Source organism: Odocoileus virginianus, chromosome 14 (assembly GCF_023699985.2).
Source record: "Odocoileus virginianus isolate 20LAN1187 ecotype Illinois chromosome 14, Ovbor_1.2, whole genome shotgun sequence".
In the NCBI taxonomy this organism is placed as follows: domain Eukaryota; kingdom Metazoa; phylum Chordata; class Mammalia; order Artiodactyla; family Cervidae; genus Odocoileus; species Odocoileus virginianus.
Window position 1 is genome coordinate 28,483,551 of NC_069687.1, and position 144,179 is coordinate 28,627,729.

At 42.6% G+C, this 144,179-nt stretch overlaps 2 protein-coding genes, 1 non-coding gene and 2 pseudogenes across 11 annotated transcripts; 2 read left to right on the plus strand and 3 right to left on the minus strand.

Moving 5' to 3' along the window:
- The first annotated feature begins 9,156 nt into the window (after positions 1-9,156).
- Positions 9,157-97,050, plus strand: SUB1 (SUB1 regulator of transcription). Of its 9 annotated transcripts, XM_070476553.1 has the most exons (7): positions 9,157-9,369; positions 44,785-44,886; positions 46,901-47,006; positions 84,682-84,754; positions 87,435-87,557; positions 95,040-95,148; positions 96,799-97,050. In XM_070476553.1, the coding sequence occupies exons 4-7, from the start codon at positions 84,683-84,685 to the stop codon at positions 96,876-96,878; spliced, it is 384 nt and encodes a 127-aa protein (XP_070332654.1). In that variant the 5' UTR covers positions 9,157-9,369; positions 44,785-44,886; positions 46,901-47,006; position 84,682; the 3' UTR covers positions 96,879-97,050. The 9 variants fall into 9 exon arrangements, with proteins under 9 accessions (XP_070332654.1, XP_070332653.1, XP_070332655.1 ...); XM_070476552.1 differs by lacking the exon at positions 46,901-47,006 and having other exon boundaries at positions 9,158-9,369; XM_070476554.1 differs by lacking the exons at positions 44,785-44,886; positions 46,901-47,006 and having other exon boundaries at positions 9,351-9,369.
- Positions 9,997-10,069, minus strand: TRNAG-CCC (transfer RNA glycine (anticodon CCC)). The gene has a single exon. It is a non-coding gene; the product is annotated as a tRNA-Gly (tRNA).
- Positions 17,220-18,123, plus strand: LOC139038178 (small ribosomal subunit protein eS6-like; annotated as a pseudogene).
- Positions 97,051-113,613: 16,563 nt separating the features above from the next.
- Positions 113,614-114,795, minus strand: LOC110147742 (stathmin-like). The gene is made up of 2 exons (XM_070476409.1): positions 114,693-114,795; positions 113,614-114,639 (listed from the first exon to the last, which is right to left on the minus strand). The coding sequence occupies exons 1-2, from the start codon at positions 114,793-114,795 to the stop codon at positions 114,080-114,082; spliced, it is 663 nt and encodes a 220-aa protein (XP_070332510.1). The 3' UTR covers positions 113,614-114,079.
- Positions 114,796-133,573: 18,778 nt separating this feature from the next.
- On the minus strand, positions 133,574-135,350 carry LOC139038240 (carboxypeptidase E pseudogene; annotated as a pseudogene).
- Between the last annotated feature and the right edge of the window lie 8,829 nt (positions 135,351-144,179).

Consider the following 144,179-nt stretch of genomic DNA (forward strand, 5'->3'; position numbering starts at 1 on the left):
TTCAATTTGCCTTGATTCATGGACCTAACATTCCAGGTTCCTATGCAATATTGCTCTTTACAGCATTGGACCTTGCTCCTATCACCAATCATACCCACAACTGGGTGTTGCTTTTGCTTTGGCTTCATCTCTTCATTCTTTCTGGAGTTATTTCTCCACTGATCTCCAGTAGCATATTGGGCACTACCGACCTGGGGAGTTCATCTTTCCGTGTCCTATCTTTTTGCCTTTTCTAGACCTTTCCTTGGTCTAGACAAGGAGTGGGAAATGGAGGCAGAATCCAGAGGCTTGGAGGGTGGGGCCTCCCTGTGGGCCGTGGGCTTGAGAAGCAGAGCAGATATAGGCCTGTGGCAGCCATGGGGGGATTCCACATCCCTTCTCTTGTGGCTCAGGTTTTATCACTGCATCTCCTTTCTTGATCAGGACCAGCTCAGTTTGCTGGGAAACCCTCCTAGGCCACAGCGGAGCACAAACAGGCATGGGCTGATGCATATCTTCTCCCAGTAAACCAGCTTAACTAGCAGGCACAAAGGCTGAGGAGCCAGCTTAGAGGTTTAGCAGTATGGAAATCCAGTGTTCCTGGGGGAATTCTCAGGAAAAGAGTGCAGTACACAGCTCTGAAGTCCAGAGGCTGAAATTTGGCACCACTGGTGACCTCGATAGGGGATAGAGCAATGGAAACAGAGACCTTGTGTTTTATGTTTTAATGAAAAACAACTGTTTAGCACAGGGAACTCTACTCAATACTCTGTAATGACATCTATGGGGCTAGAATCTTAAAAAAGAGATTGTATGTATATGTATAACTGACTCACATTGCTATACGGCAGAGACTAACACAGCATTGTAAATCAACTATACTCCAATAAAAATTAATTAAAAAAACCCCAACTATGACTATTGTGTCAGAACTGCTCTAAGCACTTTACATGTGCAATCTTATTCAATCCTCAATTGCTATCATTCATTTTACAGATAAGAAACCAGGCCCAGAAAGTTTAAGGCCCTTGCCCCAGGTCACCCAGCTATTTAAAGAGGCAGATTTGGGTTTTAAATGTTGCCAATATGGCTCCAGTCAGTCCTGAAGAAAATCAATCCTAAATATTCATTGGAAGGACTGATGCTGAAGCTGAAGTTCCAGTACTTTGGCTACCTGATGCGAAGAGCCGACTCATTGGAAAAGACCCTGATGCTGGGAAAGATTGAGAGCAGAAGAGGGCAGCAGAAGATGAGATGATTGGATGCCATCACCAACTCAATGGATGTGAATTTGAGCAAATTCTGGGAGGCAGTGAAGAACAGCCACGGGGTCACAAAGAATTGGACACAGAAATACATTCTACACCTCATATTGCCTCTTACATAAGCCAGGCAGTTAAATATAGACCTGAAGCCAACTCTTTGAGCAAGGGCAGTAATGAAAATGCATTAGTAGTCAAGGAGACATGCACACAGGTTCATTTCAAGGAGGAGAACCAGAGAGCCAAATGGGATGGTGAGCAGGAGAGTGTGAGAAAGTCAGGGTGTGACTGTGTCGAGGTAAACGTTGTACACTCTGCACCTCTCTTTTGGAGGGCTCCCCAGTTCGGTTTTCAAAGGTACTGTAACAGGAGGGAAAGGGGCAGGTCACAACTTTTGAAAGAATGATTTAGCCCAAGGACACAACATGAAATGATTGAAATCAAATGGGACCAAGAGAGCAGACAAGACTAGACCTTGATCCTCAATCAGCAAGTGAAATGACACACCCAGAGGTACCATGAAGATTCCCAGGCCTGTTAAAAGACCAAGGAGTGGGCGGTGGCCGAACACTGGAAATCCCTGCCCCTTCCCCAAAAGAGTTGGAATCATCCTCCCACTCATTAGCATATGACATTACTCAGCCTATAAAAACCAACCACAAATTTCACTGCTTATTCGCCGTCTGCAATGGCCCACACTCTATCTGTGCTGTGTGCTTCTCTCTGTGTGCAAATAAATGCACTTCTTACTTCTCACTTTGTCTCTCACTGAATTCTTTCTGTGATGAAACATCAAGAACCTGACCTTCATTAGGTCCTGAAACCAGGTACTGTCGGTTTTGGCTGTGTTTGAGTCCCAGCCACGTGGGTTCAAGTCCCAAGCAGGGTTTTGACTGGGTTTGAGTCCCAGCACATGGGTTTGAGTCTCAATCTGAGGTAAACAGTTTCGGCACCCTGTTTTGACAACAGGTTGATAAAGAGAATCTTGAGTTCCTTCAGAATTCCACAATGGATGTTGTCCAGCAACTCCTGCTTCTTTCAGCTGTTTTTCGTACACATCAAATTTCTTCAACACTTGCCTCTTATCTTGGACTATGGTTCTTGCTTGCTTGTAGGACTGTGTACATATTCCTTACCCTGGCCTCCAAAACCTCACGTAACTCAACAACCCCGAGTCTCAGCTGCAGTCTGTCCCATCTCCCCACCAAGACCCATTTAACAGATACATATTCTCGATGTTTCCACTTTGTTATCCTTTCCCCTTGTCTTTAACCATTTAAATGTCAGCAATCCTTCAAGGCCTAGCTCACATTCTATCACCTCCACTTAGTCTTCTGTATTAGGGCTCCAGAGAGCCAGAACCAGAATATAAAAACAGAATATGTGTATGTAATATGTGAGTCACTCAGTCATGTCTGTCTCTTTGTGACCCCATGGACTGTAGCCTGCCAGGCTTCTCTGTCCATGGAATTCTCCATGGCTGAACACTGGGGTGGGTAGCCATTTCATCCTCCAGGGGATCTTCCCTTCTCCAGCGGATCTTCCCAACCCAGAGATTGAACACAGGTCTCCTGCGTTGCAGGCAGATTCTTCATCATCTGAGCTACAAGGGAAGCCCAAGAATACTGGAGTTGGTAGTCTATCCCTTCTCCAGCAGATCTTCCTGACCCAGGAATCGAACCAGGGTCTCCTTCATTGCAGGCGGATTCTTTACCAGCTGAGCTACCAGGGAAGCCCATATAATAGATATACATTATATATTAATATACTATATATTATATATGTATGAGGAATTGACTTATGCAGTTGGGAAGGTAAGAAGCCCCAAGACCTGTAGTCAAGCTAGGGGCCCAGAGCTGACATGTAGCTCCTGGCCAGGTCCAAAGGCTTGGGAACCATGAAAGCTGATGGTGTAAATTCTAGTCCAACAGTTGGCAAGTTTAGGACCCAGGAGGGGCCAGTGTTTCATTCTGGGTACAAAGGTTGGAAAGACTAATGACCCAGCAAGCCATCAGGCAAGAGGAGTACCCTTTCACTCCAGAGTGGGCCAATCTTTTTGTTCTTTTCAAGACTGATAGGATGAGCCCCACTCACATTATGGAAGGCAATCTACTTTACTCAGTCCATAGATTGAATTGTTAATCTCATCCAAAAACATCATTGCAGACAGACCCAGAACAATTTTTTAAAATATTGATTTTTATTTTTAAAAATTTATTTGGCTGCTCTGGGTTTTAGTTGCAGTACTCAGGATCTTCCTTCTTTATTGCGGCATGTGAAATTTTTAGTTGTGGCACATGAACTCCTAGTTGTGGCAAGTGGGCTCTAGTTCCCTGACCAGGAATGGAATCTAGGCCCCTTGCATTGAGATTGTGGAGTCTTGGCTATTGGACCACCAGGGAAGTCCACAGAAAAAGTTTTGACCAAATATCTGGGTACCCAATGGCCCAGTCAAGTTGACCCATACATTAACCAACACATTTAAAATTTTTTCTTTATTTAAAAATTTGAACTATGTCCTTCAAGCCCCAAATTGTTACCTGGGATTACTCTTGAGGGATGGGAAGGGAGAACTTCCATTTTTACTCGTTACTATTGAAAAAGAAGTTTAGGGCAGTAGTTAAGACTCTGCCTTCCAATGTAGAGGGTATGAGTTCAATCCCTGGTTGAGGAACTAAGACCCCACACACTGAGGGGTGTGGCTAAAAAAAAAAAAAGAGGTTTAAAAGTGGTAAACTTTGAGTAAATTGTATTTTCTTTTTGGTTCTTTTCTATTATTACCTTCTGTTTGTGTACAGCCAGCCCTCTGTAGCTGCAAGTTGCAAGTCCACAGATTTGATTAACTATGGATAGAAGATATTCAGATAGTTCCATATCAGAAAACAATCTGATCAAAAACTGATCAACAGAACCATTTTATTAAACATTTGATCTAATATGAGAAGAAAGATTCCCAAAGCAAAACTTCAATTTGCTGCACATAGGCAGCTATTTACATAGCATTTACATTGTATTCATCATTATAAGTTAATTGGTATTATAAGTAATCTAGAGATGACTTAAAATTTAAAGGGATCAATCCCTGGGTCAGGAAGATCTCCTGGAGGAGGGCATGGCAACCCACTACAGTATTTTTGCCTAGAGAATCAAGTGGACAGAGGAGCCCAGTGGGATACAGTCCAAAGGATCACAAAGAGTTGGACACGACTGAAGCAATTTAGCATGCACTAACATGCATAGGTTATATGCAAGTACTACACCATTTTGTATAAGAGACCTGAGCACTGGAGGATTTTGGTAACTTCAGGGGTCCTAGAACTGGGTCCCTGACAGATACTGAGGGATGCCTGTATTAAAAAGAATCTAATTCCAACTACCAGTTATAGAGACTACAGAGGACAGAGGAAGATATTTATAACCATATGATGCGAAATCTATGACTATTGGAAACTATTCAGGATAAACAACCTTGTTACTTCAACAGATAAATAGCAAGTGTAATAAAAAGAAGTGGAGGGAAAACCTATGATTAAAAGAGATTTTAAAAAAGCAACAATTTGCAATGTGTGGGTATTATTTAGATTCCACTAAAAAAGAAAAACTCCATAAAATGAAAAAAGAAAAATTCATAGCATTTAGGAGACAAGTGAAAATTTAAACACTGACAGGATATTTGACACTATAAAAGATTTTTTTTTCAAATGTGATAATTGTATTGCGGTTATGTTTTAAAAAATATGTCTTTTGGGAAGTCCTCAGTGGTCCAGTAGTTAGCACCTGGTGCTTTCACTGTTAGGGCCAGGGTTCAATCCCTGATTGGGGAACTAAGATTCTGCAAGCCGCACGGCTCCGCCACACACAAAAAATAGCCATCTTTTAAAGAAATGTACTCAAACGTTTATGAATAAAATAATATCAAGCCTGAGATTTGCTTCAAGATAATTTACGGGGAGAGGAAGTATACCAAAGTGTGGATGGGGCAGGATTGATGGATTTCAGATAGGTGATAAGCACATTGAAGGCTTGCTATATACTATTTGGTCTACTTTTGTGTAAGTTAGAAATTCTCCGTAAATAAAAAGATTTTTTAAATTATGATGTGACCAGCACAATTTAATTATAGTGATTATTTCTACCCCAGCAACTGTGAAAGATTTATTTTAAGAACTTAGAGGTTCACTCAAAAGATAGTTGAAAATTTTAAATGCTAAGAAATTTTCATCACCATTTTCCTCCTCCCACACAACATAATTGACATCCTGGCCACAGAACTTTTGCAAACCCACACACAATTCAAAGTAAATTGTCAGTTCACTCCTGGTTTCTGGCTGTAACTCAAGCCTGATTTGGCCTTATTCCTTCAGGTTCAGAGTTGAAGCCTCAACTGAGACTCACTCCTATTTAGGGGCCAGACATCAAGCTTAAGCAAAATATGGAAGTGGGTATGCTATTTTACCCACCCAGCAAGCAGCATGCCAAGCTTCTCTGTCCCTCTTCCCTGTCCATGAACTCCCAGAGTTTACTCAAACTCATGCGCATTGAGCCAGGGATGTGATCCAACCATCTCATCCTCTGTTATCCCCTTCTGCTCCTGCCTTCAATCTTTCCCAGCATCAGGGTCTCTTCCAATGAGTCAGTTCTTCACATTAGGTGGCCAAAGTATTGCAGTTTCAGCTTCAGCATCAGTCCTTCCAATGAATATTCAGGGCTGATTTCCCTTAGGATTGACTGATTTGATTTTCTTCCTGTCCAAGGGATTCTCAAGAGTCTTCTCCAACCACAATTCAAAATCAATTCTTCAGTGCTTAACTTTCTTTATAGTCCAACCATTTTTCAAAGGTAAGTGAAAATGTTAGTCATTCAGTTGTGTTCGACTCTTTGAGACCCCATAGATTGTAGCCCACCAGGCTCCTCAGTTCATGGAATGCTCCAAGCCAGAATATCAGAGTAGGTAGTCATTCCCTTCTCCAATATTCCTCAAGGTATCTTCCAAATTGTGGATTCCAGACATATTGGACTCCATCCTCAGATCCTTTCTCTCACTATACTTTCTTGAAGTTATACTTGATAACTTCAAGCTCATCCAATTCATACCTGCAGCTCTGGCCTTTCTCCTGACTTGTACAGCCAACGTTCAGGACATTCTCATATAAATGATGGGGGATAGGGTGAATCTTGAATTACCACATATAAAATAGACCTCAGGATGCTTCCTCAAGACTTAAACCCACTTCACTCTGCCCAGCTCAGGAGGTTGTCCTTGAGTTTTCTTTCTTCCATCTCCTCATTCAAATGCTTACTGAGTCCTGTTGACTATTTGTTGATGTTTAGTTGCTAAGTCATGTCTGACTCTTTGCAATCTCATGGACTATAGCTTGCCAGGCTCCTCTGTCCATGGGATTTGACAGGCAAGACTACTGTCTTGGAGTGGATTGCCATTTCCTTCTCCAGGGGATCTTTGAGATCCAGGGATTGAACTCATGTCTCCTACATTGGCAGGTGGAATCGTTAACACTGAGTCACCAGGGAAGCCCCTTGTTGAATCTACCTTCAAACTATTCCATAAATATGATTATTTCTTACCATCACTACCACTACCACTCAATCCAAACCATTCTCTCTCCTTGAGCTACTACAGTAACCTTCTACCTGGTCTTGCTGCCCCCTACCTTGTCTTTTGTACCAGGAAGAATTAAGTTTTAAAGTTATCAATCCATTCCCAAGTCAGTCCCCTGCTCAACTCTCTCTAGGGGCATCCTTTTCCACTTATGTAAAATTCAAATTCCTCAAATGGATGACAGGCCACTCTCAAGACCTGGCCCTGCCCACCCCCAGTTTCCCACCCTTCTTGACTCATTGTCGTCTAGCCATCGGCCTTCAGGATAGCCTTTGAATGTTTGCTCCAGTCTCAGGATCTTTATATTTGTTCTTCCTACTCTAGATTGTCTTTCCTTAAAACGTCTAAGGGCTTTTTTCCTCCCTTGATGTAGGTATCTACTTAAATTTTAGGTTCTCAGAGATGCCTTCTCTCTGCCTTGTGTAAAGAGCCCTATGTCCTCTCACCATTTACCCTGCTTTTTAGCACTTCTCATAGCATTATCACTACTTACAATTATATACTTATGTGTTTTTATTTTCTGTTTCCTTCCTCTCCTCCTCTTAGGAATGTATAAGCTTCATGAGGACGAGCATTTTGTCTCTTTCACCTTCATGTCACTAGTGCTTAGCACTGTAGTATTTGCTAAATGAATGAATCTTCCAATCTGATACATGCCTATCTTCTCTAGAGAGTATGAAAGTGAAAATACTGTTTACCAATCCACTTGTCATACTGAGCATCCCAGAGCACAGGCGTGAGCTCTGGAGCTCACGTGAATTTCCATGTGGGCCCCCATGGATTCCTTTCTCTCAGGAACCTGGTGCCTGGTGCCCTGGGTCTGACAGCTGGCCTCTAGGATTACAACCCACACTTAGTTAGAGAGTGCTGACTTTACCTTGGGCTTTCCTGGTGGCACTAATGGTAAAGAACCTACCTGCCAATACAGGAGATGTGGTTTCGATCCCTGAGTTGGGAAGATCTGGAGGAGGGTATGGCAACCCACTCCAGTATTCTTGCCTGGAGAATCTAATGGACAGAGGAGCCTGGTGGGCTACAGTCCGTGGGATCACAGAGTCGGACACAACTGACGCGACTTAGCATGATTTTATCTTAGAACTTGCTTGCTGGTATTCTAAAAGGAAAGCAGCTCACCCACCAAGAGCCAGTGCATCTCTGAGGGGAGTCTCAAAGGAAAGGATCTTTAGAGAATTCCCTGATGGTCCAGTGGTTAAGAGTCTGTGCTTTCATTGCTGTGGGCCTGGGTCAGGGAACTGAGATTCCCACGTGCTGTACGCAGCCAAAAAAACCCAAAACGTGTTTTTCAAATGATCTTTAGGCCCAGCTGTCTTGTGTCTGTCTCCTGGGGAGAGGAGGCTTGTACTAAAAGGAAAAATTAGTCAAGCTTAAGAGCTGTAGGTAACAGCACAGGGTGGTTCTGCTTTGCGGTCTCAGAGTTTTACCCAGGTGGGAAGAAAGTGTTTCATGTCATCAGCAACTGGTAGGAGCTATACCTTGCCTCCCCAGAGGTGTGGGAGCTCCTATAGGGGATGGTGGGGGCCCCTGGCACGTGGGGAGAGTAGAGACCTGGGCACAAGAATCACAGCGCCTGTCTGGTGAGGAGTGACTGTTGGAATGACAGGGTAGGTGCATGGCCAACACTGAGGCTGGGGTCGGTGCCAGTGAAGGAGCTGGATTAGTTGGGTTTCACTGCAATGATTCTGTGTAAACAGAGAAACGAACCTGGGTTTTAGTGGCTTACCGCGATATCAGCGCCATGCTCACATTTCTCACTCTAGGGTCTTCATTTCAGCTGGGGTGGTGCTGCTTCAGACTGGCTTCGTGACTCTCCTGTCGGTAACACAGGTTCAAGAGGTCAAACCGTAAGTCAAATCATTATACCGTACACCTGAAACATACACAGGGCTGTATATTAATTACATATCAGTGAAACTGGAAGAGAAAAAAAACAAAGAAGAAGAACCCAAACCATGCAAGCGCAGTTATAACCTCTGCTTAGGTGATATTCATTAATATTCCCTTGACAAATCACATAGTTGAGGCCCAGATCCATGGGGCCTGAAAATGTACTGCAATACTAGGAAGTCACGAGGCAAAGGCTGTGAATGTTTCATTCTACTGTGGGGAGGGAGTGGAGGAGCAGGAGCCCAGTCTCCCACAAGGCCCATCCAGGCTGTTTGGAGGAACAAGTGAGTTACCATGGAGACACCTTGAGGGAGCAGAGTGATATCTCAGTGGTAAGGGCACACAGCGGAAGACTGCTTCTTTGTTACTGTTCCTTTGATTCATATTCCTTGATTTTTACCCCTGGGCTAAATATGAGACTGCGGAAGCTCAAATTACGGGACCGTGAACTTCTATCTCTTGCGGGAAGCAACAGGGCTGAGGAACACGCAGAGCGGGCAACTTGTGAGATAAAGGGCTATACACCTCTGCAGTCCAGTTTGGGAACCAAGCCTGGTGTGGGAAAAGAAGCACTTGGGCCTTCTTCAGGTTTGCTTAAAATTACAGGTGAGACCTTCCTTGTTCTGCATTTGTGAGCTTGGTTCTGCAGTGTCTCCTTGTTCTAAGAGTTACAGTAACACCCAGTGTAGCTGACATTGCCTGGGGATCAAGGTCCTGCATAACTGATGTTTCCACAGGATGGAAACTTGCCCTTTCAAGTGCCAAAACAGTGTTTATTTATTTATTTTTTTTTACTACTTTAAAGAATAGAAATTGTTCTAAAACATATAGTTTGCTACCTGTCTTAAAAAAATCAAAGGGTCTGAACTTAGTTTGATCCTTCCTTAAAGATTTGGAGTATTTATCTTTATTATTGTGCAACACAGCACAGTTTCTCCTTCTCTGCTTATCTACATTCTTCTTTGTATTTAGCTCTCACTTCCTTTTGGATCATTTGATTCATTTGAGTCCTCAATTTATTTCCTTGCTTAAATCTATGGTAGACAAGAAACCCAGTTATCCAGCTCTATTAGAAACATATGTTAAGACTCATGCATGCAAGGAAAAACAGTATTTGAAAAAAGATAGCATTTTAAAAAATTTATTTATTTGGCTGCTCCAGGTCTTATTTGCAGCATGTGGTATCTTTAGTTGTGGCATGCAAACCCTTAGTTGTGGGCATGTGGGATTTAGTTCCCTGACCAGGGATTGAACCCAGGGCCCCTGCATTGGGAGCACAGAGTCTTAGCCACTGGACCATCAGGGAAGTCCTAAGATGGCATTTTAAATCCAAAGGTAATAAATGGAAAGTTAGCCATGCATTTGGGAAAAAAAATAAAATGACCTCCCTAACTCTGTGAACAGAAAAAGAACAAAAGAATTTCACTCATCCAACAGTCATATAATGGTTAAGTTGTCACCCACTTTAGCAGTGCTCTGGCAGTACATCCTGAAAGGTATTCAGGGTGAAAAAATAGGATGAGGCAATCTGTGCTTTAGATAAATGGGCCCCTATACTGACAGACACATACCTCAGGAAGAATTTCAGTGACCCCAGACTCTTGACTCTTCCCATACATCGGAAAGCACTAAAATAATTAACTTGAAATATCTCTTCTTTGAATTAGAGTTAGACAAGACTGTGGTCCATGTGATCACTGGTTAGTTTTCGGTGATTATGGTTTTCAGTCTGTTTGCCCTCTGATGGAGAAGGATATGAGGCTTATGGAAGCTTCTTGATGGGAGAGACTGACTGAGAGGGAGATTGGGTCTTGTTCTGATGGGCGTGGCCATGCTCAGTAAATCTTAAATCCACTTTTCTGTTGATGGGCAGGGCTGTGTTCCCTCCTTGTTATTTGACATGAGGCCAAACTATGGTGAAGGCATGAAGATAATGGTGACCTCCTTCAAAAGGTCCCATTCATGTCCTGCTACCCTCAGTGCCCCCAACCCTGCAGCAGACCACTGCTGACCCACGCCTCTGCTGGAGACTCCAGGACACTCATGGGCAAGTCTGAGTTAGTCTCTTATGGGGTCACTGCTCCTTTCCCCTGGGTCCTGGTGCACACAAGGTTCTGTTTGTGCCCTCCAAGACTCTTTCCCCAGTCCTGTGCAAGTTCTGGCAGCTCTATGGTGGGGTCAATGGCTTATGCCTTACCCAGATCTACTGCACCCAGGACCCCCGCCCCTGCAGCAGTCCACTACTACCCATGCCTCCTCAGGAGACACTCAGACACAGTTCTGTCTCAGTCTGCGTGGGGTCTCTGGGTCCTGGTGTGCACAAGGTATGTGTGAGCCCTCTGAGCGTCTCTGGCAGGTGTGGGGTTTGATTCTGAACACAATTTTGCCCCTCCTACCATTTTGCTGGGTTGCCCTTGGATATAGGGTATGTCCTCACATTCGCTCCAGCACCATGATAGTCAACAAGAGTATGAAGTGCAATACTTGGATGCAGTCTCAGAAACAACAGAATGATCTCTGTTCATTTCCAAGGCAAACAATTCAATAACACAGTAATCCAAGTTTATGCCCAGACCAGTAATGTTGAAGAAGCTGAAGCTGAATGGTTCTATGAAGACCTACAAGACCTTCCAGAACTAACACTCAAAAAAGATGTCCTTTTCATTATAGGGGACTGAAAGGCAAAAGTAGGAAGTCAAGAAATATCTGGAGTAACAGGCAGATTTGGCCTAGGAGTACAGAATGAATCAGGGCAAAGGCTAACAGAGTTTTGTCAAGAGAACACACTGGTCATAGCAAACACCCTCTTCCAATAACACAAGAGAAGACTCTACACATGGACATCACTAGATGATCAATATAGAAATCAGACTGACTGTATTCTTTGTAGCCAAAGATGGAGAAGCTCTATACAGTCAGCAAAAACAAGAGCAGGAGCTAACTGTGGCTCAGATCACAAACTCCTTATTGCCAAATTCAGACTTAAATTGAAGGAAGTAGGGAAAACCACTAGACCATTCAGGTATGACCTAAATCAAATCCCTTATGATTATACAGGGGAAGTGACAAATAGATTCAAGGGATTAGATCTGATAGACACAGTGCCTGAAGAACTATGGATGGAAGTTCATGACACTGTACAAGAGGCAGTGATCAAGACCATCCCCAAGAAAAAGAAATGCAAAAAAACAAAATGGTTGTCTGAGGAGGCCTTACAAATAGCTGTGAAAAGAAGAGAAGCAAAAGGCAAAGGAGAAAAGGAAAGATATACCCATCTGAACGCAGAGTTCCAAAGAATAGCAAGGAGAGATAAGTAAGGCCTCCTCAGGGATCAGTGCAAAGAAATATAGGAAAAAATAGAAAATGGAATGGGAAAGACTAGAGATCTCTTCAAGAAAATTAGAGATACCAAGGCAACATTTCAGGCAATGATGGGGTCAATAAAGGACAGAAATGGTATAGACATAACAGAAGCAGAAGATATTAAGAAGAGGTGGCAAGAATACACAGAAGAATTGTACAAAAAAAAAAACTTCATGACCCAGATAACCATGATGGCATGATTGCTCACCTAGAGCCAGACATCCTGGAGTGCAAAGTCAAGTTGGTCTTAGGAAGCATCATTATGAACAAAGCTAGTGGAGGTGATGGAATTCCAGTTGAGCTATTTCAAATCCTAAAAGATGATGTTGTGAAAGTGCTGCACTCAATATGTCAGCAAATTTGAAAAACTCAGCAGTGGCCACAGGACTGGAAAAGGTCAGTTTTCATTCCAATCCCCAAAAAAGGCAATCCCAAAGAATGCTCAAACTACCGCACAATTGCACTCATCTCACATGCTAGAAAGGTAATGCTCAAAATTCTCCAAGCCAGGCTTCAACAGTACGTGAACCATGAACTTCCAGATGTTCAAGCTGGATTTAGAAAAGGCAGAGGAACCAGAGATCAAATTTCCAACATCCACCGGATCATCGAAAAAGCAAGAGAGTTCCAGAAAAACATCTATTTCTGCTTTACTGACTACACTAAAGCCGTTGACTGTGTGGATCACAATAAACTGTGGAAAATTCTTCAAGAGATGGGAATACCAGACCACTTGACCTGCCTCCTGAGAAATCTGTATGCAGGTCAAGAAACAGTTAGAACTGAACATGGAACAACAGACTGGTTCCAAATCGGGAGAGGAGTACATCAAGGCTGTTTATTGTCACCCTGCTTATTTAACCTATATGCAGAGTACATGCAAAACGCCAGGCTGGCTGAAGCACAAGCTGGGATCAAGACTGCCAGGAGAAATATCAATAACCTCAGATATGCAGATGACACCACCCTTATGGCAGAAAACAAAGAAGAACTAAAGAGCCTCTTGATGAAAGTGAAAGAGGAGGGTGAAAAAGTTGGCTTAAAGTTCAACATTCAGAAAACTAAGATCATGGTGTCTGGTCCCATCACTTCATGGTAAATAGATGAACAAACTATGGAAACAGTGACAGACTTTTATTTTTTGGGGCTCCAAAATCACTGCAGATGGTGACTGCAGCCATGAAATTAAAAGATGCTTGCCCCTTGGAAGAACAGTTATGATCAACCTAGACAGTGTATTAAAAAGTAGAGACAATATTTTGCCAACAAAGGTCCGTCAAGTCACGGCTATGGTTTTTCCAGTAGTCATGTATGGACGTGAGAGTTGGATTATAAAGAAATCTGAGCACTGAAGATTTGATGCTTTTGAACTGTGGTGTTGGAGAAGACTCTTGAGAATCCCTTGGATGGGTAGGAGATCCAACCAGTCCATCCTAAAGGAAATCAGATCTGAATATTCATTGGAAGGACTGGTGCTGAAGCTGAAGCTTGTATACTTTGGCCACCTGATGTGTAGAACTGACTCCTTGGAAAAGACCCTGATGCTGGGAAAGATTGAAGGCAGGAGGAGAAGGGGATGACAGAGGATGAGATAGTTGGATGGCATCACTGACTCAATGGACATGAGTTTGAGTAAACTCCAGGAGCTGGTGATGATGGACAGGGAGGCCTGGTGTGCTGCAGTCCATGGGGTCGCAAAGAGCTGGACACGACTGAGCGACTGAACTGAACTGATCTTTTCTTTGGGGCTCCCCAGGTGACTCAGTGGGCTTCCCTGGTGGCTCAGATGGTAAAGAATCCGCCTGTAATATGGGAAACCTGGATTTGATCCCTGTGTTTGGAAGATTTCCTGGAGAAGGAAATGGTAACCCACTCCAGTATTTTTGCCTGGAGAATCCAATGGACAGAGGAACCTGGCGGGCTACAGTCCAAAGAGTTGCAAGGAGTAGGATACAACTGAACGACTGAGCACCCATGCATCTCTTCTTTGTGATTAGCAGTGATCTTTTACCAAGTTACATGTTTGAATGCGTGTATTTTTCAGCCAAAAAATTCCAGTACATACTGGCTCCTCCCCAGCCTCTTCGGAGCAGTTCCTCAACTGCCTGCCAGCCTGTAGTCCTCAGTAAGGTCTTGAATAAACTGAAGCTGAGAGCGCTCATGTTGTGCCTTTTTCTCTAAGTAGACAACTCTACGTATGTTCTAGATGGATTTTTAAATTTATTTCAAAACCAGAACAACAAAAGTATTTGAATAAACAGTGGCAGAATAAAATATGGGAGGTCTTGAAATAGTGAATACTTTATCAACCAAGATATAAAATGCAGAAGCAAAGAAATTTTTTCTAAAAGTACATTTCGACAGGCTTCCCAGGTAGCATTAGTGGTAAAGAACGTGTCTGCCAGTGCAGGAGACATAAAAGATGCAGATTTGATACCTGGGTCATGAGGATCCCCTGGAGGAGGAAATGGCAACCACTCCAGTATTCTTGCCTGGAGAATCCCATGGAACGAGGAGCCTGGTGGGCTACAGTCCATGGGGTTGCAAAGAGTCAGACATTACTGAAGTGACTGAGCATGCATAAAAAGAAATTTTTCTGTACTACCATAGATACACACTCAACTTAAAAGGCAATCAAAAGGTTGGAAAGAATAATTGCCACAAATAAAAGGCAAAATAATAGCATCCAAAATATATAAAGAATGCCTACCAATTAATGAAAAGATAACCTAATAGAAATTTGGTTACAAGAAATGAACAGGAAACTCTGTAAAGAGAATATAAAAATTGCTGGCAAATGTATAAAGAGATGTTCATTCTATCCAATGATAGAATCATATGTAGCAAAACAACAGAGATATCATTTTCACCTGTCATATTGGCAAAAATCTGAAAGATTGAATGTAACCAATATTGATGAAGATGTGGAAACACAGGTATTTGCCCACATTCCAGCTGAAGTGCAAATCATGTACAGCCCTTTTGGAAATCAAACTGTCCGTATTTATTACAATTTTAAATGTTTACACAGTCCACCTAGATATTCACTTCCAGGTAGCTAGCCTAAAGGAAAACTTGCAAATATGTACCATGAAATATACAGGAGGTCTTCCCTGAGGTTGTTCGTTGTGGAGACATTAGAAACAACCTAAATATCCATCAACAGGGGACTCATTAAACTCTGGTAAACCTGTACTATGTGTTGGGAAAACCTCCATTTTTTTTTTCTAGTTTTATATTTCTAGTGGAAGAGTATTGAATTCAAGGAAGACCCCTGTCCTGTTCCTCATGCCTTTCTATGCGAAATGGGGATATCTAGGATTGATGAATTTGGGATAAAGAACTGGGCTAAGTCCTTTCTTCTTTATTTATTTATTTATTTTTTGGATAACTTTCAGGGGCACTGCATTTTGACCTGTTATCCATGGTGTGACAGGTTCTAGTCCTCTAGGACTAGTTGTGACTGAATGAGGGGGCATATCTAATTTGACCCTATCTAATTTTAGGATGAAATGCTTTTAGCCAAAGATTCAATCCATATTCAGTCTGATAAAAAAATGTAAATGCGTTAGTCACTCATCGTGTCTGACCCTTTGTGACCCCATGAACTGTAGCCTGCCAGGCTCCTCTGTCCATGGAATTCTCCAGAGTGGGTAGCCATTCCCTTCTCCAGGGGATCTTCTCCAACCCAGGAAATGAACCCAGGTCTCCTGCATTGCAGGAAGATTGTTTACTGTCTGCGCCACCCATCCAGTCTGATGCTTATCAGTAAAAAGCATACACTGTGGTCTGCTGCCTATTGTTTAGTTGGTCCTGTTTTAGGGGTGGGAATAAAGAAAAATAAAATGACCTCCTTAACCCTGAACAACAACAACAAAAAGGAACAAAAGAGTGTCACTCACCCATCAGTTATATAGTGGTTAAATTGTAACCCACTTTGGTGGTCCTCTGGCAGTACATCCTGAGGGGTATTCAGTCTGAATAAACAGGATGAGGCAATCTGTGCTTTAGATATAAAACTGGATGTTTGTACCTCTTAATTCCCCTTTCCCTGTTAAGATGGTATTTAATCCTGAATTTTAAAGCCAGCTTGGAGAGTTACTCATTTTCCTCTGATTAGCTCCCATATATGGGGCTTCCCAGGAGGTGCTAGTGGTAAAGAATCTGCCCGTCAATGCAGGAGATGTGAGAGAGGTGGGTTTGATCCCTGGGTCATGAAGATCCATGGGAGTTGCTGAGTCAGACACGACTGAAGCAATTTAGCAGCAGCAACATTTTGGCCATTATGTATTATGCTGCTGTGAACTTGAGTGTACAGATTACATGTTTGAGTTCCTGTTTTCCTTTCTTTAGGGTATTGAGTCCCTTCCTGTTTTCCTTTCTTTAGGGTATTGAGTCCCTGTTTTTCTTTCTTTTGGGTATATACTCAGAAGTGAAATTGCTGGAACACATGGTAACTCTTGGGCTTCACTAGTGGGAAGTAAACAATCTGCCTGCAATGCAGGAAACTCGGGTTCAGTCGCTGGTTCGGGAAGATTCCCTGGAGAAGGAAATGGCAACCCACTCCAGTATTCTTGTCTGGAGAATCCCATGGACATAGGAGCCTGGTGGGCTACAATCCATGGGGTCACAAAAAGTCAGACATGACCGAGTGACTAACACATTTACATGGTAACTCTATTTTTAATTTTTTGAGCAAACCCATGCTATTTTCTGTAGCAGGTATACCATTTTATATATTCAACAGCAATGCTAAGAGTTCCAATTTTTCCATATCTTCACCAACATTTATTTTGTTTTTTTTTTTTGTTTGTTTTAGTTTCTTAGTAACAATCATTCTAATGAGTGTGAGGTGATAATTCTGTAGTTTTGATTTGTATTTCCCTAATGATTTGTAATGTTGAGCATCTTTTCATGTGCTTATTGATCTTCTATGTATCTTCTTTGTAGAAATGTCTATTCAAGTCTGTTAGAGTTCTCTAAAGAAATAATCAATAGGATATGAGAGATAGATAGGTGTAAGAGGAGACTTCTTATTAGAATTGGCTCATGCTCTTTTTCATGGTGCCTTGGAGCCTGTTGGCCGCTTCAGAATGAAGCTGAACATCTCTTTCCCGGCCTCTGGCTGCCAGAAGCAATTGAAGTGGATGATGAACGAAAACTTCGTACCTTCTACAAGAAGCATATGGCCACAGAAGTTGCTGCTGACGCTCTGGGTGAGGAATGGAAGAGTTATGTGGTCTGAATCAGTGGCAGGAATGATAATCAGGGTTTCCCCATGAAGCAGGGTGTCTTGACTCATGGCCGAGTTCGCCTGCTACTGAGTAAGGGGCAATCCTGTTACAGACAAAGGAGAACTGGAGAGAGAAAGCGCAAATCTGTACGGGGTTGCATTGAGGATGCCAATCTGAGTGTTCTCAATTTGGTCATTGTGAAAAAACGGGAGAAGGATATTCTTGGACTCACTGATACTACAGTGCCTAGGGCCTGGGTCCCAAAAGAGCTAGCAGAATCCGCAAACTTTTCGATCTCTCTAAAGAAGATGATGTCCGCCAGTATGTTGTGCGAAAGCCCCTGAACAAAGAAGGTAAGAAACCTAGGACTAAAGCACCCAAGATTCAGCGTCTCGTGACTCCACGAGTTCTGTAACACAAACGCCATGTCTCGTGACTCCACGAGTTGTGCAACACAAACGCCGGTGTATTGCTCTGAAGAAGCAGCATACTAAGAAAAATAAAGAAGAGGCTGCAGAATATGCTAAACTTTTGGCCAAGAGAATGAAGAAGGCCAAAGAAAAACGGCAGGAACAGATTGCCAAGAGACGGAGGCTGTCCTCTCTGAGAGCTTCTACTTCTAAGTCTGAGTCCAGTCAAAAATGAGACGTTCTAAGAGTAACAAATAAATAAGATCAGACATCAAAAACAAACAAAAAAAAGAATTGGTTCATGCTCTATGGAGGCCAAGAAGTCCCATGAACTGCTGTATTCAAGCTGGAGAACCAGGAAATCCAATTCAGTCTGGGTCTCAGGACCTAAGAACTAGAAGCTCTCATATCCAATTACAAAGGAAGGTAAGCCTCCCAGAGGATTGGATGATGCCAGCCTATATTGGTAAGAGCTCATCTTCTTCACTCAGTCTACTGATTGGGATGCTAATCTCTTCTGAAGAAATCCTCAAAGACATACCCTGAAATACTGTTTACCAGCTATCTGGGTACCCCTTAACGCAGTCAAGACGACACACAACTTCAACCATCACAAAATCCTTTGACAAATTTTTAAAAAATAATAATGCAAAAATACATTATTATTATTTATTTTGATGCTTTGCTCATTTTTAATTGGGTTGTTTGTTTTGTTGTTGAGTTGCAGGGGCTCTTTGTACATTCTTTTTTTTTTTTCTCTTTGTACATTCTGAATATGAATCTCTTGTCAGATATATGATTTGAAATTCCATAGGTTGCCTTTTCACTTTGTTAATAGTATCCTTTGATACACAAACAGTTTTAATTCTGATGAAGTCTAAATTTGCCTATTTTTATTTTTGCTGTTGCCTGTGTTTTTGGTGTCATATCGAAGATATTATTGCCAAATCCAACATTATAAATCTTTTCCTTATGTTTTTTACTAGGAGTGTTACAGTTTAGCTTTTACACATGTGCCTTTACTCCATTTTCTGTTATTTTTGTATATGGTATCAGGTAAGGGTGCAATTTTACTCCTTTGCATGTGGGTATCCAGTTTTTTTTTTTTTTTTCCAGAACTGTTAAAAAAATGTTATTTTCCCATTTAATGGTCTTGGTATCCTTGTTGAAAATCACCTGATTTGTGGGCTCTCTATTCTAGTCCATTGATCTATATGGCTGTCTTTATACCAGTGCCACACTGCTTTTGATTATGTAGCTTTGTAGTAAGTTTTTTTTTTTAATTTCAGTTTTATTGAGCTATAACTCACACACAAAATTGTAAGGTATTTAAAGTGTACATTGTGGTGATTTGATGTACATATGCATTGTGAAAGGATTCTCTCCTAGTTAATTAACACATCCATAACCTCACATGTTCATCTTTTTCTTTTCTTGGTGAGAGCATTTATGTTCTACTCTCTTGGCAAATTTCAATTACATAATACTATATACCAATTATGTTACTATACCAGTTATATAATTATATATACCAATTATATATGTCAGCTATATAATAATATATGTCAGCACACACCAGTTATGTGCTGTGCTCAGGCACTCAGTTGTGCCTGACTCTTTGCGACCCCATGGACTGTAACCCTCCAGGCTCCTCTGTCCCTGGGATTTTCCAGGCAAGAGTACTGGAGTTGGTTGCCATTTCCTACTCTAGGGGATCTTCCTGACTCAGGGATTGAAGCCTTGTCTCCTGTGTCTCCTGCATTAACAGGTAGCTTCTTTACCACTGTGCCACCTGGGAAGTCTGTATAGCAACTACAGACACCTATTTTACATTAGGTCCTCAGACTTTATTCATCTGATTGCTGAAAGTTTCTACCCTTTTACCAACCTCTCTCTATTAGGGCAACCATGTTTCTGCCCTCTGTTTCTATGAATTTGACTCCCCAGCCAGTATATGGAAACAACTGAAGTATCTATCCATCAATAGATGAATGGAGATATATATTTATATGAATAGATGTGTATATAGACACACACATACTGGAATACTACTCAGTCATGAGATAGAAGGAAATCCTGCCATTTGTGACAATATAGATGGGACTTGAGGGTATTATGCTAGGTAAAATAAGCCAGAGAAAGACAAGTGCTGCATGATATCACTTATATGTGTTTTCTTTAAAAAAAAAAAAAAAAAAGACTTTCCTGGTGACTCAGCTGGTAAAGAATCTGCCTGCAATGTGGGAGACCTGGGTTCTGTCCCTGGGTTGGGAAGATCCCCTGAAGGAGAACATCCCCTGGAGGAGGCAACCCACTCTGGTATTCTTGCCTGGATAATCCCCATGGACAGAAGAACCTGGTGGGCTACAGTCCATGGGGTCGCAAAGAGTTGGACAGGACTGAGTGACACCATTTATCGAAGAGGCCATCCTTTCCTCACTGCATATTCTTGGCTCCTTTATTGTAAATTACTTGACCATATATATGTGGGTTTATTTCTGGGGTCTCCAGTATGTTCCATTAACCCATGTGTCTGTTTTTATGCTGATGCCACACTATTTTGATTACTATAGCTTTATAATATAGTTTGAAATCAGAGAGCATTATAAAGCTATAGATCTTAGAGAAAAGCTTTCAGTCTTTCATTGTTCAGCATGATGTTAGCTCTGGGTTTTAATATATGGCCTTTAATATGTTAGATATTGCATTTTTGAAAGGAGTATCTTTTAGCTGTATAATCTTTGATGGGTTTCATTGGACAATGTGACTGGTATGGAACAGAATGTGGAGCACATTTTTGTTTAGACAACATCAAGGTCTAGGAGTCAATAACAAATGGACTGTCATTTGTTATGTCAGAGCTTTCTGAGGCCAAACTATAAACTGCAAACAAGAGAGGGAGGACAGGAGTGTAATCTAGATGCTAGCTTGAGACCAGGGAAATGGAGAGTCCCCTGAACATTTTCTAACTTTTCTGTATTTGAACCCTTCTGGTCTGAAATTTATAGGAGCATGACTGACTCCCCTTCAATGAGAGCTTTCTGAGGTCAAGCTATAAACTGTAAACAAGACAGATCTACAAAAGAGCAGTGCTTGGTATTGAGAGAATGTGTTCATGAAGGTAGAAACCAGGAATGTTCAGATAATTGCTTCATCTCTTCTCCGGGGGTTGAAGGGAGGTCAGTGATGCTCTTATGAATTTCAGAGCACAAGGGTTCAAGAACAAAAAGTTAGAAGATGTTCAGGGGACTCTCCATTTCTCTGGTCTTAGGGTCTAGATTACACTCCTGTCCTCCCTCCCACCCCTCGTTCACTCATTTATCCCTATGAGAAAAGGGCTGGTTTGCACAGTTAATGAGCTAGGGAGAAGGGACTGGGCACCTCCGTTCAGGCTTTTCACTGACACCTTCTAGGGTGCTTACCCTGAGGCCATGCTGACCTGTGCTCTGCCAGGTAGCAAGCTCTGACACCCTCAATGTGTCCTCCGTTACCTGTGACCCAGCAAGTCAGCCTATATTCATTCACGGGTGAAATATTAGTAAGTTGTTCTAGATATGCCCTTAAGCCATATTTTCCAATCAGCTTGCTAATAACAAGAACAGTTTGATTTTTGTCAGTTTTTAAAATTTTATATCTGCTGCCTCCATTGCCTTCTTTCTCCATTGAGCCCAGACTTAGGACAAAAAGAAAGGATTATTATTTTGGCTCTCTGAACTCCCAATACTATAGAATAGTAGCTTCTTGTTCTTGTTTAGTCTCTCAGTCGTGTCCGACTCTTTTGCAACCTCATGGACTCTGGCCCTCCAGGCTCCTCTGTCCATGGGATTTCCCAGGCAAGAATACTGGAGTGGGTTGCCATTTCCTTCTCCAGGGGAATCTTCCCGACCCAGGGACTGAGTTTGTGTTTCCTGCATTGCAGGCTGAATCTTTACCACCGAGTCACAGGGGAAGCCCTGGGGGAGCCTCTGTATAGAATAGTATACAGAGTTAAAAAGAACTAAATGGCTCCATATAGAAAGATATGATTGAAGAAATCCTATTATTAATTTAAAAAATCATGCTGTGAAAGAATTCAGGTACAATGTGATCCTGTTTTTTAGGAAAAGCTCCATAAGGTTATAATTCTCTATATTTGTCCATGTACAGTTATATATGTAAGTACATTGTAGAAAGTTCTGGAAGGACATGCTCCAAATTAACAACAGTGACTTTTGTATGTTGGAGTTTTTAAAAAAATAGAATAAATCTATATACTTTATAGTTAAAAATGAGTCTTGCATGCGTGTCAAGTGTCTGGCTGAAAGTCCAAAGCCCTTTTTGAAGGTCGAGAGGCCTATTTCTATTACTTCCTGGTTAGGAGTTGTCAAGTGAAGTGAAGTGGCTCAGTCGTGCCCGACTCTGAGGCCCCATGGACTGTAGCCTACCATGCTCCTCCGTCAATGTGATTTTCCAGGCAAGAGTACTGGAATGGGTTGCCATTTCCTTCTCCAGAGGATCTTCCCGACCCAGGGATCGAACCCGGGTCTCCCGAATTGTAGGCAGACGCTTTACCATCTGAGCCACCAGGTTTTCCCTAATTACAGTGGTGGGGATGCAGTGGACGTCAACCAGGTGGAGCCTAGGGATCACAAAATGAATGTGAGCTCTGTCCCTGGGAGCAGATTCTGGGGTTTATAATGAGGGGTGAATGGTTAGAAAAACAGACATTGAAAAGGAGGGGAGAACCTGGGCAGACAGGCCTGGAATTGAAGAGTGGGTGCTGGTGGAGCCAGAGAGCCCACACCAAACTTGAGGCTTGATTTTATTTATTTATTCATTTGGCAGGCAGGAACTTAGTTCCGAGTCCAGGGATTGAACCTGGACCCTCTGCAGGGAAAGTGTAGATCTTAACCCCTGGACTGCCAGGGAAGTCGGTGGACTTGATTTTTATGGAGTGCTTTCTGTGACAGGCACTGGTGGCTTGTCCTGGTTCCGTGTACAGCGCTGGGCCAGGCAAGAACTGTGCTTTTAAGGGGTTGTGGCACGTCTGCATTTGTGACGTACCCACATTGAGGTGTGTAGAATTAAGTGTGAGGATGCCACCAGAGCTGTGACAGCCTCTGATGCACCTGCAGACCTGTCCCTGAAAAAACTCTGTGCGGGTGTGGAGTGGGGGAAATGCAAGGATATTCAAACTCCTGATTCTCTCCTTCCTTTTGAAGTATGTTGTAGTTTACCTTCAAACCACCAGGGGGCACACGCATTTAGGGCAGAGATCCGGCTTGGGTCTGGGCGGGAGCTGGGGTGGTATTGGGGGATGGGGAGGACTAATTACTTCCAAGTGCGGGAGACTCAGCGGCCTCTTCCCCGAGGCCAAAGAAATTAACTCTTCAATTGACCAATTGGGTTGTCTTTCTGAAAATTGGTTTCTGCCCTGTGGCTACTGGCTCTAAAACAGGTTTCTAAAAACAGTATATTAACAAATGTTATTTAACTTTTTTTCCCCCATTTGACTCCTGATATTCCCAACTTTCATCTGAGAGCTCATGGAGCTGATTGCTTCTTTCTCACGTGTTAAATTTTAAGTCCTCTGCAAATACGGCAAAAAATGAGTGAGGGAGGAGACCACCATTTGTCCTCTTTGTCGTCAAAAATTAAATTACACACAAAAAGACGTATCCTCTTGTAAACGGAAAGAAAAAAAAAAATGGCACAGAAATTCCTGGAAGCAACACTCCATCTTTTGTTTGTTTCGTTCGTTTTGTTTTAAGGTTGTGAGCAGATGGCCTGGCTCCATCAAATAGACACAAACTCGGAGCTGAGCAGAAAAGAGTTCACCGGGAATTCAGGAGAGCGGGCGGTGCGCATAGCTCACCCCATCTCCCTGGGGCTCTATTTCACGGAGTGTAGTCAGCTTACCGCGTTCATCTGAACCACATGGGGGGAAGGAGTCCTGTGAAAATGTGGCTTTCTGGACTGCATCCCAACCTATTGAATCAGAAGCTAAGTCGCTGAATCTATGTTTTTAAACAAGTTGCCTAGTTGATTTCTTATGAATGTACATTACTTTTGAGATGAGAGGTAGGCCTCCTGGGATGATATAAGAGGGGTACATGTGACACCTAGGGATATTTGTGTATTGGGTTTCAGGGACCTTACCCTTGGGTAAAGGCCACCTATCTCAGGAAGTTGCTCCCTGTGGAAAACAAAGTGGCTGGCAGCTTGACCTAAGGATGCCAGGAGAGGCTGTGAGCCTGTTAGGTCTGGCTGCGGCTGGTCATTGGGAAGCATTTGGAAGGAGAAATGGGGATTATTGGACAGTACCAGAAGTTTCTCTGAAGCATCCCTGGGGAATTTCTGTTCTCCAATACTCAGAAGCACCCAGAAATTCCAGGAAATAAAATCCAACAATATTGGTACCTTCTGCAGAGCACCTGTGAAAAAGTCCTCTTGTTCCCAAATGTCTCCCTTACTACGGGAAATCTCACTTAATCATGCTTCCTGGAATTTCACCAAGCATAGCTTCATTTGTGTGGGATTTTTGTTTTGTTTTTAAATCTCCTTTTCAAATGCAAATCCCCCTGGGAAAATGAAACTTCTATTCACACATTGGAGGGAATTTGCTTATTACCTCTTACTGCATAATTGTGATCTCTCACACTAAGAAGAAAAGGAAACATTTTTATTGAATTGAGAAGAAGAGGACTTTTAGAGCCAGGAAAGCTTAATGAGGGTAGAAAAGTGGGAATAGGACATTGATTCCAGGGACATTCTTAGCAGGGAAAACGCCAAGAGCTGCTTCAAGCCCTGGAATAATCCTGGCCAGAAGAAATGAGAAATAGTGAGTACTGAGAGTGCGCTCTTGTCCAACACTCCGGAAATGAATTGTCCAAGGAGACAAACATGCTGAAAAAGCCAGAGACTTTATCAGGGGAAGGGGCACACATGGGGAGCAGTAAAGTGAGGGAGCCCAGGAGAACTGCCCTGCCAGGTGGCTTGCAGTCTCAGCTTTTATGGCGGTAGGATTAGTTTCCAGGTTGTCTTTGGCTGATCATTATGACTCAGGGTCCTTCCTGGTGGTGCCCGCATTGCTCAGCCAGGATGGATGCCAGTAAGGAGGATTCTGGGAGGTGGAAGGACACATGATATCTCCTTTTGTCCTTTCCCGAATTCTTTTGGTTGGTAGTGGCTTGTTAGTTCCTTATTCCTTACCAGGCCCTCCTGTCGTAAAATAACTCATGCTAATGGTTACTATGGTGCCTGGCCAGGATGGGCAGTTTCAATGAGTGTGCTTTACCTACCAAATCTAAATCACCCTAACTTCTATTTTGCCTCCTTGGTCTATAGAGTAGATTGTGCTGTGACCACAAACAGTCCCCACGTCTCCGTGGCTTAGCAGAATGGAGGTTTTTTCTTGCTTATGCTCCCAGTCCACTGCGGGTTGGCAGAGGGACTCGACTTGCTATTGTCACTTAAGGATCCAGGCGGGAGACCTCATCTCTACATGTGCTTCCAAGGTTAATGTGGCAGAGAAAAAAAGAAAATGTGACAAATTGCACATAGGCTTTGCATTGTTCAGGGTTCTCTAGGGAAACAAAACCAATAGAATGCATGTGTGTGTGTGTGTGTGTGTGTATACAGAGAGAGAGGAGACAGAGAGAAAATTTACCTTAGGGAATTGCCTCACACACTTGCAGGGGCTAGAAAACCTGGACTCTTCAGGGCAGGTTGGAGACCTTGGGAAAAGTTAATACTATAATTCTGGAGGCAGGTGGGCTTCCCAGTTGGCGCTAGTGGTATAGAACCCACCTGCCAATGCAGGATACATATGAGACGTGGTTTTGACCCCTGGGTCGGGAAGATCCCCTGGAGGAGGGCATGGCAACCCACTCCAGTATTCTTGCCTGGAGAATCCCATGGACAGAGGAGGCTGGGGGGCTACGGTCTGTGGGGTCACAAAGGTTCAGACAGGACTGAAGTAACTTAACATACAACAAACTGGAGGCAGAATTCCTTTTTCCTTAGGGGACCTTAGTCTTTTGCTCTTAGAGCCTTCAGCTAATTGGATGAGGCCCACCCACATTATGAAGGATTATCTGTTGTACTCAAAGTCTACTTATTTAAACGTTACTCACATCTAAAAGATACTCTTATAGCAACATCTAGACTTGTGTTTGAGCAAAAATTGAGGTCCATGGCTCAGCCAAAGTTGGCACATAAAATTAACCATCATGGACTCACTCTTCAGTCTAGACAGGATACATCTCACTTGTGCTCAAATATCATTGGGCAAAGTATATCACATGACTACAGCTAACTTCAAAGGGGCAGGGAAATGCAAATCCTACCATCTACTCCAGAGGAGGAGAACCAGAATATCAGCAAATAGCCCTAGTGGCTACCATAATCCTCATTTCATTAAGGGGGTAGAAACATGATCTACTTTTCTTGAAAGAAAAGTAGTGAAAGTGTCAGTCACTCAGTTGTGTCCGACTCTTGGTGACCTTATGGACTGTAGCCTGCCAGACTCCTCGGTCCATGCGATTCTCCAGGCAAGAATACTGGAGTGGGTAGCCATTCCCTTCTCCAGGGGATCTTCCTGACCCAGGAATCGAACCTGGGTCTCCTGCATTACAGGCAAATTCTTTACCATCTGAGCCACAAAAAAAAAACAAACCAAAACAAAACTAATGAGTTTCCTGTGTCTTCTTGGCTCTCATCTATGGGTTGGTAGAAGGGCTTGCATATGCCATTGTATGGTCGGATCGTTCAAGATGGCTGTTCTCTTGCGCTGTGTACATCCCCTCCTCAACAAGTGCATGCTTTGCCTGTGTCCTACTCATATGATTGGCCTTTCTACAACTTGTCCCAGGCCCCAAGAGAATGATCGTTCTAGCTTTAGATCAGAACCTTTTAGTATACTCATCAAAGGGGCAGTAAGGGGTTGCCCCCTCACCTGGTTTCCCTAGTAACTGATGAGCTAACCTGACATAATTCCCCCAACCTCTCCTGCCTCCAGAAGTGAAGTCTGCTGCCTCATCTGGCCTGCCCATGTGCTGCACATAGTGGGGTGTCGCTCCAGAACCTTGCTTCAGATATGTAAGCTCCCCCTGCATTAAACCATTGATATCTCTATCGATGACTCCAGGTTCTTTCTTCAGTCTTGCAGCTGTGCAGAAACAGTTCTTGCAGGCCTCTATGATGCCAGCCAACAGCCGTGATAGGGGAGGGCGTCTGGACCTCAGTCATTATCTGCTCAAATTGGTATCTCCTCAGACACCCATCTGGTCTGTAGTTGTCTGTCTACTTCATTCATTCTTGCAGGGCTCCCTTAGAAGGCAGTGACTTTTTGGCCATATCTGTGCCTCTCTAGGGGACGTCCCTGGTGGCTCAGTGAGTAAAGAATCTGCTGTCAGTGAATTAGATTCAGGAGATATGAATTTGATCCCTGGGTCAGGAAGATCCCTTGGAGGAGGGCATGGCAACCCACCCCAGTATTCTTGCCTGGAGAATCCCATGGATGGAGAAGCCTGATGGGCTATAGTTTATAGGGTTGCAAAGAATTGGATATGACTGAAGCGACTTAGCATGCACACACGTGCCTCTCTGGGGCAAATGAGAAGTATTCTGCATTTACTGGGCTAAACTAGGGCCCTAGAAACTCTTTGGGCCTGGGGTGGTAGGGAATGTTAGCTGCCCCTCACTGTCTGTTCTTCTCTTCTATACAAATAGAATGCCTAATTTTAAACTGGGCACATGTTATCCAGAGTAATGACTATATTTCCCAGACTTCTGTGCATCTTGGTAGAGTCATTAGACTAGATTCTTGCCACTGGGATACAAGCAGAAGAGAATATGTACAACATCTGCTAAGGAGACTCAAACGGAGAGGGCATGCTTTTCTTCATTATTTTCTCCTCCCTGCTATCTGGGACATAAGTGAGATGGCTGGACTGTAAGCAGCCATTTTGGAGAATCAGGTGACTTTAGGGATGGAGGTCATGCAAAGTGAAGCAAAATTTATGAGTTTCATTCCAGCCCTCATCATCTCCCATCAATCTGCTATGCAAAAGACAAATTAACTTCCTTTTTGTTTAAACTACATTCCTAGGTTTTCTGTCTGACCTGGCAGGTTCCCAACTCTAAAGCCACTCTTCAGAGATGAATTCGGGAGCCATCCACTCACCTAATTGAATCCGTACCTCATATGCATCCTTACTTGCTGGCTCAGAGGCAAGCTGAAGAGAAAGCAGTCCCTGAACTGTGTATAAGTTGTCATTCACGTCACTCTTTGAACCTGTTTTGGATTTTGACTAAATGACTTGATGTCTTTAGGTCCTCCCAGAGGTATCCCGGGGCTTCCCTGGTGGTTCAGATGGTATAGAATTCGCCCTGTAATGCGGGAGACCCGAGTTCAATCCCTGCGTGGGAAAGAGCCTCTGGAGAAGGAAATGGCAGCCCACTCCAGTATTCTTTCCTTGGAAATCCCTTGGAAAGGGAAGCCATGGGGTCTCAAGAATCAGACATGGCTTAGTGACTAAACCACCACCAGAGGTATCCTAAAATGAGGACTTGGATGCATGTAGTTTATTCAGGAGGTAATCCCGGGAAACTCCAGTGGGGGAAGGGAGAAGTGAGATGGGGAGAGGATGGGAGCAATAAAGTGCACATCAGCAAGCCAACCTTCTTTGTGGGCAACTGGAGCCGACACCCTGAGAGGGCACTGGGAGTGGCAGAACAGGCCTCAGAGTGAGCCCAAATATCACTCTTCTTGAGGAGTGAGGAAGATGAGTTCCATGTCCACTAACCCTCTGTTCCCCAGCACTCAAAGGGGAGCCCAAACAGCCTCATATGGCTAGAGGACTCCTGAGGCAGGTGTTGGCAGTAAGCAGCCCCCAGAACACTATGGGAAGTGCCCAGCGGCCGTGGGCAGGCACTCATGCCCACTCTCACTCTCCTCCAGGGCCTTCCCTACTGTGAAGTCAGAGCATCTCAGAAGCAGAAAAGGGAATCACTCCTTTAAGAAAAGGATTTACGTAAATTACTGTCAAATGTTCTACCCCTGGGCTGTATACCCTCTGTTTCAATTGAAACCACTTTTTTTTTCAGTGAAATAACCACTGAGAGCGGTCAGTTTTTCATGCCCCACACAGTCAGTTGCCCTGGCCAGGATGAGCTGCATAATATGCAGGATCTGGTGCACAATAGAAATGCAGAGCCTTTGTTTAAAAATGATTAAGAATTTCAAGGTGGTGACAGCAGATCATTAGCAAAGCTTGGGACCTTTCTATGCGTGGGGTTCCCCTGCAACAATGAAGTCTCTGAAGTTTCACAGTGCTTTGTAAGTTGTAGGTTCCTTGAAAGGTCTATGAGTTCAAACTCAGAGTTTCCCACTCAGATTTTATTTTTGTCCCCCTGTTTTTATCGGGAGGAAGGGATTGTTCTCCCTCTGACTCCTGACACTGAAGGTCCAAGAAAATTAGAGCTCTTTCTCTCAGAAGTGGCTGAGAGCCTTTCTGTTTTTATATTTATCTCAAACTCCTAATTTATCCCTCATTCCCCACTGCCCCTTTGGTAGCCGTAAGTTTGTTTTCTAGGTTGGTGAGCCTATTTCTGTTTTGTAAATAAGTTCATGTGTGTCATTGTTTTAGATTCCACATAAAAATGATGTCATGGTGATATTTGTCTTTCTCTGACTTTCTTCACTAGGTATGATAATCTCTAGGTTCATCCATGAACCTAGATAGTGCTGCAAATGGCATTGTTTCATTCTTTATTATGTCAGTAATAGTTCCTTTATATGCACACACACACACACACACACACACACACACATATCTCACATCTTCTTTACCATTTATCTATCAATGGACATTTAGTTTGCCTCCATGTCTTGGCTATTGTAAATAGTGCTGCAGTGAACACCGGGGTGCGTGTATTCTTTAGAATTACAGTTCTATCCAGATATATGCCCAGGAAGCGGACTGCAGAATCAGATGGTGACTCTATTTTTAGCTTTTTAAGGACCCTGCATACTGCTCTTCATAGTGGCCACACCAATTTACATTTCCACCTCTGCTACTCAGAGGCAGCTATTTGGTTTCTGTTTTTAGTAATTACCTCTGTTTGTCTAAATACTATGCTTACATTGCTATTTCTTGGTTTACCAACTTTAGACATTATCTCTTGACTTCCTGCTGTGAATGATAAGGATTTAGCCCACTGACACTCCTCTCTCAGTGGAGGTATCTTGTTATTCTTAGTTCCTCTAGTGGCCACTGTTGTAACATGAAGTAATAGACTTACATCTCTCTAGTTCCAGTGATTTTAAGCAACACCTTCTTGATGCCTCCCTTTATCAAAATCCTCAAACGCTTGTCTTTTCCTTAAAATCTTCTCTCCATGCTCTACTTCCCAATTTCTGACATTGTAATTTTACTTTCCCATTGTCAAGGCTGGTAAGGTTTACATTCATATATGTAACCACAGTTTGTTCCTCCATACTTCATCTACCTTGAATCTCGAAGGTGAAAATCTCCAGGGGAGGAGAGGAGAGAGGAGGGAGGTTTGGGAGCTAACCCTGACCTGAAGGGAACACAGAAATAAGAGCTCTTCATTAAAGGAAGAAGTGGGAGCTGAGTCATCACCTGGGGGGCAGAACCTGCACAGGAAGCTCTGTTTGGAGAACATCTCTTCCACAGTAGTCAGCATCTCTCCAAGTGTCACTGCAACCTGATGACTCTGGTCCATCCCTAATAGCTCAGCCCCCATTTGACTTCTGTATGGCTTATCCTCATTTCATTACATCCTGAGATACCAGTAAACTCCCCATAGGAGCTTTAAAACTCATCAGGCAAAATCCCTTGCATTGGCCCTGGAATTTGAGGGGGTGCCAGGGTACCAGCCTCACACTCTCCACTGCCTACTTGGTTAGCTAGCCCCTCCTCTCCTGGCCTGCAGCTGATTCCTTTTCCTCCTCACCTCTTCATCTGCCTCTGTCATTCCTACAAGATGTGGGGAGGCCATTCTCCACGGCATTTTTACACATCTTATAACCAGTTTTGTCCAGACAACTTTTTCAAGATTGTTTGCACAGCACATATTCTTGGAAGCTAGAGATGATGTCTCTAGGTTGGAGGACAGTTTTGTTTCAGATACTGTCCCTAGGGGCAGAGGTAGGGCAAGGCCTGTTCACTAGTGGTTTCATCATAGGATTGAGAGTTTCCTCAGCTGTGACGTGGACCTCTATGTGGGCAGTATATTCCCTGGCTGGCTCTACATCGCCCCATGAGGCTTGGGGGACAGGCGGACCTGATGCAAACACGGCTGCCACTGCACTATGAGTAATAAACTGTCTATAGCTGTTTGAGCTGGTTGTTTCCTTGCTGTCTATGACACGTGGCAAGGCTGTAAACCTAGCTAGTATTTGGTCATTGCTGCTTAGGCTTGTCCACCTGGATATAGACCGTGTTCTGAGCTGCGAGTTTCCTCCTGGGAGTCAGAGCCTCTACGTTTATTCAGGTGCAGCCCCTGACCCCCCACCTTCTTACACCTCAGAAAGCTCTTCACTGTGGATGTCTCTCTTGCTCTTCTTACTGTCATTCAGATGTCACATTTCAGGGGAGGTGGTAGATTATTCATGTGTGTACTCAGGTTACCTAATTGGAATAGAAGCTCTATTTGCATTTCTATATAGACAGAAGAAAGAATACAGAGAAAGCTTTTTGAGTTGTCAGTAGCTTTGCAAATATCGCACAACATTCAGCTAGTAAATTGCAAAGCATAATACACCATAAAAAGGGATGTGTTTGCTGATTCCAAATCTCTCCCTCCTGCTTGGTTTCTCAGATTTTCACCATAGGGATCAGCAGAACCTTTTAAGGATCAGCAGAACCTTTTAAAGATTAGAGGATGAATGGTCTCTTTCTCAGCAGCAGCAAAGATGGGAAAGCTGAGAGCGATATACTTCACATGAACCTCAGAAGTGGCCTGGGGGATTGGTCCACAGAATAGCCTTCCACACGTTCCTGGGCACAGGGGTGGGAGAAGCCTTCACTTACTGGACTCCTGTGCAGGTAGGTATCCTCAGACATCTCACCTGGGTGAAAGGGAAAGATATACCCACCTGAATGCAGAGTTCCAGAGAATAGCAAGGAGAGATAAGAAGGCCTTCTTATATGAACAATGCAAAGAAATAGAGGAAAACAAAAGAATGGGAAAGACTAGAGATCTTTTCAAGAAAATTGGAGATAACAAAGAAACATTTCATGCAAAGATGGGCACAATAGAGGACAGAAATGGTATGGACCTAACAGAAGCGGAAGATATTAAGAAGAAGTGGCAAGAATACACAGAAGAACAATACAAAAAAGGTCTTAATGACCTGGATAACCACAATGGTGTGATCACTCACCTAGAGCCAGACATCCTGGAGTGTGAAGTCAAGTGGGCCTTAGGAAGCATTACTACGAACAAAGCTAGTGAAGGTGATGGAATTCCAGTTGAGCTATTTCAAATCCTAAAAGATGATGCTGTTAAAGTGCTGTACTCAATATGTCAGCAAATTTGAAAAACTCAGCAGTGGTCACAGGGCTGGAAAATGTCAGTTTTCATTTCAATCCCCAAAAAGGGCAATGCCAAACTGTAAAACTGTGCTCATTCCACATGCTAATAAGGTTGTACTCAAAATCCATCAAGCCAGGCTTCAGCAGTACATGAACTGAGAACTTCCAGATATACAAGTTGGATTTAGAAAAGGCAGAGGAACCAGAGATCAAACTGCCACCATTTGCTGGATCATAGAGAAAGCAATGGAGAAGGAAATGGCAACCCACTCCAGTGTTCTTGCCTGGAGAATCCCAGGGACTGCGGAGCCTGGTGGGCTGCCATCTATGGGGTCGCACAGAGTCGGACACGACTGACGCGACTCAGCAGCAGCAGCAGCAGCAGAGAAAGCAAGGGAAATTCCAGAAAAACATCTGCTTCATTGACTACACTAAAGTCTTTAACTGTGTGGATCACAACAAACTATGGAAAATTCTTAAAGAGATGGGAATACCAGATCACCTGACCTGCCTTCTGAGAAATCTGTGTGCAGGTCAAAAAGCAACAGTTAGAACGGGACATGGAAAAATGGACTGGTTCCAAACTGGGAAAGAGTATGTCAAGGCTGTATATCGTCATGCTGCTTATTTAACTTATATGCAGAGTACATCATGTGAAGTGCTGGGCTGGATGAAGCACAAGCTGGAATCAAGATTGTCAGGAGAAATATCAGTAACCTCAGATACACAGATGATACCACTCTGATGGTAGAAAGTGAAGAGGAACTAAACAGCTTCTTGATGAGGGTGAAAGAGGAGAGTGAAGAAGCTGGCTTGATACTCAACATTGAAAAAACTAAGATCATGGCATCTGGTCCTGTCACTTCATGACAAATAGATGGGGAAAAAGTGGAAGCAGTGACAGATTTTCTTTTCTTGGGCTCCAAAATCACTATGAATGGTGACTGCAGTTATAAAATTAAAAGATGCTTCCTCCTTGGAAGGAAAGCTATGACAAACCTAGAGAGTGTATTAAAGAGCAGAGACATCACTTTGCCAAAAGGGTCCATATAGTCAAAGCTATGATTTTTCCAGTAGTCATGTATGGATGTGAAAGTTGGACTATAAAGAAGGCAGAGTGCCAAAGAATTGATGCTTTCGAATTGTGATGTTGAACAAGACTCTTGAGAGTCCCTTGGACTGCAAGGAGATCAAACCAGTCAATGCTAAAGGAAATCAGTCCTAAATATTCATTGGAAGGACTGATGCTGAAGCGGAAGCTCTAATACTTTGGCCACCTGATGCAAAGAACTGACTCATTGGAAAAGACCCTGATGCTAGGAAAGATTGAAGGCAGAAGGAGAAGGGGGCAGTAGAGGGCGAGATGGTTAGGTAACATCACCAACTCAATGGCCATGAATCTGAGCAAACTCTGGAAGATAGTGAAGGACAGGGGGGTCTGGCATGCTGCAGTCCATGGGGTTGCGAAGAGTTGGACACCACTTAGTGAGTAAGCAACAACAATTCAGAAAAAGATACATGCTGCTGCTAAAGCACTTGAATTCCAAAAACTTGTCATTAATATACTGAAAAAATTGTAACTATGTATAGTGATGGATGTTAGCTAGTTTTATTGTGATGATCATTTGGCTGTACATACTAGCATCGATCATTATGTTATACACCTGGAACTATCATAATATTAATATGTCAATTATACCTCAATAAAAATGATTTAAAATTGTTATTAGTATATTAATATATTAGAGTCAGACACCTGCTGATTTTACCATCTGCTGAAAATTGTAGAAAGCAAATCTAAGATGTCTATAATGTGAGTAGCAAGCCCTGGAATTACAAAGAGAACCCTGGCTAGAGATGTTTAGTGGCCTGTGGTGGCAATAGTGAGGTTATTTGCAGGGATGGTTTCCTCCCTAGAGTGGGTTCATAAAGCTACCTAATATCCTTTAATAAATCTCTTTCTGCATAAACTAGCTAGAGAGGGTTCTTGTCGGCCAGGAATGCTGATCAAGTTGTACACAGAAGACAGAGAAGGTAGCAGCAGTCAGGAAGGAAGGGAGAAAATCAAAGGAGACTTTGAGGTCTCTAGGGAGAAAAAAAAGGTCTCCTAGGAAGAAAACCAAAAATAGAGAAGTCAGTTTCCACTAAGCTGCAAGGAAGACAATAAATTCCTTGGAAAGAATTCATAGTATACAACATGTAGGGGAGGGTTGTAGGTTCGATACAAGAGAAGAAGTGTATTTACTTGAGAAATGAATTCACTAGAGATGTAAAAATCAGTAAAATATTCCTTCTTTGGATGCATCATATTTTACAATGTACTAGTTGAATGCTTTGGACATGAATAAACATGTGAACATATTGGTTTACCCGTGTTGGAAAGGAAGTAGCTGTCTGACTCACGCTACACATGGATCTGTGCTGATGAAACACAGATGTGGAGTGTGGAAGAATGTCCATTAGAGGCCCCCCCGGGAGGTGGGCTGGAGATTTGGGGGTGGCTTTTCTGCTCTGTTTTACCAGCTTCTCTGCTGGTTTTCCTCCCTGTAGTGAAAAACCTCCGTTTAGAACCGTTTGAGCCAGATTGCTTCATCTTTCTTTGCTGGCCACCCTCTAAGTCATCTTATTAGTTCTCACACTTCTAGCCAAGTTAGGTGGTGGGGGGTGGGGTGGGGAGTGGCTAAGTCGTTGATTTTGTCATTGATTTAAAGACTCTATCTCACAGATGGCTGCAACTTTCCTACTTGCAGATGGAAAAATTCAGGTCCCCCGGAAGATGGTAAAGAACTCTTTGCCTTGGCTTTCTCCCCTCCTTGGATTTCTCATCTCCTCTACCTTGGCACCATGGCGCTTCCTTCCCAGCCCATCCCTCGTCCTCTCCCTCAGTTTGAATTCAGTCCCTCAACTTCCTTTGGTTCTTCCCTGGATGGATCCGGGGCTTGGTGCCAGGAAACTGCTGGAGGAAGGAATGGAGAGTCCTCTAAAATGTCCTGTCCTTGGGACAGGAGAGAGGATCCCAACCACAACACTTCCCTGCTTAAGGGGTAGAGATCTTCAGTGAAACGAAGTGAAAGTTGCTTAGTCGTGTCCAACTCTTTGTGATCTCATGGAGTATATATAGCCTGCCAGGCTCCTCTGTCTATGGAACTCTCCAGGTGAGAATACTTGAGTGGGTAGCCATTCCCCTCTCTGGGGGAATCTTCCTCACTCCAGGGATTGAACCCGGGTCTCCCACATTGCAGGCAGATTCTTTACCATCTGAGCCACTAAGAAAGCCCAAGGGATCTTTAGGTTACTGCATAAAGAATCATGTCTGCCTTATTTTGTTATTCTGATCTATTTTATATTCAACTCCAGGAGGAAGAAGGGTAAAGGAGAGAAAAAAATCTTTCCTGCCACATATAAAATATCGCAGATGTTAAGTGATGATTACAAAAGACAGCAAAGCAGGCCAAGAAACTTGCGAGGAGGGGTGGGGTGCAGGCTGAGCGAATGTTCAGGGCAGGTGCTCAGGAGATTAAATTACAGAGAGGGAGGTGGTTGGTGCCATCCTCCCAGCCCTGCTCAGTAGGGCTGTGAGCTATTTCAAGCCAGTGGGAAAGAGAAAGAGTCTGCGCCATTTGTCTTTAGGAGGCACTGTATTTTCTTCCTTGCTTTGGAAAAACAACACCCAGCTCTGCATGTCTGCGGGTGCCTTTTGCATGGAAGGGTGACTGGCAGACTCAATGTTAGGAAGAGTGGCAGATGGGGCAGGTGTGGATTTTGTCTCCTCTGTAGTCATTCCCCCTCCTGTGCTAACAGTCCTGTGATTTTGCATGGGAACATAGAACTGTGGCACTGGAGAAGACTTGAGAGTCCATTGGGCTGCAAGTAGATCAAACCAGTCAATCCTAAAGGAAACAAACCTTGAATATTCATTGGAAGGACTGATGCTGAAGCTGTAGCTCCAATACTTTGGCCATGAGATGCAAAGAGTCAATTCATTTGGAAAAGACCTTGATGCTGGGAAAGAGTGAAGGGGACAACAGAGGATGAGATGGTAGGATGGCATCACTGACTCAATGAACATGAGTTTGAGCAAACTCTGGGAAAGAGTGAAGGACAGGGAAGCCTTGCATGTTGCAGCCCATGGGGTCTCAAAGAGTCAAACATAACTGAACGACTGAACAACAACATCTTTCCTCATTCCCAGGCCATGTGGTCGGTGAAACCGACCCTCACTCGACCCAGAGCCCCTGCTCTAAGCAAGCAGTCACCGTGGTTGCAATGTCCATGTGACTTGTTAGGATGATGGGAGTCAACCCCAGGACTTTTCCTGTCACTTTTGTAAAAGAGGGCCTTGCTCTCTGCTGCAGGTGTTCAACGGCTGGGGCATAAGTCTTAAACGGCTCCTGGCTTGTTTGGTGAAAGCTGTCCTGAGAAAGAGACCAAGTAGAAGCCATCCAGCTGTGTGATGAAGAGAGAAGCCTCTGAGGATGCTCTCTGAGCATCTGCATCCAGCTTGAAATGAATGCTAACCCAAGACTTTGTAGTCATGAGCCTGTAGTCTTCCTTCCACCCCTCTATTTTCACCATTTTGCATTTGGGTTTCTGTCACTTGCAACTCAAAGGGTCCTACCTAATACAAGTGGCTTCAGAAAGCTCAGGAAAGTGGCTGGTCGAGGTTATTGTGGGGCAGAACAAAACGAGCGTAATTGCTATGTCACTGCCTCTTGCTATGCAGCTCTTGCAGAGGATGAGGCTCGCAGGCTTATTTCCAGGTCATATTTGACTCGGAGGACACAGCTGCCTCCAAGAAAGACTGCCAGCCAGGAGTCGGCAGCCAGAACTCAGCTAACAATTGATGTGTTCAGTTCCGTGTTATTGTAGAGCAGTGTTCTCCAAGGACGCCCCTGAAAAGAAATGAATGTCGTAAAAGCCCAAGATGTGCGTTGGGAAAGCCAGATTGTCTGCTTGCACTCATGTGCAAAAGAATAACTGTTCTCAGATCCTTGGGAAGAGCCTGCTCTTGGCTCACTGACATGAGCTGATGTGAAAATGAATGTTCCTTGAGTGCAAAGCAGCAGAAGCATCTGTGAAGGGGATGGGCAATTAGAAAGGAGAGACCTCTTTAATATTTCTTTGTTTGCCCAGCAAGCTTTACTCAAGTGCCTTCTATTGTGCTGGGATAGAAACATGATTAAAAGACAAAGCTCATACTATTAAGAAGCTTACAGGTAGGTTAGGGAGCCGGGCAAAAAATATCGATGGATAAATAATGTAATCCATGATACTTTAAATGGAAATAATAGAAGGGTGATGCCTACCCAACAGCATCCTTCTCTTCTTTCTTAGTTCATAGCATCCATCCTGATTTTGTTCTAGGAGGCAAGAGGCTCAGGTAGGTGAACCCTTCCCTGGGATCAGGGTGAACCATGTTAGATCCAAACCAGTGATTCTCAAATTTTGGTGTGCATCAGAATCACATCGAGGACATTCAAAACTCAGAATCCTGGACCTCATCCCCCAAATTTCTGGTTCAGTAGTAAGTCTAGAAGGCCTCAGGTTTGTATTTCTAACGAGTTCCCAGGTGATGCTGCTCCTGTTGGCCTGAGGACCACTAATCTAAATTGAGCATGGTTACTTGGTTCATCTCTTCCAGTTTATGGTTGGGCACACCACTAAGTTCTGGCCAATGAAGTCCAAGAGGAAGCCTATGGAGAACTTTCTGGAAGAATTTTTGCTTCCTTGGAAAAAGTGCAATGGCAGGAGCTCAGTCCTTTTATCCCACTTTGAGTCGAGTCACATGAGGAGATGCTGTGTGGAGCTGCTATTATATCGTCACTGTATGGACATGGCAGAGAGACTTACAAAAATCCTGACCCAGAGCCTTGACGTTGTTGAAGAGCTAAGGAAACTCTGAAACCACCCACCTTTAGATCTTTGTTGTGCAAAGTGATTAAATGTTGTTATTCCTAATTCACTTAGAGCTGGAACAGATTCAGAGGGCCATCAGGCTGAACCTGAGTGGGATGGAGTATCAGGAAAGACTTCTAAGAGGAGGTGACTCACTCTCGCTCACCAGCTCTTCAGGGAGAATGGTGCCCACATATACTTTGGCGAAACGACAAATGATGACACTTTATGGACTCACTTTTTAGAGTCACTTCTGAACTGACTAAACTAGGAATGTTAAATTTATGAATGTCAAGCATTTATTTCATGTATAAAGAACTGCGTGGGAAAAGAGAATGAGGAAACCATTAAATCTACCTGGGCGAATGAAGTCAAGGAAAAATTTGTGTAGGAGGTGACGTTTGGACCAAGCCACTTGGAGTTGACACTGGGTGGGCAGAAAGTGTAGGGCTAGAGCCTGGTGTGAAGTATGTACCCACATGTTTGTGGGGCTTAACTGATCTTAGGAACACATCATTCAGAGGAAATGGCACAGACAATAGTTCAGAAATGTGATAGAAATTCGTGCCTCTAGGTAAGAGTACAAACTTTGACATGAAGACCTAGAGACAGTATGGGTTATGCTATGCCATGATATAAAAAAAGTTAAATTAGAAAAAAATCAAGGAGATTAATTAGATCAACCAAAAAAAGGGAGAGGGTGGGTAATATCTCAACCCTCAAAGCCTTCTGAAACCCAACACTTTTTAAAAATTTATTTTATTTCATTGAGCTTTTTATTTTATATTGTAGTATAGCAGATTAACAACATTGTGATAGTTTCAGGTGGACTATAACAATTTTGTGATAGTTTTAGCAAAGGGACTCAGCCATATACAAACATGTATCCTTTCTCCCCCAAACTCCCCTCTCATCAAGGCTGCCCCCAAACATTGAGCAGATTTCCCTGTGCTATACAGTAGGACCTTGTTGGAGAAACCCAACACTTTGAACCTTCTCCACCTCAAGAAGGGGCACTTCCTTTGTCTTAAGGAGGCGGTTCCTCTTTTGGAATCGAAATTGTTTCATGCCCTACTTCTCGCTTTACTATGCCAGTAACTACAATCTAAATACAGCATGGCCTGGAGTGGAGCAGGGTGGGGCAGAGAAGATGTGAAATGAGTCAGGAAATGGTAATAGGGAATGATGAAATTTAAACAGATGAGGTTGCTCAGAGTTGGAGGTTGATGAGTCCACTCATTCAGCCCCTACCCGAGCTGGGAACAGTAGCTCTACATGTTGGGTAACCCATTGCTTATTTACATTTTAAAAAGTCCCAGTGATGCTTCTGAGAATGGATTGGAGGGTGATTAAACAAAGATGATGGAATATAGTGTTAGTTTGGGCAGATATGAAGCTATGAAGAAAAAGATTTGATGCAAGTGGGAGAAAAATGGTTTAAAAAAGACAAGATTTAGCAGCAGTTAGACATGGGAAGTAACAAAGGAGGAAAAGCCAAAGACAACTAGTTTTCTAGTTCAGGGGACTAGGTAGGTGATTGTCCTAGTAACTTCAGGAAGGACCACAGCATTTCCTTCTTTTTCCTTTCTTGGCTTCAAGGTGTGGCTTGCAGGATCTCAGTTCCCTAACCAGGGAATGAACCCGAGTCATGGCGATGAAAGCTCAGAATCCTAACCATTAGGCTACTAGGGCGCTTCCTAATGGTTTCGTTTCTTTTCTTCTTTTTTTAATGAATGTTTTTGCTTTCTTTCTTTCTTTTTTAATGTATTCATTTATTATTATTTATTTGGCTGCACCAGGTCTTAGTTGTGGCCTGTGGGATCTAGTTCTCTGATCAGGGATCGAACCCGGGTCGCCTGCATTGGGAGCTCAGAGTCTTAGCCACTGGACCACCTGGGAAATCCCCCTAAGAGTTTTGTTTCTAATGAGCTAAGTTTTGGGTGCATGTGTCATGGAAAGGTCAGAGACCAAGAGACAGTGGAAAAACAGTCTGGATATCTGGTGGCAATTCAGATGGTATAGATTTGGAGTTTTCAGGATATGGATAGCAGAAAGAAAGAACAGAGGGCCTGACGTGGAAGCAACATTTAATGGTTAGTGGTAGGTCACAAAGAAACTATAAAAGAACAGGTAAATCTAAAGGAAAAAGAACATGGTAACCACACAGTTAGTATAAGGAGATGAGTGAGGATGTCTGAGCCACACAATCACTCCTTTCAATAGTGAAAACAAATTAAATATTGGTAATGGCTGGCCTAATAGGAATAACATGCTACTCTTCATAACATATTAGCTAAGACTCTTGACCCAGTGATAAGGAGCGTCATGGAGCAAAATGATGAATTTGCAGCATTTCACCTACTTATTTGCCTGACAATTCCTTGAAATCAGTGACTTCAACTTGCAAGATAATTGGATAGGTTGGGTTTGGGACCAACATCCAGAATGAAGTCACATGTTAATTTCTGGATCCTTCTCCCTAGCTTCAGTTGCAGGAACCTTCCCCTTCTTTGCCTAAATGTCACAAAATCCATCTTCCCCAAGTGTGTGCTTGTGTGCTAAATTGCTTCAGTTGTGTCTGACTCTTTGCAGCCCATAGGCTGCCAGACTCCTCTCTCCAGGTGATTCTCCAGGCAAGAATACTGGAGTGGGTTGCCATGGCTGCCTCCAGTGGATCTTCCTGACCCAGGGATTGAACCCTAGTCACTTAGGTATCCTGCATTGGCAGGCGGGTTCTTTACCACTAGTGCCACCTGGGAAGCCACTTGCCCTGAGTATCACAGGACAATTTGCAACCAGGCTCTTTTTAAAAAATATTTGTTTATTTTTGGTGGCGCTGTGCTCTGGCTTTTCTAGTTGTGGCAAGTGGGAGCTACTCTCTAGTTGTTGACCATGGGCTTAGTTGCCCAATGGCATGTGGGATCTTCCTGGACCAGGGATTGAACCCTTGTCTCCTGCATTGGCAGGCAAATTCTTAACTACTGAGCTATGAGAGAAGTCCTACAACCAGGTCTTAAGTTGTATCTATGTTAAAAGAAGACATGTCATATCCTCCCTGTTGTTTTCTTCTTCCAAACCCACAGCCTCAGTCTAATCCTGAGAAGACATCAGACAAATGCAAACTGAGAAGCATTCTATCAAATACCTGGTACTCTTGAACACTGTTGAAGTCAAGAGAAACAAAAAGAGAAAGAAACAAGCAAAAAAGATTGAGGAATTGTTACAGGCTGGAGGAGACTAAGGGGACATGACAAATGATGCAAAATGGGATCCTGAAATGGCTCCTGGAACAGAAGGAATGATTTTGTGGGAAACTGAAACATCCAGCAAATGGTCGCTTAGTTAATAATACTGTTCAGTTCAGTCTCTCAGTCATGTCCGACTCTTTGTGTCCCCATGGACCGCAGCACACCAGGCCTCCCTGTCTGTCACCAACTCCTGGAGCTTGCTCAAACTCGTGATCCAACCATCTCATCCTCTGTAGCCCCCTACTCCTCCTGCCTTCAATCTTTCCCAGCATGAGGGCCTTTTCCAATGAGTCAGCTCCTCGCATCAGGTGGCTAAATTATTGGAGCTTCAGCTTCAGCATCAGTCCTTCCAATGAATATTTAGGACTGATTTCCTTTGGAATTGACTGGTTTGATCTTGCAGTCCAAGGGACTCTCAAGAGTCATCTCCAACACCACAGGTCAAAAGCATCAGTTCTTCAGCACTCAGTTTTCTTTATGCTCCTACTCTCACATCCATACATGACTACTGGAAAAACCTTAGCTTTGACTAGATGCATCTTTGTTGGCAAAGTAATGTCTCTGTTTTTTAATAGGCTGTCTAGGTTTATCATAGCTTTTCTTCCAAGGAGCAAGCGTCTTTTAATTTCATGGCTGAATAATATTTTACCAATTTTTTTTAAAAAATAATTATTCTTTTTAAAATATTTATGTATCTCTTTATTTGGCTGTGTCAGATCTTAGTTGCATCCTATGGGATTTTTCACTGAGGCACATGGACTCTCGAGCTGTGTTGCTCAGGCTCAGTAGTTGTGGCCCATAGGCTCAATTGCTCTGCCACATGTGGGTTTTTAGTTCCCTGACCAGGGACCAAATCCATATCCCCTACATTGTAAGGTGGATTCTTAACCACTGGGTCACCAGGGAAGTCCCTACTGTACCAATGCTAATTTAATAAGAAATTTAATAAGAAATTGAGAACTGTACCATTTCCAGTAGTCATGTATGGATGTGAGCACTGGCTATAAAGAAGGCTGAGTGCTGAAGAATTGATGCTTTCGAACTGTGGTGCTGGAGAAGACTCTTGAGAGTCCCTTGGACAGCAAGGAGATCCAGCCAGTCAATCCTAAGGGTAATCAACTCTGAATATTCGTTGGAAGGACTGATGCTGAAGCTGAAGCTCCAATACTTTGGCCACCTGATTCGAAAAGCCAACTCATTGGAAAAGGCCCTGATACTGGGAAAGATTGAGGACAGGTGGAGAAGGGGACTATAGAGGATGAGATGGTTGGATGGCATTACTGACTCCATGGACATGAGTTTGAGCAAGCTCTGGGAGATGGTGAAGGACAGGGAAAACTGGTGTGCCGAGTCCAAGGGGTCGCAAAGTGTTGGACATGACTTAGCAACTGAATACCAACAACAATCATGGTATGTAAGATGTTAACACTGAGAAAGCTAAAAGAACGCCCGGCATTTGATGTAATAAAATAAGTAAGATGCAAGGGTCGCCTAGCTTCTGGCTGGTAAACACTTCCTACCTTAGTTCTTAGTAAATGACAGATCCTGACTTTAGATCCTAAGTTCCACACTACTTCTTTGATCTTATCTTGGGCCATCTTTCCTTGGACCAACTCTTCTCCAGCCACCATGGCCTTCTTCTAGTTCTTGGGACATGTTGAACCTGGTCCCACAGCAGGGTCCTTGTGCTTGCCATTTCCTTTGTCTTGGAACTCTTTTCCTCCCCTTCTTTGCAGGGCTGGCTCTTCTCCTTCAAGTCCCAGCTAATGTCTCCTTCAGCTTAATGTCCTTCAAGGAAGGAGGGGTCTCTCTTGACTGCCCCTCCCATTAATCTCTGTCATAGCTTCTTCTGTATTTTATTCATGCCCTAATCACAGTCTATAAGGGATGGGTTTGTTACTGATTTTCTCTCTTCCAGAATGTTGCCTTCATGAGGACAGAGACCTTGTCTATCTTGTTCTCTATTACATGCCTTGCCCCCTTGCATGGTGCCTTGCCTATAATAATTGTTCAGCAAATACTTGTTTAACGAATGCTGAAGGATAGTTTTTCCAAGAGTTAAAAGCATGACTGTCATCAAACATAGAGTGAACATGTGTGATATATATTTAACTCATTCAGTGAAGGAAACAGCAAAATAGTAAAGCTAGTCCAAGGAAAACTCTAATAACAGAGGCTTATAGAGATCAGGAGCTATGATGAGATAGCTTTTGTGTGTGCTAAGTCACTTCAGTCGCGTCCAAAGATTTGTGACTGTATGAACTGTAGTCTTCCAGGTTCCTCTGTCCATGGGATTCTCCAGGCAAAAGTACTGGAGTGGGTTGCCATACCCTCCTCCAGGGGATCTTCCCAACCCAGGGTCTCCGCCATTGTAGGCAGATTATTTGCCATCTGAATGGGTGGGTAGCCTATCCCTTCTCCAGGGGATCTTCTCGACCCAGGAATTGAACTGGGATCTCCTGCATTGCAGGTGGATTCTTTACCATCTGAGTTACCAGGGAAGCCGGTTTAATGTTAGGACACCCTCTTCCCATTGTGACCCTTGCTTCCCAGCTTATATTTTTGTTTTGTGGATGTACATGAGACATTCTCTGGGGATTCCCAGAAATAACTGAAGCGGGGTAGGGAAGAGACTTTGAAGGTGAGAGCCTGTCCCTGCAAACAACAAATGAGGGCCGGGCAGAGGTCGGGGCAATGTAAGCAGAAACAAAGATGTTTGTATCCCACCAGGGAAACCAGATGCACACTGGTTAAACAGTATTAGAACTGCTTCCTCTCAGCTCTCTTGGTCCCATGAGATGCTACTCTGTGAAATGAGTTCAGAGGTTAGCCTCACATGTGTATGTTTCTCTAGTATTATGGTTATAAGTTTTTCTTTTTTCGGCCACACTGTTTGACATGCGGACCTTAGTTTCCTGACGAGGGATTGAACCCATGCCCCTTGCAGTGGAAGCAAGGAGTCTTAACCATTGGATAGCCAGGGAAGTCCCCTTTCTCTAGTTTTAAAATTGACTTTACTTGGTGACGGGAGGGGGGGGTGGTCTAACAGTTCTAGGGACCAAAGTCCTGAGCATTGAACCAGGGACTATCCTGAGAAGAAATAAGTTCCAAGGTAAATAATAATTCAAACCTAAGCTGAAAACAGACCCCTTAGTACCTCAGAAGGGACCTTTTGGCAAGTGGCATCTTGCCAGGGAATTGACTCAAAACAAACCTCTAGCAGCCCAGAGGTGCTGGAGAAGAGTTTCAGAAACAGTCAGCAGAGAGAGGGCTGTGCAACAGCTTACTGGAATTGCCTCACTCACGCTTTGATGCTCATCCCCTGCAGAGCTCTGCTCGTCTCTGCAGCTTCGAAACCACATGCAGGAAGCAGAGCTGCTGACGTCAGGAGACCTCGGAGACCCGCTATCGCATCTGTTTCATTGTACAGGTAAGGAAGCTAAGTTACAGATTAAAGGATTTGCCCAGAGCTACAGGGCAGAGGACTGTGAGCAGAAACCAGATCTCTTGTGTCCTAGTTCAAATATCTCCAATCCATGTATCTTATATATTATTTAGGTAGCAAGGTGTGGCAACCACACGGATTTGCTTTCTTGCTCATATATATCTCTATTCTTGGTGCAAAGCTCAAGCATCAAGCAGCGATGGGAAGAGACAGATGTGGCCCCCATCTATGGGAACAGCATGTGACAGTGTCAGCACAGACATGATTTAAAGCAGTGCCATGGCAACCAGCATTCACTCTGGCCCCAGACAGCTCTGCGAGCTATGGAATGTAACTGAAAATGGCTTCTCGCTTGCTGAGCCCTGAGCGCGAGCTTCTGCTTCTCCGGCCGTGAGTGACTCTAAAATAGAACAAACTCTGAGTGCAGAAGCAGGGTTCGTCCAGCTCCTTTATCAAAGTTTGGGGGTTACTCACAGGAGAAATAAACTCAGCAGCCTTGGGAATCCCCAAGAATCACTGTGTCTGTACTATGGTTTTGCTTCCTTTTAGAGCAAATGCATCATTTCAAAGTGGGTTCTTAGAACACCAATGTTCCAAAGAGATGCCCTAGATGATGGGGGAAAGGTAAAGGGGAGGGGCACCACTGCTGGTATCTTTGTTACACGCTGAAAGTTCTGCTGTTACCAAAAAAAAAAAAAAAATCATAAATCAGGGCAGCAGACCAGGAGAGGTCTGGACTGCATTTAACTCTTGATTTTAACTTGAATGTGCCTGTAATCTGTCCACAGAACTCCTGAAACAGACCATTTGGCATCCCATGATATGTGATCTCTTTTCTTGTTCTGAGTTTCTAACTGGGCACCTTGGAATTAAGATGTCCAGCTTCCCCGATACGTGGTAGGCATAGCCCTGTGACCAGTTTTGACTATTACTGTGTGAATGGAAGTTCGACTTTCCAGATGGTGCCCTGATCTTGGGACCTGTCCCTCTTCTCTTTGGCTGGGTTCTTATTTACTCATATTTTGGCAGTGCTGGGTCTTCGTTGCTGTGTGCTGGCTTCTCCTTGAGGTGGCTTCTCTTGTTGTGGAGGGTGGGCTCTAGGGCACGTGGGCTTCAGTAGTTTTGTCTCATGGGCTTAGTTGCTCTGTGACATATGGGATCTTCCTGCACCAGGGAGCAAACTTGTGTCCTCTGTGTTAGCAGGTGGTTTCTTAACCACTGAACCACCAGGGGAGTCCCCACTTTGGCTGATGTTCCACTGCAGTGATGAGAAGTCATGTGGGCCATGAGGATGAGCGCAACACCACAAAAATGGCAGAGCAATAAGACATGCTTGAATGATAATTAAAAAGCATTACTGCTTATTTGATCACCACTACAAGTAAACTAAGTGGGAGGTACTCAGTGTGCTAGATACGTGAAGGTGAGTTCTGGGCAAAGCTCTTGAACATGAACTGCCCTACCAGCTCCCTCTCTGTATATGTATTTAAATTCTATGTTACAGTGGAACCAATATCCTATAATACCCCTACCCAAACTGCCACTGCTAATGCTACAAATATTATTTCAGATGCTTTGGGCTATAAGCAACAACCAGCCTTGATGAAAAATAGCTTAAAAACATAAGAATTTAGAAAATGAGGTCATTTCACAAGAAATCCAGAGGTAGGGAGTTCCCAGGGTGGGTTCAGTGTTAGGTTGTTGCTGGCAAATTACTGCTATGACAAATTGTCACAAACCTGATGGCTTAAAACAACCAAATTTATCCTCTTACAGTTCTGGAGACCAGAAGTCTGGAATCACTTTTACGGAATTAAGGGTCAATTGGAATGGCTGGATTTTTTTTCTGAAGGTTTTAGGGCAGAAGTTGTTCCCTTGCTTTCTTTAGCTTCTGGAGGCCTGCTGCTTTCCTTGGCTCATGGTCCCTTCCTTAAATCACTCCAGAACCTCTTGCTTTCTATTTCTGTACTCAAATCACCCTCTGTCTCCCTCTTTTAAGGACCTTCATGACTGCCTTTAGGCCCTGCCCAGATAATTCAGGATAATCTCTTCATCTAAAAACCTGTAACTTAATCACATCTGCAAAGTTCTTCTCCTTACCTAAGGTAAGATTTGACTTCCCAGATGTCTCAGTGGTAAAGAATCTGCCTGCTAATGCAGGAAATGCAGGACTCATGGGTTCTATCCCTGGGTCAGGAAGATCCTTTGGGAAAGGAAATGGCCACCCACTCCAGTATACTTGCCTGGAGAATCCCATGGACAGAGATGCCTGGTGGGGTGCAGTCCCTGGGGTGACAAAGAATCAGACACAACTGAATAACTGAGCATTCATGGATGCACAAGGTAAGATTTTCAAGTCCTAGGGATTAGATCATGGATATCTTAAGGTCATTACTCAGTCTATGACAGATTGTTAAGCAGTCAGGCTCTTTTATTTTCTTGCTCTGCAATTCTCAGGATTTTGGTGATATTTGCCTTCATGGTTTTAAAATCACTTTGGAAAAAAAAAATAAAATAAAGTCACTTTGGGCTCCAAGCATCATATCCTTACTAGTCCATGTCTCCAGCAGCAAGGCAGGGGGCGTCCCATCCTACGTCTTCCGTTATTAAGAATGACCTGCTTTCTCAGAGCACCTCAGCAGAAGCCACAGCAGGTCCCAGGAGCCAAGACTGGGTCACCTGCCTGTGATCTTGCTGCAATCAATCCTGAAAATTTGCTGGTCTGGCATTTTTAACATCTACTGCAGGACACAGATGCTGCTGCCAAGAGGGAGAATGCCAGCTAGGGAGGCAACGACTCACTCTTGAAGGACCTGTGTGAGATTCCACCAAAGCTTGAGCACCAACATAGAGTCCTTGTCTCTATTTTTCAAGTTAAGTAATTAAATTAAAAAAATTGGACGATTAGATCTTATTTCCCGACCAGGGATCGAACATATATCCCCTGCATTGGAAGGCAGAGTTTTAACCACTGAGCCACAGGGAAGTCCCATGAGCCCTTGTTTCTAGGCGGCCATAAAAAAAAAAAAACACCTGTGCTGAGAAGATAGCTATGTTTACTGCACTTATAAAAGAGTTTTCTATTTAACTCTCAACTGTGAATGGAAGAAGAGATGTTTAATATTTGCACATGCGTGCAAAGCACAAACATAATATCTAACAATTTTGGTCATGAAACACAAGGATAATGTGGGACAATTGAGTTGTCCTTTTATTTATTCAGTTGACATGTATTTGAATCACCTCTGTCCCAGACTTCTTCGTCCATGGCTGAAGTTACAAATATGAATATAAAAAGATCCCTGGTGTCAAGGAGATGCTGGATTCTTGTGAGAGAGACAGATACTTTCAGTGAAGGAGTTGTCTAGCTCTGATGGAGACAGAAGATGCTGGGATGATGCACTATGATACTTTATGGAACCCAAGGGCTGTCAGACTTCAGGAAGTGTGGAAGCAGGACATGAAGTATCCAGGGCCAGGACTGGGTGATCATCTCTCATTTTCCCATTTCACAGTGTCTTCCTTCTGTGCCTTATTTCCTTTTCTCTTTCTCCATCCAGCCACCTTACAACTAATGGGCCCCCTACAGTGGGCTGTCCCACTATAGTGTGTGAGGTCATACTATAATAGAGATGTTGCAGCCAAAACAGGAGGCTTGAAAGGCACCCACAGATACCTCTGAGAGATGATGAAAGGGAAGAGCAACTGGGGGGCAGGCAGAGGACAGTGGTTGTAATCTGGGTCACTTAAGTTAGCTGTCTGTACGCAGTTTCAGAGAGCTCGCTCCGCTTCTTTGAGCCTGGGAAAGAGGGAAAGACCTTTCCGGGTTTGGAGGCAGGAGGAGCCACCCACTGCTTTCTCCGGGGGACACTGGTGCAGGGGCGTCCCAGGTGGCGCAGTTAGTAAAGAATCCGCCTGCCAATGCAGGAGACACAAGAGACACGTATTGGATCCCTGGGTTAGGAAGATCCCTGGGTTAGGAAATGGCAACTCACTCCAGCATTCCTGCCTGGAAAATTCCATAGACAGAGGAACCTAGAGGGCTACAGTCCATGGGGTTGCAACAAGTCAGACACGACTGAGCGCGTGCACACACACACACACACACACACACACACACACACACACACACTGGTGTACGCTGCCCAGGAGAGGCTCAGGGCAAGTGTGGAGATGGGGGGCTGGCATAAAGCCAGAGCCTGTTGTTTTTTTAGGACTGAGTAAGAAAAGTTCCTGCCCAGAAACCATAGAGACTGGAGAATGTGGAGGGGGGGATTTTCTCTTACCTTCAGCATGTCTCTATCTTCATCCTGGCCTCGCTCAGGAAGGAGGAGGTTGGGGCGGTGTTGCCACTTGCAGTCACTGTTATTCCTGGAACTGGTGCACAAGTTTCACTTCCAGGACCAATTACAGGGCAAATGCTTTCAGTGGGCACTAGTCTTTTGGGGTGGGAGGGGAGATATTTCAGGTCACAAAGGCCCCGAATCTTTAGGAAAGCTGACCTTTGTCATTGGAGAAGGTGAGAGGGGTAGAAATGGGGACACACCATCTTAGCTGTGATTAGCTGGCATTTTTCCCAAAAGATAACATGGGTTTCACCTTGACTTCATTAAAAACAACCTTGGTAAGAATACTTGGGAAGTAGATGGGAAAGCTCAGTGTATTTTTTCTAAACTGGAGGATAACTGCTTTCCAATGTCGTGTTAGTTTCTGCTGTTCAGCAGAGTGAATCAGCTCTAAGTATACATACGTCTGCTCCCTCTTGAACCTCCCCCGCACCTCCTCCATCGCACCCCTGTAGGTCATCACAGAGCACTGAACTGAGTTCCCTGTGCTACACAGCAGATTCCCACTGACGATCAGTTTGTTTTAATGAGGAAGCATTGCCTCCTTTCTCTGCAGGGCCAGGAGCATCTCAGGTTCGCTTTACCAGGGAAGCTATTCACTCAGACTCTTCTCCTCTCCAGGGAGGGAAGGTGAAGCTGTGTGTTTTGAGAAACTGGCTTCTTCCTTCCCTGGAAGGAAGTGGGTCAAGGGAGAAGTGCTGTTTCTTTCCTGTTGTTTATGATCTTTATTCGGAAGGGTTATGGGTTGAGGGTTAAGGGTTATGGAGGTTGTTCCTACTGAGCCATTAAAGGCAAGTTTGAGGAAACTAAAAGAAAGAAAGAGAGAGGGAGGGAGAAAGAAGGGAAGGAAGGAAAAAAGAAAAAGAAAGAGAGACTTTCCTGGTGGCCCAGTGGTTGAGACTCTGCTTTCCCTGCAGAGGGCAAGGGTTCGATCCCTGGTCAGGGAACTAAGATCCCGTGCATTACTCAGAATGACTAAAAGCATTGGGAAAAAAAGAAAGAAAATAAGATATTTTGGGAGCAAACTGGGTATTCTGAAGTGAAAATTTGGAGGCAGTGGGAAGAGGGGTAGCTGCCTCAGAGGTGTGAGGGACCCTGGGAAAGGGTCATTTGGAGGCTGTTGTTGAGCTAAAATCCTGCCAGCCTTCCATGTGGCTTGCGCAGTGTTTGGTGGACACTCTGGCTTCCTTTATTTTCTGTAACAACTTGATTCTAAATGCCTAATCCTCTGAGGCTTCACCCTCCACACTCTGTCCCTTCTACTGGCATCTGTAGGACTTGTGAGCCCCAAGGCGTGGTGGTGGTGGCAGTGAAGGCCCGGGTGATTCTCCAGGCCTGGGTCTGGTAGGTGTCCACTCAAACTGTGCCTCCTACACACCGGTTCAGGCAGCTGCCCCGGGATACCCCTCGCTCCTGTCCGCTGGGTTCCTTCACGTCCCGGGGCCCGAGACTGGTGCTTCCTCTCTGCAGCGGTCAGGGCTCACAGCCTCAGCCTCTGGGCCTCAAGGACCTCTATCCAGTGGCATCTAACCGTCCCTCCTTTCCCCAGGCATGAAGCAATGTTCTTCTGGTGTGGAGCGGTCTCCTTCTCCCCCAAACCCACTTCTAAGCATTCAGTGCCACCCTGGGCTTTAGGCTTTCAGAAGCCGCTGTCTGGAGTCTGTCTGTCTCATTTTCTTTTTCTTTTTTTTTTTCACTTTATACTCACGGATCAGCTTTATTGTCAATACAGAGTAAGGCCCAGCAACACACTTGGAGGCTCAGCTGGTAAAGAATCCATTTGCGATGTGGGAGACCTGGGTTCGATCCTTGGGTTGGGAAGATCCCCTGGAGGATGATGTGGCTACCCCACTTCAGTATTCTTGCCTGGAGAATCACCATGGACAGAGAAGCCTGGCGGACTGCAGTCCATAGGATCACAAAGAGTCAGACACGACTCGGGCTTTCCTGGTGGTCCAGTAGTTAGGAATCCTGCCTTGCAATGCAGGGGACACAGGTTCAATCCCTGGTCCAGGAGGATCCCACATGCGGCGGGCAGCTAAGCTGCAAGTAGTGAGCCCACACTCCCTAGAGCCTGTGCTCTCAACAAGAGAAGCCACTGCAATAAGAAGCCGAGCACTACAACTAGAGAGGAGCTCCCGCTCTCCACAACTAGAGAAAAGCCTGCGCAGCAGCAAAGAACCAGCACAGCCGAAAATAAAAATAATAAATAAATAAAATTATTAAAAAAAAAAAAGAGTCAGACACGACTGAGCGACTAAACACGCAGCACACAGCAACAGATGAAGAACACAGGATGATAGAAGTCCAGGGTCTTAGGAACCGACTCCTGACTCTTCCACTGCTGTGTTGCCCTCTGCTCTTAGCGCTACCGGCACGTGTATGAAATACTTCAGTAACAAGAAGCCCCTAAGACTGCTCCTGATCACACACGTACTTTCTAACCATGATGTTTGTGGTTGTTTAGTCGCTAAGTCATGTCAGACTTGCTGAATTGTGTCTAACTCTTATGAACCGATGGACTGTAGCCCACCAAGCTCCTCTGTGTATGGGATTTTCACACTGGAGTGGGATGCCATTTCCTTCTTTTCCAGGGTGTCTCTCTCATTTTCTATAGCTGTCCGTTACCTCTCCTATCCCTGCCAAATGGCTACAGGCACAAAATTTATTACTTGCTGGAAATGGGGAATGGGCAAAGAGAAAAATATGAGGGAAAATCAGTTAAGGCTTCAAAATGTTAGTCTGTGCACATGTAGTGGGGAACCTCATGTCAATTGCCCAAGACTAAACCAGTTGAACATTTGGAAGCAGCATCATCTACTCCTGAGTTGTGCTTATTCTCAAACTGGTTCTGAGTACCATTTAATGTGTGTTCAAATCACACAGGCATCTTGTTCAGTCGGGTGGTGGGACTTGAGATTCTGCATTTTTCATGAGATCTGCTGGTGGTTGGAGGACCCCACTTTGAGTGGCAAAGGTCTTCTGCAGACCTGTGAGGCCACCCTGAGACTGTTCCAGCTTCTCGTGAATGTGGTTTGCTGGCGCTGGAATTGGACATTGCTGTACCCTCGTAGGGGCTTCCCAGGCAGTGCTAGTGGTAAAGAACCTGCCTGCCAGTGCAGGAGACATAAGAGATGGTGATTCAACCCCTGGGTCGGGAAGATCCCCTGGAGAAGGAGATGGCGACCCACTCTAGTATTCTTGCCTGGGAGATGCCATGGACAGAGGAGCCTGGCGGGCTATGGGTCATGGATCACAAAGAGTCAGACATTACTGAAGCGACTTAGCACACACATATGCACACTGTTACGGACACTATGCTTTCTGATGTAGTGGTCATCTAAACCCACGCTGCGCCCCTGTTCCCCGCTCTTCATCCCTCCCCAGCCCCGTACTCCCACCCTCACTGCTGCCTCTTCTCTGCCTTATGGGACAATTCCACTGCCGTGCCCCGGTCCTCCTCACCTGTGGGGCTTCTCTGACAGTAGATAAATAACTGGCCAGCTCTAGAGAATCTTTAAATGTGCAAATACGAAAAAGTCCTTCTTCCTTCCTGAGAGAAAACAGGAAGTGAAACCTGAGCAAGCTAGTAAAGGTGAGTCAGGAGTTCTTTTTTCTCTCTGGGTTACCTTGCAAGTGGAAAAAAACATTTCAAGTTTCTATACTAGCCTTGACTTTGAAAGCAGAACTGAGCCTGTGGGAACTCCTGCCCCTTTCTGATAGGTGGAGGGAGGAGGGGAACTGACCCCATACTTGCTTGCGTGGCCAGTGTTTGTCCCTCAAGTTGTTGGGAAGTGGCGAGCCGAGAGTTACAGAGTAGGAGAAGCGGTGAGTTTCTTTTCTGCAGCCCTGGGAAGCTTCTGATGTTCAGACTAGCCTGGCTTTAATCACTGTTACTTAGTAATAAGAAAGCAGGCCTAAAGTAGAGGAATATGATAAGACTGACTTGAGGGTTCTATAGTCAGAATCATCAGTCACATTGCAAGCTCCAAGGGCTCAAGTGAAACCAGCAGTGGCCAGTGGACTGTAATGCCAGAGGATCCAGAAGGAGACCCCTGACCACGTGGTTGCTGACCCGTGACTCTGGACCACAGTGAGAACCCCTAAGGTCTGAGGGGCAGGGAACCATGAGTCACCAGCCCTGTGGCCAAAGATACCATCTCTCACAGCAATGGCACCCAGACTAGCGTCGTCTTTTTTTCCCCTTTCCTAAGTTTACCTTTGCTGTTGGCTTTCTATGTTCCTGGTTTATGCAGTGAATTTTTTTGGCCTTGTGGCATGTGCGATGATAGTTCCCCAAACAGAGGTCGAACCTGCGCTCCTTGCACTGAAAACACGGAGTCTTAACTACTGGACTGCCAGGGAAGTCCCCCAGACTAGGGTCTTCAGAAAGCTCCGTCACCACCATCTGGGGAGATTTGCTAATAGTGACCTCAATGTCTATCCTAGAGAGGCTGATTCAGCAGGCCCCAGTGAAGTGTATTTTAAAAAATACTGTTGGGCAATTTTTGACTTACAATCAGTCGGTGCCTTAGCACACGATTTGCCAAATTTTTAGCAGAAAAATTCATTTAGTAGATAAATACTATTGAACAACTACTGTAAGTCACATATTGTTCTGAGTCCCGGGCAAGCTGTGAATAAGACAGATTACTAGAGCTTCACAATATGAAACAGATAAAAATGAGGAGTGGATTTTTCAGGAATTGTTTGGCAGAAAATGTCTTTTTTTTCCTTTTTTGCCAAGCCTCTGAAGCACCATCAGATTCTGTGGCATGGTTCTGAGAACTACTGACATGGAGTCCTGAGAAGCAGGTTGCAGCAGTAAGACTAGCCCAGGCTTCAGTTTCCAGGCGATTAGGTGGGGACACCTTATGGTCTTTGTGCACATAAGGCATAGGGTACAGTACACAGCCTCCAGAGGGCCCTCATGGTGTTTATGTTCTCTTTCCCTTCTCCTTGCTTTGGGGCAGGTTACCTGATCTAGAGGGAAAACAGGAGGGGGAAACAAGAGCATAGAACCTGGAGGTGTGTTGCAAGAGGGATCTGCACATCAGGTGGGGTGATGAGGAGCACAGATGCAGAGGCCAAGAAAGGGCCCAAGAGCTGCCATAGCAAGGAGCATCCACAGTGCCGAACGGTGTAGCTGCGGTGGGAAACAGGGAGCTCCTCGGAAACGTGAAACACAGGGTCACCATATGACATATCAAATCCAGTCCTAGTCACAGACTCAAGAGAAAGGAGGGCACATGTCCACCAGAAAACCCAGCAGTATTCATCGTAGCCCCGAAGTAGAAACAAACTAAATGTCCATCAAGTGATGAATAGATGATAAATATGACACTTCATATAGTGCAATAGTATTGAGCCATAGAAAGAACGAAGCACTCCTTTGTGCAACAGCATGAATGAACCTTGAAAACGTTACAGAAACTGAAAGAAGCCAGTCACTAAAGACTAGATGTTGTATGATTCATTTTTATGAAATGTTCAGAATAAGAAAATGGAAGGAAACAGAAAATGGATGCGTGGTGGTCAGGGGCTGGGGAAGCAAGGGAGAGGGAATGACTACTACTGGTCATAGCATTTCTTTTTCTTTCTTTCCTTGGCTGCCCTGGGACTTAGCTGTGGCATGAAGGATCTTCAGTTGTGGCTCTTGGGCTCTTTAATTGTGGCACGTGGCGATCAGGGATTGAACCTGGGCCTCGTGCATTGGGAGCATGGAATCTTAGCCACTGGGTCATTAGGGAAGTCCCTGGGCATGGGGTTTTTTCGGGGTTGACAAAAACATTCTGAAATTAGTAGTGGTGATGGCTGCACAGTTTTGTGTATATACTCAATGCCCCTGAATTGTATACTTTAAAAGGCTGAGTTTTATGGTATATCAATTATATCTCAATTAAAAAGAAGTAAAGAGCAACTACAGAGAATAAAGTCAACCCACATTCTATGGCTAAGAACTAAAAATTTGGGCAGAACCTTTTGTACTGCTTCGAGAATCCATGAGAGACTGCAGAAAGGGACCCAGGGTTCAGATGACAAAACTGGTTGGACCAAAATTGCCTTTCTTTGCTGGGACTTGAAGAATTTATCCACGTCTCAGAAAAGAGGGATCAGCGATGAACAAAACTATGCCTGTTATAATACTGGGTTGACTGAAAAGTTCTTAAGATCTTATGGGAGAACCCAAACGAACTTTAAAAAAGAAAATGATTTATGTTTGGTTGCACTGGGTTTTCATTGCTGCCAGTGGGCTTTCTCTAGTTGTGACGTGTGGGGCCTACTCTGTTGTGGTGCCCAGGCTTCTCCTTGCGGTGACTTTTCTCGTTGGGGAGCACAGTCTCTGGAGTGGGAAGGCTTCAGCAGTTGTGGCGCACAGGCTGAGTTGCTCCGTGGCATGTGAAATCTTCCCAGACCAGGGATTGAACCTGTGTTCCCTGTGTTGACCAAAAAATTCCTATCCACTGTGCCACCAAGGAAATCCCCAAATGAATTTTTTGGCCAACCCAATAATTATCTGGAGGAGGTGCAGACTCTGTTGATTGTTTTGGGCTTCCCTTGGCTCAGTGGTAAAAAAAAAAAAAAAATCTGCTTGCAATGCAGATGACATAAGAGATTTGGGTTCGATCCCTGGGTCAGGATGATCCCTTGGAGGAGGAAATGGCAACCTACTCCAGTATTCTTGCCTGGAGAATTCCATGGACAGAGGAGCCTGGAGGGTTACAGTCCATGGAGTCGCAAAGAGTCAGAGGAGCTGAAGCTGAATCTCCAATACTTTGGCCACCTGATGTGAAGAGCCAACTCATTGGAAAAGACCCTGATGCTGGGAAAGATTGAAGGCAGGAGGAGAAGTGGGCAGCAGAGGATGAGATGGTTGGATGGCATCATTGACTCAATGGACATGAGTCTAAGTAAACTCTGGGTGAGACTGAAGGATAGGGAAGCCTGGCTTGCTGCAGTCCATGGGGTTGCAAAGAGTCAGACATGACTTAGTGACTGAACAATAGCAACAACAACTTAATTTTTCAAAGACCTAGTTCTAGAAGCTCATTCAGATTGTTAGAGAAATTTAACACCAGGTCTGGTGTAGTGCAGGGTGGTAGTCTTGGGGACTAGACAGAAACTATCTTTTTTTTTTTTTGGCTGCATCAGGTGTTAGTTTCGGCATGAGGTTCTTTAGCTGGGGTGTGAAAACTCTTAGTTGCGGCATGTGGGATCTAATTCCCTGACCAGGGATCAAACCCAGGCCCCCTGCATTCAGAACGTGGAGTCTTAGCCACTGGATCACCAGGGAAGTCCCTAGACATAATCTTTTATGCTAGCCCATCAGATGACAGCACACAGAGCTGCTTGAAGGAGTCTCATGGGCTCCTCCTGAGAGTATTATTATTTTCAGGAGAATCAACTTGAGATTTACATGCCGTATGAAAATGCATTAGGGGGACAGACGGTATTTCAGGCATGAAGCATTTGGATCATGGATGGGAATACAGGCCTGCTCGTGAATGGTAATCCCGCTCTCTGGCTCCTGATTGCCTTTGGGTTCTTCCCCGTGAATGGTTCTGACAATCCATTTCACTGGATGTGCCACTGTCACTTCCGAGCTGCTGCCATATGCTCTGCTGCACATCTGGGATGACTGTGTCAGGCTTGCAAACTGATTAAACAAAGAAATCTTCTCAAGTTTGCCTTTAGTGTTTTGCAAGGAGCGTGCTCACCATCTGTTTGTTTATATGCTCTCGTGATTGTTTTGCACATTATCAATGAGTAGCATGCAATTACATCATCATAATGGCAAGTAGTAAACTGAATCCCCAGCGAAGCATTTCTAGGGGAAGAGACGTACAGTCCTAGTGCCCTGAGGAGAGTCCTCAGTTAGACAAGCCAGTGGCTCCAGGGAGATGAGGGCCCTGTGGTCAATCACTGAAGCCTGGGGTGTTCTGGCAACCCCCTTCAGGTCATTAGGCAGCAAATCTCAAAGGCTGATGGGACTGCCAGACTGAGGATTGCCAAGAGGACCTGTCTGAACCGCTCTGCATTTCTGATCCAAATTATTCAAGATAAACTTCTCTTCTGGAATTGACACTGAAATAAAATGATCCCAATGATCCAGATATAATTAGAATCTCATTTGTTCATCTTTAAAAAACAGCTCTATTGAAATATAATTCACATACCAAAAATATTCCCTTCTAAAGAGTATACTTCAGTAGCTTTTAGTAGTTGTAGTTTTCAGTTTTAGCAGTTTTCTGAACCCCTGGAAACCACAAATCTACTTTCTGACTCTATGGATTTACCTCTTCTGGACATTTTAGATAAACAGAATCATACAATATGCAGGTTTTTTGTTATTGGATTCTTTCAGTTGGTCTAATGTTTGCAAGGTTCATTCATACTGCAGCATGAATTAAAAATTTTATTCATTAAAAAATTCATTCATTAAAATTTTTTTAAAGTTACAGTAGAATACATTTAACATAAAATGTACCATTGTAACCATTTTTGTGTGTGGTTAAGAACTGTTAAGTGCATTCACATTGTTGTACAATCAATCTCCAGAAGGCTTTTCACTTTGCAAAGCTGAAAATCAATACCCATTAAAAAACTCTCCATTCTTCCCTCCTCCCAGCTCCTGGCAACCACCAGGAAAAACCAACTTACTAGAAACCATTCTGCTGTTTCCATGAAAATGATTATTCTAGGTACTAGCTTCTTTCACATAGCATAGTATCCTCCAGGTTCATACATGTTGTAGCATGTGTCAGAATTTCATTCCTTTTTAAGGGCTGAATAATATTCCAGTGTATGCACGTACCACATTTTGTTTATACATTCATCCATATGGATGGACCTTTGAGTTTCTTCCATCTTTTGGCTATTATGAATAATGTTGCTATGAGTATGGGTGTACAAATATCTGTTGGAGTCCCTGCTTTCAATTATTTTGAGTATATACTTAAAATGTTTTTGAGTTCTGAAATGGAATTGCTGAATCAGACTGTAATCTATGTTTAATTTTTTGAGGAACCAGTGTACTGTTTTCTACAGTGGCCATACCATTTTACTTTCCTGCCAATAGTGCACAAGGGTTTCAATTTCTGTATGTCTCTAGCTTATTGTTATTATTTTTTTGATAGTAGCCATCTTAGTGGGTATTAGGGAGCATTCATTCACTCTTAATGGCCATCTGACATGTCATCCTAGATGAGTTGGGGGGCGGCTATCAGAAAAGAAAACATGTAAGCAAGATAGTAAACATAGTCTTTGCTTCAGTCTTTTATTTTTTAAAATATTTTTTTAATTTAATTATTTGGTTTAGCTGGGTCTTGGTTGTGGCACAAGGGATCTTTGATTTTCTTTGAGGCATGTGGGATCTTTGGTTAAGGCATGTATCTTTAGTTAGTTGCCACGTGTGGGATCTAGTTCCCTGACCAGGGATGGAATCCAGGCCCCCTGCACAGAGCACAGAGTCATAGCCACTGGGCTACCATGGAAGTCCTGAATCTTGCTTCAATCTTAGAATCCATATAGGGCAGTAAGATAATAATTTTAACTTCAAGATTTTAAATTAATTACTATGTCCCAAACACTGTGCTCAGTTCTTAATGTGTTTTCTCTCGTTTAGTCCTTCCAACAATCCTGTGAGGTCGATATGATTGCTGCCACCTGAGAGGGCAGGAAACAGACATGCCAGTGATTTACCAAATATGTCCAGGCCAGAGTTCAGAGCCTAGGTGAGCTACCTTTCATTCTGAAGCCTCTTTATTAATCAGAGGATGAAGTTAACCTGATCGTGCAGGGCTGGAGGGACAGGCTCCAGCTTCAGAGGTAAAGGACAGACAATGCCAGGGCCCACATCTGACACATTAGTTATCTGCTGTAATACACTTTTACTCTGCTATCTAGAACTGGAGCAGGAGTTGTAAGGAGGAAGGGACACAGAATTCACCTAGATGCCTTCCATCCTTTCCATTGCTAATTTCACAGAAGAGGGAAAAAGGAACCCAGACCTCTAGCTTGTGTCTTAACCAGCACTGTACAAGGAGATAAGAAGAGGTGGGGGCCAGGATCTGAATGCTGGCCTATTGACAAGGCTGATTCTTGCTTAATCTAGGATTGTTTTGCTGAGTCATGCTTCTTAGGCACTGGACCACCACCTGACTTTCCTTCCTTTTTTGGTCAGCTATCACAGAGGTAACCAGAGATGAACTATGACAGGACCCATCTCCCTTCTTCAGGATGAGGCTAGGGTTGGGCACATGACCCAATTCCTGCTAAGAAGATATAGGGGAAGTCTTTGATGGGCACCTGGAAAATTTTTTTTTTTCCTTTAAGAAAAAAATTGGAGCCTATCTTGCAAAACTCTATTTTCCTTATGCCTTCTACTTCCCTTCTCAGTGTACTAGCGTGAAGATATAGAGCTTGGAGTTGTAACAGCCACTACGTGACTGTGAAGTGACAAACTTATGGATAAGAAGCCAAAAGGATGTTAGAGGCTGTGTCCTTGATGGGAGCGGATATCTCTGAGACCCAGAATGTGCTGCAGGACTATGAACCTCCAAACTTCTTGAGGTTGCAGATAAACAAAGATCTAGAGGCCTTAAGCCATCATTGATCAGGAATTCTGTTTGCAGTCAAATACATCCTAACTGATTCATTACCCAGCCAGGTTTTAAATTTCCTGAAGTCAGGATACTGTATTTAATATCTTTGTGTCTGTCATAATACCATGGAAGGTTCTCGTCCATAGAGTAGGCACAAGCTTATTGAACTAATACATGAATAGGTAGAAGAATAAACAATAGCTATCCACAATGCTCCCTCTTAAAATATGGGTCAGGTTGGCCATGGATTAGGTGGAGCGTCCTGCAACCACAGACCACATACCAGTAGGCTCATGAAATCAGAATCTTAGAGCTGGAAGAGACCATTCCTAGATTACTGGGTGGGCTTCCCTGGTGGTTCAGACAGTAAAGAAGCTGCCTGCAATGCAGGAGACCCAGGTTCTATCCCTGGGTTGGGAAAATCCCCTGGAGAAAGGAATGGCAGCTTTGAACAAGATGGCAGTGGAGAAGGCATGAGGCTTCTCGCATTGGCACTGCAGTGATTTTTGGACTAGACCCAGCTTGAAGGCTGGAGCTGACCCTCCTGACTTTGAATGAGTGATAAAGACCGGCAAGCAGTCAAGAGCAGCCTTGAACAAGATGGCAGTGGAGAAGGCACGTGGAAGGCAGAACCTCTCATTCATCTACATGTTCCCCAAATCCAGACCATTACAGAGAGACTCCCTAGAAACAGTTGCCTGTACTTCAGCTCTGATTCAAGTCACATTGAATATAGTCCTATTCCAGTAGGTAGGAATTTAGGAGTGCCCTGAGATTCAGTCTTATGTGTCAACCTAAATAGGTCATGTCTAGATGAAACACCAGTTTAGATGTTGTAAAGGCATTTTTAAAGATGTGATTAACATTTAAATTGGTTGACTTTGAGAGCAGCAGATTACCCTCCATAATGTGGGTGGGCCTCATCCAATCAGTTGAAGGCCTTAAGGGCAAAGACAGAAATTCCCCAAGGAAGAGGGGATTCTGCCTGCAGTCTGCCTTTGTACTCAAGACTGAAGCATCAGCTCTTCCCTGGGTCTCTAGCTTGCTTTGCAGATTTCAGACTTGCCAGCTCTCACAATGGCATATGCCAATTCCTTAAAATAAATCAATCTCCTTCTCTTTCTCTCACAACACCCTCTCTCTCCCCCCTCCCGCATTCTCTCTCTACACACACACACACACACACACATACACACACACACACACACACTATTGATTCTGTTTCCTTTGGAGAACCCTAACACAACTACCCTCAAGTCCAAATAGACATGGCCTTTCTATAATTTGGTGTTAGCGAGGGTATTTATAGCTGGTGGGGGTGGCTTTGCTCTCAGGCCTGATCTCACTGAGGATAAGCCTGCAGGAAAAACCAACAGGAGGCATGGGAGGAAATACAGTGCGCACTGAGAGCCCAGTTTAAACAGTACCATGAACCTTTGTAGCAGCCTGCTTTGAAAGAACCTTTTTAAAAAAACTGTGTTCTTTCTCCCATTATAGCTTTCTGTCTATTCATCCTTCTGACGCTGTTTGTTTCTCCCACTCTTGTGGGGAATCTGCCATATAGCAGCCCCCCTCCCAGACTTATTCATGGGGTAGATAGTCAAGGCAACAACAGCACATGTCTGTTCTATACCAGAGCTCATCACCAGGCCAACTGCATGGGAGGCAGCAGGCGAAGTGCTATACGGATGCTCAGAGGCTGGCTTAATGCAATTGAAATTGATGTTCCTGAGAGGAGAGAGCCGCAGAGCTGGAGCTGCAAATAGAATCAGTAGGGGATGGGACTGGGCTAGAACAGGGACAGAGGGAGAAGGTGGGCCTGGTGGCCAGGGCCTCCTTTTGAGCAATGCGCTTACCTTGAAAGCAATGAGACAGGACGTAAGGGCTGCAGAGAGGGACAGGCTGACAGGCAGTTTCTCCCCCTGCACATCCTCTCTGATCACAGACAGTTAAGGGACCATTATCCCTGTACCATCATGGATGCCAGATGCACAAGACATGATACTAATCACTCTCCTGCATCCAGTGAAATGACTGTGGGGAAGCACTTGAAGCTATATCAACACCATCCATTTTACTATTATCTTTGGTACCCAAAGAAAACTAACTCCTATAGGTGGGTTGCCATAGCAACATACAAGCAATAGCATGCTTAGTTGCTCAGTCTTGTCTTATTCTTTGTGACCCCAAGGATGGTAGCTTGTTAGGCTCCTCTGTTCATGGGATTCTACAGGCAAGAATACTGGAGTGGGTAGCCATTCCCTTCTCCATGAGATCTTCCTGACCCAGGGATTGAACCAGGTCTCCTGCATTGCAGCCAGATTCTTTACCATCTGAGCCACCAGGGAAGCCCAATACTATATATATATATATATATATATATATATATATATATCTTCTTTGCCAAACTATCTATCTGTCTATCTATCTATCTATCTGTCTATCTATCTATCTATCTGTTTTTTTTTTTGCTTAACTTCTTTGCTGAACTGCATATATATAGTTTAGCACGTCAAAAAATTACTATCTATCTGATGATTTTCACTGAAATTCCCTGAATTATAAATTTTAAAAGATAATTAGTTGTAGCTCTTGACATCACTTTTCAGACAACAAGGATAGGATGAGGGGATGTTTATGGGTGAGTTTTTGTGGACAGAGAGTTATGTGGTGTTTGGAAGTCTTTGTTAAGGGTACAGCAGGGCCTTTCCATCCTTCTTTCTTACTAAGTCAGAGATATCATATAATATATAAAAATAAACAGTTGCAATATTTTTTCAGATATCATTTTAGGATGACTAGAATGAGTTACTATGCTGTGATATGTCATCGAAAGAATGCTATCTCCTTTCTTCTCATTCAGAATTCACAGGAATGTCCTATAATGGGAAAGTTACTTTGCTTAAGTCAACAAAAGTCTTGACAACCCCCCCAAAGTGGAATTCTTAAGCAGAGACTATCTTACCACCCCTCACCGCAGGGGGATGTTTGGCAATGTTTGGGGACATGTTTTGGTTTTTGTGACTCTGTATGTGTGTGTATACTCAGTCCTGTCTGACTTTTTGTGACCCCATGAACTGTAGCTTGACAGATTCCTCTGTCCATGGGATTCTTCAGGCAAGAATACTGGAATGGGTTGCCAATTCCTTCTCCAGAGGATCTTCCCCACCCAGGAATCGAACCCTCGTCTCCTATGTCTCCTGCATTGGCAGGCGGATTCTTCACCCGCTGAGCCACCTGGGGATGCACCACTCACGACTGGGGGAGGGATGCCACAGTGAGTAGAGACCAGGGCTGCTGCTAAACACTTCAGTGCACAGCCCCCACAGCAAAGAATTATCTGGCCCCAAATCAACACTGTCAGGGTTGAGAAAACATTCCCAAGAACAAATTCTTCAGAGGGGCCCCTCTTCCCAGCCCTTGTGGGAAACATGAACTTAAGGTGTAATTACAAACATCCCTGGCTTCTCTCTTTCTCCTGCATTCTTGGCCCCTCTTCTCCTTTCTCCGGGACGGCCTCCTCAGGAGAAATAGCACGTTTTTAAAACGAATAAAAACAATACTCCTGTTTAGACTTTGATAACTTTAACCCTTGTCTTTTTCAGCTTGCTTTGTTTTGCCCCTGAATCAAACAATAAGCCATGCACAGGCAGTCCAAGGGGTCAAGGTCACACGGGTGTGTGAATGGCCAGGCTTCCTATATGCCTCCTTTGGTCCTCAAACGGTTGTGTGCAACGGTTGTGCAGGCCCCAGTGCAGGGAAGACTCCATCAGCCTGGGGCTTCCTTTTACCTTTTTTTTTCAAAGGCACTTGAAATTTGAGGAATGTGAACTTAAAGCAAACGGCAGGAAACATCCAGCTTTTGTTTGAGGGCTCTCCTGGGTGAGGGGATACCTTACCTCATCAAAACTGTCATTCTTGTTGTTCAGTTGCTCAGTCGTGTCCCACTCTTTGCGACGCCATGGACTGCAGCACACCACCCTTCCCTGCCTATCACTGACTCCTGGAGCCTGCTCAAACTCATGTCCATCGAGTCGGTAATGCCATCCAACCATCTCATCCTTTGTTGTCCCCTTCTTCTCCTGCCTTCGATCCTTCCCAGTATCAGGGACTTTTCTAATGAGTCAGCCCTTCACATCATGTGGCCCAAGTATCAGCTTCAACATCAGTCTTTCCAATGAATATTCAGGGTTGATTTCCTTTAGGATTGATTGGTTGGATCTCCTTGTAGTCTAAGGGACTCTCAGGAGTCTTCTTCAATACCACAGTTCAAAAGCATCAATTCTTCAGTGTTCAGCCTTCTTAATGGTCCAGCACTTCACATTCATACATGACTACTGGAAAAACCATGTCTTTAACTATACAGATCTTTGTTAACAAAGTAATGTCTCTGCTTTTTAATAGGCTGTCTAAGTTTGTCATAGCTTTTCTTCCAAGGAGCAAGCCATCTTTTAATTTCATAGCTGCAGTCACCATCTGCAGTGATTTTGGGGCCCAAGAAAATGAAGTCTCTCACTGTTTCCTTTGTTTCCCCATCTATTTGCCATGAAGTGATGGGACCGAATGGCATGATCTTCGTTTTTTGAAAGTTGAGTATTAAGCCAGCTTTTTCACTTTCCTCTCTCACTTCCATTAAAATTGTCTAGACTCAGAAATAAAGGTGTCTGTCAGGAATCAAGATGAGGAAGTTTGATAAAATACACTGCTTACAATATCTTTTTGATGTGGCTCAGGCCTTGCTGTACTTCTCAGAGCCTAAGTAAGCTTTGCTTATCTAGAAGCTTCCAGGGCTGAGACTAAAGTAAGAGAAAGTGGTTTGCTCAGGGCGCAGAATTCATGGAGACACTCACTCTCATGGTCCTGAAAGCTCAGCTTCAGGGCAGCAGCAGCCTGAGAGTGCCCCAGGCACCTCTCGTTTCATTCTAATCCTGACCCTGAGGTTGCCCAACCCTCACAAGGGCCGGAACTGCCTTATGCCATTGGCAGGACATGGGAGGATATGAAACATGAAATTCCCCAGGACTGTGAGTGATTGCAAACCTCCTTTTGTCCAGCTTTGGAAATAAACCCTAACAAGGTCTCTTAGCCTCACATTCTTCCTCCCAGCTCTCACCCAGCCTATTCTTAGTCCAGGATTATTTTTACTTGGTTCTCTAAGTTGTCTGTACTATTTTTCCATTTCCAAATAATTTATATACTCTTCTTCTTTTTTTTTTAAAAAAAATATACTCTTCTTTCTGACTATCCAAGCAGTATCTTTCTTTTTGACCTTCTGAATCCCTATAGTTCCTAGTTTGTTCCTTACTTAAGGTACTTGTCAACATTGTTATCCTCTTTTTCTTGGCACATTATTAATTTCTAACTTACTGTTTGTGGTAGGTTAAATAATGGCCCTTGGATTGCAGGAGATCAAACTAGTCAATCCTAAAGGAAATCAACCCTGAATATTCATTGAAAGGACTGATGATGAAGCTGAAGCTCCAATACTTTGGCCAACTCATTGGAAAAGACCCTGATGCTTGGAAAGATTGAGGGCAGGAGTAGAAGGGGGCAACAGAGAATAAGATGGTTGGTTAGCACCACCAACTCAATGGACATGAATTTGAGCAAACTCTGGGAGAGGGTGAAGGACAGAACAGCCTGGTGTACTGCAGTCCATGGGGTCATAAAGCTACAGAAATGACTTAGCAACTGAACAAGAACAACAAAATAATGGTCATGTCCTAATCCCTGGAACCTGTGCCTTTTACCTTATGTGGTAAAAGAAGGGACTTGCAGATGTGATTAAAGGTCTTGAGATGGGAGTTTATCCTGGATTATCCAGATGTCCTTATAGAAGGGAGGCAGAGGGAATTTGACTACAGAAGCAGGAGATGCGATGATGGAAGCCAGGGGTTGGAGTGATTTGAGCAGGAGTTATGAGCAAAGGAATGTGGGCAGCCTCCAGAAGCTAGAAGTGAGGAAAACAAGGAAACAGATTCTCCTCTCGGAGACTGCAGAAGGGAGCTGCCCCGTCAATACTTTGACTTTAGCTCAATGCGACTGGTTTCAGATTTCTGGACTCCAAAGCTACAAGAGAAGACATCTGTGATTTTGTTTTTAAATTTTTATTTATTTTTAGCTGCACTGGGTCTTCGTTGCTGTATGCGGGTTTTCTCTAGTTGCGGTGAGCGGGGGCTACTCTCTAGTTGCAGCTCTCATTGCGGTGGCTTTTCTTATTGCAGAGCGCAGGTTCAGTAGTCGGTCTAGTTGCCCCATGGCCTGTGGAATCTTCTTGGACCAGGGATCAAACCTGTGTCCTCTGCACTGACAGGTGGATTCTTCACCACTGACCACCAGGGAAGTCCCAATCTGTGTTGTTTTAAACCACTAAGTTTATGCCTATTTTTTATAGCAGCACCAGGGAACCAATACACTATCCTTGTAGTTTAGTAAATAGCACACATGGTTTTCTAGACCACGTACACTGTGAATCAGCATAGCCCAGGGTTATAGTACTGGTTTAGAAGCAATCAAACCTGGGTTCAAATTCTGACTGACCCATGTAATAGGCTTTTGCAAAGAACTTGTCTACTGGGCTTTTGAACTTTCCTCCTTTATAAGGCAGACAGTGTTAGGTGTGCATTTTCCACATTCCATTACAAACAGAGCTCTGATTTTGTATACAGTGGTAAAAGTGACTATCCTAAAAATAAGCACACTGCATGGTCTCTCTCAAGGCTACAAGCAGCCATGGATACTACTTGACCAGTGGTCATTTCTGGGAGGGACTTCAGAGAAAGCTCTTTTGAAGAGGAGTTGAGGTTGATTTATCTGGCATGCTCCTTTGTCCTTGGACTTATCTTCTCAGAATGCCACATGCTAAGAATGGTGGAGGGGAAAGGTAGACTTACCTTGGGCCCCTAATGGAATCATACAGAGAATGTTCTAGCCCTGATCTGCTTACCTCTAGGCTTCTTGCTTTGTGAGAAGAATAAGCCCCTTCTTTGGTTAAGCCCCTGTTTTTTGTGCTCTGTGTTTTGTTAATCCTATGATTCATTGTTCCACTCTTGTGGGGCTTATTCTGTCTTTGATTTTAGTATTCTAGTATGTGCATGGATCTCCCATTGAGTCCTAAACAACTTGGAGGAGGTATATTACCAGCAAGTAAGAGCACGGGCTCTGGGGTCCAGTAGACCTGCTGTGTTGGTCAGGATGAGTGGTGCTAGGTACCCCAGCAGATGGAACTCAAAGTCTCTGTGGCCTCACACAACAGAAGCATGCTGTTGTTTAGGGAACTAGGTTGTTAGCATCTTGTAGCTCTTTACAAATGCCTAATCTCATTAGCCCTGGAGGAGTGCATGGCAATCCACTCCAGTACTCTTGTCTGGAGAATCCCATGGACAGAGGAGCCTAGTGGGTTACAGTCCATGGGGTTGCAAAGAGTCAGACACGACTGAAGTGCCTTAGCAGTCTCATTAGAGTGGTTTTCTGGTGTATGTAATTATGAACTTGGACAGACAGAGGTACTTATTAGATTCAGCTATAAGAAACTGACATTTGAACAGAAAAGTAGTGTACAAAATAGCAGTTTCATTTGATTCTACCTAATTTTGATTTTAAGCAAAAGACTCTCTACATCCATTTCTTTAGCTATAAAATGGGATACTAATACTCCTTCCTTCTAGGGAGCTTATGAAGATTCAATAAAAGGACTTTGCACAGTATCCAACACATAGTAGGAGGCTCGAAAAGTTAAATATTTTTTACTCAGTTCCTAGCACAGTGTCTCTGGCACATACTAGCCACTCTTTAATTATCTTAAAAAAAATTGAGATCCATATAATTCACATTCCATAAAATTCACCCTTTTAAAGCATACAGCTCAGTGGTTTTTACCGTATTCATAAAGTTGTACAGAAATCACCACTAACTCCAGGGCATTTTCATCACCCCACAGAGAAGCCATATACCCAATTAGCAGTCACTTTAATTATCTTTTGGATGAATAACCTTTATCTCAGAATGGCTGAGAATATCTGGCTCACAGGACCCACTCAGTATTTATTGATTTTATGGGACCTTACTATAGAAAAACAGTCCTTGTTTATTCAACAATTCCATAACCTAATTTAGTATGAGGGTGTGTGCATGATCACTGGCGTCCCACATTTAAGCTCAGGATATCAGCTTCCCCCACCTGAGAGTAATAAAAAGACAAAATAATAACAAGCACCATAATGACGTTGGTAGTAATCCTGGCTGTGTATTGAAGACGACACGAGGGAGCTGTTGTGGAGTGGTGAGGCTGTGGGGCTCTTCTCCACAGCCAGGAGAGGATTCCCCGGGGAGTTTGGGAGGCCGAGCTCCAATTTCCACATCCCTCTCACCTGCACTGACCTCTTTCTTGTTCTGCTGACAGTCGCTGCAGCTCTCACGGCTGCAAGAGAAGAAACGGAACCAGTGTTCAGGAGGGTGCCTCGAAAGCTCCTCACCTGTATTAATCGTCTACTTCAGAACATTTTACAAATAGCTCTATTTTGGGCACTCACAAAGAAGGGCAAGTCAAAGTGAAAACAGCCTACTTCTTCTTAGCTAAGAATGCCTGCTTTCCACACCTGTCCAACCAGATAGGATGTGTCATAGAGGGAGTTGGTCTGATTCTGTTCAGATTGACAGCTGCCGAAGCAGATACATTTTTGCCTACTTTACATTCTTAAAGAAAGGTCATCCTGGAAGACAGCCCAATTTAGAATTTGTGTTACTCTGCTTGGTTCATTGTTTCAAAAGGTTGATCACCGTACTATACTTAATCTGGAGATGGTTCATTGCTCTTACTCTGAAACAGTCCAGTTCTCTCCTGCACCTGCTGTGGCTGCAAGGGCATCCTTCCGGTTTGGGTCCTTCCTTAAGAGTGTGAACTGCTGTCAACTTAGAAGGAACAAGAAATAGTGTACACTGCATCAAAACCGAAAGATAGGCCAACCTCAAGAGATATTTCACGTTCAGTTCCAGACCACTGCAATAAATTGCATATCACAATGAAGCAAGTCATGTGAATATTTTGGTTTCCCAGCGCATATAAAAGTTATGTTCACACTAAGTGAAAGTTGCTCAGTCGTGTCCGACTCTTTGTGACCCCATGGACTATACAGTCCATGGAATTCTCTAGACCAGAATACTAGAGTGGGTAGCCTTTTCCTTCTCCAGGGGATCTTCCCAACCTAGGGGTCGAACCCAGGCCTCCAGCATTGCAGGCAGAGTCTTTACCAGCTGGGCCACCAGGGAAGCCCAAGAATACTGGAGTGGGTAGCCTCTCCCTTCTCCACTGGATCTTCCTGACCCAGGAATCGAACTGGGGTCTCCTGCATTGCATGTTCACATTATACATAGTCTATTAAGTGTGCAATAGCATTATATCTAAAAAAGTACATACCTTTATTGCTAGGAAAAAATGCTAACCATCTGAACCTTCAATAAGTAGTAATGTTTTTGCTGGTGGAGGGTTTGAAATATTGTGAGAATTACCAAAACATGGCACAGAGACATAAAGTGAGCAAATGTTACTGGAAAATGGCATCGATAGACTTGCTCAATGCAGGGTTCCCACACTTCAGTTGTAAGAAATGCAATATCTGCAAAGTACAATGAAGTGAAATGCAACAAAACAGGTTATGTCTGTAGTTCCATTATTTTAACACCTGATGCCTGAAAATGAACAGATACAGAAAAGAAATGTTTAATTGTGGATGTAAGAAACTCAATGGCAAAACGTTAAAAAAAAGAGGAACAATCAAAATAAAATTTGCTGGCAGAATAAAGAAATAAAAATGAAAATAAAAACAGCCCATTGGTTACAGTTGGTTACACAGTTGTCTTGAATCACATGGAATATTTAGTCTGACCTTTGACAGAACAGGAAAGTGAGGGTCAAAGAAGTGAAATGAGTTGCCCCAGCCCTTTTCCAGTCAATACCACTTTTGGCCTCTGGACTCTGCTCTTCAGCATTTTTCTGTCACTCTATATAGTCCCCCACATATCAATTCTGAGTGACAATAACAGAGTTGGGCACTTCTAATTCTTTCTCTTCACATATAAGTGATATCTTATGGTATTTGTCTTTCTCTTTCTGATTGACTTAGTTTGATAATCTCTTGGTCCATCCACATTGCTGCACATTGCATTATTTCTAAAGTAGCCTTTTAAACAGGGTGAGAAAAAGTATTCATTCATGTTTTTCATCAAAAATAAAAAAGCAGAGATGATGGTGTTGATTTCTTCACTTTGCTATGTCCCTTTGTGTGCAGGTCATGTTTTCCTCATTGGTTTTCTACCCTAGTTGGACTTATATATACTCACACATAACTTTCCACGTTCAGCATTACTGGGGATATAAAACTACCTATAGCCTAGGCCCTACTGTGGAAGAGCAAAACTATTTAATTCTTGCAGTCTAGGCCTGATAATCTCGCAGAAGTCACTGGGGGATAAGCATGTCCCGTATACAGTGTTATTAAAAAGTAGGCCTTTTAAAAAACAGAGATACCAAAAGCTATACATGTGTCTTACTGGGTTAATCATAGTTGAATTTTTGAAACTGAAAGTAATGAACTGATTTTTTTTGAACAACATGTTTACTAAAGAGACTGTACTATGAAAAGACCACGGTTCTGAGTGAGGTAAAGTGGCATTGTCATCTTGACCCTGAGCTGTTGGTTTCTGTGATGGTCCAGAGTCAGACATCCTGAACTCCCGTATTCTAAAGTGTTGCCTGATTGTTCTTATTTATTTATTTATTTATTTTAGTTTTCTCAACACAGGCATCATTTAGGTCTTGGGTTAAGTGTCTTTACAGGACTATTGGTGGGTTGAGTTCTTGTTTCAGCAAAGACCTTGACAGATTGGATTGTCCTTCTAATCACTATGACTAACGTACTGGTTCCTATATTCAATGGTTCACGTGGTGCTTCTGAACAGTCTCCCTATGGATGTGATGGTTACCCAGCCAGGTAAACTCTTGCATCAGACCCCAGCTAAAGAGGAGAATGCTTGGATTAGATTTTCATATTGGTTTCATATGCCACAGGTGTAGCAACATAGGATACATGTTAAGTTATGAGTACTCCAAAAAATTTACCCAAGCAAGATGATACCTACATGTACTGTCTGCCATAGTAGTCTCCTTGGGAGGTTATGCACTTGTTCAAACAGTAATAACATATTTACACGCACCTCTTTTTTTGAATTGTCACCAAGGCAAATTAGTGATCCATATAAAGATTTCATTTTATAAATGTCTTAATTACTCATCCATCATGAATCTGAGAAATTTTTTTGGTTTTCACAAATAGAAATTGACTTCACTTGGACTTCCTTGGTGGACCAGTGGTTAAGACTCTGCACTTCCAATGCAGGGTTTGGGAGTTTGATCCCTGGTCAGGAAACTAAGATCACACATGCCCCGTGGCATGGTCAAAAAAAAAAAAAAAAGAGAGATCATACTGACTGGTTTTTGTTCTTCTTCCTTCTTTATCTTGGAGTTTGTTGATACATTCTTTGTTCTGTCCACTCTATTCAGATCAAGGCTGGTGAGATTTCTTTGTCAGGATCTTCTGGCTGTTGGTGCCACATCTTTGCTAGTCTTGGCGAGTGAGGAGGATACTCTGCTGAATCCTATAGCACCCTGAGTGGTTCCAGGATTCAGCGAGGCTGCCTTAGGCCTGCTATCCTTGACGTGTCGCACAGACATTTCCACGCGCACCCTGGGGGTTCAGAGGACCTCCCAGAGGGTGCCCATCTGGAAATCTAGGCAATGGTTCACTTTGCTCCCAATCCCCAAACTCTCTGGGGATCTTCCCCCAGGGCTGGCCTGGGAACAGAGAGCAACTGCTTCTCAAAGGCACTAAAGACATTCCATTTCTCTTCTCTTGCAGACTAGGGAAAATCTCCTAGTGGGAGATTTCCCTAGTGGGAAAAATCTCTGGTGGGAGTAGGGGCAGACAGATTAGAATGTGACTAATTAGATATTATTTTAAATCTATAATCTATGCCTGGAATCCTAAGATTTTGAAACCCGAAAGCCAAGAATTCGACCCCCTTGTTCTGCTCTGACATTCTTCTCTTGTGGAATGATGGGAGTGAGAAAGTGGGGGTGGGGGAGAGGGAGGGTCAGGAGGGGGGAAGTGCTGGGAACTGGAGCCACACTGGGTCATGTTTCAGAATAATATCCGGCTGCTTGTTTAAACCTTTTCCTGAAGTTTGGGGAGGAATGAGTAATGGAAGGTATTAACAGTGCAATGAAGTGTGAGGAACCATTTGAGTTTCGCCAAACTCTCTAGCAGGTCTCTAGGAGTTTCTCCATAGCCGTCTCTTCCTCAAGTTCTCGTCTTTCATGGTTACTGAGCAGCTTCCTTAGCTCTTTTTCTTCTCCTCTCAGCTCCCCAAACCGCCTCTCTTTCTGGTCTACCCACGGATACTCCAATTTCAATTCATTTACTTAGCCCTCTTCTCTTTCCTTCTGGCACCACCAGGCGTGTGGGATCTTAGTTCTCTGACAAGGGCTCGAACCCAATCCCCCTGCACTGGAAGTCAGAGTCTTAACCACTGGGCCACCAGAGAAGTCCCTAGCCTCCTTTTTTTATGTTTAAAATTTTTAATTTATTTACTTTAGTTTTGGCTGGGCTGGGTCCTCGTTACTGTGTGCGTTTTTCCCTAGTTGTGGTTAGTAGGGGCTACTCTCTAGCCGCGGTGCGAGGGCTTCTCATTGCAGTGGTTTTTCTTGTTGCTGAGCTCAGGTTTAGGGAGCAAGGGTCAGTAGTTGGCGGCTTGTGGTCTCAGTAGTTGTAGCTCCCGGGCTTGGTTGATCTGAGGTATGCGGGATCTTCCCAGATCAGGGATTGAACCTGTGTCTCCTGCATTGGCTGGAGAAGGAAATGGCAACCCACTCCAGTACTATTGCCTGGAAAATCCCATGGATGGAAGAGCCTGGTAGGCTATAGTCCACGGGGTCGCAAAGAGTCGGACACGACTGAGCGACTTCACTTCACTTCACTTCTCCTGCACTGGCAGGCAGATTCTTTACCACTGAAGCACAAGGGAAGCCCTCTGGCCTTCTTTTTGCATTACCCACTGCTTCCAGACTCAGACTTGAACCAGGAACTGGAGTCCTTTCATATCCAAAGATCCCCTCTAGGAATTTTTTGTGAAAGGAGCAACTCCCATCACCATCTTGTAGAAATGCATTCAGGTTTTGCTTCCCTCTTGTTGGGAGCAACTGCAATCCTATTTTGCTGTAAATAAAATCTCCCCTTTCTTTTTTACACAAATGTAAAATTTTATTTTTGTTTGTTTTTCCTTTAGATATTATGTTTACTTAAAAATAATAGCAATCACTTCTGAACAAAGATTTGCCAATAGTTTTGCCAGGAACCACAACCCAGGAAAACGGAACCAGCTAAATTTGCATGCGAAGCATCATATCTTTCTGCTTCTAAAAATTCATACTTCTTAACTGTTCTCCACCTCCTGAGGCTCAGAGAATTGAAACCCAAACCTACCACAGGCACACCACTTGGGCCCCTCAGTGACACAGACTGAATGAAAACTTCTGTTAAAGGGGCAAGGGATAGAGGTGCAGAGGATTCTATGTTCATTTATGCCTGCTTGGTTTACCTGGAACATTAAGCATGATTTTGAAGGAGACCAAACATGTCATCCCAAAATATGCCTTAATATTGACATCAACATTATTTTGAGCTAAAGGCACTTAAAAAAAAAAAACCCAAACAAACAGCAAGTACAAGAAGGAAGGACTTCCCTGGTGGTTTGGTGAAAAAGAATCCTCCTGCCAATGCCAAAGACTTGTAGGAGATCAATCCCTGGATCGGGAAGATCTCCTGGAGCAAGAAATGGCAACCCACTCCAGTATTCTTGCCTGGAAAATCCCATGGACCGAGGAGCCTGGCAGACTGTAGTCATGCATGGTTACTTTATTTCATTGTGATTCAAGGTTTCATAAAATATGTTTTTTTTAAGGAATTAATTTGTATATTTTTCAAAAAGTCAAATAGCACTAGAAGGGGGAAAGAGTTTGGGGAGGGATGTTTTCACATTAATGTTCAGACTTTGACTCAGTCTTTGGAAGTCTGTCCCTGCACTCTTCACACAGACCATCTCCTGTCTGATTTTCCCAAAGAAGATATAACTCCCTTCTTCAAGGGTGGGCTGGACGTACACCTGGATCTAACTGCTCCATTGTTGTTGTTCAGACACTAAGTCTGACTCTGTGACCCCAAGAACTGCAGCACGCCAGGCTTCCCTATCCTTCACTCTCTGCCTATGCTTGCTCAAACTCAGGTTCGCTGAGTCAGTGATGCCATCCAACCATCTCATCCTCTGTCATCCCCTTTTCTTCTTGCATTCAATCTTTCCCAGCATCAGGGTCTTTTCCAATGAGTCGGCTCTTTGCATCAGATGGCCAAAGTATTGGAGCTTCAGCTTCAGCATCAGTCCTTTCAATGAATATTTAGGGTTGATTTCCTTTAAGATTGATTGATCTCCTTGCTGTCCAAGGGACTCTTAAGAGTCTTCTCCAACACCACAGTTCAAAAGCGTCAATTCTTCTCTGCTTAGCCTTCTTTATGGTCCAACTCTCACATCCATACATGACTCCTGGAAAAATTGTTCACCTTTTTTTTTCATCCCCATCCCCTGCACCCCAAGACTTCCATGCCATTTCAGGTTTGTATTCTGAACTTTTCAAGATTATGCTTCTATTTTGCCAAATCTCTGAACATCCCTCCACCTGCCCCCCCCTTCATATTTTGGACTTCTGCACCCCATACATTCTCTGCTATAGTGGCCATGATAGGACTCTTCTTGGACCACTTGCTGCAGGGAGTGAGATGGACCCAGAGCCTGCTGGTCACTATGGAATGCTGTTTTTACCAAGTGTCATCCTGCTGGGCCCATGGTCTCCTTTCTCTCCTAAGTACATGTCCTTTCCTGTTGCATATTGGGACCTAGGAGTTTATTTTTGGTGGCTGCTTTGAGCCTACACAGTTCCACAGCTGTGTAATCATCAGTGGCAAAAAAGGAAGGTTGCCTCTCTCCTCTCTGCATTTGGGCAAATGAATTTCAAAGCAGAGTTATTTGGACCCAGTGATCTAAGTTTAGAAGAACAGACCTTTCTTTCCCTTATTACTCCTAGTGCTCCCTCTGTTGGACCTGGACAGGTGCACAGACAGCTCAGCTGGCATGCATGCGTCCAAGTTGCTTCAGCCGTGTCAGACTCTCTGCAACTCTATGGACTGTAGCCCGCCAGGCTCCTCTGTCCATGGGATTCTCCAGGCAAGAATACTGGAGTGGGTTGCCATGCCCTCCTTCAGGGGATCTTCCTGACCCAGGGATTGAACCTCATGCATCTCTTCCATCTCCTGCATTGGCAGGCAGATTCTTTACCACTAGGGCCACCTGGGAAACCCATCAGCTGGGGCCAGGTCCAAATGAAAGTGACTTTGATATTCTAGGAATTCATCACGTCTTACTGTAACAGTTAGAACCACCTGCTCTATAGCGTGTCTAGTTTCCAGTGCTTTCTTCTTTTTTCGACCTGTCAAGGAGGGGAAATTTCCCCTCTGCCCCTCTTGGTTCTTCTGGCTGGTCTAATAATTAAATTGATACAAGACAGATTAATAGGAGAAAACCAAATTTCATTTGTATGCGCCGGAACTTATAGAATAGGAGATTTAAAGAAGTGACCAAAGCGGGCAATTTCTTTAATTCTTTTTAGACAAAGGAAAAATCAATTTGTGAAGAATTGACAAGACAAAATGTCTGGGCTTGGGGTAGTGAATTAGCAAAGAAGTAACAAGGTTTTTTTCTACAACTTCTTGGCCTTGAAGTCCCTGTCTCTGGTGATAAAGGATGCCTGTCTATCTCTTGCTCCAGGGAGGGTACTTTTCACATGGAAGATTTATTTCCTGCTCACAAGGGACAAAGAAGGGTCAGAGTGTCCTTCATGTATTAGCTGTTTCTTAAGTAATTTTAACTTAGAGTAATACATGTAACTAAGTGGCACATTTTAGTGCTGCCTGCCCCGAACCCCAAACCACACCTCACTCTTTTCTTTTTCATATGTGATAAAATCCAAACTCCTTGCACTTCGTTAAGGGCCCTCTGCCATCTGGCTTCACTCTGCTTTTCCAGATGAATTTGCTATTGTTCCTCCATGCTATCTTTCTACACCGATAGAATCCACTGCTAATAGCCTCTCAAAGTACCTTACTCATTTTGTGGTCATTCCTAGCTCAGAGCCCTCCACTATTCCCACCTCAAAGGTTCTCTCGCCTCTCCCTTGTTCAAGCTTAAGGCTGTTTTCCTCTTCAAAGCATTCTCAGTCTATTCCAATTCAGAGGCCCAGGTCTCTGTGAAATTTTGTAATATTTGTGGTTGTAGCTTTCACTTGACAATTACATGGAGTCTTGTACCATTTCATGTATGTGAAGTGAAAGTCGCTCAGTTGTGTCCGATTCTTTGCGACCCTGTGAACTATACAGTCCATAGAATTCTTCAGGCCAGAATACTGGAGTGGGTAGCCTATCCCTTCTCCAGGGGATCTTCCTGACCCAGGAATCGAACTGGGGTCTCCTGCATTGCAGGCAGGTTCTTTATCAGCTGAGCTACCAGGGAAGCCCATTTTACATATACTGATACCTCAAAGAAGAAACTCTTGGCTAACACAATCTATTTCTCTGGGCACAGAACCCACAGGAGGGAAGCTTCAGGATTCCTTGGTGCTAATTAAGAGGAGTGATGGGTGAGGAGGAAGAGGCAGTGGTGCTGTCTTGGATCTTGGAGAAAGGCTAGAACTGGGCTCCGGTGACTGCAGAGCCGGCATTTCCTGGGGCGTGGGCAGCCCTGGCATTGAGCCTGGGGAGCTGCCGTGTGGGCGCCTCCTCTCTACAGCCCATGGTCTCCAGTGGGGTTCTGCATCAGGAGAATATGCCGTTATTTAGACTCAGCTCAACCTTAGGGCCTTAGCACATGCTGCTTTCTCATGCACTCCTCCAGGGGATCTCCCAGACCCAGATATGGAACCTGCGTCTCTTATGTCTCTTGCATCACCTGGTGGGTTCTCTACCACTAATGCCACCTGGGAAGCCCGTCTTGGAGGGGAGGGAACAGATACTGTGAGTCAAATGACTCCACCCAGTTTCCTGGATTCTGTCCTTCCTTAGCCAGAGAGGACCATATCCATGGCTCTCAGCGCCCAGGCCACCCGGTGATCCTCTAGTTACCCCACTACAAAAGCTCAGCCCAATCAAACACCTTCTGCAAAGCCCCAGGGCACTGCTGGCCCCAAGGGAACTATAGTTGGCTGGTCATAGTCAGTGAGGGTGCTTCCCCAACTACCTTTGGGTGTGTAAACTCCAGGCTCGCAAGCTACCATGCTGGAACAGTGGTTCCTGAGTGAGTGTCATCTTTTTACAGTTTAATTATTTTTGACTTTTTCACTTTTCTCACTGAAGTCTATCTTATATGTTTTAAAATACACAAATATTGAGTGAAATTTTATATCTGTGTGGGCTTCCAAGGTGGCGTTAGTGGTAAAGAACCTGCCTGCCAATGCAAGAGACAGAAGAGATGCAGGTTTGATTCCTGGGTTGGGAAGATCCCCGGGAGGAGTGCATGGCAAACCACTCCAGTATTCTTGCTGGAAGAATCACATGGGCAGAGGAGCCTGGAGGGCTATAGTCCATGGGGCTGCAGAGTCTGAAGCGACTTAGCATGCATGCATTACATCTAGATATGCCTATCTCTTGATGAGGGTGAAAGAGGAGAGTGAAAAAGCTGGCTTAAAACTCAACATTCATTGTGCAAGTTTCCTAGAAGTCTTTGTGCCTTCACAAAACAGAACACGGTTCATTGGCTTTAAGAGACTCTAAACGAAAGAAACAATTTGAAAACCAAAATGGAAACAGACTACAGCAAGACTCAGACTCAGCAAGATGCACTGAGAGAAAAATAAGCTACAATAAAACATCATTAATTAAAAATTCATTACGGCAAGGCAAGTTTGGTTAGGTGAGAAATGTTCACAAATTAAAAAAAAATATTTAAATTCTCCATTAAATATTTGTGTATATCTATCAGGTATAAAGAGCAAATTCAGTGTATCTAAGTAAAGGGGTGTGGCCACATAAAGATCCTCATGGAAGGTATTTTAATATAATTGACAAGAGTGAATAGAAACTACACATATCAAGTGGGAAAAGGGTGATTTTTAAAGAGCATTTAAGTAGTTCAGACCAATCAGGCTTCCTTACATACAATTAATTTGCTTTAGCAAACCCTTCAACTTTAAGTCATTATCTTCAATTCCAGGAGGAATCAATGAGGTTTTACTGTAAAAGTAGAATAACATTTCAAATGATAAGAGTCCAGCATCACCCATACCAAAACAATTAGTCACAAATCTTCAGTTTGGAAAGCTATTACTGTACAATATAGCAAGAAGCAAATGTTCACACAGCTGGAAGCAAAACCAGGTAAGGAGCAGGAAATCCTCACAGTGTTGTACCACTGGTTCCTTTAATCATTAGAAATACAACTGCAATTTACAATCAAGCCGTAGAATCACTGCTTATTAAGAGGCAGTAAATTGTAAGCATCTCAGCAGGGAGACAGAAGAGTATTTTTGAACGCAGTTACAGTGGGGAGCTGAGGAAGTGGGGTTAGGATTCAACACAACACATTAGGAGCAAGATGTGTCTGCACTTTAGGTTTCTGAATGATATGATTACAGCCACAATCGAGCAAATAAAAACCAAAACAACCAACACATAAACCCTGAGCTTCCACATTCCCCTTTCAGGTGAGACACTAATACAGACCATCATTATCTAGGAGAATATGGCTTTCATTAAATCTCAATGTGTCTCCCAAGTGGAGAGCTTATAAAATAAGTTATTCTAAACCATGTACATTTAACTTTGGAATGGAGACACACAGATACATGTAAACATCAAAAGAATCACTCTGTTCCACATCTGGGTCCAAACCAGTCTAGGCTTGGTGAAATATTAAGAGGCTGGGGCCTGATTAAACAGTGAGGATGCAGGAGCCCAGACGGTACTAAGTAAATCATTAGGAGACAATCAAGAAATGGCTTCTATGTTAAACCATTTCAGAAAACCAAGTTTGACTAAATACTTTCAAGTTTGTCTTACTTTAGAAAAGCAGAACATTTAAAATCAAAATTATCTGAGTGTGTTTAAAATTGCCACGCTAGGTCATAGTAATTTTCTATTCTATTACTTTTGGGCCAAGGATTAAATATTTTCTTAGGCAAAAATCTTTTCTATGTTCTCATTAATTATTATGCTATAAACAATTTTTGTTTCATGGTTCTTTTTATTTTTTTATTACTTGCAGTTATGTTCATCTTCATTGAATTTCATATTTGAGACTCTTGTCTTGATTGAAACAAATTTGCACGACCATTGCTTTCCTCTGGTTTGGAGACAGACTCTTACCTGGCCTTGTGGACCTCTTAGGGAGCACGGTGCATTGACCTCCACCCTTAGATTGTGGTAAAGGGGAGACTCTGAGCCCTTACTTTCTCAGGCTTGGCTCAGGGAGCTCAGCAGGGCCCTATCTTTTTGGGTGACCCCGTAGGGACTTCATTATTTCTTTCTGACTTCAAGAATAGGGATCCATTTTGTAACTCCTCAGAGGAACTGTTCTTTGGCACATAACTTGTCCTTTTCTCCATGGATTAATTTTCTTGCCTTAATTTCACAGGAATGTAAGCTTCAGGAGCTCTGTAAGGGCTGAGGTTTTTGTCTATTTTCTCTTCTGTTGTATTTGTACCACCGGCATCTGGGTCAGTGTCTGGTGTACATAGTAGGTGCTCAATAAAAATGTGTTCAATGAATTTCTAAAAAAAAAGAAAATCAACATTCAAAAAAAACAAACAGCATGGCATCTGGTCCCATCACTTCATGGCAAATAAATGGGAAAAAAGTGGAAACAGAGGCAGGCTTTATTTTCTCAGGCTCCCAAATCACTGTGGATGGTGACTGCAGCCATGAAATTAAAAGATGCTTATTCCTAGGAAGAAAAGCTATGATAAACCTAGACAGCATATTAAACAGAAGATACATCACTTTGCCAACAAAGGTCTGTGTAATCAAAGCTATGGTTTTTCTAGCAATCATGTACAGATGTGAGAGTCGGACCATAAAGAAGGCTGAGAGCTGAAGAATTGATACTTTTGAACTGTGGTGCTGGAGAAGACTTGAGATTCCTTTGGACAGCAAGTATATCAAACCAGTCAATCCTAAAGGAAGTCAACCCTGAAAGTTCACTGGAAGCACTGATGCTGAAGTTGAAGCTCCAATACTTTAGCCACCTGATGCAAAGAGCTGACTCATTGGAAAAGACCCTGATGCTCTGAAAGATTGAAGATAAGAGAAGAGGGCAGCACAGGATGAAACGGATAGCATCAGCGACTCAATGGACATGAGTCTGAACAAACGCCAGGAGACAGTGAAAGACAACAAAGCCCAGAGTGCTGCAGTCCATGGGGTGACAGAGACGGACATGGCTTAGCAACTGAGCAATCCCTATCTAACTACCACCCAGACCAAGATATATTCAGCATCCCAGCAGATTCTTTCTTACTCACTCCAAGTGATAGTCCTCCAAGGCTAACCTGACCTAGATCACTATGGATTATTTTTGCTTTTTTTGTGCCTTGCATAAAAGGAACTATACAGCAAGTATTTCATTTTTGAGAAGCAGTCATGTAGCCTGATGCTGCATGCATAGAAGTGGGCTAGAGTGTTTGAGGTCTCCCTCAGTCTGCAGCATCCAGGGCTTGAATCATGACTCACTCTCTGTATCACCTACAGCAGAACTTATTTAACCTTGTAGACCTTTGGTTTCTTTATTATAAAATGGAGATAACAATCATTTCTACATTGGAAAGTGCTTATTAGGACGAGTGTTATATGTGAAGTGCCTCACTGCAGTGCCTGGAACATAGTGGATGCTTGGTAAATGTGTGTTGAATATGCATCCTTGGCTATAGTAGGCATTCATTAAATATAGATTCAAAGACTCCATGAGCCATATTCCTGCTTATAGCATGGATATCTCTTGCCTTCTGTGAACTCACATTTCCAGAACTTCAGTTTAGGTACTTTTTTTTTTTTTTTTTTTGGGCCCCACAACTTGCAGGATCTTTGCTCCCTGACCAGGGATTGAACTTCAGGCATCTGGCAGTGAAAGTGCCAAGTCCTAACCACTGGACGTCCAGGCAGTTCCCAGAACTTCAGTTTAGGAATAAGTGTGTGGGTGTGTGGTAAGGACTTCTGCGAAGACTTTTTTGCACTTTCTGGAACTAAACGTTATGACTGCGGCTTCCTTCCTTTGAATTCTACCAGCCAGGATCAAATACCAGAGTATGGGGTAGCGGGCAAGGATCATTTCTTGGAAAATGGGTCAGAAGTGTTGTTCTTTTTCAGATATTTCACTTTAACACAAGAAACATTTAAGGAACAAGTGCAAAGCTCGGTGCTTGTCAGTTTAGTCGCTCAGTCATGTCGGACTCTTTGCGACCCCATGGACTGCAGCAACGCCAGGCTTCCCTGTCCATCACCAACTCCTGAGTGTACTCAAACTCATGTCCATTGAGTGGGTGATGCCATCCAACCATCTCATCCTCTGTCGTCCCCTTCTTTTCTCGCCTTTAATCTTTCCCAGCATCAGGGTTTTTTCAAAAGAGTCAATTCTTCGCATCAGGTGGCCAAAGTATTGGAGTTTCAGTTTCAGCATCAGTCCTTCCAATGAACACCCAGGACTGATTTCCTTTAGGATGGACTGGTTGGATCTCCTTGCAGTCCAAGGGACTCTCAAGAGTCTTCTCCAACACCACAGTTCAAAAGCATTAATTCTTCGGCGCTCAGCTTTCTTTATAGTCCAACTCTCACATCCATACATGACTACTGGAAAAACCATCGGTGCTCGTCATTCATGTTTAATTCGTTCCCTCTTTCACTCACAAGTCGAATCCAATCTTCGCTGCATCTTTCCCGGTATCAGTTCAGGATGAGGGGCGGGCCCTTTAAGGCCCTGGAAAGGGTTTCGGTGTCGGTTTTTGGCGAGGAAGCCACGCCCCATCGCGTGTGCGTAGTCTCAGTGGGGCGGGGCCGGCGCCTCTCTGCTGTCGTCACTTCCGTTTCTCTGTCAGTCGCTACTGAGCGAGCTGGAGGCAGTTCGGCTACTGGAGCGGAGCGTGAGTGCATGGGACCCCGCCCCCACCCCTACCCGTCGAAGCACCGCTTGGCCGACCCCTACCTTCCCAGCTCGGCCGCTATCCACCTGAGGCCCAGGTTCCTTGTCGGCCACGGCCGCGGGAAATGGCGGCGCTGCCTGATCTCCCCCTTCCCTTCCTCGGCCTCCCTGGACCCCCTCCTCCGTCCCCGACTACGAGCCCCACGCGCTTCAGGCCCCTTGGCTCTTGAAGCTGGCTCCCGGGAACGGCCCCGGGGTAGCGGGTGAGGCGATCTCGGGCGGCGGGTGCGGCCGGGCGGGGCCGAGGAGCCGCGGGAAGGGGCCTGGGGCGCCCCCGGGACAATGCAGCAGCGGCCCGGTCCCGGGCGGGTGCGCGTGCGGGGCCTGCGTCTCTGGAGTCCTCATCTCTGCTCCCCGGAGTGGGGACGCTCTAGGGGCGGGAGGGAGCGGACCGGGTCGGAGGAGGCCGGGGGTGCGGCGGGTGGAGGAGTGAACGGCTGGTGTGTTGGGGGGGGGAGTGAGCTCTTCGAGGGAAGAAAATGGCGCTTGGTGCAAGTCCCTCCTCTTCCCACTCCGTCTCCTCTGCATTTCGCCGCCTCCTACGCCCCCTCCGACCAACCTGTCTCCCACCGCCCCAGCCATCGCCAGTCCCGGGGTTCGGGCGGCTTGCTGGCATCCCGGGACCCGCTTCCCCCGTTTGGGTGCTTACCATCCTCGTGTTGTACCGAATTGTCGTGCCTTTTAGTTCTAGTTTATCTTCACCTTTTAGTTTCTAGTCCTCCTTACCCCATGCCTTTATTAAAGATCGAAGATTTCCTTTTTTTTTTTACGCTTTTTATTTTGTATATTCCGCACCAGCACGTTCAGTATTACTTTGCCTGAATTACAAGCCACGCCGTCCCCACTCCCCGCTCCAGAACTGTAAAGGCTCATTAAGTAAAAGTGAAAATACATTTTGATAGTAGTTCAAAGAGTGGTTTAGTTACCATTACCTAGTTTTCGTGTCGGAGGGACTTATTTGGGTTAAACACGAGGTGGTGCTTTGAAATGATCTTAGCCCCCTCGGGCACCTTTAATGAGCAGATGGTGTAGTTATGCTTGACCGTTTCAAAGTGAAAAATAGGTTATGTTCAATTTAATTACCTTTAAAAAAAAAGCTTCTTGGAATTATTAGCAGCTAGCATACAGAAACAACTACATTGATTTTGGAAATTAGGCTGTAAAGTGGAGCAGTAACTGGATTAATGTATAAAATGTGGTTGTAAACGTTGCTGGCTCCCCTCTGAATTTACTTTTTGTTACCAAGAAATTGCCAGTTAAAATCAACATGGCTGGGTGGAGCATGGTTTGAGCTTTTTGAATTTAGTGGCTAGAGTAGGGATGGCCCATTTCTTTTACCTTGACCTCCTCTTGTGGGACACATTGAATGCCATTGCTATGCAAGTTTAGCCCAAAGCTGTATTATTTATGTTGGTTTGAAGTCTTTTTTTTTTCCCCCTCTTTTATTCAGCAAACATTTACAGTGTACGTTGTGTATATTGGGCTCTTGGGGGCATATAGAAATTAATAGGGCTCAGTCTCTTTTGAATTGGAGATGTAGGGAGCAAAAGATACTTGCTATGAAGATACATGGAGTTTTACCACTTGGCATTATAAGTGCTTTGAAAAGTAGAGCATGAAATTCCTTGAAATTTGGGAAACATAGAGGCACAAGACTCTGCTTTAGGTTCAGGCACCCTGTAAACTCCACAGGAAAGACACTAGCCTATGTACCTCTGGGGGATCTCCAAAATCTAGGGAACTAGGGTCATAGTAGGAATTGGAGGAAAGGATTTACCCCTCCCATAAGCAACTTCTTCAAATTTTAGTTATATATTTCAGAGTAGAAAATCAGTGTGAAATGTAAATGAACATTAATTATGTATAACTTTGAATCAGTACTTGCTCTTTTGATTGGAATGGTCAAAATGAAAAAATTAAGAACCTTTACAGAACATGAAAAGTATGATTATAATGGCAAAACTAATTAGATACAGACAGCTGTATAGTACAGTTGTCCACCATGCTGTGTGTACATTGAGATTAATTCCTGCAATGAATAATTGTACGTAAGTCTCATTGGTGGGAAATACAAAGCAATACTGAGAATTGTTCATATTTCTTCCTGGTTTGACAGTGATTGCTGTCAGCTGTCTCTTTGCAATTTACTCTATCTGTAAACATCTAACTCCTATCCATAAGCATCTGACCCTGCTAAAATGAAGTATAAAAAGACCCATTGACTTTGAGAAAGAGCGAGATGTAGGAGTATGAGATGTGTATGACATTTAGTTCTTTGCTGGGTTTAGAACTCTTCCCTCTGCATGTTATTTTCAACATGGAAGAGCTTTAGATTAAGAGCATAACTTCTATAGCATTGTGCTCAGTGTCACAGCTCCAGTGCCGCACAGGGGTAGAATGAACTGTGGAACTTCTTGAATCTTTGGGGGAGAGTTAAGTTGAAGGTAATGAAAAAGTTGATGAATTATTTACATAATGTATTTTTCTTTCAGAATGCCTAAGTCAAAGGAACTTGTTTCTTCAAGCTCTTCTGGTAGCGATTCTGACAGTGAAGTTGACAAAAAGGTGACTATTACTACACTAGGTCATTTTTGTGATACTTAATTCAGCACTATTGGTTCTGAAGGACAGCAAAGCATATCAGAACCTTAAAATGAGAGCCTGGATGGACATTTCTGAAAGTGCAGATGGCCCCTGACCCACTTGACTGAAATGCCTAGATGCTTGTGGTAGACATGTAGGCCATGCCCTGAAGTCAGACTTGAGCAAGTTTTCTGACTTAAGCAAGTTTCCTGTTGAAGCTTTTTAGGAGCCTTACAATCTCTACCTCAGACCCCAGGGGAATAGCACCAAGTTTAGGCCAAAGCCACTATTAGCTGTTGTTCAGTAGACTTCTTAAACTGTAGGTATTCTTTATGGTGCTTGTGCACTCTTAGGTCATGTCTGACTCTTTGCAACCCCATGGACTGTCACCCACCGGTTCCTCTCTGTGGGATTTCTAAGCAAAAATACTGGAGTGGGTTGCCATTTCCTCTTCCAGGGGATCTTCTCTACCCTGGAATCAAACTCGAGTCTCCTGCATTAGCAGGCAGATTTCTTCCGCTGAGCTACCTGGGAAGCCCATTCTGCATACTAGTTGAGCCATATTATATGAACTTTATGAAAACAGGTATCAGTTTGACAGTCTTCTTAGCCTTGTTGTTTATCCAGCCTCTGAAGGTTACATAAAATTTGGCTTGGTACATTTTAAATTAGAATGTTATTTATTATTTACTCTGATCCTCTCCTTTTAGTTAAATCAGCACTCAGCAAAGCTAGCATGAAATTACCCATTTTGATAGAAAAGGCTTTTTCTGCATTAGATAATAATTGTGCTGTAAGCTTAACTGTGCATTCTGCTTACCTGAGCATCTCACTCTGGTGAGGGCTTCTCCCGCACAGAACTATCCTTTATCTCCTGTAGCCTACACAGCTGTGTCTCTGAGCTCAGTTGATAGTGTTAGTTAAAAAGAGCTTCTATGAGAATCTTGAAATACATATCATAATTTCGCTTGGAAGATTGAAAAAAGCTTCAGAGAGCATGCATAGCTATATTTGAGAAGGAAATGTCTTTTAGTTTTTAATTTGCACACAGTATATCATTTGAATACATTCATTTAACAGATTCTTTATTGAGCTTTTACGTGCAGGGAATGCACAGTCTACAGGGACTATACAGAACTGATAAAAAAGTAATTGCTTAGTGAGCTGATTTTGCTGTTTATCCCAAATAGTACTATTAATCCTGTAAGTACTTCCATTAGATGAATCCACTCTTTAAGTTTGTGTACATAAATATATACATTTTATTTTGTCTAGTATTATATAATTTGGAAACAGTAATAATTTATACCTTCCATTAAGGAACTAAGGAGCTTCCCTGATAGCTCAGTTGGTAAAGAATGTGCCTGCAATGCAGGAGACCCCTGCATTCCCTGCGTCGGGAATATCCACTTGAGTTGGGAAGATCCATCCACCGGCCAAGGGATAGGCCACCCACTCCATTGTTGTTGGGCTTAGGGAACCAGGGGGTGGCAATCCTCCTGCAATGTGGGAGACCTGGGTTGGATCCCTGGGCTGGGAAGATTCCCTGGAGAAGGGAACAGCTACCCAATCCAGTATTCTGGCCTGGAGAATTCCACTATAGAACTGTATAGTCCGTGGAGGTCCCAAAGAGTTGGCACGACCAAGCCACTTTGACTTCACTTCACTTCAAGGAACATGACTGCCCTCTACTGCTTGGATTGGGAACTCTACCGAATTTCATGGACTTGGCTCTTTTTGAGAATGAGTCTATATAAAAAGCTTTTACAGTAATGCTGCTTTTAAAACATTGTTTTGATTTTGAATACTAGTCTAACACATTGCTGTCCAAAGTGATTTTTTTTGTGATGAGGAAGTTTTGTGATGAGTTGTTGACCTCTGGTCTCCAGTACAAAATAGCTTTCTTAGCTTTCCCTACTCGTAAACTCCCTGAACCAATTTAAGTCCCTTTTGGTTTTCTCATCCTTTTTTATTTTCTTTTTAAAAAGTATTTTATATATTTTGCTGCGCTGGGTCTTAGTTGTGGCACTTGGGATTTTCTGTCTTCCTGTGACGTGCAGGATTTTTTTTCTTTTTTCTTTTAGTTGTGGCATGTGGGATCTAGTTCTCTGACCAGGGATTGAACCCCAGCCCCCTGCACTGGGATCACAGAGTCTTAACCACTAAACCACCAGGGAAGTCCCAAGTCCCTTTTGGAATAGGCAGGCATAAATAATCATAAATTGGTTGTTGTCTTTCTAATTGTATGTTTTTCTTTGTGAAAAATAACTGACTAGTAGACTTGTGGTTTCCAAAAGTTTTAAGTGTATTTAAAAGCAACAGTAGCCCCCCTCAGTCTTTTTTTCTCATAGAGAAATTTTATGTGGGATCCCGACATATAATACAACTGTTGGTCTGGTGAATACCACTCTAATGCCTGAAGTATCTTGGTTTCCCAAGAAACCCAAAAGTTTGAAAACATACTAGATAACAGTGGTATGTTAGTTTCATAGTTCTGTTGTCAGGGGAAACTTAAAACTTGCCTGTGTATATATTTATGATTTTTTATTAATAAATGTAATCTTTTGATCCTCTAAGTCTTAAAAAGTAATATGATCTTTTGAACCTGAGATGTGTTTTGTTCTTATGCAAATTTTAACCATATTCTTGTTTTTCTTTCAAGCTAAAGAGGAAAAAGCAAGTTGCTCCAGAAAAACCTGTAAAGAAGCAAAAAACTGGTGAGACCTCCAGAGCACTGTCATCCTCCAAGCAGAGCAGCAGCAGCAGAGATGATAACATGTTTCAGGTAAAACTGGTATTTCCTTAATCTAGAAGTGTTACCCGGCTTGATCTGAAGAATATGAAAAGTACCTCATCTGTTAATGCTTACTAATCTTTTCTGTATATTATCCTCTTGACTAAGGATAGTCCTTGAAATATAAGAAGTTGGTAGAAATGAAGGCAATTTATATGATGCTAGATTTTGTTAAGATCTAGAGTTCTGTGATTTTGCTGTATTTAAAACAAAGGGAGTTTAGCGGAATCAAAGAAAGATTGAGAACTGCACATTTATGGAGCAGATTGGAGGAGGTAGGTCTAGCATTGGGCTGTGAAGTGTGGGTAGGATATTACTAGAGGGGAGACTGCAATATGACCTGCCTAATTTTGGCTTGATAACAGAAAAGGTAAAAGAAAATGAGCCTTCTGTTTATATATTGGGTGGGGTGGGGTGGGGGGGTAGAAATAAGGTTGAGTAGTGAGGGAAGTGCCTTAGAGGGCTTTGATGAAATTACTGATACAACTTTTTCCCTTGGGTTTCTTATCTTGTTTTAGGGAGACTTGTTATTGGCATCATGGTTCAAGAAGGATTTATGGGAGAGGCAGTGGGGATAAATTGATGTGAGGTGATAAGGGCTTAGATGGTTTTCCCAGAAGATGGAATAGTGATTAAGAGAGCTAGTGAGGAAGAGTGGACTGGAGGAATGAAACAATCAGTGAAGACTGGTTTCAAATTTGAGACAATAGAGATGGTTTCACTGATAAACGGCAAAGGTGGTTAAGTTTGGCATTTGAGACCTGATTATAAGTGTGGTAAAGTGTCTTTGCTTTAGCACCTGGAGGGTTTAGTTGGGAAATGTTCATGTGGGAACATATGGTACAATTGACTGAAGGCTTCTGCTGAAGTAAGCATAAACCAGAGGGGGGAGAGAGGTGATTGAGTACATGTCTTGTGATAACTTAGGGTGGAAGGAAAAAGAGGACATAGGTAAGAGAAGGTGAAGGAAAGTAAGAGTGTGCTAATGGGAGCAAGAAAAAAGTAAGTGCTTGTGGGAACATAAAAAAGATAAGGAGACATTAGTATTAGTTGAAGCCAGAAGGTTGGACAAGATGAGACTGCAAACATTTTTTTATTAGAAAGTGAGGCATGGGGAATACATGTAAATCCATGGCTGATTCATGTCAATGTATGGCAAAACCCACTAAAATATTGTAAAGTAATTAGCCTCCCAACTAATAAAAATAAATGGGAAAAAAAAATTTTTAAAAAATATAGAAGTAAAATTTTACCCAAGTAGCCCCAGTATATATTATTTACCATCTGTTTCTCTGTCTTAGAATATACCAGGATAAATCATTTTATTGCTGTAAAAAAAAAAAAAAAAAGTGAGGCTTGTGTGTGTGTGCACTCTTTTGAAAAGTTAGTGATGTCCTTGAAAGACAGAGTACCAGGATTAAGGTGAGAATGGGAAACTAGAAATTGGCTATTTTTATTCAGTTTTGCCTTGTTATATGTCTGGATTAAGAAATAAGACACATGATAACTGTACTTAACACTGTATTGAACATTTGAACTGTACTAAGTGGATTTTCAGATGTACCAGTCATGCAAAAAATGGTAATGTGTTAGCTTGATTATACTAGTAGTTTTTTCACTCTGAGTGTGTGAATATTGAATCAAGTTGTTCATTTTAAATACATACATTTTAAAATTAAAAATTATGTAAAAAAATGACAAAGTGCAGATGATTTACTTATGGGCTTTAGTCTTCTGACTTTTGTATATTTTAGAGGTATTAGGAGTAGACTAATTTGATAGAGAACATAAATCGCTGTTTGTAAGGAAGAATTATGAAAGGGCCCTCCTTTATTTGAGTAGATAATGTGATTAAAACTATGATAAGGGCTGAGAAGTTAAAGTGCAGATGATTATGAGTGAGAATGCTCTGAGAATCTTTCCTGAAGGAAGTGACATTTGAAGCTTATGACATAAAGGAGCAGCCAGCTGTACCAAGTGTGGGGGAGAGGAAAGCATTTTGAAGTAGAGGGCATTGTGCAGATGCCTTGAAGTGGGACGGAGCTTAGATTGTGCAGGAAGGTTGGCTGAGAGTGTAGGTAGGTCAAGTTGGTAAGGAAGTTGAAGGGTCAGCTCTTGCAGGACTTTCCTATTGGGAGGCCATTTTTAGGAGCTGAACTTTCTAAGTGCACTGGAAGGCTATTTTAAGGGGCAGAATGAAATGTAAAATCTGCAAGAGAGGATCCCTTCCTTTCATAGCCTTTCCTCCTGTGTAGAATGAAGGACTACTTTGGAATATTTCAACTTAATGTTTATACTAAAGATACAGACTTCTTTCAAGTATTCACTTGGCAACTGTCTTGGGCTTTTCTCTGATCAGTTCTGTTTGCTATATGCCTACTTGTACTTGGATAATAATAGAGCCTCTGTAGCCTCTTAGTGGATTTTATCTTTTCTACCTTACCCTTGTTTGTACAGATAAACCAGGACCGATGTTTAGAGATTTTATTCTATTAGAGCAGGCTGGGGAAACTAGTTCTTTTATTATGGGGAGGTTATTATCTCACCAAAAAAAAGTGAGTTCAGTTCTTAAACCTTCATTTGAAAGGATCCCAAGCCTGAAAGTCTATTTATAGACTCCTCATTCTTTTGAAAGTGCCTCTGGGAGGAACATAGGCCTTATTTTCAGAGTGACTTTTCAAGATGTAGTCTGTGAAAGTAGTCTGTGTAGGCAATCTAAGAGAATTGTTACTGTTCAGTTGCTAGGTCGAGTCCGATTCTTTGGGACCCCATGGAATGCAGCACACCAGGTTTCCCTGTCCTGTCATCTCCTGGAGCTTGTTCAGACTCATGTCCATTGAGTTGATGATGCCATCTAACCATCTCATCCTCTGTAGTCCCGTTCTCCTCCTGCCCTCAATCTTTCCCAGCATCAGGGTCTTTTCCAGTGAGTCGACTCTTTGCATCAGGTGGCACAGTATTTGGAGCTTCAGCATCAGTCCTTCCAGTGAATATTCAGGGTTGATTTCCTTTAGGATGGACTGATTGAAGAGCTAATACAGCATTTAATTTCATTGCCATTAGAGCTTTTTCCTTGAAATGGTGTTTTGGCTGTAGAAAAATATTTTGGTGGTAATACTGACTTTTAATTTGAATCCAAAGCACATTAGAGTGAGTACATTGGTTATATAAAATGAGGACTTTATTAGTAATAATGGTTTGATAATTTATTAGAACGGTGCAGGATGGGGTTTTTAAAAGGAAAATCAGTTGCTTTCATTGTATTTTGTAAATTTGTAATAAGTTTTATTTAATATTAAAAATAGTACTGTATGTTTTCTGTGTTTTTCATTTACCAAGAAAATGCCTAAAAGATAGCTTCCACTTCCAGAGTGAAACTTTCTTAGAGATTGCTAGAATCTTTGAGGATCTGGGTTATCAGGTACACTTTACCAAAGACAAATCTAAAATCTGCATTAAAATTGTTTGGAATAGCCATAAGACAAGATTTTAAAAAAAAAGACTAAATACTCATTTTTTGAGACTAGGTCACTAATTAGAAGTAGGTCACTAATAGAATGGGTCTACTAATTAGAAAACTAACTAGTAGAATTAGTTTTCTCTGTGTATAGTGTGAGGTAGTTGTTGAGACTCATTTTTCACCCCTGTGCAGATAATCTAGTTGTTCTAGTACCGTTTGTTGAAAAGACTGTTCTTTTCCTGTTGACTCACCTTGGATATTTATAAAGAAAATCAGTAAATATATAAAATATCTATTTCTAAAGTCTGTTGTATGCCATTGATCTGTATATCTGTCTTTATTTCAGTACCACACTCTCTTAATTACTGTACTTTTATGGTGAGTTTTGCAGTCAGGTAGTGTAAGTCCTTTAACGTTGTTCTTGTTTTTCACCTTCAGAATTATTTTTGCTATTCTATGTATTTTGTATTTACATACACATTTTATAATCAGTTTGTCAGTTTTTATCAAAAAGTCTACTGGGATTTTGATTGGGATTGGGAAAGCTGAAGAACAGTTTGGAAAAAATTTGCAACTTGATCATATTGGTATCTTTTTCTATTAATTTAGATCTTTTTGAATTTCTGTTTTGTAATTTTTCTGGTATATCTTCTGTCAAGTTTATTCCAAAGCATTTTGTGTGTTTTGATTCTAAATCAAATGTATTGTTTCCTAACATCATTTTCTAGTCATTCGTTGCTAAAAATATATATAATATTCCATAATATATGTAAATTACAACATTCTATATTTTATAAATGTTAAAAAGTATTTTTTAACGATGTGTTAGAATTTTCTCTGTTGATGATTTTGTCTGCTTTTATGTCATCCTTTTCTTTTTCTTGCTTTATTGCTATTATTTCCAGAACAGTATTGAGAAGAAGTGGTGAGAGCAGACACCTTGTTTTATTCCTGATGTTAGGGGAAGGCGTTCTCTCTTTTCCCTCTAATGTGTATCACTTAAGCTCTGGAATGAATCTGTGTACTGTGGATTTGCTGCTTTGGACTGGGGGAGTGAAAAGTTATGGAATAAACACAGTGCAGTCTTCTGTAGGGTCCATCTTTATTTGGAGATTTGTGTTAAAGTGGATGCTGTATGTATTAAGGGAGAGCATACAAAATGCACAGTAAGTTTTAGATTCTGGTGGAGCAGCGTCATTGAGTGTCATCAGGCTTTCTCTTCCTTTTTACCCCCACAGTTCTTTGGTGCCGGTGTTCTCTGAAGCTTTTTGCCAAATTTTATTATCAATTTATTGATCTATACTTTTTCCCTACTTTAAATAATTTATGTATTAAAATCACAAGTTATTTGAAAAATGTTTAGAGACTTCAAATTGTAAAAGCGCAAAGGTTTAAATCTGTGATGGTCAGCCATGTTTGGGAGGAAGAAAATGCCTCTTTAAGTTCACATTTGGCAAGCAAAAACAATTATGCACGTCATTGAAATTGTGGATGAGGAAGCTTGTGAGACGTTGCTAGGGATCGAGGTAGAAGTTCACATAGCTAGCCAACAGTGTGTAGTGTTAACTGTATTGTACCATGCTGTTTACATAAAATAACTGAGTATTATTATTAATTTAAGACTGGTAAAATGCCATTCATATACTTACATTGTCTCTTTAAAAATAGATTGCTTTTGGTCTTAATCTTTAACTTTCTTTCCTAATGAGATTTTAAAGTTGTAACTGTTTTCCACATCAGATTTCTCAGGAATATAAGGAAGATTTGCAGAAAAGGTGGTGTTATCCTCCTTTGTTTTTCTTTCTCTTTTTGGTTCTTATTCCAAAGACCTATATAAAGGCTTCAGAATTCTCTTACTGGCTTTTCAAGTCCTTTTCAGTATGAGCTCCATCTATTTAGCCTGTCCTCGAATCTCATCAGTATTGTATCTTTCTCCTTTCTTTTGTCTATTGTCTCATCACTTTTTCCTTAATTTATGGCTTGTAGTTTTTCACTATAAGATTCTACCACTTGCAGTATCTTCCACTGCTCAAGCCCACACTGAATGCAGAGTTGACTTGCCTAATCAGTATTAATTTTGGAGGTTTTTAGTGTATTTTAATTTTATCTATTCATCTGTCACATGGGCTTACCACAAAACCAGAATGAAATGATGTTCACTTCAGTGCTGTAGGTGCCTAAGATAACTTGACTTATTAATTCATTTAAGTCAGTATTATAAATCACTATTGGGGAGTTTCACTGTGATAATTATTTTGGTCTTATTTAATTCATCCATTAAAACAGTTTGCTGCAAACCCAATATGACAGGCACTAGGGATATGAAGAGGACTGTAAAAAAATAAGCCGTTAATACTGACAGTAGGATCACTGGTAACTTTAGAAAGGGAAGACAGAACGTGTTTGGAAATGGTAGATATGAAACCAATGGAAAGGGAAAGAATGTACAATACAGTGCAGATGTGAACTGCCTGGGTCCAGTTGTACATGGACAGTTTTCAATACCAAATACTTTGGTTTGTGTTTGGTTTAATCTTCAGATGTGGAGGGCCTGGCTATAATTTATGCTTGGATTACACCCCTGAGTTGTTCCAAGGGTCAACTGTATATGCAAGAAATGGAATACAAAAGGTATAGAACTTATGAATTCATGATGATGTGGGTCAGAGATTTAAGGCATTTAACCATACTTAATGGGCTGTATTTTCTCCATAAAGCATGAGACATACCCCGAAAGTAGGGGTCACACCAACAGGACAATAAACTTATTTGAGAATGAAAAACTAAAGCAAAATGAATAAGATCTGAGATAAGAAAAAGCAGCTTCAGAGGTCATAGGCAGGCTGAAAGCCAGAAGTGTGTACTTGTGTTAGCACAGTCCCGATAAAAGGGATTAATAATGAAGGGACCCAGCTTTGTAAGGAAAGGAACTTTTTGATGTGTCTTAGGCACAAAATCATACCTAGTATTTTATTTAAGTTACTTAATCTTACTAAGTAAGATTGAAGAGTAGGTTTAAAATGAGTAAGAGGTAGGTAGAGATAGTAGAGGTTTTGATTAGAAAGTAATTTCTTAGCGTAAGTGCTAGACAGTACATTACAGCAGCATAAGATGTTGGAAAGTGCTTGCAGACACTGTTGAGTAAAACCTTTTCCTTCCCTGTGCCATCTGTAGTTAAGCATCAGTAGAAGATTTTTGAAAAATAGTTTTCTATGAAAAGTTCTAAGTTCTCAGTTTAAGACTGTAAGTGGAGTGTATTAAAGGTGTCATTTGAAATGAATGTCTAAAAGAAAAAGCTCTCTTTTGTTCCTATTGACTAGAACTTTGGATTCTTATATTCAGAATGGTTGCTAAACCAGTGTAGCTGGCCGAGTCTGTGGATGCCTACGGTTGTAGTTTGTACTAGATTTTGCTTTCTCATGATTTTTATTGTAAAAAAAATACTTAACATAAAACTTAACCATCTTCCCCATTTTTGAGCATATAGTAATGTTAAATATTTTCACATTTGTTGTGAAACAGATTTCCAGAGCTTTTTCATCTTGTAAAACTATTATATAACAACTCCCCCTTTCTCCTTTTCCATAGCCCCCTGGTAACCACCATTCTGCTTTCTATATGACCTGACTACTCCAGGTAGCTCATATGAAGTGGAATCATCCAGTATGAAGCTTTTTGTGAAGGGCTTATTTATTTCACTTAGCGTAAGATCTCAAGGTTCATGCATGTTGTACTGTGGGACAGTATTTCCTTCTCTTTTAAAACCAAGTAATACTTCATTAATGTATGTCCCACATTTAACTCAAAAATGATTGGAAATGTGAGATGTACTTTGTTTCGTTTTCTTAGAAAGATTTCTTTTTTAACAATGAAAGCTCCCTTGATGTAGTGTTGCTATCGAGAACTGCAGTTATTTTTGTGATTAGAAGTAGAGTGAGTGTGCAGCGAGTGAGAATATAAACATGGATATCTTTGTTGGGCAGCTATTTTATGTTTTTTCTTTTCTTTTGTAGATTGGGAAAATGAGGTATGTTAGTGTTCGGGACTTTAAAGGGAAAGTCTTAATTGATATTAGAGAATATTGGATGGATCCAGAAGGTGAAATGAAACCAGGAAGAAAAGGTAAGGTTTAATTTCCTAAATTTGGTCCTAATATTGGGATTATGTAAGCTTGAAATTGTTTGGACTTTATTTGAAATTTAAATAATGTTGGCAGTAAATAGGTCCTGAAAGATTCTCAAGTTGCTTCTCTTCATCTTCTGTAGCCTTTTTGGACATGACAGTTAACTTATTTTATGAGATGTCCTAAGTACAGCTGTTGAAATACCTCCTCCTCCCCCAGTAATACCTCTGTATCACTCCAGTTGGCTGCCACTTTATTGTTAATTTGAATGTATCTTTAAGAAGATTACCTCAATTCCAAACTAGAGTGGGGGCACTGGGAAAGTGTAACATCAGGAATGGAAAATCCTGATTTACAGTGTTGACTTTTGATTCATCTCCAAAGAATATTCTTTAGGGTGATATCCTTTAACCACTTTGTCTTCCATTTGTGCCTCATCCAGTCCCACGCATGACATCATCACAAAAATACACTTTCTTTCACGAGATAGCAAGAGAACATTTGTGTACCAATAGAAATCTTTGTATTTGATTAGTTAGCTGCTTTAGGTTGATCCTTAGCTAATGAAAAGTGCCTCCTTATTTTTTTCTATTTTACCTGCATGCCATTTTGAAAAGCACCATGTTTGCCTCATTTAATTTTGACTTTATTAAGCTTAAAACCTTTATATGTTTTCACACTCTTCTTCTTCAGGTCACTTTTGGATTGATCATTCAAGTTGTCCCAATGTAGCCAATGGCACATTTCTTGTTACTATAAACATTTACTAAAGTGATTGATTAATCCTTCCTCAGTGTTGTCCCAATACATTCTCCTCCCTCTTCTCAATTCCATGGCCTCATAACAGTTTTCTGAGAAATTTATTAATTCTTCCACTTCTGGTTTCTCTCTCCATATGTGTCAAGGATTAGAACACTAGAAGTTTAAAGTACAAAGTACTTTCTGTTCATACTTTTTCATCTTAAACAGGAACAACATGTCATTAGCTAATTTTTAAATGTTTGTCAGGTGATATGCTAAGATTTTATTCACATTGGCTAATTTTTCACAACAGCCATTTGTGTTATAAGCACCTTTTTACAGGTGAGGAAACTGAGGTTTAATGGAGTTAGTGACAGTGAGGCTGGTATTTGAACCTTGGCAGCATGACTCCAGAGTGCACTCTTAACCAGTATGCATGGTCTAAGAAGTTCTGTTCGGGCCATGTCTCAGGGATTTTTCCAGAGTGAAATGAGTGCTTCTGGAAGAAAGCACAAAGTCATTCATGCTTAATTCCTGTGGAAATTTTGAGCAAATGTTGGAAACAGCTGATTGTAGAAATGGGGTGTCACAAACCAAATCTAAGCTTGGCCACTTAGCCTGCTAGTTTGTAAGCATTTGTGAGCTAAATCTTCAAATCATTATTTGTTCTCACTGGGTATAATAGGCATTATGCAGGATGTGGTGTTGAAAGTAAAACTGGATAGAAGGATGACCTACAAAGGTAATTGCGATGAATATGACTAATAAATGTAAGAGATTTGATTCTTAGTGTACAATTGCCATTTGAAATGGCAATTTTGATAAAACAGTATTTTAGTTGGAAGTAGAAAATCCTCAAGAGAGCTTAAGTAGATTTTTCAACTTTTGATTTTTAAACATTTTTTTAGGTATATCTTTAAATCCTGAACAATGGAGCCAGCTGAAGGAACAGATTTCTGACATTGATGATGCAGTAAGAAAACTGTAAAATCAGAGCCATATAAAACCTGTACTGTTCTAGTTGTTTTAATCTGTCTTTTTACATTGGCTTTTGTTTTCTAAACATTGTTTTCCAAGCTGTTGTATATTTGGATTGCAGAACAATTTGTAAGATGAATACTTTTTTTTAAATGTGCATTATTAAAAATGTTCTGAGTGAAGCTAATTGTCAGTTTTATTAAGGAGGATTGCTTTTGTGTCCACCACCTAGTGTAAAATAAAATCAAGTAATACAATCTTAACTGTTGTGGCCTTCTTTGATCAGAAGAGTTGATACTGTTTAAGGCCAAAAATAACAGTTTATCTACCTTTTAGTTTCAGCTCAGCCTTTCCATTCAAAAGGGTTTGCTTTGCATTGAATTTATAAACTTCTGATTTGTGAAATTCATAGTTGATCTGTTCTAATCAAATGTCTGGACTTGTTTGATTTTTTTTTCCCCGATCTCAGTGATATTTCACTTCCCCCCTTTTTCTTCCCTCTGTTTCCTTCTAAGAACTATCTTGTCATGTTCAATTTTCATTTTGCCTTTGCTCTTTCTCTCGAATATGTTGTGCTAATTTGGAAAGTCTGAAACTGTCAAAATGTTAGTTATCTCAATAAGGTACTTGTAAGTAAAATATATGAGAACTACAATCACTAATTCTACTGTATTAAGTATTAGGAGATATAGTTTGATAAACAACATGGCTTGTTTGAAAACTCCGAGCAAGTAAATGTATGTCATTACCTGTAGTATTCTGTGTAGTTGTTATCTTATTGCTTAGTCTGCAGAAAATAATAACTTAGGTGTCTGGTTTGCGTTCACTTATTATACATACTCACCATGGGATGATGTCTATAAAATCAGATATTGTTACATTAGACTAGGATTTAATAAAAATTATGAAAGCTTACTGGCCTAACATTTTATTTTATAGCATTGAGTATGGATTATGGACAGCCAGAGATATCACTGAGCTTAACTGTTATAGTAAGTGTCAGTTTTTAGGGGAAAGAGCATATTGAGCACATATTTGTGATTTTTGGCCTTTGCTTCAGTAGACTTGGTTCTTTTGCAGTTCATCTACTGGACAATGGCATTCTAGACTTAATGTTACTAAGTTGTAGCAGGCACTCTCAATTGATTTTCATTGAGCCATAATGATGAAGCAGAAATAGGCTGAGGCACAGATTTCAGGGGTTTTGTAGCAATAAGTAGGGCATGGTGTGCCTTAGAATGTAAAGGAACTATAACAGATTAAGGTGGCAGTGAAGAGGAAGGAATTCTCTTCACTCTAGATGATGACATACTGATATTTTAATCACATTGACAGGACATAGTTCTAGATAGAACAGTAAAAAAAGATTTAAAGACGCGAAAAATTGTTTCTGACATTTGGTAGCAAATCACAAATGGTTACTGCCATATCAGAGAGTTGCACTATAATACCAAGTTTGATTATTACGTCTAAAACATTTTATAGTAGAATTGTCAAGGACTTATTTCAAAACCGTCTGCCAGGCCACATGGAGTTAACTAGTTTTTTTTTCTGGCAGCTATGTTTCTTTGACATTTTTAAGATTTTTTTAGAAATGTTTTTAAGCAGTAACCCTAATATGTGCATTAATTGAGGAAATAAATCCTCCTTTCTGATATTTTAGCCTATATCACATAATAGGTACCAAAGTGTTCAGAATACATATTTTAGACAAATCATACTTGTTTGAAAACTTCCCCCTCATTTGGGAACATAGTAACTGAATTGGGTAGATTTATAAAGATTCCTTATTATATATACAGAAAGAGTAGTTAGAACACATAACTCTGATTTTGGTATAAATGAAAAGGGAATAATAACTTTCCTAGGTTTATGTGAAATTAGGAGGTACATGCATTTTGAAACAATCTGCTAGTACAGAGATGGTGCTGAAATCTGTTACCTAGGCATTTTCTAGCTGTTTAACATTGTCATTAACACTTTCACCTAAGGAGTGTTTCTCTGGCAGATTTTTGGTAAGGTTCTTGGTAAATTCATTTTGATACATTACTGAATATATAATATACAGAAATTATCAATCTCTTGTGTGTTTAGAAAGGGATGAGAACTAGGTTAAAAGAAGAGAAAATAACTTGTGCTGGAAAGAAAAGATAGGGTAATGTTTTTTGTTTCAACTTTACCTTCTTGGTAAGATTTCTTCCAGGAAGAAAGTATGGCATTTTGAGGCAATGGTTTCTTACCTGGTAAGGCCAAAATTAATTGAATTCATGCCAGCCCTTGAATGTGTGCAGTAGCAGGGCCTCTCTAAGGAGTTTTTCTTCTATGTCTTTTTAAACTACAGGTAGCATCTGACCAGTTTCCAGGGCTCTTGGCATTTTATTTAAAGAACAACCACTAGAAAAAAACTCCTAATAATTTTCTTCTTGTTTTGCTTCATAAATGCCTAAGAACTTCTTTTGAAAGAAGAATGCTCCTACCTCATTAGCCAGTCAAAATGCTGTGATGATCAGCCTATTCTACATGATGTGTTTAGGAAGAAAGGAAAAAGTGTACATCCTGGCTTGGCTATTGAGGGGAAAAGTGAAAGAACTGAGTATTAATTATTATGCGTTCCTGATGGGGGTATATTAGAAGAGTACTATAAAATTCTGAAATTTAAAAGCGCTAATACTTAGGATGTCTCCTGAAATTATTTGCAACTCACTTTTTATGGAAATTCAGAGAAACACTCAAAACACTTTTTTCTTTTTTAAAGTGGTGTTTTTCTAGGTAAACTCTAGTGGTAAACATTCACATGGTTAACAAATATGTAATTCTGTACTTGTGGAATACCTGTCTGCTTTGTTTGGTACATCTTCCATGGAGATGTCGATGAATATAATACTGCATCTGTGAATATTTTAAATGTTGAAATAAAAACAAGAAATGTGCCCTCTGTGTCATCCCAGTTTCACAGACCCGAAGGTGAATGGCTAAGTTATCTGTTGAATAGGTTTTGTTAACAACTAGGGCACCTTTTCTGTGTGAATGCTTTGGAATGTGGATTAGCCTTTGAGTGTTAAATCTTCTAAGGACCTCTGAGACTGGGTGGTAAGGTCCTGTCTGTTTTCATTTACTTGATCCAAATGGAAAAATGAAAAATATTAAGGTGGCCTCTTTTACCTGTATGAGTGCTTTGCGGTCTGATTATTCCTTGTTTATTCCTTAATTTATAAAGACTTTTCCCCTTGATTAGTAGTTTTGCTTAGTTGAGATCTCCCATTGTTTAAATTTTCATTTAGGGAAACTTAACACTGGAATAGAGAGATCAACTCTTGTTCCACTTGATCAACTGTGAATTTTAATAAAACATTGACTTAAAAATCCAGTCAAGAAGAAAATAGTACTTGGAATCTACACAGTTAATCACTGACCTTGCAGTTTTGTGGTATGGCTCAAAGCAGTTATGGTATATGCAAGGAGTTTGAGAAGCATGAAATGTTAAAATATTATGCAGAATTATTTACTGTATAGCAGTTTATTCAAGACTTACAGCCCTTTGTGTCAAAGGGCTTGTGTTAAAGCCCTTGCTACACAGGACACTCCCTGACCTCATGTCAGTTTATCACAGAGTTCAAATCTTCCCAGACCTCCTTTTAAAGCCATTTAGTCCTGGACTAACAAGGACCTACTGTTTCTGCCTCAAATGAAGCATTCCTCTCTCTCCTTATTTCACTCTCTGGCTCTTGATAGTTTGAATAGTTTTTTTGTTCGGTAACTTATTTTAGCTTGGAAATGATTTAGGCCACTTACTTTTTTAAAACTCTGGTAGAAAATAAGCACTTTCCCTGAATCGCAGCAGTTGGATACTATATCCTACCTTGATAACAGAATGCTGTATGCGAGGGGCTTCTACCATCTAAGCCAGAACTTAGCTAAAATAGTGCGTATTGTAGCTCCTGTGTCTCAGAAGTGATGTGAAGTTCCAGTTTGGCCCCCTTCTAATTCCCAAATAAGTTACTGCAAGAACGATACAGAGAATTCTCATATATCCCTTCACCTAGAGATTCCTTTCAAATTTTGCCAGTTGTTCCAATAATGTCTTTATAGGAAAAGCTTACAACCCATCTGGTGGTTAGTCTCCACTTTGACACAGTTCTTCACTTCCTTTGCTTTTACACCATTGACATCTCTGGTGATTTGGTAGTTCGTAGGTCCTGAGTGATGTTCTCAAGGGTGGACAAGGCCTAGAAGCCGGATGACTGAGGAGTTGGAGACAGCTTGGTTGTGAATGAAAGATGGAATGGGCGGCTGTGAAAGCATGTGGATCAGGGGCAGATGTGTGACTGAAAGTGTGCAGCATCTGACGTGCAGAGTTGGCTGATTTCAGTGCGTGTTTGAAGTGACCTCAGCTACAATTTCAATCACTTTCCACTTTTGTTTTCTGGGGACTTACTCCTCAGTGCAACCTTAACTGAGTACTTTTAATAATTTAAAAAAAAAAATTTATGACGTACTTCTCCCTGTTTTAACATCAGAAATCTGATCATTTTGGCTGTCACACCACTCTCTGCTACTCCCCAACACACACATCAGACCACACACACACACACACACACACACACACACACATTTGAGCTTCTCAGGTTTAGACCATGGACTTGTCCAGCACTGTTTGGGCAGCGTGGTCAAACTCTGCACAAGCCAGTCATGAGGTCTGCTGCCTCTGTCCCGTTGGCCTTGACATATAGAAAGCATTTTCATTTACTCACACCTTGAGTGATCCAAAAAGATGAAAGGGTAGTGCAGAAATACAGCAGATAATCTGAGGATTTTGAGGAATTTAAGAATTTCAGCCCTTGATCTAGGCTCGAAATTACCTTTTGATGGTGAGGTTTGAAGACTATTAACTGAAAAATAATTTTAGAAGCCATATGGTTTTCCTTAAAATTCTTGGTTCAGAAACAAAGGTCTTTTGGTATCTAAGCACTAATAAGTAGATTCTTTTTTGATTTATGACACTTTTCCCCCCCTGAATATGGAGAAATGCTTCTTGCTCACCATAGAGTCATTAACTGATAGGCAGAGAAGGCTCTTAGAAACAGTTGAGAACGTTTTCAATACATTGGAGTCCCGTAACAATGGCTCTTGAATTTCTAAGTAGAAGGAAAGCTGTTACTTGCTGTAAAAGAAGTGTTCAAAGTAGTGCTGTCAGCAAGCCACTTCTGCTAGAAAACTGCCTCCAGAAGGTTAACGGGTGTGATAACTTTAAAAGAAATTAAAAAACACATTATAGTCTGGGTTTTTGCAACCTTTTCAATTGCTGTAGGAATCTCCAAGCAGCAACAAACTACAGCATGCTCACAACTTTCCTGTAAGTATTGGAAGTTTATCTCCTTTAAAACGTCTCTTACTGTAAACTATCAGTGGCATAATAAGTCCCATTTTGTTGAGTGCCAAGATGGAGGAGTATGGACAGTGACAGATACTGAGAGTCTAATTTTTCTATTTAATAGTTATCATTTCATAAGGAGATACTCTTATTACTCATATTTTCTAGGTGGAAATTGAGGTCTCCAGAAAACAGTTGATTTGGTCACAGCAACACAGTAAGTGGAGGAAGCAGGATTGGAATCCACATCTGGCTGATTCCAAAACCTGAGGTTGTGTTTACCTGTGTTCCTGTAGTCTAGACCTTGGACAACGGCAAAATTGACTTGTGGGTCATTGATTTAGCAATGGACCCTCTCAAAGTAACCCTCACCCTGATTTTCACTGTCTTCATAAGGTAGAATTAGCGCCTAACCCAGCACATCTTCAGTTTCTTGAAATCATTTCCGACTCCCTGGTAGGTCTGGTTAAGAGTCCGCCAAAGCCTTCTCTTGCCGCAACTGGAGAAAAGCCTGGGCACAGTAATGAAGACCCGGCACAGGCAGAAAAAGCACTTCCCCGCATTCCCAGCAGCAGTAGAAGGGGCTGTTGTCCATACTTGCATCCTTAGCACCTGGTGGTGCGTCAGGGTGGATGACTTTGCTGAACCCTTTAGTCAAGGTTAAACTCGTAGAGAAAGTTGGTGTTGGTTTGCTCCAGTTAGATGTCGCACCCCTAGCCACAGCTCCTCAAACAGGTAGGTTGAATTATTCTTGAGTATAGTGACTAGGATTTCCTGTTCGCCAACAACTTGGGTACCATAGGCCATGCGATCATATAGGAAAAACTTATAATTTGTCATGGAGATACTGGGAAGCCACTCAAGACTCTGTAGACCTTTATGGGGAAATAATCTAAAAAAGTGGATATACATATATGTGTAACTTTGCTGCACACCTAGAACTAACAACTTTGTAAACCAATTAAAAAAAAAATACTGGGAAAGAGGAGAGAATTATGTAAAATCAGGCTTGATTTTCTTCCTCCCACCTTTTTAATGGGCATGAAATTGGAAACTAAAGGCTCTTTACACTACACATGCCCTGTCTCCTGAGCACCTTCAGATCCACTCTCCACTCTGGCCCTGGTTGGCTAGCCTGGACGGGCATGGCATCAGGCTCCCCTGCTTTCTGGCTCCTGGCTGACTTTGGCCAGTGCAGAACCCCACCAGGAAATTGCAACCTCATGGACTGTAGCCCTCCAGGCTCCTCTGCCCTCCACTACTTCCCAGGGTCTGCTGAAATTCATCTCCATTGAGTTGGGGATGCCATCTGACCATCTCATCCTCTGCTGCCCCCTTATCCTTTTGCCTTTAATCTTTCCCAGCATCAGGGTCTTTTCCAGTGAGTCAACTCTTTGCATTAGATGACCAAGGTATTAGAGCTTCAGCATCAGCCCATCCAATGAATATTTATGAGTTGATTTCCTTCAGGATTGACTGGTTCAATCTCCTTGCAGTCCAAGGGACTCAAGAGTCTTCTCCAGCACTACAATTCAAAAGCTTCAATTCTTCAGTGCTCAGTCTTCTTTATGATCCAGCACTCACATTCATGCATGACTACTGAAAAAATCATGGATTGGTGGTTTAGTCACTAAGTCAAGTCTGATTTTTTTTGACCCCGTGAACTGTAGCACGCCAGGCTTCTCTATCCAAGAGATTTTCCAAGCAAAAAGACTGGAGTGGGTTGTCATTTCCTTCTCCAGGGGTCTTCCTGACCCAGGGATCGAACCTGTATTGGCAGGTGGATTCTTTACCACTGTGTCACCTGAAAGTGAAAGTCGCTCAGTTGTGACTCTTTGTGACCCCATGGAGCATATATAGTCCATGGAATTCTCCAGGCCAGAATACTGGAGTGGGTAGCCTTTCCCTTCTCTAGGGGATCTTCCCAACCCAGGGATTGAACCCAGGTCTCCCACATGGCAGGCGAATTCTTTACCAACTGAGCTATTAGGGAAGCCTCTGGGAGGGCCTGAAAAAAACAGCTTTGACTGTATGGGTTTGTCGGCAAAGTCCCATCTCTGCTTTTTCAATACGCTGTCTAGGTTTGTTATAGCTTTACTTCCAAGGAGCAAGTGTCTTTTAATTTCATGGCTATGGTCACTGTCCGCAGTGATTTTGGAGCCCAAGGAAATAAAGTCTGTTGCTGCTGCTGCTTTTTCCTGTAGTCTACTCATGTTTGTAAATGGTCTCAAACTCTGCTCAAGTTGTGATTTGAGTGTACCACCTGCTTCCTGTTGGCACTGTGACTGCTACAGTAATAGGCTCCAGAAATGACCCCAGGAAACTGATGCTCAGAATTGTATTCTGAGATGTGGAGAGGACAGGGGTGGGGGTGAAGGGACAGGAGTCAACTGTGGTATATGGTGAGGCCACAACCACTTAAACTTATCAGTGTGGTAGCATGGAAGCTTCCAGTCAGGAAACACAACTGATAATGGCTGTGGCACCTGAATGAATCTGGCTAGCTGTAACTGTAAAGATTTTGCAGGCGCCTCACTTTTGACGCTCTTGGGAAAGCACCTGGGCTGTGCTGTCACTCAGTCATGTCCGACTCTCTGCAACCCCGTGGACGGTAGCCCTCCAGGCTCCTCCAGGCAAGACTACTGGAGTGGGTTGCCATGTCCTCCTCCAGGGGATCTTCCCAACCCAGGGGCTGAAGCCAGGTCTCCAACCCAGGTCTCCAGCACCTAGGGAAGGAAAAAATAAAAGCTGTGAACACAAACATTAAGACACATGAGGAGCTAGAGAGCCTCGATGGCAGCTTTGAAAGGGTCCGTCATCTGTGGTCACAGTGGTTCCAGAACAAGCCCAGGATGGTTGTAAGGAGTGCAGAGTTGTAGCACCGATTAATGCCCAGTCCAGGGAAACCGCGAAGGGCACTGGTTGGGAAAGGAGATGGCATTTGGGCCCCAGATTTCCCTGGACCTCTGTTGCCTGCAGAAGCAGGCCACACCACCTGCTACTGCCTCCAGTTCTAAAACCAGCATTAGATCCTAACATTTCTGCTAGAATTCTAGGGCTTCTCCTGGAGAAAGCCTATAGAAACAGAGGAAGACATCTGATGATTTCTCCAGTCTACTGGAGGAGCCTAGAGAGTGTTTGGAGGAGTAGCCGCTAAGTATGTTAGACCAGGGGGGTCATAGGTGGGAGTGGCCTCTCTATCTAGTGACCACTTAAGAATGTTTATGTTCCCTCCCCATGACCTGGGACTTGAATTTCTCCCTCCACACATTTTATTTTGCAACTTTTCAAACCTACAGAAAAGTTGAACAAATAGTAAAAGGAACAAACACCCTTATATCCTTCACCTATTCAATTCGCTTCCTTTGCTGAACATTCTCTCTTTTTTGCTGAACTATTCATGATATGTTGTTTGGGTCAAAGTATGTGAAAAAAAAAAATTCAGCCACCCAGAAATGTGTTGTTGCAAAAGGGAGCCGTATTTTAATAGAGTTTTCAGATCATTATGGATACTCTTTGATAACAACCACAAAACTTCACAAATGGTAGATTCTTAAAGGTCAGTTGCACTATGTAATTTTTGCTTAAAAGCTTGAATTACACCATTGGCAACAAATGCTATCTGTTGTTTTCCTTGAAGTGTTGGGTTCAGTTTGTTCATTTTTGAGAAATCTGCCAACTCTACAAGTCAGAGTAATCATAATTTTTCAGCTGTTCTTGCAATAAAAGCAGTGCTCCATGGAAAGAAACAGTAGTTTAGTTTATGGTCCAAACAGTTGTGCTTATGCTCTTCCTGAAGAGAGCAGTTGAACGTCAGTGTCTTTCACAAGAATAAAGACTTTCTTCTACCGAATTTCACTATTATCAGAACTTAGAAAAATTCAGTAATTTTACCTAAAAACCAGTTTAAATATCCCCAATTGTTCCCCTAAATGTTGTTTCTTCCCCTGATGCAGTATCTAATCAAGGTTCATGCCTCTCATTTGGTTATTAGTCTTTTTAATCTAGAATAATTACCTTCTATTTATGTTTTCAATAACACTGATTTTTTTTTTAAGAGAGTCCAAGCCAAGTGTCTTGTAGGATATCCCACATTCTGGATTTGTCTGTTTCTTCATGGCTCAATTCAGGTGAAATGTCTTTTGCAAGAATGCTATTAATACATGGTTAAGGAACACTACTGAATATTACTCATACATGGGTGAGGAACACCACTATTGATAAATGGGTGAGGAATATTACTGATACATGGGTGAGGAACACTACTGATAACATGGGTGAGGAACACTACTGATATATGGGTGAGGAATGCTATTGATACATGGGTGATGAATGCTATTGATAAATGGATGAAGAATACTATTGATACATGGGTAAGGAACACTATTGATACATGGGTGAGGAACACTTGATACATGGGTGAGGAACACTTGATACATGGGTGAGGAATACTATTTATACATGGGTGAGGAACACTACTGATACATGGGTAAGGATCTGCACTTTTTTTTTTTCATTTAGTTTTATTAGTTGGAGGCTAATTACTTGACAGTATTGTAGTGGTTTTTGCCATACATTGACATGAATCAGCCATGGATTTACCCACCTCCCTTTCCATCCCATCCCTCTGGGTCTTCCCAGTGCACCAGCCCTGAGCACTTGTCTCATGCATCCAACCTGGGCTGGTGACCTGTTTCACCCTTGATAGTATACTTGTTTCAATGCTATTCTCTCAGAACATCCCACCCTCACCTTCTCCCACAGAGTCCAAAAGTCTGTTCTGTACATCTGTGTCTCAAGGATCTGCACATCATGTCTCACACTGGAAGGCACCTCAGGCCAGGTTGTTTTACTCTGTTTGATCGCTAGGTTAGTTAAGGTGGAGATTGCCAGGTCTCTCCATTTTAAATTAGAATACCTTCTTCCCTCATCCTTTTTATGCAGTTCTTTGAAAAGCACTTAAGTTTTGGGGACCTAGTGTGTCCTCTTGGGCTTCTCATGCCACTGACCAATTAGAGGCAGAGAAGGGAGGTTTTGTAAGATTGAGTTGATTGATGGCTGTGGAGAACTATGTTTGGAAACCAGGGTATTTACTGATCATTTATTATACTCCCTTGATGAATTGTCTTGGGCATTTATTGATATTTTATACTCCCTTGATCAGTTGTCCTGGTGAGTGAAAAACTGCAATCACATTTAGAGAAAAGGACTCAAACACTGTAGCAATGAATAGTTTGGACTCGCCATCTGGTAAGTAATCCTGATCCAGCCAAGATGCTGGGAAAGGTTAAGGGGCACATAGAATGGGCCGTGGGAAAAGGTAGCTACAACGACCAACAGAGGCCTTTGGATGTCCTGAGTATCATAGCAGTGTTCTGTGTAAATCGTTTCTTGTCTCCCTCCCCTTTCTCTAGATAGGAGTATAAGAAAATGGATAGCAACTAGTACTGACATGATAGTTGATAGAACTTCATGCCCACTCTGTGACAGGGGCTCGATCTTTCCATTAGATGAAGGACCAGAAAGGATGCTGAAGGCAAAAAGTCTTGGGTGATAGCTCTAGCTTTGTCTCTTATCTCTTCCCTGTGTATGTATCTATCTCTATCTTTCTGCCTACCCACCTACCTGTCTTCTGGAGTGCATATGTACATACACACAGAGACTCAGACACAGACACACACACATATAGCTATATACATATATGTACATAGAAATAGGTTCTATTTCTCCAGACCCATTGCACCTTGTTCTCTATCCTGGGAGGCTGATATAGATAGATTACATCAGTAGGCTGTGCTCTCTTGTTTCTGGTTGGATCTGGTCCCTGATGAAAGGGGGGAGAGTTGGGATCACATCAGGCTGGCAGTGTTTCTCATCACTGCTGCTTGCCTGTGAGTTTCTTCTGTTGGGTTTCCCGTAACTGTTCTTGTCCTTCACATTTTGATGGTGGGATGTGACAGCTCCTCCATTATTAGTAGCCCAGGATTAAAGCATGGTTACCCTCTGGTTTTCCTGACCTTTACCCACACTTTTTTGAATAATCTAATTTTAATAAATATACCCCTTGAATTAGCTTCATATGAGTATATCTTTTCAAAATGGGAAACTGGTAATTGGTGAATACAATTAACAGAGAGAACTGCTCTGGGGATGAAGAGTCTCTGATGCCCAGACCTCCAGATTAGAATCAAAGGAAGTATGTCTTTAAACCTTGGTCTTTGACCTTGCAAAAGACTTGATTCACTTAGAGTGTTTATTCCACTTACACTATGTGGCTTCTAAAAACAATCATATCAATGGCCATAAGTAAACATTTCCTGGGTATCCCTGGTGGCACAGTGGATAGGAATCCATCTGCCAATTCAGGAGGCACAGGTTCGATCCTTGGTCTTGGAGGATCCCACATGCCGCGGGACAACTAGGCCCATGCTCCACAACTACTGAAGCCTGAACGCCCTAGAGCCTGTGCTCCCCAATAAGAGAAGCCCGCACACTACAACTAGAGAAAAGCCTGCCCAGCAATGAAGACCCAACACGGCCAAATAAATAAATGGTAATTAATTTTAAAAAGCTTTTAAAAAGTAAACATTTCCTAAAATCATCAACTAGAAATCATCAATCCAAGAAGGAAGTGTTTTTCAAAGTTTGGTCCCCTGAATTTAATCAGGCAAACTCCTCTCTAGTCCACAGCTACATATTCTCTTTGTCCCATCTCAATACCAGAGAGACTCATGGCTGTCAGGGGACCGTGAGACTACTGCCATCAGTGGGTGACTGCCTTCTGCTGTGCAGGGGTAATTACCAGGGGCTGCCAGTCTGCCACACACTGCCCTTGACAGAGAAGAGGTTTCCAGCATGTTCAGCTCCCAAAGCTGGTTGCCAGATGGCTTAAACAGACATGGTCAGGGTTAGATAAGGCGACGAGGAAGTTTCTGTTCACTTGAAAGGTGATAGGAGACGTTGGCCACCTTGAAGAGTGGACAGCGTAAGTCCCCAAGGCAGGAAAACCAAGCTGGACATCAGGATTCCAGCCACAAGTAGCTGACCTGGAAGCCTGAATAATTTATTACAGGGGATGATATAAACTTTTGGTCACAGACAGGTTTTCATCTTCTTGTCTGCCCCATGATGGTTGTTTAGTTGCTGAGTCTTGTCCAACTCTTTGCGACCCCATGGATTGTAGTTCACCAGGCTCCTCTGTCCATAAAATTTCCCAGGCAAGAATACTGCAGGGAGTTGCCATTTCTTTCTTCAGGGGATTTCCTGTCCCAGGGATACAATTCAGCTCACCTGCCTTGTAGGCAGATTCTTTACTGCTGAGCCACCAAGGAAGCCCCCTCTGCCGCATTGGTACAGGTCTTTTTACAGGGGAGGAATGTTCTGAAAGCTAAAGGCCTTGGCGGTTTATAAAAATGTTGGTGATAAGCAGATCTTTATCACCCTTCCAGTGGCTGAAGGAATGAATTGCTCTGGTTATGGAGGCTTATCTGGGTTGGGTTCTCATACCTGTGAATGGGAAGCTTTAGCATATTTCATTTGTGCTTTTATAATAGCATCAAGTTTATTTTTATTATTTATTTATTTATTTTGGCTGTAGCACATGGCTTGCAGGATCCCCATTCCCCAACCAGGGATTGAACCCGGGCCATGGCAGTCAGTGACAGTCCAGAATCCTGACCACCAGGCCACCAGGGAACTCCTACAGCTTATTTTTAAATACAGGAACATTCTGTGAGTGGTTCCTGAGTGAGTGGCAGTTAAGTGTCATGGGGAGATGTGACGGCAATTGTTTCAACAACTTTGGTGTATGGATAAGCTCCTGTGCATGTGGGAAGCCTATCAACAACTGGCAAAACATATCAATATGAACATCCATATCTTCATTTGTATCAGTCAATCTCAACAGTTACATATGGTGGCCCTAGTAGTAAAGAACCTGCCTGCCAACGCAGGTTCGATCCCTGGATTGGGAAGACCGGAGGAGGTCATGGCAACCCACTCCAGTATTCTTACCTAGAGAATCCCATGGATAGAGGAGCCTGGCGGGCTACAGTCCATGGGGTTGCACAGCGTTGAACACGACTGAAGCGACTTAGCACGCAGCACATCCCATATAAGGGAGACTGAATTGCCTTCCCTATGGGCTTCAGAAATAGGAAAGGTCTGACAATTTTGCCAGACTACATGGAGAAGCTTTAGCACATGAAATGCCTTCTTTCTCAACTGAAGGAGCCATTCCAAAGATCACACAAGCCGTCAGGGAGAAGATCCTTGGTCACCATCTAGTGGTCATCTAGGGAATGTCCAAGGGATAGCCATGCTGAACAAATTACCTGTAGTGAAACATCTGTCATTTCCAATTGGTTGTGGCCAATACTTTTGTAAAATACAACAAAAAATTATTAGAAAAGTTATAAAAGTACACCCAAAACACAATTTGTGATTTTTAAATGAGTCAACACATAGCATTTTATAAATGTAATCAGAACAAACAGAACATAGGGAAAAGAAAATAACTGTACATATAATTCATTGCAAGTGTAAACAAAACTAAATAGAGTGAAACTGCTAGTTCCTCATGTTAAATGCCTGAATGAAGTTTTGAACAAACACTATATGTATCAATATTTAAGTTTTGTACCAAGTATTTGATATAAATGTGTATCAATGCTTGCTATATAGAAACAATAGGCTTTTAATGTAAGTGAACTTGTTTCTCACTTGTTAAAATTTATCTAATCTAAATTGAATTGATGACAGTATTAGTGACAGGGGTTAATGTATGTATCAACTGTTCTTATGTTCTGTTTTCATAACATATATAGTAGAGAAGTCAGTTCACAGGGGCAGGTTCAAGATACTACATTTTACCTTAATGTATAGTGAAGCAAGGGAAGCTATATTTCCATAATTGAGCTTCAATTCTTTGTAAGTAGTCAATTTTAACAATTCATTCTGTATTATTATAGTTAAAAGTAAGTTATATATTGATGAAAGAAATGAAATCAAGATACATTTTCATCTTTTGATGAAAATATAATGAAAAACATTCCATTCCATTATCTAAAGTATTCATTGATGAATGTTATTAAGTTATGGTAAATGTTAATACAGTCTTTATAAATTTTGTTTTTCCAAGTTATAACCATTCGATCTTATTTGCCATTGAAAAAGTTGCATGAAAGCATTAAAATCATTTAAAGTACTGAAGCTATCAGGCAAATAAGTAAACACAGCTGTTTAAATTGTATCTTTAAGAAAGAAAAGCAAACTTTTATTTTTATGTTTTTAAACTTCTTATTTTATATTGGAGCATAGTTGATTAACAGTGTTGTGTTTGTTTCAGGTGTCAACAAAGTGATTCAGTTATACATATACATGTATCTATTCCTTTTCAAATTCTTTTCCCACTTAAGAAGCCAACTTTTAAAATTGAGAGTTTGTTCCTGAGTTCAAACGTTCTCAACAAAACTTCCCATTTCGGTAACCACTGTACTTCAGCAAATGATAATAGTTGTTTATGATCAGCTTCTGTATTATCATAAAGATTATATTCTTGATGTCAAAGTGTTAGCTTTTATGTCATTTATGTTTTTTGTTCCATCAATAAGTATACTAGAACATCTGATGTTATATTAATAAGTACAAATGAAATTATGAAGCAAATTGGTGAAATATTAAAAACTGGTTAAAGGTTTTATGGGGATTCTTTGTACTATTCTTGCAACTCTTCTGAAAGTTGCAAAGTATTTCAAACTAAAAAAAAAAAGACTGATTGGTAAGTAACCAAACTGCCAAAATTTATCTACTATCATGATTGTAAACATTATTAGATCTTTTTAAATGGTAAAAATAAAAAAGCAAGCTAATAAACAATATAAATTACTTTCCCAGTTTAGGTGGTAGTATAAAATTATAAACTCAAAAAAATAACCTGATTAAAAATCAACATCATTGTAAAAACTACAAGTTATAAAAGGAAGTGCTTATGTTTTTTAGATTTTTGCATATGCTCTCAGTTAAAATAGTACATGGTCCTGCTGTTTGTGACTCCTACTCGGCTCAGGCCTGCAGCTTTCCTTTGAGAGGGAGACAAAACCTGAGTGGTCTCTGCCCTTTGCTGCTGACCCCAAGCTTGGATGTTGCACCAATGTCAAGTTCCTGTAAAGTGTTTCTGGGCGCCTACTCACAGTTTCTGTACTTAATTCATTTTGGACCAGTACCATGTTTTGATTGGCACTGGTGTTAGGGACGCTGTGTGGAAAAACTCGTCTGGTCTCCTAATATGAATTTTTATCCCCCGCTTACAACAAGCAATTCTCCAGTTATTTAGGGACACCAATTATGGGTCCTTTAAATCAGTTTTGACACTGCCTGGAATTAGAGTCAGATCTTACAGGTTTAAGAGCTCAAGCCCTCAAGACTTCCCTCCTCCACTTCAGATGCTGACACGTCCAGACTGTCACCTGTGATTCTGATGGACCAGCTATAAACTAGAGGCCCAATAATTTGCTAGAACAGCTCACAGAAATCAGAATAACAGTTGACTCACTAGATTACAGTGCATTGTACAAGGACACAACTCAGGAAAAGCCAGATGGAGGAGATGCCCAAGTGGAGAACAGGGCCTTCTGGCACCTGCACATATTCAACAACCCAGAAGCTCACCACACCCCTTCGCTTAGGGTTTATTTTTATTTTTATGAAGACCTCATTACTGTAGGCACAACTGATTAAATCACTGGTCTATAGTGATTAACTTGATCTCCAGCTCCTCTTCCTTCCCCAGAGATTAAGGTGTGGAACTGAAAGTTCCAACTCTCTAATCACAGGTTTGGTTCCCTTGGCAACCAGCCCCCACCCTGAGGCTGTCCAGGAGCTCCCAGTCATCTCATTAGCAAACAGCAAGACATGTACCACTTCAGAGATTCCAGGTACCAGGAAACAGGGTAGAGACCAAATAGTATCTTTTATATGACAGACACATACCATTTCCAAGTGTTCTTTCTGAATTTGGGACTTGATCTTGGAGCAATGTCAGAAAGAATCACTAAGAAGGCTGGGTGATCTGGGTGATGCCTGTGAATAATAATAATTTTTTTTTTAAAAGATGTGAAAGGATTGGAATTCATTTTACAAAGTCCAAATGAATTTTTTTTTTCTGTTTGCATCATGACAATACAATACGGATGAAAAGAAATAAGTCACAGGGACATTCTGTGTCACACTTTCACGGTCTTCCTTTCCCAATGATTATTGGAATGCCAGCAATGAAATATGACCAAAGATCTTGATTCCAACACTGGGACTGAGACTTTGAAAAAAGGGTGTCTGGTAGTATTAGTTTCCACTTGAGAATTAATGTCCATTTGTATTTATTTATTTTTTTCCACTGCCACCAACAGCACTGTGCAGCTTTATTAACCATTCAAGTACAGTAGCGTCTGTAAGATCGGGACAGAATTGGGATTTAAAAGCGAACAGATATTCAGCATCTAACAATTTGAAAGAAGCCACTACATACTCTTTTCACAGACATGTTTTCACGGAGCCAATACAGTACTAGCAATTAACCCAGCACACCAGGCGTACTGAAGTAGAAAAGATGCAACAAGAAAAATAGCTACATTAGAAAGACTTCAACACTTTAGAAAAAGAGTAAAACACTTTTCGTTTCTCCCCTTTAGCCCCTAGAACATCATACCGTCTGGATCTACCCATACAGTCCTACATCAGCTTCTAGAATATTTGTCAGGAGGGCAAAAGTAAAATGACACTGGCCAGTACAGTCTTTGGATATTTAGGAAGGGGAGGGGGAGAAAGTCAGTTCTCAGATCAAATTAGTCGGCTTCAGTCTCATCAGCAGGATCTTTGGAGCCTTTGTTCTCCCGCACTTCTTCAATGTGCTTGTCCTTCTCTCGCAAACGCTCCAGTTTGGCAGCCATTTGTGCCTCCTGGTTCTCTTTGTTGGCTTCCATCTTGTGGGTCAGCTTCTCTTCCGCCATTTTACTGAAGCTGTTGTTCTCCTCTATCGCTTTCTGAAGCACTTCTTTCTCGTGCTCCCGTTTCTCAGCAAGCTGCTTGAAGACCTCAGCTTCATGGGACTTGCGTCTTTCTTCTGCAGCTTCTAATTTCTTCTGAATTTCCTCCAGGGAAAAATCCTTCTTCTTAGGAGGGGAAAGGGGAAGTTCTGGGACAGATTCTTTTGATTGAGGACTGAGAATCAGCTCAAAAGCCTGACCTGAGGCACGGTTCTCCAGTTCCTTCACCTGGATATCAGAAGCAGCCGTGGTGAAGAGAAGACAAGAGACTGACAAGTGTACTCTACACGATTCACTGGCAAGGAAAACGCTCTTTCCTTCGCTCCCAATCTTCCGCCATCCAAAGCCGTCCGCGCCCCCTTCCGAACAGCTCTCGTGGGGGTATTAGCCTTCCATGGGCAGCCTCACGAACCCTGGGCGGGGGCGCTGCCCTTTTCCGCCCGCAGTCTGGCCCTCAGGTCGCTCCCTGGGGGCACCGCCCCTGTATTTATGGTTTTCAATGGGCCAGTCAGCATGTTTGTAAGATTTCCCCCCCTACAATAGTTATCTTTTTCTGTAGTTTAAGGAATATTGAGTCTTGCAGGTGAGTGGAACAGAGGGTGAGATGGCCAAGGGAGTTGTTTGCAAGAGACTAAGTGTTGGACCTGGAAGTTGGGTAAAGGAGGAGGGTAGTAAACGATGTGGGGAAGGGGGTAGGTGATGGATACTGGAAGAACGGTATTATTAGTGGATTGGATGTCTCAGTGAACTCAAAGAATTTTTGGACTGGGACTTTAGGTAAACAAGCTATAATTTGGGTACTTGAATTCAAGATTTCAGAGGTGGCTGAGAAGAGGCAGAAAATTTGCTTTAGATGAATAGGTCGGGGAAAAGAAAGACTAGGGTATTGAGTGGGTGAAGTCATCTTTGATACGTAAGGAGAAAGTGACCAGGAATTCCATAAGTGACAGTACCTCAGAGGCTTGGTGAGGGCCCTACAGAGCTCAGTCTGTAGTTTAAAGACCTTTAAATTCTTTTTGAAATAATTTCATATTTTAAAAAGATACAGTAGCAACACTAAAGATTTCTATAAGCACTCCACTCAGATTCTTAATTTTGTTTTTAAAGATTTATGGGTCTTCATTGCTGCAGGCTTTCTCTAGTTGTGGCAAATGGGGCTCCTCTTTCTTGCAGTGCCCTGGCTACCACTGCAGGGCCTTCTCACTGTTGGGAGCATGGGCTCTAGGCACTTGGGCTTCAGTAGTTGCGGCTCGTGAACCCAGTGGGTTGCAGCTCCCGGGCTCTTGAGTGCTGGCTCGGTAGTTATGGTGCACGTCTTAGTTGCTCTGTGGCATGTGGGATCTTCTAGGACCAGGGATCCAACCCGTGTCTCCTGCATTGGCAGGCTGATTCTCAACCACTAGACCCAGGGAAGCCCTTAAAACGTCAGTATCTAATATAATGACCATATAACTATAAACATCAGGAAACTAACACTGATATAGTACAGTTATGTAATCTTACAGACATTAATCAAATTGTGTTATCATCCCATCAATGTTCTTATTTTTGGTACAGGATTCAATCCAGGATCACACATTTTTTCATTTTGCCTTCTGGGTCTCCTCTAATTTGAAACACCTACTCCATCATTCTGGACCTTGACATTTTGAAACATACTGCCTGGTTATTTTGTAGAATGTCTCTCAATATAAGTTTTCTGATGTATGTTTGATACATTTAAGTTCTGCATTTTTGGCAAGGATACTGAGGTAGGGAAGTAACTATCTTGGTACATTTTATCAGGAGGTACATGATGTTTATTTGTCCCATTAAGTGGTGCCAAATTCGACAGCTTGGTTAAGGTGGTATTTCTTAGTTACCATTGAGTCACCAGGGAAGCCTCCCTTTTAAGTTTTTGGTTTTAGCTATGATAGATGTGGTTGAAATAAACATAAAACACCAAATAAACAAAATTATGGAAATTCGTTCTAATTAAGGATCATAAGATATTCATTATTTTGCCAGAAGGTGGTAGCAAAGTTACAATCAGATCTTGGGTAAAAATTTGCAAAAAAAAAAACCTCAACAAAACACAAACCAAACCAAATGAAAACAAAAAACAACAGCAAATTGGGAAAACAGTGGAATGTCACCTACTTATTTAATATTTTATTTTTATCTTATAGTCCTGTTATTGTTGTTGTTCAGTCACTAAGTCGTGCCTGACTCTTTGAGACCCCAGGGGTTGTAGCATGCCGGGCTTCCCTGTCCTTCACCATCTCTCGGAGTTTGCATTCAATATTAGTAAAAGAAAAAAAGCCATAAAATAAATGCAATTCTTATGTTGTAGTTTGATGAAACAAAGGATTATTTAAAAATTCTTCAAGAGTCAAAGGCTCTTTTAAAATTTATTGTTGTTTTTTAATTTATTTGGCGGCACTGGGTCTTAGCTGTAGCATGTGGGATCAAGTTCTCTGACCAGGGATCAAACCCAGAACCCCTACATTGAGAATGTAGAGTTTTAACTACTGGACCACCAGGAAAATCCCATCAAAGTTTCTTTATCAAACTAAATTTTTACCTTGTCAGTAGTACTCTACACTGAATTAATAGGTTGGATATGAAAACGAAGTTAATAGTAAATCCATAAAGTTCACTGCATTCTATGTATTTCATGATGGTATGCTATTTTGCGTCAAATTATAATATTGAACACATTCTGCAACAGGAAAATGTAGAAAAGAAATTAAGATAAAAATGTTCTTTATGGAGACTATCATAGTTGATAGTCTCCACATGAAATATTGGAGTAGAGAATGATGAGAAGAATCTGAACAAATGTCTTGTTTTCTTACTCCTATTTTCTGTCCTGTTCAGACTGTTTTCAGCATTCCCTTATCTCCTTTCCACTGCTGCCCATCTGACAAACCTTCCAGTTCATTCATTCATTCAATTCATTGTCATTGCTTATTCCTTAGTGAGTCTACCGTATGTCAGGTACTGTTCTAGATGCTAGAGATCTTGCAGTGACCAAGAAAATTAGGACCCTGCTCTGATGGTGTTTACAGTCTAGTGCAGCGCTACCTAAGAGAGCTTCCTGAAGTGCAGACAATGCTTTCTGCACAACAGGCAACAGCTCCTGGTCACATGTGGCCACTGTATCGGACAGAGAAGTTCTAGTGGGTGAGATAGACAGCAAGCTAATGAACAAATACACTGGAGAATTTTGGAAAATGAGAAGAGGTACAACAATTCAACTGAATAATTGGATGGAAACCTGGTGAGACCTCATGAAGAAGCCAGTCATAGGGTAAATGGAGAGAAAAAGTGTTCTAGTTGGCGTGACGTGCTGGATGGAGGGATAATCTTGTACCCAAGAGGAGTCACTCCTCTTCTTTCCCCACAGCCATTGGCAACTTCCATGTTTGTTGGTTGTCTCTTTGGGTTTGCATATCTTGTACATATTATATAAATGAAATTACACAAAGTATAAACTTTCGGGTTTGGCTTTTTTTACTTAACAAAGTTTTCAAGGTTCATTCATGTTATACCATTTCTTCCAAATTCCATCTTGCTCCCACCCCTTCTCGCAGTTTCTGGCCAAGGCCCAGGGTGAGCCATCCATTCAAAGGTAAGGGCAGTGAGGTCGACCCAGACCACAGGTCCCCTCAGGCCTCAGGAGCTCCAAGTACTTGGGTTCGAGGAGATGCAGTGGGAGGCGTGGGGCCAACAGCAGGTCCTCGGCCAGGTCTTCACCAGTCTTCCTGCTGCCCACCCTTCTCAGTCACATCCCACTTGCTTTGTCCTCTACACCTGCTCTTGCTTTGTCAAGGACAAGATGAAATCTACAAATCCTATCACTGCTTAGTTGTTGATTCCAAACAGAAAAGAAATAACAAATTGAAAAGCTGAAGAAGAGAATAAAGAAAACATGAATTTTCTCCCTACATGTGTCTGTCTGGGGAGTGAAAGATCCAAAAAGGGCAGCATGTTGGGGCTGTCAGTGGGGGTTTAAATTTGACTCTGCCTTGGGTGAGTCAAGGTGGCTTAGTGGTAATGAGTCCACCTGCCAATGCCAGAGTCGCAGGAGGTGCCGGTTCTCTCCCTGGGCTGAGAAGATTCCCCAGGAGAAGGAAATGGCAACCCACTCCAGTATTCTTGCCTGGAAAATCCCATGGACAGAGGAGCCTGGTGGGCCACAGTCAATGGGATCACAAAGAGCGGGACACGACTGAGCACGTGTGCACACCCATCCCTCCATTGCCTTGGGTGGGAGTGGACTCGGAAGGCTTCTTCTCAACTTAAAATTCTGTCATTCTATTTCCACTGGACAGAATTGAACACATGCTTCTGGCAACAGGGCTTCAGTTTCCAATGTCTCACAAGTCTCAGAGTCAGTAAATTTCATGGAAATCCTCAGTGACTTAGAGTCCATGGCGCGTTCCGGGCATGTGTGCAGGGTGAAGTTTCTTCAGGGAGTGGGGATGTGGCTGTGAGGAGAACCAAGAATTAAAGGATGTTTCTCTGCATTTGGGAGCTCATTCAGTGTGAATTCTGAGCCCAGGGGTTGGAATGTTGTAAGGGAAGGAGGAAAATAAAACTCTGAATATATGAAAAATGAAACTCAGAGAGACTCACACGCTTTGCTTTAGAGTTGCAGGCCTCCCCAAAGTCTGCAACCAGGAGACTTATTTCCAGGGACTGAGGACTTGGTACCCGGGCCCCTTGGTGAGGACAGAAGCCCAACATTGGCCTCAGTGCATCATGTGGACGAAGCCTGCTTCACATGCTAGCACGGTGAACACCTTACAGAACTCATCCAAAGAGCTGTGCTGGTGTTTGCTTTCAGCAATGGCTCCAGGGATTTCACTGGTGGTTCAGTGGCTAAGACTCTGCACTCCCAATGCAGGAGGCCCCAGGTTTGATCCCTAGTCAGGGAACTAGATCCCACATGTTGCAACTAAAGATCCCGCACGCTGCAACTACCACCTGGGGCAGCCAAATAAATAAATGTTTTAAAAAAGGAATAAAAAAGAAATGGCTCCATGTTTCACAAGAGAATAGCTTTATCTGCTTGTATAGTGTTCTCTTCTTATAATGTCCTCGCTGTGACATCAACATAGAATTTGGTGTCAGGAGACCTGGATTTCAGTCTTAGATCTGCCACGGGGGCATTTATGAGCTACTTAACTTCTCAGAGCCTCAATTTTGTCATCTGTGGAAAGGAAATGCCTGAGGGAATATGGCTGGTTGCAGCACAGAACCAACTAGTTTGATCAGCGGCTTGCCCGACTGCTTGCCTAGTCTCCCAAAAGGTGAAAAGCAAGAAAAGTCTCTTATACATTGTTTACCGTACGTGCTCTTATAGGAGACATTCATTTCACTTCCACAGTGCTGTTACTGATATCATCCCTTTCCACAGATGAGAAAATTGAGGCTCGGAGAAGTTAAGTAGCTTAATAATAGACCAACACTCGTGTTGAGTAACAAAATCTTTCAATCTTATGATCTCTATTGGTCTAGATCTGCACTGGCCGATATGCTATTATTTTAAACAATTATGAAAAATTAAACTAAAATCTGTCTGTGCCACCTCAGCCATGTTTTAAGTGCTCAGTGAGGCCATTGGCTGGCATGTCAGACTGTGCAGGTTTGGATTAGTGACCTGGAATGTGGGCGGGTGTTACTGTCCTCACCTGATCCACCGAGCGACCCTGGTTGCAGATAAGAGCCCTCGGACTCAAAGGCCTTCAGAAACCAGAGAGGGAAGCAAAATGAGTTGGGGGCCAACTGTGCTGGGGGAGCAGTGGGGCCTGGGTTAGACTGAGCAGTGGACATCTGGTCTAAAGAGCAGCTGCTACTCTGCTTTGGCCAGAGCTTGGCCCAGGGGTGCCAGATCTTTTCTTTTTTTTTTTTTGACATGGATAATGAATTTTTATTTTATCTTTTATTTGTACTATTATTATTTTGATATTTATTTATTTGGCTGCATTGGGTTTTAGTTACAGCATGTGGGGTCTAGTTCCCTGACCAGGGATTGAATTGCAAGCCCCTTGAATTGGGAACGCAGAGTTTTAACCACTGCACCACCAGGGAAGTCCCTGAATTTAAAGATTTCAATGTTAGATGAGCCCACCAGCCCCTAGCTGTCGAATTCTGCAGATGATCCAAACCACTGCACTTGAAACAACTTCCATGTAGTCAGCTTCTGAGTGGAGAGAGGAGATTGTAGGAATGTGGACTGGAAGAGGCCAGAACTCGGGCATGCGTGACCAGAAATGGGCAGAGTAAATAAAGGAGATGTGGCAGGAGAGAAAAACAAACCCCAAAACAAAAACACAAGCTGCTCTTTTTTTTCAAAGGGTCAAAAGTCAGAGAGGTTTCCAGTGTAGGCACTGGCTGACAGAGAACAATAGGAATCAGCCTCCAAACATGAAGGAGCTTGAATCAGAAGCAATGATTTTCCCCAGTGATCATTGAGTTGTACGTGTCAGCATTTCATTCACAGGTAAGGAAGAGCAGAAGTGTTTCCAGGCCCCAGTGTGGACCCCACAAATCCTTGTCGTACGACTTCAAAATCATGGTACAGGGAAACGTCTCAAAGTAACAATACAAGCATCTCAACAAAAGCAGCGGATGAAGGGGCTTCCCTGATGGCTCAGTGGTAAAAGAATCCACCTGAATGCAGGAGATGCAGGTTTGATCTCTGGGTTGGGAGGGTACCCCAGAGAAGGAAATGGCAACCCACTCCAGTATTCTTGACAGAGGAGCCTGGAGGGCTACAGTCCATGGGGTCTCAAGAGTTGGATACAACTTAGTGACTAAACCACCAACCTCCACCAATGGATGTAGAGAAAACAGTTTAGAGACATCACTTACCTTATGATCATCGTGCTGTTATGTGATCAAAGTTATTGCATTTCTGATTCAGTCCGTTCTTCTGACTCACAAGGGTTAGAGATAGCTTTCAAATTATTGAAAGTAAACAGCATCATGCAGAAAGTGTTTTATGAACTCAGCACTGTAAAAGAAAATAAAGCTTAAGTTAAAGTTCCAGGCTCTTTAACCATTTGTATTACTGGATTGTATTTACTATGTACTTCTGGTTTAGAAAATTCAAGAAAAAAATGGTTTATTTGCATTTCAAATTCCTGGGTTGGGTTTTAGTTATGACTGAGATGTTCTGCTGATTGTCTTAAGACTGCAGTTTTATAGTGTTTTATTGACATAACACCAGGAATGTTTCAAAAAAAAAAAAAAAGAAAAACAAACAGATTGAGAAACTTGAGTCAAACTGAGGCACACATGAGCAAAGCTCATTCAAATGTGAAAAGAACTAACTAACAGTCTTCACTAGATATTTCAAATGGGTGGGTGTTTGTTTTGTTAAAGGTCAATGTCTAAACAAACACTTGCTGAATGACAAATGCATGCCCTCTATTAAGTGCCCTGGGGATGGGACAGGGGAATAAATCCAACACTCTCATTCCCACCCTCAGCAAGTTCAGAATTCAGAAATGCAGTCATTGATATTTTCTTCTGAAGTTCAGCTGAAGTTGACAAATAATAACCGAAGGGTTAGTGTTTTCTGGGCAACAAACTAAGCATTTGAAAGTCCCTCCAGGATGCAGGCAAGAATACAGAGCTTACTGAGAAATCTGCAAAAAGTCATCGAGGTGTTTACAGATACAAGAGTTGATTCTCACTCAAAATGTGGATGTTTTCTGGAAAAGGAAATGCTGCTAAACCACACAGCTGCTCTTGTCTTTCGATCAGGGAGTGCCTTTCCTCCAGGAGTCTTTGTTCAAACCAACAGAAAGCTTGTTAGATGCCTTTTTCTCCAGGGGGTCAGTCCTTTGAGAATTTACACTATCCTGTAAAGATGTCAAGTTTTAACAGGTGGTGGTGGTTTAGTCACTAAGTCGTGTTCTGCTGTCGAGACCCCTTGGACCGTAGCCCGCCAGGCTACTCTGTCCATGGGATTCTCCAGGAAAGAATACTGGAGTGGGTTGCCATTTCCTTTTTCAGGGGATTTCCCGACCCACAAATTGAACCTGGGTCTCCTGCATTGCAGGTAGATTCTTTAGCGACTGAGCTATGAGGGAAGTCCAAGTTTTAACAGGCACCTCAGCAAAGGGCAAGACATGTTCCAGAACCTCCTGGATTAGTCTGCTTTCTGGATCAAGTTTTGCTTTCTGGATCAGTCCTGCCTTCTGGATTAGTCTGCATGGACTGCCATGGCAAAACACCACAGACCAGGTGAATAAACGGAAACTTATGTTACCATTTGTAAAATAGATAGCCAATGGGAATTTGCTGTAAGACTCAGGTGAGTAAATTAATATGCACTTATTTCTTTTTGACTATATTGGTCTTTGTTGCTGTGCTGGCTTTCTCTACTGGTGCACGGCCTTCTCTTTGCAGTGGCTTCTTTTGTTGCAGACCACAGGCTCTGGGGTGCGCGGGCTTTAGTAGTTGTGGCGTGCGGGCTCAGTAGTTGAGGTTCCCAGGCTCTAGAGCTCACACCCAGTAGTTGTGTGACACGGACTTAGTTGTTCTGCCGCATGTGGGATCTTCTCGGACCAGGGATAAAACTCATGTCTCCTGCACTGGCAGGTGGATTCTTTATCACTCAGCCACCAGGGAAGCCCAGGCCAGGTGACTTAAACAACAGAAATTTAATTTTCTTCATAGTTCTGGAGCCTGGAAGTCTGAGATCAATGTGCCTTTGGGGTTGGCTTCTGGCGAGTCTGCTCTTCCTGGGTTGTAGAAGGCGCCACTGGCTGTGTCCTCACCCAGGTTCTTAAAGACACAGTCCTGTGGTATTAGGACCCCACCCGAATGACCTCATTTGACTTTAATCACCCGTTTAAAGGGCTTCCCTGGTGGTTCAGAAGGTAAAGAATCCGCCTGCAATGAGAGAGGCCTGGGTTCAATCCCTGGGTTGGGACAATCCCCTGGAAAAGGGAATGGTTACCCATTCTAGTACTCTGGCCTGGAGAATTCCATGGACAGAGGAGCCTGGCAGGCTACAGTCCGTGGGGTCACAAAGAGTTGGACATGACTTTCACTTTCACTTAAAAGTCCTGTCTCCCCTTCATGGGTTTCCCTGATGACTCAGTGGTAAAGAGAGACTCAGGTTTGATCCCTGGGTCGCGGCGGTCCCCTGGATGAGGAAATGGCAACCCACTCCAGTATTCTTAACCGGAAAAATTCCATGGACAGAGGAGTCTGGCAGGCTGCAGTCCATGGGGTCACAAAGAGTTGGACACGGCTGAGTGAGGCATCTCCCCTCATGGGGGTGGGGTTAGGGTTCTACCATTTGAGTTTTTGGGGGACACAGTTCAGTCTGTAACAACTTCTTTCATTTTATATGTCAGATCATTTCATCTAGGAAAATGTGGTGTCTTTGAGTAATTGCTCCCCGTCCTTGATTTTATAAAATAAAACAAACAAAAAGCTATCATTCAAGGTGGGGACAGAATTTCCTGGAGAGGAGGAACAGTCAGATCCTAGAGCCCTGATATTTGTCCCCCAAGTCCCACTGTCACATGGGCGCTCTCTCATATGCACCCCAACACCACCTGTGGGGGTGGGTAGTGGTACAAATGGGGAGTATTGTTCCCCCTTTAACAAAACTGGCCTTAACTGGGAAGCAGGACCCTTCCACTTGCACCAACAGCGTGGCCAAGGTTGTGTCGCTGGAAAGAGGCTTTCCTAAGACCTAGGACATGACAAAGAGCTGAGAGTTACTGAGTACAGTAGGAAGCACATTATCCTTTGGCCGCATTATCCCCGTTAATGGTTTCACTGGAGTGACCTGCCTTGCTGTCTGATTCTTGGGTAAGAAAGATACCTAAAGCTTCCAAGTTCTATCCCAAGAGAGAATTCTAAACTTTTATTTACGTTTGCCTATTCCCCACTTACTCACCAGCAGTGACCACCCCTCTGCAGAAGAAGTCATAAACCCACATGTAGGAGGCCCCTCAACATTTTGGAAAAGGATGACCCTTTGCTGGGAACCATCACCTGTTACGTTCCATGCATGTGGCCCCACATTGAATCACTTCTACCTGCCCAGTGCTCCAGAACAAGCACTGAAGTGTGCTGGGAGCCCTTTGTGGACTACATAGCTCATGTACTGTCTTCCTCTCTAGGTCCTGGATGGTTGTGACTTTACTCCACCTTGCATCACCCTTCCTTCCAAATGATAGACATCCTGTAAGCATAATACAGGAGTCAAGAGGGAGGAGACCAAATATTTCTATCGGATCTTGCTTGGAGAGTTTATTTTTCATAATTATTAAAGAGCCTCAGACAACATGAAAACCCTCAAATCCCTGTAGGCTCCTCAAGAGTTGCACAGCAAACATGAAGGGGCTGAAAATGCATATTTATACCTAGACATCATGTGATCTAATCTTTGTGACTACATTCAAAAAAGACTATTTTTCATACATGCATTTTATCTACTAAATGAAAACTGATAGAAAAAGGAGAATTTTAGCAGCAAGCCACCAAGATTTCACGTATTTTCCTGAATCAATTGATGCTATAATTTTTAGTGTTCTGCAGTGATCCTTCAAAGCAGGTCCCTGGTCTGAGTTCTGGGAGATGATGCCAACTTATGAGTCAACTTCTGACCCTTGTGCACAGGAGTCATCTTTGAGCATTTTGAAGGACTTAAACTCGCTGAATTCCTTAAACAGAAAATTACAGAAACTTAGAGCATTGTGTTGTGAGCTTAGTCGAGATGAATTTCCAAAAGGAATTTTTATGGTTGTTGTTTGTTTTTGTTTTCTAACAAACAATGATAGAAAAGGCCAGGAAGAGAGATTCAGTTTTTCTGCAGAAATGTTTAATTTCCATGTTTTCAGTTTTGAGTATTTGGGTCTTGCAATAGCTATGAGCAAAACCTTTTCAATGCCTTGATGTCCTAGAATTAAAACAAGCCTCTCAATCATTCATTCCTACAGTAAGCATTTATCAAGGGCTCCCTGTATGGGCTTTCCTGGTAGCTCAGTTGGTAAAGAATCTGCCTGCAGTGCAGAAGACCTGGGTTCGATCCTTGGGTCGGAAAGAACTCCTGGAGAGGGAAATGGCAACCCACTCCAGTATTCTTGCTTGTGGAGGAGCTGGTGGGCTATAGTCCATGGGGTCGCAAGAGTTGGACACAACTTAGCGACTAAAAAGACGCTTACTCCTTGGAAGGAAAGTTATGACCAACCTATACAGCATAGTAAAAAGCAGAGACATTACATTGTCAACAAAGGTCCATCTAGTCAAGGCTCTGGTTTTTCCAGTAGTCACGTATGGATGTGAGAGTTGGGCTATAAAGAAAGCTGAGTGCCGAAGAATCAATGCTTTTGAACTGTAGTGTTGGAGAAGACTCTTGAGAGTCCCTTGGACTACAAGGAGATCCAACTAGTCCATCCTAAAGGAAATCAGTCCTGGGTGTTCATTGAAAGGACTGATGTTGAAGCTGAAACTCCAATACTTTGGCCACCTGAGGCAAAGAGTTGACTCATTTGAAAAGACCCTGATGTTGGGAAAGATTGAGGGCAGGAGGAGAAGGGGACAACAGAGGATGAGATGGTTGGATGGCATCACTGACTCAATGCACACAAGTTTGGGTGGGCTCCAGGAGTTGGTGATGGACAGGGAGGCCTGGCTTGCTACGGCTCATGGAGTTGTAAAGAGTCGGACACGACTGAGCGACTGAACTGAATTGAACTAGCGACAAAGTCACCTGTATGGGTAGTGGTGTACCAGGTAGGTCCTAAAGGATGCAGTGGGAAGGGCTGCCCTCCTAGCCATCAGAGGTGAATTGCCAGGACCTGCAGTGGGGTGAACAGTGCCCTGAAGGAGCCCACATCAGAAGTGGGGCCAGTTTAGTGGTCTTGGTGAGGAGAAGAGTGGCTATGTGGTTTAGAGCAGTTTGGAATGATGTGGGGTTATGTGTCCTTTGGGACCTGAGTTGCTAACTGATCCACTGTGATATGAAGTAGGATGTGAGGTTGTGGTTGAGCAGAACCGTATGGGGCCTTCTAGGAACAGAATCCCTCTCCCCCTATGTCCTTTGCATGCCTCTTGTCTATAGAAAAACTTTAGCCTCCCAGGCCTTCCCTGAGTTTTCAGAGTAAGTTTAATCAGAGATGTAAGAAAAGGCAAAAAGAAAGGAAAATAGTCAAGCAAGACAAAATAACAATAGCTTAGCCATTTACAAAGTCAAGGGCCTTTTGTTCCTCCTCAAGGCCAATACATAATATTGTGAGCCATGTCCTTTGAGCTGTTTTGCAGATACAGAAACCCCCACGAGGTAGGAGAAGTTAACTGCATACTGTACACAAGCATGTAGACTCCAGTCCAGTTGAAACCAGAAGGTTGATGGTTTTGACTCTTAATTGCCTCACCTCCAGCCAATCAGAAGAGTGCCATGAGCTTATCACACACCCCACAACCCACCTCCCTCACCCTGTATTAAAAAGGTCTGTCTAGTCAAAGCTAAGGTTTATCCAGTAGTCGTGTATGGATGTGAGAGTTGGACTATAAAGAAAGCTGTAGCGCCAATGAATTGATGCTTTTGAACTGTGGTGTTGGAGAAGACTCTTGAGAGTCCCTTGGACTGCAAGGAGATCAAACCAGTCAATCCTGAAGGAAATCAGTCGTGAATATTCATTGGAAGTACTGATGCTGAAGCTGAAACTCCAATACTTTGGCCACCTGATGCGAAGAACTGGCTCATTGGAAAAGATGCTGGGAAAGATTGAAGGCAGGAAGAGAAGGGGAAGACAAAGAATGAGATGGTTGGATGGCATCGCTGACTCAATGGACATGAGTTTGAGCAAGCTCCGGTAGTTGGTGACGGACAGGGAAGCCTGGTGTGCTGCAGTCCACGGGATCGCAAAGAGTTGGACATGATTGAGTGACTGAAATGAACTGAACTGAACTGGGGGTAGGAAGAGGAGAAGGTGGGGAGAAAAACAGGCATCTGTACATTGATGTAAAGGCAGAAGAATCTGAAAGGCAAATGAAAATGACTGGGAGGAAAAACCTCAAAGTAAGTACCACTAGAATGAGCGGTTGTTGTTTAGTTGCTAAGTTGCGTCTGACTCTCTGCGACCCTGTGGACTGTAGCCTGTCAGGATCCTCTGTCCCTGGGATTTCCCAGGCAAGAATACTGGAGTAGGTGGCCATTTCCTTCTGCAGGGGATCGTCCCAACACAGGGATCAAACCAGTGTCTTCTGCATTGGCAGGCAGATTCTTTACTCTCTGAACCACCAGGGAAGCCCCGGAATGAGCTGATGAACATAGGTTCTGGTACAGAGGCTAGCAGGGCCAGCATCTCTCTTGGAAAAGACTCCAGGGCTTTGGTGATATTATGAGATGAATTTTTACTGTCTGTGACTCTCTATGTGCTTAGTCGCTCAGTCGTGTCCTACTCTTTGTGACCCCACGGACTATAGCCCGTCAGGCTCCTCTGTCCATAGGGATTCTCCAGGCAAGAATCCTGGAATGGGTTGCCATGTTTTAAAATCTCCGCCATCTTCCTTCTGCTATGTCTTTTTCCCTTCCCCCCGCCCCCACACCTCTTTCTCTCTGTCTTACCACCCATGGGAACTCCCCCTACCCGCCTCATTTAACATTCGTTTGAGTCTTCAGAGATCTCAGCTCATTCCGTTTTGTCCGGGAGGTGGCAGTGCCTAACTCAGCCAGCAGATGTCACTGTCGAGTAGTTACGGAATCCGCCCCCACCAAGTCTCAGGCCAGAAGCTTCAGGTTCCCTTGGATGGATTTACTCCCTGCTTGGTTGGCTTCTGTAAGGTCTAAAACCTGTGCATCATATTTACTCGAGACAGTGGTGTGGCTACCTCTCCACTTCAGATATGACGTTCAAGAAGTGATCTTCCCGGGGTCTGCAATCCCCGGCTTTCACCGGCCCCCAGTGGCAGCACATTGCCTCATGCCCCAAGAAGTCACAGTTGCCCTTCAAGGCTGGTTCAATGGCATTTAATGGTATCTCACCCTGGCCCATTGCCCTCTGGACTTAGATCTTGAAGTTGTGGCCAAAATGTTAACTCCGAAGATGGAGACAGGATCAGGTACCACGAGGTCCCGAGGGCAGGAGCCAGTCTGAGTATGTCCTGTCACTTGATAGCAGACAGGCACTCCTCATCAGCTACTCAGGACTCCGGGCGCCAGGCAGTAAGTTGAGGTCAGGGAGTTTGTTTTATCTACTGATTTGGAAAAATATTTAGCCTCCCTGGAACAGGGATGTGCATTCCGTGTGCCTGAAGCCATGAAATTTGGCAAGTCCCATATCAGATTCCTAAAACTGTTATACAACTCAGTCTAATTTAGAGTGTAAGGCTTCCAGAGGGAAGCAAGTCTCTCCCTTGGTCCCAAAGTTCCTGCTGGCAATTCTTAGGGTTCAACACTATGAATCCACAACAATAAAAATGGTAACGATAATAATATCCATTGCCCAGATATGACCTACAGTTCAAGACACACAGCTTTGAGTAATCAGAAGCTTGATTCAGCCCAGAGGGAAATGTGAGTACTTGTGTAATAATTTGGCCATCCTACAAATGAAGACAAAGGTACTGAGAGCATGAGCTATAGTGAAAACATCTCCCAAGTGACTATTTCTTCCACAATTGGCTCTGCCAACCAGAAAACGAAAACCATCTTTCTTGCCATTTTTCAAAAGAGAGGTCGTTCTGGGTCTCATATAATCTTTATTCAAAATTGTCTTAAAAGGGTTTAATCCTACTTAATTTTGCATGGTATATACAGATCTGCAAGAACAAGTACTTAAAACTCTGTTCTCCAGGAAAGTAACACTTAAAATGGAAAAGTCAACTTACAACTAGAACGTCTAACATTTAACTTCCTTATGATTTAACGATACTTGTGTGTGTGTGTGTGTGTGTGTGTGTGTGTGTGCGCGCACAGAACTGCAGAAATAGCATACATTTTAGATTTAAGTAGTCCTGTGTTCAACTTGCTACTCAGCAGATTCTTCAGTTTTCTCATCTTTATGTACTGTTCCTTACATACAAGCGTATTCCACTACTTTAGTAGGATAAGGGAAAAAATGTCACAGGAAGGGAAAAGGGAGTGAAAGTTAAATAAGTTTGGGAGGTGCTGAGTTGAAAAAAGTTCAACTGACTTTTTAATTATAGGGTCACTCAGAGCCTTTAATATATTACAGTAGAATGAGACTATCACAGAGGGAGAGCAATAGACAAAGCACAACGAATATCCCAGAGTTGACCAAATTTGGGGCAACTATGGAAAATTTTGTCCACCTCATGTGAAGAGTTGACTCATTGGAAAAGACCCTAATGCTGGGAAGGATTGGGGGCAGGAGGAGAAGGGGACGACAGAGGATGAGATGGCTGGATGGCATCACCGACTCGATGGACATGGGTTTGGGTGGACTCCGGGAGTTGGTGATGGACAGGGAGGCCTGGCATGCTGCGATTCATGGGGTCGCAAGGAGTCGGACACGACTGAGTGACTGACCTGAACTGATGGAAAATTTTTCTCCTAGAGCATCTCATGGAATTCAGAAATTCAGGGAAATAATGACTTATATTCCTCAGTGTTCTTCACATTGCAAATGATAGAGATCAAACATCAGCTTAGGAACCAATAGCTCGGGGAACCGAATCAAAGGCAGGACACAGGTGGTGGCAGCCTCATGCTGACTGGGGCAGCTTATGGTAGTATTTATTGTGAAGTGACCGTGTGCCAGGCACCATTCAACAGGTTCATAATTTGTTCAGCCTCACCACGACCCCATGAGTTAAGGACAAGTATTATCTTCTTTTTACAAAAGTGGAAAATCAGGTTCAGAGACGTTGCGTCCCAGAGGTAACCCGGCAGTCTGACTCCAAGCCCACACTTGGAACCGCTATTCATTGTGAGTCTTCAGGGACTTAAATGCTGTTAAAGTTTATTCTCTCTGTATGACTCTTGTATCCTTGAGCCTCTTTCATTCTCTTCAGCTCTCTCCATGAGATTAGAGACCCGGCTCCCACCTCTGAGATTGCCCTCTTACCTGCTTCCTACAAAAGGCTCCTCCCCCTTAATGTTCTATTAAAGAACCTTCTGCAGAAGCATTCTGACTAGTCCCTGACTTGAGGTCAGGTGCCCGATGTGGGGACAGGAGTGTGGGGTGTTCTAATGAGCTCAGCTCACGTGCCAATACTGTGACCAGGAGAGTGGAGAACTACAATTAGCCACACCCGCTATGTCAACAGGGTCCTTATCGGGTGATGGGAGCAGTTCTCTAAAAGAAGGTGTGTTTTCCAGAGGAGGACTGAGGCACTGATATTCCGAGCTCTGACACACCCTTCAGTCTTTTAAGATCACAGGGGAGATATATGTAGAGTGGCCCACATATTTCTAGGCACCGGAGTAGCTTGTTAGCTCATTGCAGCTCCTCTTCAGGTTTCAGAGAGAAATATCCTCCTTTGATCAGGGCCGCTAAACTAAGCAGGTAGAAGAAACTAGCTGGGAAGGGTGCTTTGTATGAAAGCCATGGAGTTAGAATAAGGTGAGACTTTCAGGTCAAGGGCCAGGTCTTGGGGGTCAGGCCAAGCTGGAGGACAGACAAAACCAGGCCAGAAGTCCAGGGAATGAGGCAGCAAGATCCAACTTTGTCATGAAACACAGACATGTCAGAGAAAACAGGCCAGGAGTCAGCATGCAGAGGTCTAATCTTGGTGAGCAGGTAACAGGCTGCCCAAAGCCAGGTTTGGACATGCCCACTTGGGCTGGACCCCAGGCGCCTGAGGTCAGTCCTCAAATGTAGACAAGGAGGCAGGGAACAATGCCTCAGATTTCAAAATCTGGGACTGACTTAGGGAGCCAAGTGATACCAAAGAGACTTTCCTCCAGTTCTTATGAGGGAGAGTCAGCACAAACCGCACTCTGATTTTCTTCAGCCATCTATGCCCACTCATCTAAAGGTCACCACGGACCACTTGCAGGCATGGGTTGTCAAATACCAGAGAGCCCCACACACGGGACGCTTGGTGACGGTGGCTCCGGTTCTGCCTGGAAGTCTCCAGGGCAGTCTTTGCGTCAGCCGCTTTGCTGTCAGGATCAGTAGGGAGTGGGGTCCTCCTGTTTGTGATTTTTGTTCCACATTTGTCAGTTGATCGTTTCATACTGCTGCTGTGATCAGTTATCACAAACTCAGAAGACCTGGGGGGACAAAAAAACATGAATTTATTATCTCATGGTTCTGGAGGACAGAAGTGAGAACAGGCTAAAAGTCACTGGACTGAAATCGAGGTTTGGGCAGGGCTGTGTTCCTTCTTTGGGTTCTCAGGGAGGCTCCCCTTCTTTGTCCTTTTCAGCATCTAGAGGCTGCCTGCATTCTTTGATTTGTGGCCCCTTCCTCCATCTTCAAAGCCAGCAGCCCAGCATCTTCCAGTGTCTAACTCTGAATCTCCTGCCTCCATCTTTTAAGGACCTTTGTGATTACCTTGGGCCCCAGACCTTTATAATCCATGATAATCACATCTTCTCAACGTTCCTCACTTAGTCATACCTGCAAAATCCGTTCTGCTGTGTGAGAAAGCACATTGACAGTGTCTGGGGATTAGAAATGGACCTCTTTGGGGAGGGGCGTTAGTGAGAGTGCCACAGCTGTCATATTCCCCTGTAAACCTCCAGACAGCTCTGGCTGTTGGTCACGTACACCTGTCATTGTCATGGTGCTTCCATTGGTCTGTTCCAGATTTTAGAAGCACCTTTCTGGGTGCTTGCAGGATGAGAGCTGCACACCCTGGACGTATGAGGTCTCCTTGTTTGGGAGGATGGGGCTAGAAGGGCCGTGCTGTTTCCCGAGTGAGGGGCGCTTCTGTAAGAGCCGTTGCATGTGGGAGAGGCCCTAAGCGCCCCGACCTTCCCTGACCATTGAGTTTTCCTCCAGGAAGGGGAGAATTTCTCAGCAACTTCTGGTCTCTAGCTACAGCCATATAAATTGCTATACTTAAGCAAGCTTTATGGAAAAGCAAATGGGATGGACAAATCTCTCTGGAAAAACTCTCATGGCTGTGTTCCAGGAAAAATGCATGAGAATATTTACCAAAGTCTTGTCTGTAACAGTGAAAAACTGAAAATAACTAAAATTTCCTTCAGCAGCAGAATGGACACATAAATTATCGCTATACCCTATAGTGATCAGCATGAATGGCTTAGAAGTATGCATATTGATCAGACAAGATTGGGCGCGTTCAGGGTGGTATGGCCGTAGACAGAAGTATGCATATTGATATGGGAAAATGTTTAAAATATGATGTAAAGTGAAAAAACCCCAAGTTATAGAATTATATTGTTTCTGGTCATAGGAGGTACAAGTGTAAAATTATGTTTGGTATGGAAGCACCCCAGCTTCTAAATGGAACTGGGTTCCAAGTGAAAATGGCAAAATGAAAATATTTGTTATAGCTAAGTGGTTGGGACCATGGGTTTATTATTCTCTATGCTCCTCTGTATATTTTAAAACATTTAATAATAGAGCAATAATTAAAAATTTTAAGAATAAGACATAATTAGTCATTTGGGTTATTTTTGAAAGCAACTTTTTTTTTTATCAGTTCAGTTCAGTTGCTCAGTTGTGTCTGACTCTTTGCGACCCCATGGCCTGCAGCACGCCAGGCTTCCCTGTGCATCACCAACTCAGGGAACTTGCTCGAATTCATGTCCATCGAGTTGGTGATGCCATCCAACCATCTCATCCTCTGTCATCCCCTTCTCCTCTTTCCTTCAATCTTTCCCAGCATCAGGGTCTTTTCTAATGAATCAGTTTTCTTTCTTTTTTTTTTTTTTGATTTTTTAAAATCTTTATTCATTCAGAATGCAATTCTGGGACAATCTACAACCAAGAGAAACCCTACACTTTGAAGTAGTGTTAGCACATTGAATAATATAACACTATTGCGCCAATGTATACAGCAAGAAATCAATTTCCACTTCTTTCGTAAAACTTCTCACTAAACATTTACATTTTATTCCCATCAAGAATGCATTAACAAGATCATACTCCTATAGCTAGACAGTACAATACACAATGATGATTAATATAGGACTGTTTAAGTCTTGCAGTATAGTGTTCACAACTCAAGCTGTAGCTGTTGACCTTTCCAGTGGCATTCATTATGTGACACTCTCACCAAATACATTAATTAAAAGGACTCACTATTTTTTCTTTTTCTTTTTTTTTGCTTTTAGCTTTTATCATGTCAAAGTACCCCTTGTTTATTCTCCCCCTCTATCCATTGCACAGATGCTTTTTCAAATACATTTTCCTTACTTTTTTTTTTTCTAGGATTTTTAAAGTTTTTTACTTTATTTTAGAGTACAGCCAATTACCAATGTTGTGACAGTTTTGGGTGTATGGCAAAGGGACTCAATCATGTATATACGTGTATCCATTCTCTCCCAAATATCCCTCCCCTCCAGGCTGCCAGATAACACTAAGCAGAGTTTTCTGTACTATACAATAGGACCTTGTTGGTTATCCATTTTAAATACAGCAGTGTGTACATGCTGATCCCAGACTCCCTATCCCTTCTTCCCCTATGGCAACCATAAGTGGACTCACTAATTTTTAAAAGCTAGAATTACTCAAAAAGTTCTGTACTGTAAATAACACATGGAATATTGTATCTAAGCCTAAAATGGCAAAATCACTTAAATTTCTTCTACAGTACTCTGTATCACATATATAGGAAAAAGAATGTTATAGACCACGTTCTTATATTTTAACCTAAGAGTCTATTTTAAGTAATGTTTATTAATATTTAAATGATCAAAAAATAATCAATGTTAAATATTAACTGCACAAAATCTAAAAGAAAATGGCCACATTACATCATACTACATACATTATATAGATTAAAAGCAATTAATTAGAAGCCTTCTTAAAAATTTAAAGTTTCTGACATCATCTTCCACCATTCCATTAATTCTTCCTTCTCTTCTTCTTTCCTTTCAGAAAATGACTCCAGTTCAAAATCAACCCTGACAGCAGGACTATAAGGAACTGCAACTTTCTTTGCTATTGCCAGATAGCCTGGTGCTGAGGCTGTAAGTTTATAGTTTCCAGGAACGAGCAATCTCCAGTAATCACCATCCTTTGCAGATGTGACATCATGGTCTATTCCTTCCACAGAGATGGTGGCATTGGCAATTGGGTTACCCTGAAGATCTCGGACAAATCCTTTAGCTCCTCGGTGTATCTGCTGAATGTAGCTAATGAGGGAGTTTTTGTTATCTTCCCAGTAGTTCTTCAAAGTCTCTTCAGGTGGAAACTTTTCACAGCTAAGCTCCACAGTGATCTCAAAGCAGTTGCTGCTGAGGTAATTGAAATCTTGCATTCCTCCAGGCACGCTGTACCATGCAGCACCATTGGTCGTTCCTTCTACAAAGCTGCTGTCGTCATCATTCTTGCGACATGGGGGCCGATCTGGGTCCGACATCGGGGGGTTGAAGGATGAGTACGCCCGAGCTAAGCTTTGGAAGATGTCGTCGTCTGGGCAGTAGCTGTATTCGTGAGCACTGCCGCTCCGTGTCTCATCATATGGATAATTGGCCACAAGGTCTCCTCCATGAAGATTGGCTGAGAGCAAAAAAGGAATATCCATAATCCAATGAATGACAGCCTTCGTCTCAGGAGCAAGCTTTGTGTTTTGATCCACAATTTTCTTCAGATTTTTCAACAGATGATTATTTGGACCACCTTCTTTCTCATTAACATAAACTATTCTGTCTAGGTCGGGAAAGTTCCGGTTCAGATCTATTCCCTGGGCATTGCTTCGACCCACGAACCAGTCCTTCAGCTCACCAAGCTGAGATGCTGCCTTTTCAAAGCCATCCGGGTTCAGGGAGGGCATGATGTGGATTCGGGTGTTGTGGATCAGCTGGACAATTGTCTCATTCCCTTTTTGGTACTCATTGCACAGGTACTGGGCCAGAAAAATGAGCAGCTCCCGTCCAACAGCTTCATTGCCATGCATATTCCCAATGTATTTAAATTCAGGCTCACCATATATAGAAAAGTGCTAAGTTCTTCAATTGGGGATGCCTGGTTTTCTTTCAGTTCAGTTCACTCGCTCAGTCGTGTCCAACTCTTTGCGACCCCATGGATTGCAGTAGGCCAGGCCTCCCTGTCTGCGGGGAGCCGGCCTGACTGCTCAGGCTCCTTCTTGGCCCTGAGAGAGATCAAGAGGTCCCTCTCTGTCCCGCCACCCCTGATTTATTAAAGTGCAGGTTGGCCTTTCTTACCTCCCCAGTTTTCTTTTTCTATAATAAAATGTTAAAAAGAAATTTGAACTAGTTCCATCATGGAGTCAGGCTACATACTGAGCCAATGAATGATTCAGTTTTTCAACACTTTACCCTGTTTAAATATTGATCTGATAATCAAATGTCAACTCTTCAATTATTATATATTTAGTAATTTGCCTATTTGTCTTTCTAAACAGTGTGGTTAGTGAGAATGTATTCTCCTGTTTTCCTTTTGTACAAAATTCTGCATGAAAAGGGGTGTAAAGGGAATTTCTCTATCTATAGTGATTCTTACTGAAGACCTTGCTAGTATGGTAATTACTGCAAGGACTTGCTTTAGCAGGATCAGTGTTCCAGAATTTTCCCCCCAGGGACTTATGTAACAGATAATAATTTTCTCCATGGAATTGGATGTAGACATATGCTAGATAAAATTTTTATATGGAATTCAGAATTTCTTCACCCTGATAATATTCAAATTTGAATGTGACTTTATCCAGATACTAAGATGAGAATCCAACCTTACCAGTTCTACATTTCTGTCTTATACAAAATGCTACCAGAACGAAGATCCTTGTAAGCTGAGTGGCACAGCCAAAAAAATATAATCTAAAAAAAAAAAAAAAAAAAAAACCAAATGCTACCAGCAAATATAAAAGTAAGTGTCATTTAGAAATTTAATCCAGTCTTCCTGCCTGTTCTCTAGTCATCTGGTACTACGTACAGTCTTTACTCTGAAAGTATCTATTTCTCCAATTCTCCCAAATTACAAGGGTGAGATTCTTGGCACTTTGTAGGAAAGGAGAATTTAGAGTTGAAAAACAAGATTTTGAGAGTTGAGAGAGTGTAGTCAGAAGTGAACATACAACTGTTCTTATACATCTTGTTGTTGCTCTCTAGAGCAGTAAAGATAATGCTCCTCTGTGAAAAATTTGAAATGTATCTTTTTCTCTGGGTGGACACGACTGGAACTGGCCATATGCCCTTGTGCAGTATGCAACCTACCCAACCATACATGGCAGCTCTAAGAGGGATTATCTATAATGTTTTATACAGATCTTAAAATAGTAAATATGCTGTAAACAATTTAAATGTGCAACCCCTTGCTTGATAGAATCTTGTAAGTGTCTCTTTCCTCTGCATTTGCAACAGTAAGTATGCAAATGTGTTTGGGTTTGCTGAGACAGCATGTACTATAAGAGGCATTTTTTTGGCATCTGTTTCTGCATGTCCACTCAAATAGTCTTAGAGTCAGGACTGTTGAGTCATTTCTCCCACTCACCCAGAGAGGTTCCAACCATGATGTCCCCAGCAGGGACTGGGGCGGGGTGGTGAGGCAGGCATGTACTTGGGCCAGTGATCCATACAGGGTTCACGCAGCATGACAATGTAGTGATACAATGGTAAATTGGTTCTGCACACAGATGGCACCCTTGAGTAGAAGTAAAATAGCGCCAAGCTATGTCTCCTAAATATTTTTGCAATGTCCCTCTGCAAGCTCATCCAGTCAGTGGAACATCAGCAGTCCCAGGCAACAGGAATTCTGAAACTCATAAAGCATGGCACTTGGAACTTCCTGTGGATGGAATGCATGATGAATTTCTTTTATTTAATACACCTCCCAATAATCAGCTAGGATTAGAAAATTCCAAAAGGAAATAAAACCTGGACAAGTCTTTGTTGAATTTGTTCAGACCATTGTCTCTGTTTCGAATAGAGTTGATTTAGTGTTTCTACATGTACTTTAGAAATATAATACACACATACCTAATATAGCAATATAACACACACACACACATGTATGCATGCTAAGTTGCTTCAGTTGTGTCCAACTCTGTGGAAAACCTATGGACTGTAGCTCACCAGGCTCCTCTGTCCATGGGGTTCTCCAGGCAAGAATACTGGAGTGGGTTACCATCCCCTCCTCCAGGGAAATCTTGACCCAGGGGTCAAACCAGCATCTCTTATGTCTCCTGCATTGGCAAGCTGGTTCTTTATCACTAGCGCCACTTGGGAAGCCTACACACACACACACACACACACACACACACACGCACACACACGCATATACACACATACACACACACACGCATATACACACATACACATAATTTTGGACAATCACTCAGGAAAGTTGCGAGTGCAGCAGAGATAATCTTTACCACCGAGAAAACCCTTTGTAATTAATAAGTATTTTGTGGGGAGAGAGTCTGAAACTATGTAAATACCTGTACCTGCTAATTTATAATTCGCTGGTTGTTTTATCAATATGAACACGGGCATATATGTTTGGGTAATAAACTATTACTACCATAATTTATCTTGATACATTGTTCCTGTTTTGCCCCCATTCAAGCTGGATTTTGTGTCCTTTGGGCGTCCCCTCATTCTTTGAACACTTCTTGCTTTTTCTAGCATAAGATGATCCAGGATTATCATCCACTTTCCCCGCTCCAGCCTGGAGCTGCCGTTTCCTCAGAGTCTTGGTTTCTTTTAGTGGAGGCTGGTGTTTAGAATCCAAGAATCCTAGGTGTGCTCATTTCTATTGGGGTGTTTTTGCTCCAGGCCCTTTTAACGGATAGGTTTTTTGTCTGTCTGTCTGTCTCTCTATACACACACACACTTCTTAATACTATTCATATATATACATATATATGTATATACACTTCTATCTGTATTTATTGCTATGCAGTGCTGTGCTTAGTCACTCAGTCATGTCCTACTCTTTGGGACCTAATGGATTGTAGCCCACCAGGCTCCTCTGTCCATGGAGATTCTCCAGGCAAGAATACAGGAGTGGGTTGCCATGCCCTCCTCCAGGGGATCTTCCCAAACCAAGGATAGAACCCAGGTCTCCCACAATACGGGCAGATTCTTAACCATCTGAGCCACCAGGGAAACCCAAGAATACAGGAGTGGGTAGCCTATCCCTTCTACAGGGAATATTTCTGGCCCAGGAATCAAACCAGGGTCTCCTGCTTTGCAGATGGAATCTTTACCAGCTGAACTACCATGGAAGCCCCCTCTATTGATATATCTACCTATTTATTGAAAACTGTGACTTCACATCCATATCACCAGTTCCAATCCATCCATTGAGTTCATTTATTCCTTTCCATATTTGCATCTCTCTTCTGCAAAACAACCAGGCTCCATTATCTTTACTTTATTTGCTCCTTTGATCAACCTTACTGTATGCATACAAGCTACCATGCCTTTGCCAGAGGCTCTCCGTGTGCGGACATCCTTTGCTGGACTGCCTTCCTACACGGACATCCTTCTCACCCTTGCCTCAGTGCCCCACCTGGCACCTCCTCCCTCCACTCTCTGAGCAAGAGCTCTGGTTCCTCCCAGACTGTGTGTGCTGCGTTCTCCTTGCTGAACTCTGACACCTGCTCCGGGCCACCGAGGCTCTTTCCTCTCCTGGTGCACAAGCCTCCTAAAAGTCTTGGGAGGAAAGGGAAGGGAAGCAGAGAAGGAGGGGGAGGAGGAGTAGGAGGAGTTACATGTACTCTTGAATAATGAAAAGCCCCTAGCCCTAACCTCACCCAATAATCACTGAGCCATTTGAAAAAGTAGCATTGATTTGAAGACGTGATATGTTGTTGGCCTTCCTGGGCACCTCCTGCCTCTGCTTAGCCCTGGCTGTCAAGCCCTCTTACTTATGTCTTAGTTCCTTCCTTCTGTATGATGTCAGAGCAAAATCCCAAGGAAGTAGGCTTCTCTCAGCTCCCTGTATCTTCCTGGAATCCTCCCTGCAGAAATGCCCTGTGATTCCCCTTTGTTTATTGTTCGCAACAATCCCACTTCCACCCCTGCTCATCCTTATCTAAATATGCCCGTCAGGAATGACTTGGGTTTACTGGAATCAAAACTCTCAGGCTCGCCAAAGAGATGGAGAGCAGTCAAGGTTTGTTGCCAAAATTTGTTTACCAGGAACTCCTGACTGAATTTCCATACTTGTTTATTCCTGAGTCTGAAGCTCTCCTTAAGTAACTATTTTTGTCTTTTAAGCCTTGGCATTGTACCTGGGTACATGATGGGCAGTCGGCGTGTATTTGTTAGATTAGAACAAGTGATCCTGCTTGATATCCTAGCCTACAATGTTCCAACACTTGAGCTGAAACTAGAAAAACTGTCATTTTCAGTCTTCTGATAATGTATAAAGTTGTCCCTGTGCTCTGGGGAGAATCAGTCAGAATAGCTCTTAGTGATAAAAAGTGGAGCAAAGACCCTCCTCTGGGATGAAGGGCTGTGGGGTAAATCGTCTTGGAAGCACCACACAAGGGCTGTTACTGGGCCAGGCTGCCTCCCCACTTTCTTCCCTCCAGGGAGGGGATGGCTTTCTAGGTCTGGGCCCAGGACATGATATTCCAGATATTGGAGCGATGTGTTCTTGCTACCATACTTGAGTGGAGATCCTGAAGAGCTTGGGCGCACACACGGGCCACACCTTCCCTTCCCTTGTGCGGTAAGAGACACGAGAGACTGTGTCGAGGTCAAGGAACTTTGCTAGGAGCAAAGGACCCCACATGGTGTTGTTGAAGAGAGAATAGCCCACTTGGCAAATGTACTGATCTAGAGTGTGTCCTGATGTCTTTGGGGCTAAGGAACAACATCCAGTCCCAGCGGTAGAGGATGGAGTCTCCCCTGAAAGGAATGGGCAGTCTGACCACCAGTTGTCTTGAGAAGAGGTTAGTCCTGGGGAAGGAGGTGGGAGCATTAAGAGGAGGGGGAAGAATGTCCTTCTTTCTCCAGGCCTTGAATAAGTCTGGCCTGGATGCTGACAGGCAGAAACTTCAGAAACCTTGTGTGGTGGTGGGGTGTGCGGGGCTCTGTGCCCTGAAGGCAGATGGAGAGGGATTCAGAACAGGTGGTGTTTGATTCTCATCTTTATGTTGTACTCCTTTTCTGTGATTTTGGAAACACACACAAACAAGCAGACACATATGTAATTCACATCACCTAGACTGGAAAAAAAATAACCTTGGAGCTATGGGTAGATTTCATCATCTATATATTAAGAAAAATAGGATACGTCACAGAGGTTTGCAATGTCCCAGGTAGTGCTAGTGGTAAAGAACCCGACTTCCAATGCAGGAGACTTACATAAGAGACACAGGTCCGGTCCCTGGGTTGGGAAGATCCCCTGGAGGAGGGCATGGCAATCCCCTTCAGTAATGTTGCTTGGAAAATCCCATGGACAGAGGAGCTTGGCAGGCTACTGTCCATGAGGTCACAAAAGAGTCAGACACGACTGAGCGACTAAACAACAACCTGTGACCGTGCTCATTAAATGTGAGGTTCCTCTACCTTGCACAGTGAGTTGCTTTAGGAACTATTTCCAGGGACATTTAGCATTTTTGATTCCCTTAGTTCTTGTGACAACCCAAACCACCCGCAGGGCTTCCTTGGTGACTCAGTGGTAAAGACTCCACCTGCCAGTTCAGGAAGTGCAGGTTTGCTTCCTGGTTTGGGAAGATCCCCTGGAGAAGGAAATGGCATCCCACTCCAGTATTTTTGCCTTGGAAATCTCATGGACAGAGGAGCTTAGCAGGCTCCCATGGGGTCATAAAAGAGTCAGACACAACAGAATGACTAAACAACAAAAAAACCACCCCACATGTTTCCAGATGACCCCGGGATGGGAGGAAATAACATTCTGTTGAGAACCACTAAAACCTTCATTTTCACTTGAAGATAAATAGGTTTGATGAATTCATATGATGTGTCAGATTGCAGGCCAATAAGAGAGCCAGAAAGAAAACCTAGTAATCTAACTCTGACAGGTAAATCTTATCACTCTTTTTACCTGGATAAAGAAACAAGTTGAGTGGTTAAGAACATGCCTTACACCACACAGTTCATAAATGTCAATGCCTATGTTCAGTCCCAGACCTAGCAGGTTTCAAAGCCCACCCATTGTACTTCATCACATGATGCTTGTAAGCAGATTTGTATCCAGATAGGAAATGAAGACCCTGACAAGCTTGACACTTTCAGCAGGATGTTTCCTCCACTTGTAGCTCACAGCTAGCCCAGGGATCATCCAGAGATTTTCTGATATTCAAAAATTATCTAATTTTCTCTTATAAGTTACTGTAATTTTTACTCATAAGCTACTGTAAAAGTGATAGATAATATAGCAATCTCTAGAAAATTTTTTTTTGATATTACCTACCTCTTAATTCATTTTGAATTGTGCAAATAAACTTGCCCAACCCTACATTCTTTCAGTATGACCAACTTCATCAAGGGAGTTTTCATACAGAGATATAAAATGTCAACAGAACATTTTACCCTGAACGTACTCCTATTAAAGATAAACCCTTTAAATACCCGATTGTGGAAGTTAATGATAACTGTATTTTGTGAAATGAAACTAAATATTAAGAGGGGGTTTCTGTGTAGACTTTCTTCACAAACCTAGCATTTTGACTACTGATAATTCTGTCATCAGAATCATGCTGTCCTTTAGAACCAGTACACACAAGATTGCCTTTTCCTACATGGATGATCTGAGAGTTACTCTTCACTGAAATAGTCTCAGTAGTATCTGTTCATGTTTCCAATCCACTTGTAAATAAGGCATAATCATAAATTAAAGAGTCAGATTTTACCAGTGAAAATCAAAAGCTTTCTCATTGTTATAACACAAGTGGTCAACCAAATAATCCACAACATGCTAATATATAATTTTTTGGGATTATTTTAGAAATATAATGCAAAATGTCAATATTCTTGGGGCACTCCTATCTCACATATAAAAGTATCTCTTAATAACTATCAGTGCTCTGTCCTTTTTGAAAAGATGGTGTAGTTCTTAGTGTAACTCAGCCATATAATTTGAAGTAACTTTTAGAATGTCAGTGCATGCAAAATTTGGTTATGTTGAGTTGATCTTTTTAAATAGAACGGAATGTCATTTAGTCTTACTGGATGAGAAATATTTCAACATTAAACACCATGTTTCATAGTCACTAGATAGTAAAATTTCCCACATGTGTATTTACTCAGGAGAATAGCTAATTATTAGCAATTCATAATTAGAAGGGTGATCTGAATACTAACCTCTGCTCGTGAACTCAATTTGCATGCTTTTTCATATAATTTGACAAATATATATTAATATATTTACATACATAAAAGCTTGGAAATTAGATCTTTCCCCTACTTAAAAGAGGTTATCAGAAGGCTGTAAGGTATTTTTCTTTTTAAAATACATTTAAAGAATATCAAAATGGCCTAAGAACTATCAGAATGCATGTGGAAATTTTACACCAAATACATACCTAGCAATTTATAGCAGCAAACCATTGTTATACCCTTCAAAGGGTTTGTCTTAGGAGGGTACACATTTATACCAAGGATGATACCATTGACCTAAACCACTGTTTCTCAGACTGGGGGGAGGGTCATGATTCCTGGGGTTCCAAGGACATAGTCTCAGATTCTCCATTAGTTAGGTTTTTTTTTAAAAAATATTTATTTATTTTATTTGGCTATGCTGGGTCTTAGTTTTGGGACTTTGGATCTAAAATCTTCATTGTGGCATGCAGGATCTTAGCTGAGCATGCAAACGCTTATTGCAGCATGTGGGATCTAGCTCCCTGAGCTGCGATCAAACCCTGGTCCCTGGCATTGGGAGCATCGAGTCTTAGCCCCTGGACCACCAGGGAAGTCCCTCCACTAGACAGTTTAAAAGTTGCACTTATATTTCTAAGGTATCTCAAAAATTTAATATCAGCATATTATGGATCATCTGAGTGACCAGATCATAACTGAGTACCCTCAAGAATTTCTATGCTTCTGTTTACATTTGTGTTTTTTATTCATTAACATCCAGCAACACTGCTGTAATTATCATGGGCTAATAAGAAAAGAGCACAGATATTTTCACACCAAACGAAGGCCAAGGAATGACCTGGTGCTGCTGTCCCAAGCTTTCCCAGGGGATTGAAGGGATAAATAAGAGGGAATTGAGTCATCACAAGGCATGCAGTGGCATAGCCGAGCTGAACTCCAGAATACCCACAATATAGCAGTCAGTGCTGCGTTCCTGTCACAGCTTAGCTTCAGAAAAATAGCACCTGTTAAATCTTATGTGAGTAATTTGAATTTTATTGCTTTGTTGTTTTCTTTGAATTGAATGTTAAACTTTGATGTGGCTTTATAATTTTATAAGTGCTATAAATCCAAGGATTTTTTACCCCTAGTTTTATGTTGGCATGCATTGAAGTAGCATTGCAGTAAAAGTAATTTAAGACAACATTAGACGATCAGGAGAGTATTTCGTTTATAATCTTTCATTTGCTTAGTTTATTAAAAGTGGTCCTTTGGAGAAGCAGTACTCTCAATGCTTCAGACCCTTTCTTTAGGAATTGCCTCTATTGTGCAATTCTTTGAATATTTTCAAGTGTATAAATCATTCTGTCTGATCATAGATGTGTTAAAATCATTGCAGCAGATACTTTACATTTGCCAGACTAGCACCTGAGAAGCCTTTTTTGGTTACTGTCCCTCTGTTTTCCTTTCTGGAATTCAGTCTTGGTGGGACTGCCAATCACGATGCCCTGTTCTTCCTCCACCCCCTATCCCCTGGCC

Coding starts and splice junctions, on each gene's coding strand:
- SUB1 (XM_020907948.2), top strand. CDS start 44,768: ATGCTCATCCCCTGCAGAGCTCTGCTCGTCTCTGCAGCTTCGAAACCA. Junction 84,755..87,434: donor ACAGTGAAGTTGACAAAAAG/GTGACTATTACT, acceptor TTTTCTTTCAAG/CTAAAGAGGAAAAAGCAAGT. Junction 95,149..96,798: donor AATGAAACCAGGAAGAAAAG/GTAAGGTTTAAT, acceptor ACATTTTTTTAG/GTATATCTTTAAATCCTGAA.
- LOC110147742 (XM_070476409.1), bottom strand. CDS start 114,795: ATGCTGACTGGCCCATTGAAAACCATAAATACAGGGGCGGTGCCCCCA. Junction 114,640..114,692: donor GGGCAGCGCCCCCGCCCAGG/GTTCGTGAGGCT, acceptor GCTGTTCGGAAG/GGGGCGCGGACGGCTTTGGA.